The sequence below is a fragment of the Pinus tabuliformis genome, chromosome 1_2 (assembly GCF_031772625.1).
Source record: "Pinus tabuliformis cultivar Carrire ecotype Pingquan chromosome 1_2, CPIR1, whole genome shotgun sequence".
Taxonomy (NCBI): Eukaryota; Viridiplantae; Streptophyta; class Pinopsida; order Pinales; family Pinaceae; genus Pinus; species Pinus tabuliformis.
In genome coordinates this window covers 936,204,646-936,348,824 of record NC_142298.1, presented here as the reverse complement: position 1 = coordinate 936,348,824, position 144,179 = coordinate 936,204,646, and the positions used below count along the sequence as shown (strand labels likewise).

The window sequence follows — 144,179 nt, the reverse complement described above, 5'->3', positions numbered from 1 at the left end:
TTTTCCCAATTCTGCAGCTAATCTCCCTACAATTCAGCCCAAACCCAACATAGGCGTCGTGAGCACGGAACTACCCCCGAAACCTAACACAATTCTTGCTCGACAAGTGAATTTGTAGGACCGTTAGTTTGGAAGATAAGCCCTCAAAATCCATGTGCTCCTGGTCACATGGGCACCCATAAGCCCTAGGGCTAGCCCCCGAGGCTAGCCCCTTTCCGTTGGTGGTAAATTGGGTGGTTTTCGGGTGTGTTTACATGAATGGTTATGGTTGGAGGTCTGGGTAGGCTCGGCAGTTAAGGCTGGAGATGGCGGCCAAGTAGGCGGTGTTGGCGCAACGATTGGGATGTTGTCACATGGGCTACGTAAGTGTTAATTGCCAAGGGTTATTGTTTAAGCTCGGTGGTTCTGACATATATTAAAATGCGGTGGTTTCTTTGTGTGGTTACCGCCATAGTGGCAAGCTAGGGCCTAGCCCCTGGCCCGCGGTCTCGTGGCGCTAGGGCCTAGCCCCTGGCATAGTTTTGAGAACCCGATCACTCCTCCCCACTTGAAGCTTTTGGAACCCAAAAGCTATTTATTACTGAACAATTAGATGAGGGTACAACCCCCTCACCCTTCCAGTCTCAATCCACTAAAATTTTCCTAAATTCAACAATTTGAGATTTTCATGAACACTAATATTTTTCCTTGATTCTAGAAACCTTATCTTGCTGTTGTAGATACTATCTTGCTACAATTTCCCAAAATTTGTAGAACAACAAACTTTCCTTGAAGAAACAAATATATTCCTTCCTTAGTTGCCAATAAAAGGAAACTTAATCAACTTGAAATCTTTCTCACCTCGAACACTGTCGACATGACGATGTTTAGCTTGTCTTGCCTTGTACTTCTTAGGATGAAGTTGTTGATGCAATTTCGAACACTTCTTGACCCAATGCCCATTGATATTACAATGGGTGCATAAATTTTTGTGCTTGTTGCTTGATGACATTGTCTTCGAACTTAGAAGAGAGTCTTGCTTCCCTGTTTCATTCCCACATTCAAGCAACTCTTTCCTTTGCTGACACTTCTTCACACTATGGTTAGGTGAATGACAGAAAGTGCATGGAACCATATTCCATAAAATTTTATTCAATTGATCATGTGGATCAAAATCAAAGAAACTATTTGAGTGAGGCTTATACCTTCCCTTATTATCCTTTGAACCATGCTTCTTATGTGAGGAACTTGAATGATGAGAATAACTTTTCTTAGTCTCTTCTTCAACTTGCTCATCTCTTTTTGGAGAGGTCTTGCATTTCATGTCCTCCTTTTGCTTTAGAAACCAAGCTGATACCTATTCTGGATGAAAATCCCAACAATTTTCCTCGTCATGTTCTCTCTTATGACAAAAATCACATGATACCCAAGAGCTATCACTCGAAGACCATTCTCCCTTTTCAACATAGCCCAAACCTTCATATCGAGGTCTCTCTTTTGCCTCAATTGGATGGATAATACCCTGATTGTTCATTCCAAGGCCTCCTCCCTTGTAACCCATCTTGGACAAAAGATTTGTTCCTATTCCTTTTTTATGCTTCTCAAAGACTGCAAAAGAGCTTAAATCAACATTTTCATGTAAAGAAAATGCATGTAAATGCTTACCATTTTCCTCATCTTTCGACTGAGGGAAAAAGATGTTCTTAAACTCTTTCCCAATTCTTGAGGTGTCTACATTGACTCTTGGCATTTCTTCTTTCAGCTCCTTGGACTTTGGCGCTGATAGAACCTCATCTACTTCATCATGCGGACAAAACGTGCAGACTTGGCCATCTTCCTTCTCTGAGGGGCTTTCTGCACTAGCCTCTTGTGAAAGGGTTGTTGTGGAAGATGATGATGATGAAGGTGAGGATGGAGGTGAAGATGATGGTGAAGAAGATAGTGGTTTGTCACCATTCCCTTTTAAAGGCTTGTCCTCATCTCCTCCTTTTCCTCCAGGAGAACCCTCTCCTTTTGAAGGCTTGGAGCTCTCACCCTGCAATCTTGAATTTCTCTCTTCATAGAGAACTTTCACCATGTGGGTCATGTCAAAGAATGCTTTTTTAAAAGCCTTCTTATCCTCTAACATATTATCAACTCATCCTTCATGAGACATGCTTACTGAAGCTTTAGGAACAACTTGAGGTGAAACTTGAGGTAGATATTGTGGAAAATGTGCTCTCCTTGTCCTTGTCCAAAATTGAGAACATCCACCCACAAGATTTCCTTCTCCTCTCTTTAGCTTCAACCTTGTAAGCATAAAAAACACTCGCAAACAATTAAATCCTCACAACAGCAAAGAAAACTTGGCTCTGATACCAAACTTTATCTGAATGTGCATGTGCTTGAGGACTATGTAAAATTGCCAGTGTATAAAATGATTTTTGAGGCTCTTATGTTAAATTCATAAACACATAAACATGAATTTAAACTTCAGAAATTGTTGAATATTGTAGACAATACCACCATAACAGTAAACAAAAAATAAAAAGTGATAAAGGAGTTCACCCCTCCTGGGCTATGTCTCCTAGTCCATCTTCTAATGCTTGTCCCTCTTTCATTATGCTAAAAAATGGTGATTACAATGAGCTACAATTCTCAAATGGCTTCAAAACCCGCTTCAACAACTTCAAAGCTATTAAAGCCCTTGTCTATCCTCTTTTTGCTCCAAAAAACCAAAAATTGAGAAAGTTATGAGCCTTTCTCTCTTTTTCCCAATTCTGCAGCTAATCTTCCTACAATTCGGCCCAAACCTAGCACGGGTGCCCTGAATGCAGAACTGCCAGATCCAAACTTGGCATAATTCCTGCTCAACAGGCGAATTTGTAGGACCGTTAGTTTAGCCAATAAGCCCCTGAAATCTATGTGCTCCTGGTCACATGGGCACCCATATGCCCTAGGGCTAGCCCCCTTGCGTTGGTGGTCAAGTGGGCAGTTTCTGGGCTGGAGGTCTGGAGATGGAAGTCAAGTAGGCAATGCTGGCGTGACAGTTGGGACGTGTTCACATGGGTGACGAAAGTGTTAAGTGCCGACAGTTATTGTTTAAGCCCGACGGTTTTGACATCTATTCACATGTGGCGGTTTCTTCATGTGGTTACCGCCATAGAGGTGGGCTAGGGCCTAGCCCCAAACCCTCAGCTCGCGGTCTTGTGGCACTGGGGTGGCTAGGGGATAGGCCGTAGCTCGGCCCCAACGCCATATGTGCCAAACCTTTGTTTTAAATAAACATTTCCGCCAACATATAACAAGGAACATCGTTTGGCACAATGGTTAACTATTAGGCTAGTTTGGTGGAGGTTCTGAGTTCGATTCTGACTGAGGTTTGTTTGACCCTTAACCCAATTTTAGTGGCCACCTAGGTGCCACGTGGCAGCCTCTGGTTGGGCCACGTGGTGGCCTCCGGTTGGTCCATATCACCAACTCCTCCACCCACTACTAATTCACTAATACATCACCACTAAGAACATGACAAGTGGCGAGTTGTCGTTGGATCTTTTGAGGCCCAGTCAATGGTACGGACTGCTAACTGGGCAACCTACATAATTTTTTCCAAATTTTTCCTATTTTGGAAATCGATCAGAACTCGTTTCTCGGATCATACGATGTCCGTTTTCTGCGAAATGAGTTGCACCAAATTCAAAATGACGAAATTTACGTGGTAGTTCAGGTTTTGCATAACAACTTTCATTTTTGAGCATATTTTTTAACACTGGATCACATCAACTAAACCAAACCAACTGAAAAATATATTGTTGAAAACAATCGAATCAACACTCGAACTATGGTTTCAAACTAAACACCAATTACTGAAAACTAAAAACTAAAATTCATGCTTGTCATTTCCTACTCTAAGTTGAACCATGAGTTGTTGTTAGGTGAAGTCAAACACTTAGTGCAACCATGCAAGAATCTTGTCCATCGATTGAAAACCTTGCATGTCTTTATTGTGGAGTAAACTAAAAAACCTATTTAATGATAACTCAAAAGCAGATCTAAAAACAAATCTGATATTTACAAAATTTGAAAATTTGGGACTATTTTATGACTCCAAACCTATTGTGAAAGGATCCTCGAAAGAATTGAAATTGATTTTACAGTTCTTCCAAATTTTGTCACTCTAATATGGAACTCCTATATATGCATTTTCTTTCCCAAATACCTCCATTTGATGACTGTCATAATGTTGCAAACAAAAACTTTATGGACAAGAAAAGATTAGTTGCAACACTGATTCTTGATTATCTTCGTATATATCAGAGAAAAATGGAAGAGCCATGTATTGCAAAATAGGAGTGACTGAGGATGGTTGTTCATGTGTTTCAACAAAAACATCCTTTTGATTTCCTGAATTTTATGATTTTATATCTTCAAGAGATGTGAGATCCGTAATGATATCTTCCTTTTGGAAATAGTCCACAAGAAATTTCTCTTCTTCCATGACTAAAACATGAGGTAAATAATATATAGAAATTACTGACTAACTATCATTACCCCTTTCTTGATCACTTAAAGTCTGAACATTTTCATCAACTTCAAGGGAAGAATTATAATTTTTAAATTCAAGATCTTGATCTAATTCTCTTTCATCCGAGGAAACTACCATTTGTTGTTGGGATGAATATTCACATAGGGTTTCATAGATTTCCTCATCCATTAAATCTTCATTACCATGCACATCTTTTAGATACTAATTGAAATTTTCATAGTTTTCACAATAATCTTCAAACAACAATGAGGGAGGGTAATTTTCTCTATAATGCCCAAAGAATGTTGTGTGGAAATCTTTTAGAGAATATAAGCTACCAGGCTGTAGTATTTTATACCATGATCTCACATCTTCTTCTAAAGTGGCCATGAACATTTTCATGAGACAATCTTCATGAAATTCAACCCCAACTTATGTGTATGCATATGAAACTTAATCGAATGTAGAGAAACATCATTCCCGTCCTCATCTTTGAATCTTGACAAATATAATTGCCAATCTATACAAGGAATGCGATTTGGAAATCTAGTAATATGAGAAAGATTCATAAGAGCATACCTTGCAAATTGTGGATCCATCTCAATATAGTGGCGTCGCCAAACAGTTCTTTAGATAACTGAGTCTTCGGCTAATGGAGTTGTCATGAAAGTTTTGAGCTCTAGATTTAGTTGAGAATGGAGTTGTAGGTGCATGATGCAAAACCTTTCCATGTTTGCCCTTTGTTCACCATCAGAGAGTAGATTTGTTCATTTTCATCCTCCGGGAGAATATTTCACCTTCGGTCTCTGACGACAATGCCAACATTTTATCTCTTAGAGGAAACCTGGTTGTGGGAAAACCTCTAAGGTAACCTCGAACCTCTTTGAGGTTGAAAGTTTGTCCTTCAACTAGGAGAGGGATCTCTCCCTAAAAAGAAAACTCAACTACTCAAGGTCACTGTAATAGAAGGTTTGGAATTGAGTCTTATGCCAGATTTATCAAAAAACGATTGAAATTTGTTTGCCCTATGTGAAAGTTCCAGCATTGGGCATGGAATCTAACTCAATAAGGTCTTATACAAACACATCTTTGATGAGAAAAAAACAGAAGCAGGGTCGCAGTGGTTCATTTGATACTTAAATGATTTAGAGGAATATGAAGGAATTTAGTGTGAGGGTTAAATGAATAATAATTATTAATGTCTAATAAATAAAGAAAAATGAGCATAAAACATGAATCCCAATATCATATTGTTTTTTTCAGACATGAGGAAATATAAAACAAAGAAATAACAGATAGGAAAATACAACACAAAAATTCCTGCAAATGCTCATAAAGACTATTTTTCATTAATGATCTTATTAGAATACACAAGGATGCCTAATATTCAAATAAACACCAACCATTTCTTCTTGGTAGTCTTTGCTTATATAAACATTACCATAACTAAATCAGGTTTGTAGCTCACAAATAATTACAAGAATCCAATAATAGAAGTATAAATCTCGTAGGTACATGCATATGAAACTTTCCAAACATATCTGCATCTAAAGATCATGTTGTTGTTGGAGTCATGGCTAGAGATAAGGATCAATAAGTCGAATTTGGTGACGTGACATTTAAGTCAACAAGAAGAGTTTTTTCCTCACAAAATCCTGAAAAATAGGGTTCATTGATTCCTTCGTAAATACAAAACCGTGATAGTTGTTAGAAAATCAAGAGATTTTAATAAATGGATCTGTTGCACACAAAAACTCCTTTCAGTTTTGAAAAATTCGTTCTCATTTGTTTGGAAAGCGTGCCTAAAATTAGTGTTCTGCACAGGTAACAACAGAGTTTTAACAAACTGGTTTTTACAAACTAGTTTTTATTCCTGTTGTCAACATATTTTTCTTTTTTTATTCCTACGTTCCTTTTTTTTTCCTTTATTCCTACGTTCGTTTTTTTCTTTTTTGTTTTTTTTTTTTTCAGATACACGATAACGCTGACAAAAGCATTGATAGTCCAATTATCAACAAATACCCGATAAAGCGTTGATTGTCCAATTATTAACCAATAACCGATAACGCTAACACTCCTGTTGTTAGCCTATTCCTCAAATGATTTTCGGAACTCAAAAAACAATGATAATCCCATTATCAGCGTTTTTTTTTCATGTTTATTACAAATATTTCGCTCACACTATAATTGTGAGCATTAAAAAATTTCAAACTTAAATAAATGTGATAACATCTTCTAAACTAATACTACTAAAAAAATTTACCGTTCGAATGACATCAAATCTCCTTTTTAACAAGATGTTGAAATAAATTCTTTCTCAATAGAGAAACAACACTATCACTTAGTAATGCAATGTTGAAAACCACCATCCATCGCAATGCAGATTGCAGGAAGAATTTCCACAACCCTATTTTGGATGCCACTAAAAGTGTCCGCTTTTTCTTCTTCCATCCTCAAATCTCCACTGACATCATCACCATGCACTAAGTCTTATAAAGAAGCACTCAACGACCTGTGTGTAGCGCCCATTGTGGAAAAACATTCAGAACCAACATTACATCTGCGTCCACGTTCCATTGTGGAAAAACATTCAGAAACAACATTATATCTGCGTCCACGTTCAAGTGCTTAGGAAGGATTTGATCTCTGGAAACCCGAATTCCAATTTCTCTATCATTTTGCAGAGTTTGAACACAGAGCATTAGTTAGCAGCGTTTCTAGCCATCTTTCGATTTGAAGGCGCGCGGATCTCGGCTTCCATTAGAGAGATATGTTGTGCAAGTTGCATGGGAGTGAGCATCCAGTAAAGAAGGCCATGCAACCTGAAACAATAAGGTACAAGACCACTATGAATGTACACGACAAAGCAAGCCAAACCAACAAAATAAAGGTTGTTACCCATAATGCAATACTGCCACAAAAGGAGGGTTTAAGCGAAATAGGAAAATAAATTAATTTGTTCCTCCATCCCGTGCATGGCTTTCTTCAGCGGAAACACCATTTCTAGAGAAATGTTTGTCGTAAATTCTGCGCTTGGGAGTCAGCGGCTCCGTGTGTCCATGAAACTCGTAGGCACATGAAACTCAATGGCAGAATTGTGGAGCCACTTTTCGAAAATAGCGCTACCACTGGTGTAACTAAGTAACGTATTTTTATGGTTGACAGATGTCACTTAAGTATGAAAAGGGTAAACAAGGTTGGCACGACTATTTTGACGAAGTTCTGATTGGAGATGAGCTGTGGGATTTGAAATCAGATCACAAGCCAATTTATTTATGTTTCTCTTGGATTGGAAAGAAACAATTAGAGTCAAAAATTCAGCATGTCCAACAAAATCTCCCACAGGGCAGAATTCTTTTGACCCCACAAAATTGTAATACCTTCAAAATGACGTTAGAGAGACTCTTTGAGAAGAAAAAAATTACAATTCACAGCCTTCATAGTCATGAATTAACACATTTAATTCAATGCGCACTTGCAAAGTGCAAAAGAACAAAAATTAAGAAGTCTGAAACAAATTGCTTTCCGGTTAATGCTTGGTTTGACGAGGAATGCAAAAAGGCAAGGAGAATCTGGAAAGAGTCAAACAAGGACAACAAAAAGCTCAAATCTTACAAGCATTTATTAAGCAAGAAAAACGCTGATTTCATGGTTTCAAGGAGGGAAGAACTAATCTTCCTTGGGAAAAATAATCCCAAATTATTTTGGAAGGAGCTCCAACTGAAAAAGATACAAATTGGAAATAATATTACAGCTTCTAAATGGTTTGACTATGCAAGACAACTCTATGAGCAGGTTCCCAAGGTTGACCCTCCCCCCTTGGTCAACACGGATACTAAACTCTTCACGATACAAGAGGTAGAGATGAGTATCAAAAAGTTGGGTGTTGGAAAAGAAAAAGACTTAGCTGAACTCCAAGCAGAATATCTAAAGTGGGGCTCAAAGATCCTTGCACCTCACATTACAAAAATCTTCAACAACATCATACAACAAGGGATCCCTACAGATTGGACAACTAGTCTGGCAATACCTCTTTTCAAGAGCGGTGACATCAATAATCCCTCCAATTATAAGACCATCATGATAAACCCTTTGTTTGCAAAGCTATTTGGAAGCATGCTAGAAAACAAAATAAGCAAGTGGGCAGAAGAAAGAAAAAAGCGTGCTAAAGGGCAAGCAGGTTTTAGACCTAAGCATTCAACAGTTGATCATTGCATAACTTTAAGGCACATCATTGAAAAAGTTTGGGAGAATAAGGAAGAAGTCTTTTGTTGCTTTGTTGATTTCAGAAAAGCGTTTGACTCGGTTCCTAGGGATAAACTTTGGCAAAGAATGGAGGAACTTGGGGTTCCTAAACATTTGAGAGCAGCTGTGCATAGGCTGTATGAAGAGGTGAAAGTCAAAATTAGAACTTCGGCAGGCATTTCTGAAAGTTTTAGAAGCGATATCGGGGTCAAGCAAGGTTGCCCACTGTCTCCTACCCTTTTTGGTTTATATATCGACAAGCTTGAGGAGTGGTTAAATTCGCAAGGGGGTGATGGTATCTATTTGTGCAAGTTTGTTATAAGGCTTCTTTTGTATGCAGATGACCTTATTCTGATTGCTAAATCGGCGCTTAGTTTGCAAGAGCACTTACTATCCCTTGAGCATTTTTGTAGAAGTGTGGGGATGCAAGTCAATATCATCAAAACGAAAGTAGTGGTCTTCTCTAAGAAAACAAAACATAACCAACATAAGTTCTACTTTGAAGGCAACATTCTAGAAGAAGTTGCGGAATACAAATACCTCGGAGTTGACTTCAACAAAAATCTAAGCTGGAATGGTTGTAGAAAGAAGAGAACTTTGGGGGGTTGGAAAGCATTTTATGCTTTTCAAAATAGGTGTAGAGAGGCAGAGTTATGGGACTGGAAGACCACTCAAACTCTTTTTGGGTTTCTAGTGATTCCAGTGATTCTATATGGTTGTGAACTGTGGGCTGGCAGTACTTCCGACATGTAGTGGAGACAAATTGAGAAAATTCAGAAACGTTTGATTACAAACAAATTTAAGATTAAAAGTGCAGTGCCTTATGATATCTTGTTAAGTGAAACAGGGGCTGCTCCTATTGAAGCAATTGCTATGGTGGGAGTCATAAGTTATTTAAAAAAAATTGAGCAAATGGAAGAGGGTAGATGGCCTAAGGTTGTCTTTAATGATAGATTGTGCAAGAGCAAAAAAACTTGGATGCAACAAAATAACAAATGGTTGGAGCTAGGAAGAAAGAAAAATTTCTATATTGAAGTGTTTAATCCCACTCATAATCATCAACTAAAAGCATACATAGAGGCCAATATCTCTTGGAGAGCCAAAATTCTTATTGCTCAGTTAAGGACTAATTCTCATCAACTCCATTGTGAAACAGGGTGCTGGAAAAGGCCAAAGGAAGTGTGGGAGGAAAGGGTATGCATTTTTTGTTCTTCCGGAAAAGTGGAAACATAAAAACATTTCATTTTAGAATGTGAGGCCTTCAAAGACAACAGGGAAAGTTATGCAGATACGCTGGCAGCTAGCTCTTGGGATAATCTATTTAACGAGGGGTTTGTCAAGAAGACGAGAGCATTTATTGTGAAGCTTCACAAAAAAAGGGCTGAATACATCAAGCAGATGAAAAAGAAATCTGTCCCATAGGCTATCTTTAGCCTCGTGGACGTTAAAATAATTTCTTTCTTTCTTTTCAATTTAAATGAGTTGTTTTTAGTGTGATTTTTTGGATGTTTTTCCGGTTTAATTTCTCTAAAATCATATATGAATTCACTGAAATCACAAGATTGATGGGTACGTCCTGCACAATAAAAGTGCCCTAGGGGATTTTCATGGTATTGAATCCATATATACACTAAAAAGAACTAGTTTAAATAACACAAATCAATATTTTACCTCAAAATTTTCCACCGGATTCAAACTCCAAAAAGTCGCAATATAGACAACTCCCTTAAATATAATTAAATGATAGGTAAATACTTATAGGCAACAATCCATAATAAACATCAAAACATTTACCCTTATACTTATAAATATGTAAACATGCTTTGTTACAATACTATGGACCAATACCATGGCTTATCAATACCACAAAACAAAAAATCTATAAGTCGCCCCATACTATATTTGTTCATATGAGATTTTTTTTATTAATCAAATTAATTCAAAAAGAAAAAATACATAACGACTTTGGAGATAAATCTCAACCTTTGATTTGTAGATACTACCATGAATATTTTAGAATATTTTGTGGAGATTAAATCCTTACCATCTACCTAATAATTATTAATAATCAAATAAAAATTCTAAGACTTTTATTCTTAAAAAAACATGTTATAAACCACCATTTATAATTTAAAAATTATCTTTTGAATAACAATAATAAAATTAAACTTTTATAATTAATAATTTAGAATTTGAACATTATCTTTTAATGGTAAAATTAAAAATGGAAGTTTCACAATTAATTAAGAAATAATTAAAAGGAGAGGGATGCTTCTAAACATTCCCCATACCATCATAAGTATTAATAAAATTTAAAGTAACTTAAAAAAAATTATTCAAAAAATATAAAAGTTTTAAATGATATATATTGATTTTAAAATTGTTTTCTCTGGGTTAAGAACTCTTTTTAGATATAAAGAATCAGGTTAAGAGTTCAAGGTTTACAGGAATGAAAGTCTTGCTCTCATCACCCACTACTAACTAATAATTTGAAGTGGTCTGTTTTTTTTAAATGGATGTGAATGGTGATAAATCAAAATACAATAACCAATTATTATTATACCATCACTAATTTGAGAATTACATTATTATAAAAAATTTCATTAAATCAATTTTAATAAAAAAAAAAACATCAAATATAAAAATTCAATGTAGTTTAGTGTACTCCAAAACCTAAAAAAAGTTGTTTGCTATGACATTGTTATAATATTTTACTTGAGTAAGTCTTTGTAGCCAAAAATTACAGACCATATAACCTCAAACTACAATTCCTTTTATAGTTCTTGGTCCTCATCTGTAGAATTGTAGGCTTTCCTGTGAGTTTAGCCTGAGGTCGGCGCTAGAATGTACATTTTGACGGCATGCGAATCAACGGTTGATGTGATGTTGCCTTGCAAATTTGATGGAAGGTAGGAATGCTGCAATATTAAAACGGAAAAATATGTTATAATCAATACATAATTTTTTTAAATGTGAAATCAATAAATGATGTTCGCTAATACCCAAAACAATTTTTTTCTACTGGTTAACGATGGTAACGATTTTGATGACGGTGATTTTAGCTAATGTAATGAGAAATATAATACAGAAGAAGAAAAAACAGCCATACAGCCCACAAATCTCTAACTTGAACAATAGCATCGGAGGGAAGGCCAATGTCTCCCCAGTTGGCAGTTATAACAGCTTGTGAACCGCTTCTATTCCACAAGATTACAACAACTCTGTTATTGGACATTGGCCCAGCCCAGACCTGCATTTATTTATATGTTGAACAGGTCAAAATTACAGTATATATTTTGACATTAAAGACCCAAAAGAGAATACATAAGAAAGATAGCACATACAAATATGGAAATTGTGCATACATTTCGACATAATCTGATACTTCTTTGATATTACTCGTCGGTACATATAGTACATAGAAAACCTATACAAAATCCATCTTCACTGAAGCTAAATATTCAACAACAAAAAAATTACACACCTCAAGATGCCCTTGCTGGATGACTTTCTTCCCTTGAACTCCTAGTGGGTCTGTAGAAATCCATAAAAGTAGAAAGATATCAATCAACTCAAAATATACTTTGAAACTCATACTAAAATAAAATCCTGGTTTGAAAGGATTTTAAATCTGACCTTGGTTAACACTAATGACTTCCTTGTTGCTCAAAATCTCTAGTGTTTCTGAGGTTGCAGACCTTATATCACATCCAATCAGCAGGGGTGCCTGCAGGATATAATATTGTTAAACAAACCATCATAAACATCAAAATTAAACTGTTTGAAATTCTATAGCGTATATATATATATATAAAGAGAGTAATTCATTGACTCAGTCAATTCTGCTATGTAAACTTTGGTTTGTTCGGTTATTTTTCCTATCATGTTTTGCTCTAGAGTTACTTTTGTGTTCAAATGTATGGTATGGTTGACTTCTGAGTTGTTTATTTAATTTTAATTTTACACACGACCGTTTGATACCTTCATCAAAGCCCATATGCTGAAGTGTGACTGGTATTCTGCAATGCTCATATTGCCATTTCCAATCTCCAACATGTCAGGATCTGATTCAGGAAATGACCAAAAACAAAACTCAAATTGGAAAGAGAGATTGGAATTTATCATGGAAATATAAGGATAAAAAAGCTTTGTTTGTCTTAAGGGTCGAAAGTTTCACACCCAAGCAATTAATTGATGACACGATTTATATAATATCAATAAAGTTGTAATTTACCATTCCATCCACCCGGCCCTGCAGAAGTTGCCCATTTGTCATTGTGATCAGCATGAGACGCCATGCTAGAGAAACAAGCTACAGTTAGTGAAAGACTAATAAATATCTATGGTACACAGGAATGTATATTGTTCTCTCGAAAGAATATTAAATATCGGAGTTGTTTTAGTGTGATTTTTTGGATTATTTTGTATCAGAATTTTACGGATAAATTTGAGGTGAAATCTAGATTTGTGTTATTTAAAATGATTTTTTGAGTGTATATATAGATTCAGCCCCGTAAAAAACCTGGGACACTTCGATCGTGTAAATATTACCCATCATACTCGTGATTTTAGTAAATTCCTACCAAATTTTAGAAGAAATAAACTAGAAAAACTCAACTAAAAACTTCCAAAAAAATCACACTAAATATAACTCCTTAAATATCTATCCTACCTAGAAATGTATATCATTCAGTTTCAACTTCCAATAATACAATATACACCCCCATGAACCTATACTGTTCATTACCTATGCCAGTTGTCTCGAATGTCTGCTGTAGTTCTCCAGCTATTTGCGATCTTGGGTGCCCAAGTTGCAGGATTCTCGAAACCCCTGCAGGATCAAACACAAACTGCCTGTAACGTCTGACTGGCGGTAAAAACCAAGCTTCTAGGTGACGTTTATCCTTTGATTAAGCACAAGATTATTCCCAAAAACATCTTAAACACAACATTATTCACAAAAGCATCTTACCAGTCACACATTGAATAGAATATAGGACGGCCCGCGTTACTAATAGCTTTGCTCATTTTTGTGTGCCTGTATATTTTTCATAAAAGTTCGACACCAATGATAGATAGCAGTCTAGATCCATCTACGAAAACTTGTTGAATAAAAATAGCACAAATAATATATACCTCTCCCTAGGGTTTGTGGCATCAGGATTGCAATGATCATATTTCAAATAATCTACTCCCTGAACGTTCATCCATAACGTAACCAACCATTTTTTAGTACTGCAATGATGGCATGATTCAAGTTCAAAACCTTCGCCAGAAATTGAGAAAACTTAATTTTACAGGAGGTTCATCTTACCCATGAAGCAAACGTTTTAGCATCTTGTTCCTCATATCCAAGGGAGCCTGGCATGGTTTTACTGCATGTCAAATATCTGGCAAAACATACCAAACACAAAATCAATTTGAATTCACAGATAAAACCAGAATGAATCAGAATTTTGATGTCTTAAGAATGGTTTTGATTTATCTAATATTTTATTTACACTGACCCAGCACTAGAATATATTCCAAATTTGAGTCCTTTAGAGTGTACGTAGTCTGCCAGGGCATTCATTCCGGAAGGAAACTTCGAAGCTTTAGCAACCAGATTACCCTGACAATCCATATGCTCTGCTTTCAATTAAGCGAAAATTCTGATCCTTAATTAAATAGTTTACAAATCTAAAACAAGTGAAGGAGCCTTGTAATTTACCTGAGCATCTCGGTTCAACTCGCCCCAACAGTCATCAGATAGTCGATTTGCACAAACATGGGTTTAACAATATAAAACTAGCTACTAGATCATTGTCAGTATATATATTTATGCAGCTCTGCTTATAATGAAGACCTGGAATCATATACATTACCTATATTCACATATTCGTATCCTACTTTAGATAATCCAGTCGAAACCATTGCATCAGCTGCATCATAAAGTAAACAAAGTAAAAAAATCATTCTAACCAACCATTGACCAAAAACTATTTTAAAGATTTGTTTAGAAACCAGATAAGCAAGCTACCTGTTTCACGAATAATATTTTCATCGACTGTGCAATGGAAGTGATTCCAACTGTTCCATCTGAGCACAGAACACACTCAATCAAAATATACTTGAGTATCTGTGTATATACGACATAACTATATAATGTCAAAATTTCCAACAACATATTATTGAGAGGAGATTACCCCATTTGAGGCGTCTTGCCAAGCCCATTAGATGACGAACGCCTACGAATTGGACGAACTACATACCACAAACCATTTAGAAAAAGAACCAGGAAAAAAATAGAGACCGTCTTCCTCCAAGATGGGAGAAAAATCGATACCATTTTCGTCCAAGTATAAAACTAAAGAATTGCAATATAACTGTTGTTGTGAGCTGCAGATCTCATATCAGTGAATCCTGTTGGCAATATCCTGCTTATTTCCACCCTTAAATAAACATAACATTCTATATTAATGGTTTGCGTAGTCTAGTTATGCTAGGAATTGACTTTGCCCGCTACCGTTTTTCTTATGTTCGCAGGCACACGTTGACTCGTTATGTCTCCGTTTTCATTCCGTCTCCGTCTCTGAGGGCAGCCGTGGCCGTATAGCTACGTTCTCATCTCTCCCACGGTGCGTTCCAGCTGCACTCAAACTGCAGACCCTGCGCGATTCAAACTCCATTCTGATGTGTAGAATAGGCCTCGGATTAATCCTATGACAGCAGACGAAGAACTCGAAGTGGGGTATCTCTATTTTCTTCTTCCCATGGCCAAGCTGAAATCGGTGCTCTCTGGTGAATACGAAACACGGATATCAGACCTACATTTAGTTATGAAGCATGGCCCAATATGTTAGGCATATGGTTTTTTAATGACTTGATAGAGAGATAATGATCCAATTAGTTGCAATGCTATGTAGGAGCTGCTTCTTTTAAAAGTTGCAATGCAATGTATTATGAGCTGCGTGTTTTAAAAGTTGCAACTTGCATTACACATAAGCATGGAAGTTTCATAGCAAGGGATTCTATATTTTTAAAATATATATATAATAAAGACATTGTAATCTATCGGAGGGAACTGAATTTTTTAAAATGTGGAGCCGGTGGCAGAGTAATCCATGCGAGGGATTGGATTTTTTTTTAAGAAATCGAAGAAATTGTCAAAGCACTTAGACTTCAATTTCGTTACTTATGAAAACTCTACCGGTCGTAATTCATTTTACCAAAATAGTTAAACAATGACGGAAGCTAATTAGGTTTTATTTTATATATAAGCAAACAAGTATTTAATGTTATTATTATTTTTATTTAATTTTAAGGTTACAATTTAGCTAGACATTAAATTGGTGTATAAAGTCTTTGTTTGTGGGACAAGGGATTTATATGGCCAAGCCACACACCAAATTGATGTATGAGACCCCTTTGTTTGTGGGACTGCTAAGTCTATGAAGGCATACATACTCTACCCCTTTGGTTTTGAACCTGTGATCTCTTAAGAGGAAACTAGTGCTCTTAACCATTAGGGTCACTTGAACTGTGTCATTCCATTGTAGTTATGTTTAGTTATTTCCATTTTCTATGGTTAACAAATGAATACAATATGGTGGAATTTGATTATGTGAATTACAAGTTTAAGGATAAATAGATAATTTTTAGAATTTTAATAATATTAAAAAAAATTAGTGTGTTTAAAGGGCTATAATTTATCATTTATGTTTTAAATTTTCAAGTTAATTTTGTTTAAAATTTAACAGATATTTGTTAAAATCTTATAATCTACATAATTTAGGTCTAATTATTTTAATTTTTCCTTTTTGTGGTTGGAATCTAATTATATAATTATGAATGAGATTGTAATCTTTGATTGTTTAAAATGTGTTTTTAACTACATAAACAGATTCAATGAAATCTAAAATTAACTCAGAAACAATTACAAGGATGCTAATCTCACTCAGAATTGTATAACCTTATACCAACAAAAAAAACTCCAAAATTTAAAATAATTAAAAAACATTGTTTTAAAGTATATATTTTTAAACATCTCTGAAAAATTCTTAAAATCTAAAATATATTAAAAGACAATTACAAATATGATAATCTCACTCAAGAGTATATCACCTTATACCAAACCAAAAAACTAAATTTTAAAATAATTAGCCAAAAAAACTAAATTTTAAAATAATTAAAAAACAAAATGATTAGACAATATTGTTTTAAAACTTATAATTCTAAACATCACTAAAAAAATTCCTAAAATCTAAAATTATCACATAAACAAATACACAGATAACAATCTCACTCACTTAAAATTATATCATCTTACACCAAATCTTACACCAAACCAACTGTTTTTAATTATTTTATAAAATGATATAATCGAGAGTGAGATTGTCATCCTTATAAATACTGTGAGATTTGTAATTACATGAATGATAATCTTACTCGAGATTATATCACTTTCTACTGACCACAACCACACCAAAACTTAAAATAATTAAAAATTTATAATTAAAATTAATTAAATGAAAAATGAAAATTTTATAATTAAAATATATTAAAATAAGAAATGAAATCAAAGCATTTGATTAGTCTATTGTTTCTGTTTGCATTTGTTCAGATTTGGGTTCATGGAACATGTTTGCATACCTGGTTTGTATGTTTTCTAGACTCATAGTATCCAGAGAAATGATAAAACTTTTGAAAATCGAGGCAATGCGATGAGACGTGCCGCAATGTTTGGAGAGGATTGGAGGACAGGTAAAAAGAAAATGGAGGGTCAAGTGTCATGTAAGTGGGAGGATGGCAACCACTAAATTGCTGACAAATGCCATGGATTTGTGCCTTAAATCACAGGTTGGATAAACAAAAAGGTAGTAGGCTTTTTCCGTAGGCCAATGGTCTCTGAATTAACTCTAGATTTTAAGAAATTAGTAAAGATGTTTAGAATTATAAATTTTAAAATAATATTTTTATTATTATTTTAAGTTTTGTGATTTTTTGGGTTGGTTGAAGTGGATATAATTTTGAAGTGAGATTGTCTTTTTTGTAATGGTTAAGTTAATTTTAGATTTTAAGAAATTTTCATAAAAGTCTTAAAATTATAAATTTTAAAACAATTTTTTCTAATTATTTTAAGTGTGGGCGTTTTTTGGTTGGTATAATGTTGTTTGAGTGAGATTGTAGTCGTTGTAATTGTTTCTATGTTAATTTTAAATTTTAAGAAATTTCCAGGGATATCTAGAATTATAAATTTTAAAACAATGTTTTCTAATTATTTTAAACTTTGGCTTTTTACTGGTTGGTATAAGGTGATATAATCCTGAGTATGATTGTCATACTTGTAATTATATAAACAGATTTAACATTTTGATAAATCTTAGAGTATTTAGATTGTGCAGATTATAAATTTCAAATTTGTGTTTTTAATAATCTTATAATCATATTGAAGATAAATCTGACCAAAAAAATATACTCCAAAAAAACATAAAAAAATAAACTACAATTTTGAAAACACACAAAAAAAAAATAATATGCTCTAATTATTTAAATTTTGGTTGAAATCCAATTATATAATTGTGAATAATATTGTAATCTTTAATTATTCAAAACCCTAAAAATCTTTAAAATAGATTACAGGATTTTAACACATATCTTTTAAATTTTAAACAAATTTAACTCCTAAAAAATACACTTGAAACAAAAATATTAAATTATAACCTTTTTAATCACACAAAAATTTTCTAATATTCTAAAAACTACACATTTATGTACACTTGTAATTTTCGTGAATAAACAAGAACTACAATGCAACGAGCTCACATTAACATTAAGTGCTTATATATATAGAATGAGACATGAGACATGATTGTTTAACTATTTGGAAAATAGATTACCACTGGTAGAGTTTTAATGAGCAACGAAATAAGAGGTCTAAGGTGCTTTGACAATTTCTTCGATTTCTTAGTGCCGCCTGCTCCACATTTAAAAAAATTCCAATCCCTCCAATGGATTACTCTGCTACCGGCTTCGCATTTTAAAAAATTCTGATCCCTCGGATAGATTACAATGCCTTTACCTAATTATAAAAAAATATTTTAAAAATATAGAATCTTAGTATTCCAGGATATAACGGTTTGGTAAATGCCTGATTTTAATTTTTTTTTAATTTGACCAAAAGTCAAAGCCGTATGCATAATGTTAACCTTATAATTAAAAAATAATTTATTTGTTGAATTATTTTAAATCTATTTTTTTAAAGATGTGATTGGTTGTTTCGGCTCTCGTCTTATTAAGTCATCTGGTACTCCGCCGGGGTGAGCTCGTACGGCGGACTCCAGCGTTCATGAACGACGGTAGGATTATTTTGATATTTTATGTAACCACATGATTATCATTAACAGCACCACGATCCTACTATTTATTTTTGTTGAACTTTCTGTACGCACGATCTAGTGAGTCTTACCCTGCCATGTGATGCGACCCAAGTTAATTCTCTGGTTGATTAAATGTACTTAAGCAGCTTAGCTGTAAGCTCTCTGGCATATATATTTTATTAAGATTTAATATCATGTTTATTTAATAAACTTTCTATTCAACGTGCGGAAGTGATATCAGAATGTTGAAGCTTTTGTATTATTAAATTAATGAAAGCGTATTAATCATTTTATTTAGCATATTTGGTGATTATTTTGGGCTGAACATATAAAAAGAATCCCAACAAATCCATACTTTTGCATTCCTCAAATTACTTACTTGCGGCTTAATAATTGCAAGGAAATATAAATATTTATTAGAATTTATACAGCTGTGGAACGAGGCTTCTGGCTCACTACGACACTAAGTATCACAACTTAAGTGATTGTGTTGTAACACGTCCTACCGACTAGTTGCACCCTTTCGGACGACGCTTTATAATTCGGCCAATTAGGTCTGGGAGCAGACCGGAAATTTTTGGCGCTAAAGAATCTGTTCCACTCAGCTCAGCGAAAAAATTATATTAATCCAAGAAATTATGCATAGCAATACTGCATCCATCTCCTATTTTAGGAAAATGTTTCCCTCATGGCACTTGGTTGCCTCGGAGGCCAGAGGTCTGTCGGGGGGTCTAGCAGTGTTATGGGACCCTGTTTGGATTAGAGCAAAAGCCTATAAATGTTTTGCAGGCATTCTCATATCGGCCTCTATTAGAGGAAAAGATTGTCCTATTAACATTTTGAATATCTACGCCCCATATAAGAACAGGCTTCCGTTCTGGGAAAAGTTATTTACATCAGAAATTTTTGATATTGAATCCTTAATGATTGTAGGAGATCTCAATGTAACCCTAAATCCGGAGGAACGATGGGGAATAAGCAGGAAAAGAGACCCGCTGGCAGAACGTATTAAATGTGAACTCTTGCACAGGAATCTTGTGGACATAAGCCCCTCTAAAATGATGCCAACATGGGACAACGGAAGGATAGAGGAGGCATATGTTGCAAAAAGGATTGATCGTTTTATTGTTCACGTCAGCATTATTGACAGAATGGGAATGCCTTACTCATCCATTGGAAATGTATTCATATCTGACCATAGGCCGATATATCTCAGCTGGAGGGAGAAGGGGTTTAGGAAAGGGTACCCTTTTAAATTTAACAGGTCTTGGTTAGAAGAACCAGATTTTAATGATATCATAACAAGAACCTGGAAGGACTTAGCAGCAAGAGACAAGATCCCCCCATTCTTGACCTTTAGAGACAAGATGGCCACGATGAGAAAGGTGGTAAAAGACTGGCAAATTAAGAAAAGACATAGGGACAAAAAGGAACTCAGGGAAATACAAAAGGAATTGGACAGTATCTCCGGAATCCTGGCTGCCAATACACTTCCTTTTAATATGAGATGCCGTCTCAATGAGCTTGAAAGGAGAAAGCAAAAAATTCTGAAGCAGGAAGAAGCCTCATGGAGGCTTAAGAGTAGGGCGATTTGGCTCAAGGAAGGTGACAAAAACACCAAATTTTTTCATAGGTACGCAAATGCCAGACGGGAGAAAAATTCCATATGGAAAATATGCGATGGTCAGGGGGGCTTCCTTTTCTCCCAACAAGATATCCAAAAGGAAGCTGTGAGATATTTTGAAAAACAATATAAAAGAATGGATGTTTGCAGGTTTCAGGATATTTTATGGGGCATAGATCTGTACCCCCAAATGTTTGATGATGAAAAAAACGAAGGCCTCTTCCAGCCCATAACAGAGGACGAACTTCTTGGTGTAATGATGTCCTTCAAGAAGGACAAATGCCCTGGCCCGGACGGCTGGACAATAGAATTCTTTATCCACTTTTTTGATCTCATTAAACATGACTTGCTAAGGATGGTTGAAGCAGCAAGAATTTCAGGCAACATTCACCAGATAATGTCCTCCACTCAAATAGCGCTCATCCCAAAGAAATTAGAGGTTGAATCCTTTCAAGACTTTAGGCCGATTTCACTTTGCAACATTACTTTCAAAATTATAACAAAAATTATTGCTGAAAGGATCAAATCTACCTTAGCCTGCTTTTTATCGAAGGATCAACATGCTTTCTTGAAAGGTAGAAATATTTTGGATGCTGTTGCTAATACGCAAGAAAGTTTATTCACCATGCTTTCAAATAAATCTGATGCAGCCATACTGAAAATTGATCTACAGAAAGCATATGACTGCTTAGATTGGGGGTTTATCAGATGCTTATTAGCAAAGATTGGCCTGAAATCCAATGTTATAAATTGGATCATGGCCTGCGTGGAGAAAGTGAACTATGCGGTCATCATAAATGGGATCCCCTACCCTTTTTTTCTTGTAGAAAGATGTCTTCATCAAGGCTACCCCCTATCTCCTCTCTTGTTTATTCTGACGATGAACTCATTAAGTCTTCACATTAACAAAGCAGTCAGTGAAAACAGATGCAAGCCATTGAAGATTTGCAGGAACAACTTCATTTCGCATAACTTATTTGTGGATGATGTGCTCATCTTCGCAATGCTATGCAGAGTCACTTGGTTACATCTTCATGTCATCCTCAAAAGATTCCAAGATGCTACTGGTCTTCAAATTAATAAATCAAAATCCACCCTCTTTCATAATGATGTCAACTTGGAAACAACAGAATGGGTTTCAACGCTTTTTGGGATAAATATGAGATCCATAAAATATGGTTTAAAATATCTAGGTTTCCAGCGTAAAGCAAAGGGATACTCAAAAGCAGACTGGCAATGGATAATAGACAGGTACTACAAAAAGATATCTACCTGGGAATATAAGAGCCTATCATTGGCAAGAAGGATTTCCCTGTCACAAGTAGTATTATCTCAACTGTTTGTATACTGGGCGCATTTATTCATTCTCCCTGCAAACATCATCCAGAAAATGAATAAGATTACTGCAAACTTTATTTGGGGAGGCAAATTAGAGCAAAGAAAATATCATCTTGTTAGAATGGAAAAGATATCTAAGCCGAAGAATTCAGGTGGTTGGGGGCTGTTGGACCTGAGAACCTTTGGGAAGGCGCTCCTGTGCAAATCATTGTGGAGGGGAATCTATGGAGAGGGCCCCTGGAGCAGCACAATAAATAAGAAATACTTGGGCGGCAAAGATATGGCTCATTGGTACAGATTAGGGAGGATCGGATCCAAGTACGGGTCAGCAATCTGGCTCAGCTTTCGAAAGATTGAACATTATTTTCTGAAGAACCTGATATGGAGCTTCCAATCTGGCTGTAGGATTATCATTGGAATTGACCCTTTCATATGCGGGCGTGAGGAAATTTCTCCTCCTGAAAGTCTCCTAAGCTTTTTCCATAGGAAGGGTTTCTTCACCTGGGACAAACTCATAGAATCATGGCAGGGCCCTATTCCCCTTTGGAAAGAGGCTGATAGTATGGGGATGTCTGACTCTTTAGCAAAACAATGGAACATAGTCAGAGATGGCTTCAGATGCAGTGGCTTACATCGTTCATTGCCTAAAGATGTTCTGATTTGGAAAGTGTCAAATGCAAGCTCCCAGGTTTGCGTTAAAGATATTTACATGAAATTGATTGGGTTAAGAACAACACATACTAGCACTTCTTTTCCTTCTATTTTCTGGAAATCCAGATGTCCCCCCAAATTAACTTTCTTCTCATGGTTGGTTTTCCACAATAAAAACTTGTCTTGGGAAAATCTGAAAAAAAAAAGAAACGGGCATGGGCCGAGCCTTTGTGTAATGTATGAAGCAGCGGAGGAAAGCAATTATCACATGTTTTTCCAGTGCTAGAAAACGCAACTATTGTGGCATGATTTGGTAAGCTTATTAGGATTCCCTGTCGTGTCTCATGCTTCCACGCAGGAAGCTTTCACCTGGTGGAGTGGGCAGCGTGATGCATGGAGACCTATAATTATCATAGTCCTTTGGTGCGCTTGGAAATGGAGAAACAATAAAATCTTTAAAGCCAGGAAAGAGCCTTTTATGGCTACATTACAAAATGTTGTTTCCATCTACGAATCCCTTCCGGCTAAGAATCACAAAAGAAAAAATGTCAATTGCAACAGGCAAGGAGATATTCACTCAGGGACCCCAAGAGCGTTCTTTGATGGTGCTGCTCAGCATAATTCCTGTGGCTGCGGGGTTCATATTATAATGGACGAGAACCTTCAATATCTCATCTCATGGAATGGAGGAAAAGGCTCTAACTGCATGGTTGAGGCGATGGCTTTAGCGGGCTTGCTTACCTTCTGCATCTTTTTTGATATTCATTTTGTGTCAATCTATGGGGATTCCAAAGTTATGGTTGATCACGTTTTGGGAAGATGTCGTATCAGTTGCCCACACCTTGCAGGTTGGATGGACAGAATTATGTTTTTATGGGGTAAAGTGAGAGGATGTTCCATTCAACACATCTATAGGTCCAGGAATCAGCAAGCAAATTGCTTATCAAAGGAAGGGCTTCGATCTCAAACAGGTAACTGGAATGTGAAGGTAATATATGCCGGGGAATCCTTCCCCATCCAGGACTTCTCCTTCCCTGGATTCTAATCTTTCTCTGAAAATCTCCAGGTATGCTCTGGTTCTTTTTTATTTTTTGCTATATATCCCTGTATATGTACGGTCCATAATTCGTGGATCTTTCTCAGCAATCAGTTTTATATTCCAGGTATTCCATGTGGTGTACAAGAAGTCCTGTATTTGGTATATTGTGTGTCAGCTCTGAGCTTCCTTTCAGGATGCATATAGTATCCAGTTCTGTCTTTCTTTAGTTTATGAGACGCTCCAGCTTTAATAAGCTTTTGATGTATTTTTGTCTTCGTTATATTGCCTCAATATAATACTATTATGCTTTTTCGTTCTGAAAAAACCCAGTGGTTTTCAAGTAAAAGTAAATGTAAGAAAGGGCAATATGCTTAAGTGCCCCCAGCAAATTCAGGTTGAATGTCTTAGAAATTAAGTTTTTTAATTTAAAAATTTTAAAAATTTTGTTTATTTAATTATTTTGTAATTTTAATTTTTTATTTAATTATTTTATATTTTTTAATTTATATTACTATTAATTTTTAAAGTAATATAATTATAAAATTACTAGATAAACTATCAAATAACATACTACATCATATAAAATAATAAATTACATTATATAAAAAATAAATTATTAAATAACAAATTATATCATATAAAATAATAAATTACATCATATGAAAAATAATATCAATTAATATATATTAACTACATTTCCTAATATATTTATAATAATTTATGATTATTAACATTTTAATTTTGATTCCAAAATTTTACTTTCAATTATATTTATTTATATTTTTGATGTGAGATTTTTTATGGTTAAATACTTGGGATCACAAATCAACCTCAACTCTATCTCTAATTAAAACGATGACAATTATAGTTAACGTACTTCTAGACTATCTCTAATTAAAACGATGACAATTTTAGTTACCATACTTTTAGACTAGACTCAAAATCCATTGATAGAATTCCCACCAAATTGTCACAAAATGAAATGTTCTAATTCAAAAGTTGTAGATGGAATCAACTTTGTTCATCATGAACATCTTAATCATTAAATACTTCAAATCACAAACTCAACTTAACTAAACACTATTTATAATGAAATCAATTTAAAAAAAATCTTTTAAATAGAATTCCACCTAATCGTCATGCAATATTTTTTTAAATATAATTCCACCTAATTGTCATGCAATATTGTGATATAATGGTGGTATAAATTATCATTATACATTATTTAAATTACATTTTTAAGAATTTCCCCAAAATTTCCTATTAAATGCAATGTTCCACTTTGAAATATATGGAAGTATGATTTAAATTATATTTTAAAAGATATCACTAAATTTTTTAGCGAATGAAACATTCCACTTTGAGAAATATGGAAGTATTTAAAAAATGTAAGGGTTAGCTAAATTATTATTTTACATTACCTAGATTCATACTTTTGACTCTACTGGTTATTGAAATACTTATTTTCACATGGAAAGATTTTAACGATATTTTTTTAAGATAGTGAGATAATTTTTAGCTAAATTATTATTTTATATTGTTTAAATGGCATTTTAATATCAATTTTGTCAAATACTTTATTCATTTTGAAATATCAAAAGGTAATTAATTGAAATGTAAATTTTTTATATGTTTTTGACAATATGTTGGAATCTAGTTATGTAAGTGATAGCCAGATTGTTACTAGTCAATTTTGTCTAAAATCAAATAAAAAATAATTGAAATAATTTCAAATCATTATGCATTCAAAAATACATTATAAAAATAAAAAAATCACAATTTTGTTAAAAATTCATCATCTAAAATTAATAATGTAATTGTGCTTTTATTATACAAAGCATTACAACATCTAGATTTTCTTAATTTATTAATTCGTTTATTGTACATATAAAAAACTTTTCTTGAGTGTCCATTTCACTTGTGTAGAACATATATTTTTTTGTTCATATTTAGTATATTCAAATATATTTGTGATGTTTATCTTTAAAATAGAATTTGATGAGATTATATATATATATATATATATTACATAATATTATTTTTTCAATATAGCAATATCGCTACTGAAAAACATTTTGTTCATACATTCATATAATTATTCATATTTTTCAAAAATCAATAATTAAGCTAAGTTACAAAACACACTAACTATACAACTCTATTAAATATAAAAACCCAAACCCCTTATTTTACTATGAAACTTGGATGCATGCGTATGTGTAATGCAAGTTGCAACCTTTAAAAGACCGAGCTCCTACCGTTTACGAATAATACATTGCATTCCGACTTGCAACTCTTAAAAGAAGCATCTCCAATTGCATTGTAAGAGTTTCAGCAATAGTACCACTGCTTGTAGCAGTGACATTTGAGACACTTGGGAGTTCAGGTAAATTGAAATTTAGATATGGAACTGTTGTCTCTACTTTTGGTATTGTCTCATAAAACACAAACTAACTTAATCTAGAATTAGTGAAAGGTCTATCAACATGCATAAGAGTTTCAGCAGCCGCACTACATGTAGCAGCAGAGACACTTGTATTTCAACACTTGTATTTCAATAGATTGAAATCTAGATATGGAACCGTTACCTTCCCTTTATGTAGTTTTTTTTTTTTTTCAAAATTGATCGTTATTTTTTAAAATGTATGTTTCAGTTATTTAACATGTAGAATTTATATATATATATATTTAAATTCAAACTAGCATATATTTTTAGAAGTGTAAGTTTGAGTTATGTATTTCATATAATCTAAAAATATTAGGGGTTTTAGAGTGAACTTAATAATACATTTAAAAATATTTTAAACATAACCTGAATCTCATATAAATATCAAAACATAACCATACCAATTTAAAATACTTAATTTTTAATTAAAAAAACATTTTTATTTTAAATATAAATTATATATTAAAATGAAATAAAATCAATAATTAACTCTACTAATCAATAATTTACTTTACGATCCAAATATTCTCACGATAAACTATTTAATTAAAACAATATTTTATTCAGTCATGATAACTCCTTGTTTGAAAGGCTTAAAGGCTTTTTATTTTAACTATGAACATGTTTAAAGTTCGATAAAATATATTTTTTAAAGTATTTTTTTTACTAAATTCTATGTAAATTTATTCATACTACAACTATAAAATTGAAATTGTTTAAATGTTTTGGATTTATAAATATTTTAAAATTTGTTTAGAGTTGAAATTGTTTAAGCTTTTTTTTAGGATTTATAAAGGTTTTTTAATTTGTTTTTTTATAAGAATGGTATTGTATTGTTATTCAGATTTTGGTTTTCATAAAATATTTTGATGAATTTGTGATTTTATAGTTTAAGAATTTCTTTATTGTTTAATTTAGGTATATTGTTTTAAGAGTTATAATTGGTTTTTTTAGATCTCAATTTTGCATTCATTAGGAAGTTATGTATCATAAACCACCTCACTTTATTTATCCCCTAGGTTTTTGAGGAGAGTTTATATGTCAATATCTTGATTCTTTATGAATTTGTCTTCATTAATTTGGGGACAATGTGATCAAACAACTTGTGAGGTACATAAACCATCCAAATTTCTATTTTTGGTTCCAAAGTCTTATCATAAAATTCATGACTCTTCTTTTATGGTTTTTGATGACACTCTAACTATTCCATCTAATCTTTCTCCTTATTCCCAAGTTCAAGATGTATTTGAAGCCAATAATCAAGAAATTTAGGTTAATATCCTTTTGAAGCCTAATATTCAAAAATCTAACAATGCCTAACCTTAAGGGTGGGCCCCAACTTTTTTTGAATGTTTCAATAGGATTTATCAAAGGCATTTGAGAACCTTCATCAATAATTTTAAAATCCCTAACCATGTTATGGTCTCGACACAAATGACACAGTCAATTGAGGGATTGACCTTGTTAAGTTTTCTACTTTGCCAAATAAAATAACAAACCTAAAGGTTGAATTTTGATTACAACCCCAAAATCACATGTTTAAATTGATGGGCTAGGTGATTGATTGTTTGTTATCTAATGCTCTTTTCATTTCAATGATCTTTGAAAGTTTACATGATATCTTCAGTGTTAGCTAAACTTTTGTGCACCTTAATTAGAACTAGGATGAGGATTAGACATTTATGCATGTTTCCTTGTGTCCATTAGCAATTCAAATATAAACAACAAGTATGAGACATCCACTATGTTGTATCGAAGAGAAGCATTTAAAACTACCATGGGCTTACAATGGTCACCTTCTAGGTAATGGTTTTTGTCTTTTACTTGAATAAATTTCATATCTATTAGAGTCCCATTGCAACCAATAGTTAGATCAATCACCATACAAATCCATGCAATGGCCCAATTTTTATAATGAACAATAATTCACTTACAAAATATACAAAACAAGTAGGATAAATGTATAAAATTCATATAGGATAAAATTGTATGATTGAGTATATGATAGATTGATCGCTACAATGAGCCTTTTGACAATACAGTTATATGCATCAACCAATCTTGAAGGTGAAGGGATGTGTCTTTAGTTTCTTCCCTTTAAATGATGGTGATGATGATGCTAACAATTTATGTATAATATACACATTACATTATCTCTCCCTTCAAATATGTTTTTGCCTCAAAGCATTTTTGAACAAAAGTTATGTCTTCATTGTGGCTTCTAATGCATTTTCATGATTTTTCACTCTCAATGTTGTGATATTGATGACACAAGATGCTAACATTTATGAAGTATTGAGAAAAAATGTTATATTGTGAAATGGTCAAACCATCGTAATTTGAAATTCTATAATTTGTAACATTATAAGATTTCACATTTGACCTTCTCTTTTATATGTTAGGAACTTTGAATTGGTGTTTTTCTACAATAAAGGTTAGTAAAAAAACACAACTCTAGTGGTTGCAAGTAGAGGAAAAACCAAAGTTGATTATAAACCTTGAATAAATTGGACCCTTCTAATTACAAATGTTATTTAAATAAATTAAAAAGTATCAACCAAAAATAAATCAAAACGAAAACATAAAAAGGATAACCAAACTTCCATTACCCAAGAAAATGCTTTATATAGGACATGTGGGGAGATCTCTAGAGGAATTGGTTTTCCTTCAAGCTCCACCTTGGGATGGCTCTTCATGAATCCTATACCTATGGATAAGTCGTTCTCTCTATCGTATGGGTAAATATAACAAAATTGGTGTAAGGGCTCAAAACAAATGAGTTGAATGACATGTGATCAAAGGTTTCGTGATGAAATGGTCATGAGAAATGAGGGTGAAAACCTGTGATATTCATAGAAAAATAGTTGTTAAGGTTGATATAATCTAAATAATAAAAAATGATTATTGAACCAAATCAAGGTCTAATTCCCTTTTGTTTTTTTTTTTAATTATTATTTTGTTTTTTTTCTTGATTAAATAAGAGAAATTTTTTTTTTTGAAAGGGTTGTTTAAGACCTTTATTATGGGTAACCAACTCAAGAATACAAGTCCTCAAATTAATTTAATGAAAATAATTCATAAATAATGGATTTGTTGAATTATTTCCATTTGAAGGGGTCAAATGGGTGAAAATAAATTGAATGTAATGATTTTTTAGGTTATGTTCACATAAATAAGTAAAATCAATGAAAATAATTTAGGCTATTCCCATGATTTTGTGATGTGAAAATGTGTTTTAATGCGGGAGACCCATACTACAAAGTTATTTTTCATAATCTTAGACATTTTAGCTAGGTAAGCACTTTTTTTGTAATGGAATTTCCCTCCAATGTATGAGGTTAGGAGCACATTGTATGACTAACATGCATCATAGTTTTTTGTCATTGGATAATGGATGCAATTGACCAGAGAGAGTCTACGCATGGAGTATGGATTTTGGTAAGTTACTGCATGTCAACCATGAGTCCTATAGTGGGTGTATATGATCTCATTGAAATGGGGAAGGCATATCCATCCCCTGGAGATAAATCAGTACAAAGCATACAATGGTGTTCCCAACAAAGTGTGGCTGAGAAAAATGAATATATAATACATCAAGTGGATAGCTTCAAGGGGACAAAATACAATATAAAGAGATATAGTTCTATGTACTTAGGCTTGGAATAGGATGCCAGTACTAATAGCATGAAATATGTTCATATGGATACATCACACCAAATTCCTCCTCACTAAGGGAAATAGACGGAAACAACTTGAGAAGCCTTATTGAATAGGAAGGGGATTTGAAGATCTCATTAAGATAATTGAAGGGAAACTCATGCTAAGGACTCTGAGAATGGTGGAACCAAGCCACTTTAATTAAAGAAATGACATTTGAGGCTAGATCATTAGTTTCCATAGTTTAGGAATGTAAGGGACTACCTGAAGGGAGACCCCCTCCTGAGGTCTAAAAACAACTCGCACATGCCAAGTGAATTTGGGAAAATCATATGAAATCATTTATCATCAAGTGTATGATTTTCAAACATGTGATGATGAGATGGGGATGAGCATGCGAGAAACAATCAAGTGAGAGAGCACTGACATCTTCCAATACTTCATTCAAGGCACCCATCAATGAGGAATATGAGTTTATCTTGATTCAACACACCCACTAATGAGGAAGATGAGTCTAACATACGTTTTCCTCTATGCTAATACCCTAAATAAAGGTGCTAAATTCAATAGGGGAAGGATCACTAGAGTTAAGGAAATGATGAATCCTAAAAATTAGCATGAGGTAGAAAGTATAAGGTCATTGGTAGACACTAACACCAATGTGGGTAGAATGGACTAAGGCATGAAATTACGAATTCCCTGTTCAGAGCATGGAAAGCAAGGCTATCTTGGAAGCAACTAGATCATGACATTACAAATGATAAATTACTTGGAAGAGGCTTATCATTTCCTTCTCTTATGTGTATTTTCTCAAATTGTAGTCACACAAATTACTTGTAGTAGCCTATAAGTCCTAGGAATACTCTCAAATTATTTAGTGTTTTGGGACATGGCCAACCTTGCATAGTCTCCACTTTCTTGGGATAGCTTTGTACTCTTTCTTGAATTATAATGTGACCAAAATATTCAATTTTAGGAGCCCCAAAGACACATTTGGAGCACTTCACGAATAATTGATTGTCTCTCAATACTTTCAAGAACTTATATACATGCTTTATGTGTGATTCCACACTTACTATAGATTAAGATATCATCAAAGAAGTTCGGCACAAACTTGTGTAAGAAAGGTTTGAAAATATTGTTCATGAGGATGTTAAAAGTGGATGGAGATTTATAAATATTGAAAGGAATCTATAGAAACTCATAATGGAATTTATGTGTTCTGAAAGATGTCTTCCTATTTCATCCTGATTTGGTGGTATCCTAAACATAGATCAAGCTCAGTGAATTTTTTTATTCATGAAGTTCATCCATGTTATCATAAATAATTGGGATGAGAATTTTGTCCTTGATTGTCAACTTATTAAGAGCCCTAAAATTAGGACACATGAACAACGCTCCTTTCTTCTTTAAAACCATGACTATTGGTGTTGAGTAAGGACGTTTGCTTGGATGTATGATCCTTTCCTCCAATAGCTCCTAAATGATATTTTCTATTTCATTCTTTCTTGCAAAAGGATTTCAATCAGAATGTACATATGGTGGTTGATTTCATGGAAAGAGGGGAATTCCATGGTCATGATCTCCTCAGTAAGGAGGAAACACTTTGGTGTTTCAAAGAACCCATGATGTTTTTCAAGGAGAAGATACGAATTTTGGGTGGATTTTTTGTGTCGTATTTTCCATGACCTGTATGAAATTAAATTGGGAAATAATTATAGGGTAGCCTTTTTTGATAACTTCTTGATTTTATGAGAGCTAACCATTCTAGGGGAGTATTCTAAATCCATTAAAGGGTGTGTACGTGTCCCTCTTTAGTGAAACTCAAATAAAATTTTTCCAAATCTGTTGTGACTCATCCCAATGTGCATATACATTCTTCCCCCAATACTATATCACAAACACCCATGTCAATGGAAAATATATGGGTTTGGAGTTGATAATCTGCCATCTGGAGTTTGACATGTTCACATGTTCCCCCAAATTTCATCATACCTCTATTTGTGATCATGGTTTGAAAGTTATGGATTGGGGGTACAAAACAAAGGGTTTCTTCCATGACTCTCTTGTGAATGAAATTATGAGTACTACCATTGTCAAATAGGACTATAACTTTTTGGTATTTGATGTGGCTTGTGAGTTTCAAAGCTTGTGGAGTGGAAATGGTTGATAATGCATGTAGGGAGATTAGGGGTTTTGTAGGAGGAAATGATGATTTAATATTTACTTGATTTTGAGTGTTGGCATGTTAAACTTGTAATGTTGTTATCTCTTCAATGGTAATGCATTCTGTGAGGGTCTAAATAGTGATATAAATTTGGAACAAATTCTGCTCTTTGCACCTATGGCCTGGAGCAAATGTTTCATCACAATTGTAGAAAATTCCACATATCTATCATAATCGTCTTCCATTTCTATTGGAGAAAATGTTTATACCTTTAAGTGATGAATACAATCTTTTCTTACTGAAATACCTTAGGGAGGATGAGTGTAAGTAAGGAATGTTAGTTTTTTTATTTGTTCATTAATCATCATTTTGTCTTCTAGGACCCTCTTGATTACTTCTAACCATGTAGTAGGACACTCCATTTTGACTTCTGCTCGAATCTCTTCCTTGAGGCCACTAATGAAAATTTATTTATATAAGGAATCTATTAAGTTCTCTCGATGAATGGATAATTTCTCAAAGGCTACTCTACATTCAATGACTGAGCCAATTTGTCATAACTTGGTAAGTCACCCGAAACAATGAGTATCCCTCTGGAAATGTGCACAATCAGATTTAACAAATTCACTCCAAGCTACAATGTAGACTAAATATATATTTTAATGTCATTCCTACCATTTCCATTATTCTTTATCTAAGTATAACACCCCCACCATAAGTTTCATCATGTCATCAATAATACCATACAGGGTGAAGTATTATTCCATCTGACTAACCCATGTTGATGGGTTAGAACCATCAAACATGTTTAAGTCCAAATTAGGATAACAATGCCATATTTTTTTATCCATTTCATTCATTGTTTTGTAGACCTAATAAGTATTGTGGCTGGCTAAATAGACCAAATTTAGAAGTGTCTTCTTGGTGTGGCTCAACTTGTTGTGAAATCATGTGCTTTTCTCCTAGCATCATCTGAGCTAACATACTGGACTTCTCAATCATATTTTTTAAAGTTTTCAAACCTATCATCTAGCTTCGTATTAAAATTTTCTTTGATGGGAATCCCAATTAGGTACTGCTTAAGCCCCATTCTAACCTTTCCTAGGCAAACGTAACCTCTCCTTATGCACTTAATAACATATTTCTTGGCTTTAATAAGTTTTTAGGAAGGTTAGGGATGATTATCATACTTTATGTGACTAATATGTTTATTGTGCAATATATTGAAGATATTTGATGTAGATCATAGGGAATATAGTCAAGAGAAAAACATGGGACTTGCCCCCTACTGTAGGATGACAAGACTCGACTGACTTAGAGAAATTATTACTTGTTCTTTTACTTGCGAGGTCACATGGAGAAAGATCCTATTTTATAGGACCTTTAGAGGGGAATCACCCTCTCTTAAAGGAGGCTACTCCTTAGCTTTCTTTGTATAAATAATGGGTTCAAGTATCCCATTAGGAGGTTGAATTTTTGTAGTTAGAATCAACACTAGACTAGTAAAGGCTTTTATCCTAGAATTTCAGTCTTGAAATCTTCTATGTATCAACACTTTCCCTTATCAATGAAAGGCATATTTGGCTCCTAGACTACTCTCTTTTTAGGATTCTGAGCCTCCCTGGGTTAGGGTCCACCCCAGGTGCTCAATACCCCTCTTTGTACTTTTACTTTTCATGCATTAGTTCAATTATTCATTTCAACAATTTCATTTCTAAATATTTTCTTCTGTAGGGTTGAGAAATTAGTTTTCTTATAAAAAAATTATGCACAATCACCAAGAACAAGATAGGAGGTATGCTAGAAGATTTAAAAACGAAGATCTTACAGACTTTTGTTATGCTGAAGGACACATTACATATCAAGAAAAAACAAGAATAAGCAGAAATATCACTAGCTATATTTTCCCCTAGATGCAGTAAATGAAATCCTAGGAATGAGTGTCCCTTATATGTCATAGAGATATGTTTTGTGTGTAAAGAAAATCACACAACTGAAAAAGTGTCCCTTTCTTCCAGGTTTGAAAGTTATGTACCAAGGAGCGGAAGGGAGCATGGATTAACTTTGCTTTGTTAACTAAAAGAGACCCGAGACCATATCAGCAAGGTATGAACTAACCCTCCTCTTTCAATAAAAATTATACAACACATTTTCAACTTTGGTGTCCACCTACCACTTCACCTTGGTCTATGCCCACTCCATGGGTGTAACAGCCCTGGTCAAAAATCCATGTAATAAAGTTAATAAAGGAAAACTAATGACCAAGGTCATGGGACACTTATTCCATGTTGAATGTTGGGAAAAACATCTTAGTCTGGGTGTTCATTTGGTTTATTATGAATAAGGAAATTGGCAAAGGCAATGGAAAAGGATTGGGAAAGACAAAGTGGCATTAATTGGCATTTTATTTATGAAAATAATGGAAATTAGGAGAAATGGAAGGTGAGAGGTCATAGGATGCATGTGAGGAGGAAAATGAAGGAAAATAAAGGTCTCATTAATAGAAAGGATTCTAAGGATCGGTTCACAACCTTTTGTCAGTTCAGTTTTGGAGCTCTTTCTCTATTCTCTCTCTCTCATACTCTTGGATACTTAGAGCATTCTCAAAGCACTCTAGCATTGGAGGAAAGAAGGCAAAGGAAGGAAAAGAAAGCAAGAGGAAGAAAATATAAAAAAAGGAAGAGCAAGATCAAGCGACTATAGTGGGATTAATTGCAGGTATTGATTTGCATGTATGATTTCCTTGCTAGTTTGGGAATGCATGGTACATGCATGTGTGTTTTTGGTTCTCTTGTTGTCATTGGCGTGCGTCTTGCCAGGTGTGATAGTGATTTTGAGCCTTTCCTTGCCATTTCTAGATAGGCATGGTGTGATGGGGTTCTCTTGTTTTGGTTGAGCTGGATGGTCAGATGGATTTGTAGTTGAGTGGGGTGGTCTCAGGATTGATCACAAGGCCTAGGGATCCCTTGATTGATAATGGCGATATACATTGTTGGGACTCAGAAATGTCATATTTTCATCCACCTTTTTCTTCACTATTCCTTACATTTCATCATCCCGTTAACATTTTATCATATCATTTTCATAAATATATTTGGGTTTCACCTTCTTATTTTCCATTTTATTCATTTTTGTATTACAAGTGAATTTATGATTAAATATTAGAAAATATGTACATATTTTTATATATATCTCAAGAATATGTGAGTTTTGTGATGTGTAGGAAATATGTGAAGAATTAATATCTCCTCCACCATATTAAGGAGATAATTATGCAAGCTTATTCCTAAGGAGAAAATAATGGAGAATGTGGTTGGCATATCTTATCCTATTCCTAAGGAGAAAATCATGGAGGATTTGGTTGGCATATCTTATTCAATTCCTAAGGAGAAGATCATGGAGGATTTGGTTGGCATATCTTATCCAAGATATGTGAGAGATTTATGGAGGATTCAAAGGGATCATATTTTGTAATAATGGGAAAGTAGTTAAAAATGCTTGAGAGATTTGTGGGACCATATTTTGTAATAATGGGAAAATAGTTAAAAATGGTTGCGAGATTTATGGAACTAAAGAGAGATTAGTGGATGATCATTATGAGTTTGTTACTCATCCCATTGTATAAATAGGAGTACAATCTCCTCCATTTGTAATCTGGAAGTTTTTGTAATCTTAGAATTGGTTTGTAATGAAGATTTTGAAATAAAGGATCATACTTCAATTTTGCTTCTACATCTGAGTCTCCATTGAAGTGGTGTGCTTGTGGAGTTATGGAGGGCCCCCATGGCCTCACTTGCATGCTTATTTGTTTATAATTTACTTTATGTTTTTGTTTGATTTCAGCTTTCAAGTTTTATTAAATGTTCTTATATTGGAAGGATCTTATTTGAAAGTGTTTTTGTAAAAGAACCATAAGATCTCATACAATGATTAGATCTAGGTTTACTTCATTTCTGCTTTTAAGTTCTAATTAGATGATCTAATTTTGGAAGAGATCTTGTAGAATATGTTCTTGTAAGGGAATCATAGATCTCAAACAATTGTTAGATCTAGGCTTGATTAGTTATTGAAAGAGATCTTAATGGATATGTTCCTGTAAGGGGACTTTAAGATCTTGGACAAATTAGGAATCTTTCTAGATCTATATATTTTAGATAAGCACTTCTAAGTTTACCTTCCCAGGTTGAAATTAAATTAAAACTCTAGTTTGCATCCGCATTTTAGACCACACATACATTGTAAACCCCAGAGGGTTGAGACCTCGTAGGCCTAGGAATCCCTTGATCGGTAATGGTTGGATACACAATAAAGCCGATAGGTTGATACAAATAAATTCCTCATGGTTTAGGTGGAGAGATCCAAAGGCATCCATGCTTGTATAGGCCTAGTGATCTGGTGGGATTATGGTAAAGCTTGGTTGTATTGATGAGGGTTTCGGGCTTAGGAATCCCTTGGTGGGATATATGGTAAATCCTAAGTAAGCCTTCGTTGGTTTTGTTGTGAGTCCCAAATTCATGCTTAGAATATGGAACAACGGTGATTGGCTGAAAGAAATATTTGGTTCAGCCCAATCTATGGTCGGGTGGTTCATGGAAGTCCCTGCCTTGGTTGGCTTATGCATACATTAATAATAACTCCTTCTCCTTTGGTATTTCATGTGTAAATGTACTTGTTCATATGTGGTTTTATGGCTATTCTATCCTTGTTATTTTTGTTGGTTATATGTTGGTTATAAGCATGGTTTATGACAGACTTGGTTATGACTCTCATCATGATTTGATTAGTACATTAAATGTGAATGAATATATGAACCAATAGATGATAATGTAGCTATTTTGATAAGGCACCAATTATTCTGGACGATTCTCAGATAAGTATGAGACACATATGCTCATATATGTGGTTATGACATGTAGATTACATGTTTGTGATATGTTTGAAGAAATTCCTGTCAGGGCTAGTAGGGTTCAGATCAATTTATTGTACCAATGTTTTTATTAGTAGATTTAATTCATGGTTATCTATCATTTTTGGAAGTTTCATGAAGTTATGGGCAGAGGCCTGAGACCTAGCCTTCAAAAAGTGGCACAAAATCTAGGGTCACTAGCTCAGAACTACCTGAAAAGGCCACCATTGCTAGCATGCCTTACAATGGGAGAAACTAGAGGGCCTCAGTAACATGCATGGCTTGTCATGGGAGCATCTGGGGGTCTAGCTCAACAAAATGACAGGGTTAGGCACTTGGAAGGTTTAGTTGTCTCCTAAAGGTTTTGTAGCTCTTGACGAAGGTTAGATTGGTTTTTGTTTTGTTGGTTCCATTTGCTTAAATATACAAGGGGAATTGAATCACATCATAGTAACTCTTCATCACATGTTTACCACAGTGAACCAGTTAGCTTGGGTAAATGTGGGATGAGGGTGTTACAGAGTGATACCATAGCATGGTTCACTCCTTGGATTGGATGGGAAAAATGTTTTGTCATGCATACATGTTGATTACATATGTGTTCTTTATGCTTGTGATCTATGTGCTTATTTTGTATACATGGTGGTGGTAATTATTGCAGTTGTGTTTCCATGTGAAAGTTGATGGTGTTGTTGCTGGATATGGTTGCCATGAGTGTATGTCGGTTATGCATTAGCTATGCATGTCAGTGTTTATATGTTGTTATGCATGCATTGTCATGATTATAGTTATCATGCATGAGGTCATGGTATATGGTTGGTATGGTCATGCATTGGTAACTCGATAATGGTTGAAATAATGATTATATGCTGATATAATTATGTTTATACATGTATTGTGCTAATTTGGTTGATCATGCAGACGAGATATCCTCCCCTGAACTATACTGAGGTATGTTGTTTATGTTATATTTTGGTTTACACTAACATGGTATACTTCCAAGAAAAAGATCAAAGATTACTAGCAATATGGTAGAATACAGTTCATGAGGTTCTCCCTATGGATTAGATGAGAAACGTGGTGATGGTACTCTTATGACTTAGCAAACACATTTAGAAGTTTGAAGGAATAAATAAGAAGTTGCAAAGTAGATAATGATAGAATCATTCAGGCACAGGAGAAACATGCATAAGTTAATGCAATAATTCTTTAGAGTTTGTTAGACTTGTAGAGATAGGGACCGCTTAGGATTATCCATGGGTAGGAGGATAGGACTAATGGGGCATATGGCAACAAATTTCATGGTGGGAGCAGGTCAGATAGGGATGAAACGATCAGAGATGGTAGTCTCTTGGATACTTTGGATAGGAGAGGTGATGGACACAAGTTATATTCTACTTCTGGTTCTGACAGGTACGATGATCATCATCATTATCATCCTTACAGGAGGAGTTACAGGGTTATTTTACATATGATTTTAATAAAGAAAATACACCTACCTTTGATGGAGATTTGAAGAAGTCGTAAGATGCAGAGGCATGTTTTCTCAGGATGAAGAATTTCTTTGAACTGCGTGATTACATGGAGAGGATGAAGGCCACAATAGTTATCTTAACCCTCAAAGGGAAAGCAGACATCTAGTGGGAAGATGTGAAGCGGGTTAGAGACATTAGGATAGAGCAATTGAATTGGCACGAATACAAGAGAATCTTCAGGAAGAAGTACTTGTTAGAGAGGTACTACGACACTGAAACCAAGGAATTTTATGAGATAAATATGGGATCAATGACAGATGAGGAGTATAGGACCAATTTATTTGATTTTTTGAGGTATGTACCATATATCAAGGATGAAAAAGTCAAATTTCAGAGATTTGTTAGTGGATTTCCATTAGCATTTAGAGATCGGATTGAGTATGATGAGCCTCGGTCACTTGAGGAATTTATTGGGAAATTGAAGCGCTATTATGAGCAATCAAATCATAAGACAAAATATCAGCTAGTTTGGAAAAGGAAAGACAAAGCTAAACTGGTAAATGGCAGCCAGAAAGAACACGACCTCAGAATGCAGGAGAGAAAGAAAATGTTGCACCTTACAAGAATTTTAAAGGGTCACAACATGGAGGGAAACTGAATAAACGTGATGGTAAATGATAGTCGCAGTGTTGGATATGTGGCAAGGAGCATTGCAAGAGGGATTGTACGGAGAATTAGGGTGGTAGGCCTCAGATTTACAGTGCACAGGAAGCACAAATAGTTGGGGATGTTGGGAAGATAATTCCACACATCTATGCAACATTAAATAATAGGCAGGCGGATCACTATGTGTCAATTATCAAGATGGAAGGTACGATTTGTGATCAAGTTGTTTCTATTTTTATTGACCCTAGATCTAATTATAGTTATGTTAGTCTTGACCTGGTGGATAATTGTGGTTTGAATAAAGAAGTGCATGCAAAATCTTGGTTAGTGTGATTGGCTATAGGTACAAAGAAGAGATTTCATAATTGGGTAAGATCTTGTGCATTCGAGTTGAATGGTATGCCTACCTCAACAGATTTGAATGTACTTCCATTGGGATCATATGCTAAGATTTTGGGTATGGATTGGTTGTATCTTCATAGGACTAAGGTGGAATTTCATGACAAATTTGTTGAATTCTTGGATGACAATGGAGAATAAAGAATCTTTCAAGGTAAGATGAAGGCAACATTAGTTATAATGGTGACAACTATGAAAGAAAAGCATAGTTGCAGAAAAGGGTGTGTGTTATTTACAATGCATATTTCTAGTGATAAGGTAAGGATGTTAAGGATGCATAAGTTATGAAGAGGTACCCGATCTGGCAACAGTCTCAACATTTGTTTCTAGCAGAGATTTTAGAGTTTTCACCTCACAAAAAAGTGGACTTCTCTATTGAGCTGGTACTAGGGGAAAAAACAACATCAAAGGCATCATACATGATGAGCACATCAGAGCTAGTAGAGTTGAAATTTTGATTTAAGGAAATTCTTGACAAGGGATACATGAGGCCAAGTTTATTGCCTTGGGGTGCACCAGTTTTGTTTGTGAAGAAAAAGGATGGTACTCTCAAGTTATGCATTGATTACAAACAATTGAAAAAGGTGATCATCAAGAAAAGGTATTTGTTGTCGAGGAATGATGACTTGTTCGACTGATTGAAGGGATCAATAGTGTTCTCAAAGGTTGACTTGAGATTCATATACCATCTGATACGCATTAAAAAAGAGGATATTTACAAGACTGCTTTTCAGACCAGTTGTGGACATTATGAGTTTGTTATAGTTCCATTTGGTTTGGCTAATGCTCCAGCTACTTTTATGTGCTTGATGAATAGTGTGTTGTGTCCTTATCTAGACAAGTTTGTTATTGTGTTCATTGATGACATCTTGATATATTCTAAAAATGAGGAAGAGCGTGTCGAGCACTTAGCAGTAGTATTGATATTGATGAGAGAGCATCAATGGTATGCTAAGATTAATAAATGCAATTTCTTTCAGACATAGGTACATTAATTGGGGAATGTTGTTTCCAAGGAAGGAATAGCAGTGGATCTAGAGAACATAAGAGGTATCATGGAGTGGGAAGTTCCTAGAAATGTGGATGAGGTAAGATCATTTATGGGGCTAGCAGGTTATTATAGGAGGTTCATCAGGAATTTCTCTTAGATTTCATATCCTATTACGTCACTACAGAGGAAAGGTAAGAAATTTGAATGGATAGGGGAATGTGCGGCCAATTTTGAGAAATTGAAGCAGTTGTTGACAAATTCTCTAGTTTTAAAGATTGAAAATCCAGTTAAAAGGTTTGTGGTGTGTACAATGTAGGTTTTAACCCCATACAGAAATTACCTTCATACGAATTCTAAAACATAGAAAATAAATAATGCGAGAGCATAACACATAAAACACATATACAAAGAGATTTTCCCCTGGATCCCAAAACCGGGACTACTAGCTTGATTTTTCATTATGTTCCTTTCAATGTTACAATACATATTTATACATGTCGAAGCATCCAATACCATGGACTGAAAACCATTGTGTCCAAAACCATGGACTGAAAACCATCGCTTCCAAAACCATGTGCGAAAATCATGCACAAAACCATAGGTAGGTCTGCCCAACCTAACATAGGGTTCAAAACCAAAATTTTATGGGGCATTGTCTCGGACCTCATAGAGTGGGGTCACCTGCACCCCTCAAACCCCCTGTGACTCCCCCCCACTGCGCAATCAACGCAACGAAGGGGGGCTCTGCCCCCCTTCTAACCCCTCGGTTAACTACGTGGGCTAGTCATGGAAAGAATATAACACAACCCAACATACAGATGCCTGCAAGAGAGGACTTGGTGGAGCCGTCATGTAGGAAGGATAGGTAGTGTGCTATGAGTCATACAAATTGAATGAGAATGATCAGAATTACCTAACACGTGATCTTGAGTTGGCATTGATCATCCATGCATTGAAGATGTGGAGAAAATATCTTCTTGTCAAGAAGTTTGTATTGATGAGCGATCAAAGTGGATTCAGGTATCTATTTGACCAACCAAATCTGAGTGGCAGACAAGTTAGATGGTTTTCTATGATCAGTGAGTTAGAATTTGAGATCAGGTACATCAAGGGTAAGGAGAACATGGTTGTACATGCTCTTACTAGGAGAGTACATGTGAATCACATAACATGTATGAGTTCTTATGGGACAGACTTATAGGATCAAATATTATAACCAAGACAACATGATGACATGTATAGCGAGCTTATGCAAAGGTTACAACAGGATACAGGTGAGCAGGATGTGGATTATCATCTTGTAGTAGATGGTTGGGTTAGATTTATGGATAGGATTTGTGTGTTGAATGACAATGAGCTCAAAAATACTATCTTGAGAGAATTTCATGCAAAATTATATTCAAGTCACCCAAGATACCAGAAGACATTGACAATGGTGAAGAAGTTTTATTATTGGCCAAATATGAAGAAGAAAGTGGAAGAGTTGGTGGCTATATGCTTAGATTGTTAACAGGTAAAAGAAAAATGTAAGCACTTAGGTAGATTTCTATAGACAATTATGTTTTTAGAGTGGAAATGGGACGTCATTTCCATGGATTTCATCTCATGTTTTACAAGGACATCTAGATAGCATGATTCTATTGGGTGTGGAGCATGATTTTTGAGAGGTCTTTGTTTCAGCCAGATGTATGCCCCAAGAAGTTTGTACAGCCCTCCACGCGGGGGGGTGTGGGGGGGACTTGTCCCCCCCGTGGGGGTTCAGGGGGCCCCATCCCCCCGACTGGGGGGTGCGGGGGCTAGCAGTCCCTTGGCGGGGTTTTCGGGGGCAACACCCCCGAAGCTAAAAACAGATGTAAAATTTCCTTGTAAAAGTATAATAATTTCTAGTCAATCTGGGCCGTTCATTAGGTGAATGATTTGACGGTAGAACTTATGTTTAGTTTAGGGTTTTTTGCCCTAGAAGGCAACCTGCTCTCTTTGTATGAGGGAATTTTATTGAGGCTGTGGAATAGATGTGTATTCTCTAAGCGAGAAGCAGAGAGGTGAGACTGTGAAAGGGAACAGAGGATATTACAGCGGATCTACTGTAGGTTGTGTCTCTTCATTTTTCCAGATAATAGAAAGGAAGGACTGTTTGTTCGATGTGGACATAGCCCAAACTAGGTGAACCACGTATATCTATGTCTCTCTGGTTTTATGCATTTTCTGTGTTTATATTTATGCAATATTCTATGTGTTCCATTGATCTGTAATATATAATTTTCTAACAGATTCCATCATGGTTGCAGTGGACAGGTTGACAAAGGTAGCACACTTCATTCCAATGAAGTCTACTTATTCAAATAATGATGTAGCACAGGTCTTCATCAGAGATATCGTGAGGTTGCATGGTGTTCCAAGGAAGATTGTGTCACACAAGGATGTTAAGTTTACTTCTAGATTCTAGAAGGAGTTATTTGCAGGTTTGGGTACAAATTTGGCCTTCAACACCACTTATCCTCCATATATAGATGGATAGACAGAGAGGGACAATAGGATATTGGAGGAAATGTTGAGGATGTATATGATGGGGGGAGTACCTTCTGTTGGTTGGGTTTGCTTAAAACAATGGTTATCAAGAGTCACTGAGGATGAGTCCGTTTGAGGAACTCTATGGGATGAGTTGTAATACTCCCATCAGTTGAAGTGATCGAGTGAACAGGGTGTTGATAGGATTGGACATGTTGGTAGAGATGGAACAAGAAATACAAGTAATCAAGAAGAATTTAAATGCAACATGGGACAAGAAGAAAAGTTATTCATATCGAAAGATAATGTTTAAGGATTTTTAGGTTGGGGAATATGTGTATTTACACATCAAGTCCAAGAAGAGCTCCTTGAGGATTGGATCGTGTGCCAAGTTGGCACCTCATTTTTTTGGACCTTTCAAGATTCTTGAAAGGATTAGACTAGTAGCCTATCAACTTTCACTACCTACGACAGTGAAAGTACATGATTTTTTCCACGTGTCATTGCTTAAGAAGTATGTTAAATAAGTTGATCATGTGATTGACTCGTCTGTATTGTAGGTGGAGTCGAAAGGAGAATTCCAGTTGTAACCTCAATGTATTTTGCAGATAAAGATTCTCATGCTCCAAAACCAAGAAATCAAGCAGGTTAAAGTGTAGTGGAAGCACATTGGGCCCGATGAAGCTACATGGGAGATGAATGATAAGATGCAGGCTATGTATCCTTCTCTATTTGTTGGTTGAGTGAATGTTTTTAGCATACATTTTGGTATGATGTTTTGGTATATGTATATATATATGGATGTAAATACCGCCATGAGCTATGTTATAAAGCTCCAATAATTGGTATGTGTTTCATGTCGTTATGGTCGTTTCATGTCATTATGGTCATCGTGTTGTTATGTTTCACATGTTGGTTAGCTTCTTAGCAAGACGATCATTGTAAATATTGCATCGAGCTAAGTTATAAAACTTCATGGGAAGTATGTTTTGCTTTCAATAATTTTGTTGGTTGTAGGTGTCATTGAACACCAAGGATGGTGTTCCCCCAAGGGGGAGAGTCCTATAACAACCCCGGTCAAAAATCCATGTAATAAAGTTAATAAAGGAAAAATAATAACCAGGGACATGGGACACTTATTCCAAGATGAATGCTGGGAAAAATATCCTAGTGTGAGTGTTCATTTGGTTTATTATGGCTAAGGAAATGACAAAGGCTTTGGAGAGGAAAAGTGGCATTGATTGGCATTTTATTTATGAAAGTAATGGAAATTAGGAGGAAAGGAAGGTGAAAGGTCACACGTTGCATGTGAGGATAAAATTGAAGGAAATTAATGGAAAATGAAAAAATATAGGCCTCATTAATAGAAAGGCTTCTGAGGATTAGTTCACAACCTTTTCTTAGTTCAATTTTGGAGCTCTTTCTCAATTCTCTCTCTCTATCATACTCTTGGACACATAGATAATTCTTGGAGCACTCTAGGATTGAAGGAAAGAAAGAAAAGGAAGGACAAAAAATCAAGAGGAAGCAAAGTTCAAGAAAGGAAGAGAAGGATCAAGAGGCTACAACGGGATTACTTGTAAGTATCGAGTTGCATGTATGATTTCCTTGCTAGTTTTGGCATGCATAGTACTTGCATGTGTGTTTTTGGTTCACTTGTTTCCATTGTCACAGGTCTTGCCAGGTGTGACAGTGTTTTTCAGCCTTTCCTTTCCATTTCCGTATAGCCATGGTGTGATGGGGTTCTCTTGTTTTGGTTGAGCTAGATGGTTGGATGGATTTGAAGCCGAGTGGGGTGGTCTCAGTATTAATCACAAGGCCTAGTAATCCTGGGGTGGGATATACGGTAAAGTATGGTTGTGAATACCCTTGATTGGGCCTAGGAATCCCTTGACTGATAATGATAGGATACACAGTAAATCCCATAGGGTGGAGACCTCATAGGCCTATGAATTGCTTGACTAGTAATAGCAGGATACATGGAAAATCTGAGAGGTTGAGACAGACAAATTACTCATAGTTTAGGTGAAGAGATCTAGAGGAATCCATGTTTGTATAGGCCTAGTGATCTGGTGGGATTTCGATAAAGACCGGTTGTATTGATGAGGGTTTCGGGCATAGGAATCCCTTGGTGGGATATATGGTAAATCTTGAGGAAGCCCTGGTTAGTTTTGTTGTGAGTCCCACATTCATGCTTGGAATATGGCACAGGGGTGATTGGCTGAAAGAAAGATTTGGTTTAGCCCAATCTATGGTTAGGTGGTATTTGGAAGTCCTTGACTTGGTTGGCTTATGCATACATTAATAATAACCCCTTCTCCTTTGGTATTTTATGTGTAAATGTACTTGTTCATATGTGGTTTTATGGTTGTTCTATCCTTGTTATTTCTATTGGTTATATGTTGGTTATAAGCATGGTTTATGACAGACTTGGTTATGACTCTCATCATGAATTGATTAGTACACGAAATGTGAATGAATATATAACCTAATATATGATAATGCAATTATTGTGATAAGGCACCAATTCTTCTTGACGATTCTCATATAAGTATGAGAACCCTATGCTCATATTTGTGGTTATGACATGTAAATTACATGTTTGTGATATGTTTGACTAAATGCATGTCATGGCTAGCAGGGGTCAGATTAAGTCCTTGTACCATTGTTTTCATTAGTATCTTGAATTCATGGTTATCTATCATTTCTATAAGTTTCATGAAGTTTTGGTCAAAGGTCTCAGACCTAGCTCTGAAAAAGTGGCACAAAATCTGGGGTCACTGGATCAAATTGCCTGAAAAAGGCTACAATCGTTGGCATGCCTTGTTGTGGGAGCGAATGGAGGGCCTCAGTTGCATGCATGGCTTGTCATGGGAGAATTTAGGGGTCTATCTCAGTAAAATGACAAGTTGTCTTAGGGGTTAGGCACCTGGAAGGGTTGTTTGTCTCCTGGAGGTTTTGTATCTCCCGAGGAAGTCAGATTAGTTTTTATTTTTTTGGTTCCACTTACTTAACTATACATGGGGATTTAAATAACATCCTTCATCACATGTTTACTACAATGGACCAGTTAGCTTGGGTAAATGTGCAAGGAGGGTGTTATAATGACCCTATCCTCCTCAACATGTCATTCCTTCCTTTTCAACCATACCAACACCAACCTCCTCAATAGGGTTATCCATCTTGGGATGAAGGCCTTACACAAGCCAACCACCTACCTTAATGCCTCCTCCTCTTAAAGCACAATTACATAAAAATAATCCTCCAAAACAACCTCAAATACCCACACAAATGAACCCAAACCCCAACAATGAGTAGGCCCGTCCAGTCTCTACTGGAGAGACATCTAATCCAACCTAATCTATAGAAATCCAAGAAATTAATCCTATGTATGAGAATATACTTCTAAATTCTCACCAACATTATCCAACAGAAAATATAGAAAAAGAGAAGGAAGGTCCTACACTTCAAGTCAACAAACCTCCCTATCTTGAAAGGTTGATCCATCCTAAAACACATACCCTAGAAGAAGCTAAACTTTTGTTGGAACTAAAAAAAATTGTGTGTCAAGATTGCTCTCTTGCAAGCCATCAAAGATGTTCCCATATACAACAGATTCATCAAAGAGGCATGTCTTAGGAAGCCAATAAGGAGAAAAAGAGATACCCTTACTATCAATTTCATAGGGAAACTAGATGATCTTATGCTTGGGAAGTTCATCATCTCAATGTATTTAGATCCTGGAAGCTCGGTTGTAGATGTGCACATCAATGATATTGTAGTCCCCAACACACTCATTGACTTAGGGTCTGCAATAAATGTCATGACCAAGGAGACTATGATTAAGCTCAATCTCTAAGGATCCCTAAGGAAAACCACCATGGTGTTAGAACTTGCTGATAGATCCATCGTAGCACTGAAAGGCATCATTGAAGATGTCATGGTTTTCATTGATTCTTGGGAGTATCCTATAGATTTCCTTGTTCTTTATCCCAAAACCAAGTTTAATGGCTACCCTCTTACCTTAGGTAGACCTTCGTTGGCCACCATTGATGCCTACATTAGATGTAGGTCTGGAAATATGACAATCACAAATGAGCAGTCTAAAAGACAACTTGTATTATATCCCCCTGCTCAACCCCTCATTGAGTGTGATTTTCTTGTTTTTGTAGTAGTAGTAGAAGAACAAGAAGAAGGAGAAGACCTTTATCAGTCATCACCTTACCCTATCTATACATTAGAAACCACCATTGGTAGTAGACCATTAGATGAAGATAATCTTATTGACAAATTTCTAGAAAATAAATACTCCGCTTCCATGAATATTAATTGCTTGAATGATGAATCTATAGGAAAACCTAGCTATTCTCAAGACAATTCTTGGGAACATTTGATCACCACTGGTTTAGACCAAAATCATGCTAAAATTATAGAGATCAACCCCTCTAAAACTCTGAAAATCATGTCCTTTCTTTCAGTTGATCAAGAGGAAAAATTACTCATTGTTTTGAGGAAAAAAATTGATTCCTTTGAATGGGATTACAAGGGAATGAAGGGAGTCTATCATTTTATGTGTACCTTGATAGAAATTATAACTAGGTTTGGTATTCATAATGACCCTTTCATAAACATAACATTTTATACTTTTTATAAAGAAAGAAAAATAATTTTATTTATTCAAAGCATGGGTTTCATGCCCAATTCTAGGTCAATATCACATTCTTTGTGCTTATAGGTCTTTCTAGTTCTTTCTAGGATAAATAATAATTTGTGTCATGTATTATAGTCCCATCTAGACTCTTTGTAACAAAGAAAAATATTTATTTTGATTCAATAAAAGCCATTTTATTCTCCAAGACCAAGTTAGCCCAGTCAAGATGAATTTGGCCTAAAGGAGGGCTATTCAACCCCTCAAGAAGGCTATAAATAGAAGGATGTCAACTCATTTGAAGCACCATATCATCTCAAGTTCGATCTGCAATAACAAAGAAGGAGAAAGAGCAAAGAGGATGAAGAAAAGAATAAGAATTCAAATCCTCTTGCGGATCATATTTTTCTATCCACTCGTGTGAAGTTGTTAGGGTTTTGTGTGAATCTAAAAAGTTGTAGGAGGCCAAATTTGCAAGGCTGAAATTTTAAGTGAAGTTGCAGGGCTGAAATTCTAGATGTGGAGTAGGATCAAACTTTTGAAGCTGCCTTAAAGAAGATCTTGTTGGTTGGATGCCAACTTGGTGCTTGGGAGGATTCTAAGATTTGGTCTTTGGGTCTTGGAAGTCTCTTTGTTAGAATATTTTATAAGAAGATGAGCTTTATTTCTAGGTTTTCCCCTTGGAGGGGGTTTTCCCTAGATTGGAGCCTATATCTTCTATACTTTGTCTCGTTGTGATATTCATTATTTTGGTAATTGCTTGGTGAACAAGATATAATAAATAATAAATGGCAACAAATATCACAAGTAATTATCAAGTTAAGGAAAATCATCAATAATCTACAAGTTTCTTGATTTTCCAACATACCCATCATATACATGAAAGAAGACAACAAACCTCTTTGTCAGCCCCAAAGGCTAATTAACCTTGCACTAAAGGACATTTTAAAAGAAGAATTGAAAAATATATTAGATTCAAGTTTCATCTACCCAATCTTGGATAGTGAATTGCTATCTTCCTTAGTCATTGTCCCTAATAACAATGGTAAATGGAGATTATGTGTTGGCTATAGGGAACTCAACAAATCCACCAAGAAGGACCAATTTCTGTTTCCTTTTATTAACCAAGTCTTGGATGTTCTTGCAAGGAAAATGTTCTTTTCATTTTTAGATGGATTAAGTGGGTATAATTAGATCCAAATTAGTCCTAAAGACCAGGATAATACCACCTTCACATGCACATGGGGATCCTTTGCCTACATGGTTCTTCCATTTGGCCTGTGTAATGCCCTTGCTACCTTCCAAAAGGCTGTATTGAGCATTTTCTTTGATCTTGTACATGACATAGTGGAAATATATATGGACAATTTTCCACCCTATGGGGATGATTTCCAAGAAGCCCTCTCCAACATCAATAATGTTTTGTAGAAGTGTAGAGAGATGAACATCTCCTTAACCCCTGGAAATTTACATTTTTTATGAATGAAGGAATAGTTTTAGGACACTTTCTCTTCGTAAAAGGCATTTATTTTTGTCACAATAAAATAACCGTTATTAGAAAGGTTCATGTTCCTGAAAAATAGAAAGATGTTAGGAATTATTTAGGACATTTTGGGTACTATAGAAGATTCATCAAGGATTTTAGAAATATTTTTTTAACTTTGTTTTCTTTGCTAATAAAATATTTTAGAATTATGTTGGACAAGCCTAGGTTAGAAGGAATTCAAAGAAATCAAAGACAAATTGATGATTGCACCAATCCTTAGAGGTCCAAATTGGGCCCTTCCCTTTAAAATCGACACAGATGCACCAGAAAAAGTAGTTTGGGAATGCTGTAGACAACTCACCAAACATGGAAAATTATCACCCTCTCAACTCAATATACCATTTCGCTACATTCCTAGTTAAGGTACATTGGAAAAGTCTCATCCTAGTTGAAACATCAATCAGGGAGTTTGATGAGAACCATAAATGGAAAGTGGTTAGATGATCATTTGGGTCTTATCCAGACTTATGTATGATGGAATTTGGGTAGGGACTGGGGGTCAAGACAGATTGTACCGAATTAAATTATTAGTTGATTTATAAAGATCGGGAAAATTAATTGTTTCTAGGAATGGTAAGCATGGTGAAGCTATAGGATTCAAATCTCCTGGATTGGGGTTCCCAAAGTTTGGAAAGGTCGACTCTAGATTTTTAGCAGAACCAGGTTGCCAAGGATTGCTCATAGAGAATCCTGGATTATAAGGGAAACCTTGTTGTCTAGGAGTATAAAGAGGGTATCCTCCACTTAACACAAAATTTTGAGCAATAGGAAAATTATCTCCCAACAGAATGTTATAAGAATTAGAAAACCCTTGGTAAGGGTTACATGTGCTCTACCATATTATAAGAAGGAGAAACCCCATGTAATGAAGGCTCTACCACTATGTTACGACTTAAAAGTCAGCGAGTGACAAATGTTTAATTTTTGTAAAGCATTGGGGTCAACCCTCTGGGAAAATTTTCCGACGTCTACAGTTCAGAGCAGCTTGAAATTAAATTTCCCTATGCCATTTATTTCACCAGTATGAACTTGTCCAAATCTGAACTTAATTACAGAGTCACTGAAAAGGAGCTTTTATCTGTTGTAAATTCTTTGAATAAATTTAGGCACTATATCATTGGTTATCCACTTTTTGTACATGTTGACCATGAAACAAGTAAGTATTTGGTGAATAAACCTGATGTAAATACTTGAATCATTAGATGGTTACTACTACTACAATAATTTGATTTAACCATTGTTGACAAACTAGGGAAAGAAAATGTTGTTGTATATTTTCTTTCAAAACTAACTTTGTTTGTAATGGGTGAAGAGATGGTGGATGACCCACTCCATGATGAACACATTTTTTCCATATCACTATTGTCTTTGTGGTTTGTTGACATAGCAAACTTTTTATCTATTGGCTAATATCCCCCTCATTTATTTTCAAAGGAGAAAAGATAAATTGTCAGAAAGAGCGACTTGGATCAGGGGTAACATTTTCAAGTTAGGGCCTGATCAAATCCTAATAATATGTGTGAGGGAAGATGAGGTTTATGAAATCCTCTCAACTTGTCGTGATGGAACCTATGGAGGCCATTTTATTTCAAAGAGGACAACCAACAAAATCCTTGAGGTAGGGTACTACTAGCCTACCCTTCATAGAGATGCCTAGATATACACAAGACAATGTGATGAATGCCAAATGATAGGGAAACCTGCTCATAGGGATGAAATTCCTTTGCAACCTCAATTAACTTTTGATCCATTTAAGAAGTGGGGTGTAGACTTCATTGGCCCTATTGATCCTCCATCTAGACAAAAAAGGTACATCATCATGTGTACAAACTATTTGAATAAGTGAGATGAGGTGAAAGCCATAAAGGAAACAATAGAGAAAAAGGTAGTTGAATTATTAAGGGAAACCATCTTCTACAAATTTGGTTTCCCAAGGGAACTAGTGATATACCACGACTCCCAATTCACTTCCAATCTGATAGAGGGGATCACGAGGGAACATCATATTTGACATAAAAATCCTACCCCATATCACCCTTGATAAAATTGGCAAGTGGAAGTGACTAATAGAGCATTGGAAAGCACTCTAACTAATGTTGTTAGCGACAACATAAAATATTGAGAAACAAGGCTTGTTGAAGCCACCTAGGTCTACAACAACACATGGAAGACCACCACTAGTTTCACCCCCTATCATATGGTATATGGAAAAAAGGTCCTACTATCCATTAAGTTTGAGTACAACACTCTAAGAATGGAAGCACAACTTGATATGGATCTCACTAAGGCACAAGAAGGAAGGTCACAACAACTAAATGCACTCGATGAGTTTAGAATGCAAGCCTTACTACACATTCAAGTGGTTCCACTACAGAGAAGAGTTTGGCATGATAATCATATCAGGACAAGGGCCTTACAAGTGTGTGATTGGGCTTCTTGTAGGTTAAAATATTTTAAGGGAAATCTTATGACCATATTTATGGGACCTTACTTGGTTGAGAAATTTCATGATAATGGTTTAGTTCAAATCAAGACATTAAATGATGAACATATCCCACTCCTAGTGAATGACTATATGTTGAATTTCTAAAAAACGCCCCTCTCAAGGGTTGAGTTTATTGATTTAATAAACAAAGAATTGAATGTGGTTGAGAGCATCAGAATTCCGAACCCATTCATTATTATCAACAAGGGGGAAAAACCTCAAGTGAACACCTCCTTTGAGGCACTTAAGGCAGACTCATTTGCTAAAAACTTGTCTGAGGCATCCTACAAGCATGGAAAATATAAAAATAGAGTAATAAAGATCCTAGGTGAAAACCTCCTTTGAGGCACCTAGGGAAGACCTACTAGTTGAAAACCTTTATGATGCAACTAGTGGGCCTCAAGAAAAAAAAAAAAAAAAGATAAAAAAAGGAAAAATGATACAAATGAAAGTTGTTTTCTTACTCTGATGAATGTGCAGGTATTATAGGAAAGAAATCAACATAGCAGGCCATCCCGCACTTCTGTCTCCAAGCACCAATCCACTCATATTCAAAAAAATTAGAAAGCCTCCTTAGATCAATTTCATCCATCCACCACTTCCAAGACATTTTCTTGTGCTTTTTTCCCACTTTTGTGAGTTGCTACAGGAAATTCCTATATTGCTACAAGACAATACAAAATTAATGAAAGACACATGTCTAAGTTGTCCTCTATCTAGAGGTAAGATAAAGACATCTAGGGCTTCCTAACCTCTATCAATTCCACCAACATATCTCACCACTCATTTTTTCTTTCACTGACCGTCTTTTTCTATTCACAATCTAATCAACATCCTCACTTTTTCTACCTCAGTCACTAGTAAAAACATTTTCAACACCGCCATTAGCCTCTCTTTGAATTATCAGAATTTGGTGGTGTCTCAAAAATATGAAATAATGAGTCTGAGGAGTTTCTATGACTATTACAAGAAACTACACAGTCTTATAGCAGCCTTCAGAAACCCTACAGGTCCAAGTCTCCAACATTTTTTAAGAAAGTCACTACAAATCACAAATTCCAGAATCTTCAAAAGCAACTCCAGGGTAAGAAAATATCATTGTGAGAAGGTACAATATTTCTTGTAGGATGATACAAGAACTCCCATACACCATCGTAGCAAAAGAACCAGAGTATCTATCAGTAGGATCATAATCGCCCACAACAACAACATTAGCACCAAAATCCTCCAAAGAGTCATCAAAAGCAACCACAAGCACAACATCAGGACCTCAAGCAGGATCAACAAACAATAACCACATCTCCAATAGATTCATAAAAAATAGGCTCCAAGTTGACAACAACAACATCCATATCACATGAAAGATCATTAAAGGTAAGGCACATGTGTGGGAGAAAAACAAGACATAGGGGTAAAAGACTCAAGAACGTGGGCCATTATCATTTAGAATTTTGGACATTATCTTCCATTGGTGAAGTTTAAAACTGAAGTTTCATAATTAACTAGATGAAATAATTAAAGTGAGACAGGTTTCAATCTCTTTCCCCCCTTTAAATTAGAGATTTTATAAAAAAAATTGTAATATGGATACCATCTTAACTATTATTAAAATTTAAAATAACTTTTTTCTAGAAAGGAATTTAGACAGGTAGAAAACATATATATATATATATATATATATATATATATATAGACACACACATCGATTTTAAAACTATTTTTCCTTGTCTAAGAACTTATTTCTCAGATATAAGGAAATTGGTTAACAACCCAAGACTGCCAAGAATAGAAGCCTTCCCCTTGACGCACCATCAACTAGTAATTCCAAGTGACGTGCTTTTCCTTGAATAATAGTGATGAATTAGTTTGCATTTGCAAACAAAAACCAATATTAACTACCCACCACTAATTTTAAAACTGACTTATCATAATTTTCCTACTATTTAAGAATATATCAATTTTAATTACACCAAACATAAAAATTGGCAATGTCCTTGTAATTTATTCCAAAACTAAAGAAAGAAAGCTTGTCATAATACTTTACTTGAGTATGTTTTTGTAGCCAAATGAGCAAATACAAGTTACTTAGCGGTACCTTTATTGTTAAATTGTCTCATTGTGATTTAATTTGAAATCCTTCTACCATCTAAATTCCATGCATTCACAATTAGTTTTGCAGGAAACTGATACAAATATGGCTCACAAAAATTATTGATGATATAACCTTAACTAACAATTCCTTTTATAGTTCTTGGCCTTGATTTGGAGAATTCTATGCTTTATTGTGAGTTTAGCCTGAGCTCGATGTTAGAATGTACATTTTGACAACATGTGAATCAACAGTTGATGTGAGGTTTCCTTGTAAATTTGATGGAAGGTGTGAGTGTTGCAATGTTAAAATGGGAAAATATGTCATAACTCCATAATTTTGTTTCAATGTGAAACTAATAAAATGATATTGAAACTAAGACCCTAAACAAAAAAAATCGATCTATTAATGATGGTAACGATTTTGAGGCTCGTGCTTTTTTCTAATGTAATGAGAAATATGAGACAGATAAAGAAAAAATAATCATACATCCCACAAATCTCTATCTTGAAAAATAGCATCAGAAGGAAGGCCAATGCCTCCCCAATCGACAGCTATAACATCTTGTGAACTGCTTCTATTCCATAAGATTCCAACAACTCTGTTATTGGACATTGGCCTAGCCCAGAGCTGTAGTTATTTATATTTTCAAAAATGTGGTGAGGGGAAAGGTGTAAAAATTACATTATATAATTTTCCATTGAAAACCAAAAACATAATGCATAAAAACCATAGGAAACATAACACATACAAATATCGAAACTTTCATATCATTCGACATGATTAATACTCCACAAAGTTTGATATTACTCATGGGTACATATAGTGCATAGAACGTTGAGACAAAATACATCTTCACATAAGCTAAATATTAAACCAACAAGAATTACATACCTCAAGATGCCCTTGCTGGTTGAATTTCTTCCCTTGAACTTCTAATGGGTTTGTACAAATCCATAACAGTAGGAAGATATCAATCAAGTCAAAATATACTTTGGAACTCATATTGGAAAATACTTGTTTCAAAGGATTTTATAAATCTGACCTTGGTTAACAATAATGACTTCCATATTACTTAGAATATCTAGTGTTTCTGAGGTTGCAGACCTTACATCACATCCAATTAGCAAGGGTTCTTGTAGGATGTAAGATTGTTAACTAAATCATCATGAAACATCGAAATTAAAGTGCTTGAATTCGACAATGTGTGTATATATAAAAGAGAGTAAGAGAGTAATTCATTGACTCTCCATCAATTATGTTATGTATACTCTATTTTGTTATGTTATTTTTCCTATTTTGCTTTGTTCTAGCATTATTTTTGTGTTTCAATGCGATAAGAAAGATGTCTTACTGACTTCTAAATTCTTTATTCAATTTTACACATGACCATTTGTTACCTTCATCAAAGCCCATGTGTTGAAGTCTGGTCGATATTCTGCAATGCTCATATTTCAATTTCCAACCTCCAACATCTCAGGATCTGATTCAGATAATGACCAAAAACAAAACTCAAATTGAAAAGAGAGGTCGGAATTTATCATAGAAATATAAGCAGAAAAAATCTTTGTTTGTCCCGAGGATCAAAGTTTCCGAACCATGCAATTAATTGAAAACAAAATTTATATAATATCATTAAAGTTGTAATTTACCTTTCCATACACCATGCCCTGCATAAGCTTCCCATTAGTCATTATGGTCAGCATGAGACGCCATGCTGGAGAAACAAGATACAATTAAAATACTCATGAAAGGCCATTAAATATATATCATACATAGGAATGTAGATTTTTTAGTTTCAACCTTCAATAAGATGATACACACTTCCCATGAACCTATATTATCCATTACCTATGTCAGTTGTCTCGAATGTCTCCTGTAGTTCGCCAACTATTTGCACTCTTGGGTGCCCAAGTTGCAAGGTTCTCGAAACCCCTGTAGGCTCAAACAAAAGCTTCCTGTCACGTCTGAGTAAAAACCAAGCTTCTAGTTGACATTTATTTTTTGATTAAACACAATATTACTCAAAAATAATCTTACTAGTCACACATTGAATAGAATATAGGACAACCGCGTTACTAAGAGCTTTGCTCATTTTTTCGTGCCTATACATTTTTCATAAAAGTTCAACACCAATGTTGGATAATAGTCTATATCCATCTGTGTAAGAACACAAATAATATGTACGTCTCCCTAGGATCTGTGGTATCAAGATTGTAGTGATCATATTTTAATTTGTCTATTCCTTGAATATTCATCCATAACATAACCAACTATTTTTTAGTATTGCAACGATGGCATGATTCAAGTTCAAATTCTAACCAAAATTTGAGAAAGCGTATTTACAGGAGGTTCAACTTACCCATGAATAAAATGTTTTAGCATCTTGTTCCTCATATCCAAGGGAACCTGGCATGGTTTTACTACATGTATAATATTTGGCAAAACATTCCAAGCACAAAATAAATTTGAATGCATAGATGATACCAGAAAGAATCATAATTTTGATATCTTAAGAATGGTTTTGATTGATCTAATATTTTTTTTACACTGACCCAATATTGGAATATATTCCATGTTGAGTCCTTTAGAGTGTATGTAGTCTACCAGCGCCTTCATTTCGGAAGGAAACTTTAAATCTTTAGCAACCAGATTACCTTGACAATCCATATTCTTTGCTTTCGATTATGTGAAATTCTAATCCTTAATTAAAGAATTTATAAATATAAAACAAGTGAAGGAGCCTTATAATTTACCTGAGAATCTTGGTTCAACTCACCCCATTAGTCATCTGATAGTCGATTTGCACAAGCATGAGTTTTGCAATATAAAACTAGCTACTAGATCATTGTGAGTATATATATTCTTATCATGAAGATCTGGAATCATATACATTACCTATATTCACATATTCATATCCAACATTGGATAATCTAGTGGAAACCTTTGCATCAACTACATCATAAGGTAAACGAAGTAAAAAAATCATTCTAAGTGGATTATTTCTTTTAACCACTGACCAAAAACTAATTTAAATCACTTTTTAGAAAGCAGATAAGAAAGCTACCCGTTTCACGAATAATATTTTCATCAACTGTGCATCTTGGACCAAAAGTTGCACATTATTATAGTAAACCATACAAGAATTACAAATGAAATTAACAATTCTACTATCACAAAAAAGCAAGTAATAGAATTAAGTAGTAAAATAAATGAAACCGACAATCGATAAAATGATAGAGAAAAACACTACAAACACACTATTTGAAATTGAAAGCCTAGAATATGAAAATGCTCACCGTGTAGAAAGCAATTGGAGGAGGGATTTCATATTTTGGACTCATATGCTCCACCATATTATCAATACATATTTTCTCATCTTCCATATTTTGTTTGGGCCCTATTTCAACACAACTACCAAAGCAGAAGGTAGGCACAAACATCTTCCCATTTTCAGCAGATTATTCTGCAAGAAAATTGCTAGCATCCAACTCCCATAGCCAATGTCATTTAAAGTTCAGTATATGCATCTCAAACACCTGTTACAATCAGAATCTTGACTATATTACTAGAAAATTCATATGTATTAATCTCACCCATGGTGGTCAAGAGATGTTAATTTATTCCCAAAACCATAACCTATTTTTGGTGCAAAAAAATAGCCACATTTAAAACAAAAACATAGGAAAACACTTGATTACGGTACAAATAAAATTATCAACTATCTTTTGAATGCAAGCTAGTCAATCTCACCTTCAAAAGAGTCAGAACACAGAGAAATCTAGTAGGCCATATCACCAACATAGATCCATATTAAGAAACGAGAAATATAAACTTTATTAGAGTTCTCTACATTATTGTTTTCCTACAGGTTGGAGCCAACATGTATCCCTTGCTTCCCCTATTTTTGTTTCATCTATGTTTCCATGGATTAACTTCCTTTATTAGGTTTTTTTCTTCTTGTACATTTTTGGATTTTCTCTATTTTGGCAAATTACGGGGAAATTCAAGAGAGGAAAGGTTAGGTATGATTGGCAAAAGGATCTCATGCAACCAAGGAGGCAACGTGTGAGCCCACTTCCCTTGGAATCTCTAGGTACTACACTTTCCCAAACAAAAAGAAGGCCAGAATCTCTCACCAATGCCAAAGAGAACATGGTTCTCAAAGTTCATAGTCCTTAGTAATCTTGCTTAAACTAGAGCCTCTAGTAGCTCACATTAAAGATATTTTAATTTCTTAAATGATTTGTTGGTTCATATTCATTTTGTTGTCAGCATAAATGGTTGCAAGATGGCTAAATACCAATTGGTAAACCAACTATTGCACAACATTCTTTCTAGGGTTTTTAACTTTTTTCTCAATTCCCAGCATCAAGGATAGAGTCTCTGAAGAGCTAAACTAGGATGATGGAGAGAGTAGGAATTTCAATGAAGCAATTGACAGTGGAGTTTGACCACTTTTAAGACACACCAAAATCATTTCTAATGTGGGAAAGACTACTAGATTTCCTACAAAGTTCTGAAATGACATAGTTTTCCAACATAACTATAATATGTCAGACAAACTCTTAATGTCATCCATAATAACTGCAGACTGCAAGGTTGTGTATGGAATTGGAACTAAACAAACCCTTTCCAACCTCAATATAACTACAATTATGAATTACATATAGGAGCAACATCTAGAGTCTAGACTCCAAAAGTTTCTTTTGAGTGTAGAAGTTGCCTCAAACATTGTCACCTTGCTTTTCCATGTCCAAACCAACAAAATTAGTAAAAAATTCAAAACCTATAAAAAGAAAATAAGGTGACCATTAAACCTCCAAATCCCTCATTTCAGCATGTAGGAGTCTCATACTATAAAACAACGAAAAGCGATGTAGGTTTTAACCCCGTACAGAAATTACCTACATACGAATTCTAAAACACATAAAATAAACAATGTGAGAGCATAACACATAAAACAAATATCCACAGATTTTCCCCTGGATCCCAAAACCAGGACTACCAGCTTGATTTTTCATTATGTTCCTTTCAATGTTACAATACATATTTATACATGCCGAAGCATCAAATACCATGGACCGAAAACCATCGTGTCCAAAACCATGTGTGAAAATCATGCACAAAACCATAGGTAGGTCCGCCCAACCTGCTACACAATCGGTGCAACAAAGGTGGGGCTCCGCCCCCCTTCCAACTCCCCAGTTAACTACATGGGCTAGTCGTGGAAAGAATATAATACAACCTAACATTCTCCCACTTTTTGTTTTCTTTCCACATGGGGCCACAAGAGAGCTTAGTCATTTATCCAGCGCTGCAATGCCCATTGTTTCTCTACACCAAGAGAACTTCTCAGAGCTCACAGATTTTGTCAATGCATCTGCAGTATTCTTCAAAGTGTCCACCTTTACCAGCAACACCTTTTTTTCTTCTATCATATCCCTCACAAAGTGATACTGAACATCAATGTGCTTTGTCTTTGAATGATATGTAGGGTTCTTTGCCAAGCAAATTGCACTTTGGTTGTCACAGTCTATAGCTCCCTGTACTAACCCCATACTTGAACACAATCTCTGCAACCAAACTGCTTCCTTACTTGCAAGAGTGGCTGCCATGTATTCTGCCTCTATAGTTGATAGTGCCACTACAGATTGTTTCTTACTCATCCAACTGACTGCACCTCCAAATAGTTTAAACATATACCCACTTGTAGATCTTCTCTGATCCAGATCTCCAGCCCAGTCTGCATCAACAAAGCCACAAATATCCAACACTTCGTCCAATCTTGGTCTTCCTTAGTAGCACAAACCATAATTACTAGTGCCACGCAAATACCTGGAAACCCACTTCACTGTTGTCCAATGCTCCTTTCCTGGTTTTGACATAAACCTGCTCAATACTCCCACTGCATGTGTAATGTCTGGTCTAATACAGACCATTGCATACATCAGGCTACTAACTGCACTTGCATATGGAACACGGGACATGTCCTCTTCCTCTTCTTGTGTCTTGGGACACTGTTCAGCAGATAAATTTACACCTACAGGAATAGGAACCTTCACCAGTTTACTATCCTGCATATTAAATCTCTGCAATATTGTCTCGACATACTTCCTCTGGTTTAACCAGAGCTTTCTCTTTGCCTGATCTCTTTTAATTTCCATGCCCAAAATATAGTTTGTAGCACCAAGATCTTTCATGTCGAAATTGGAGGACAATTGGGTCTTCAAATCCTGGATAATTTCTTTGTCATTTCCAACCAGCAACATATCATACAAGACCAAATAAATAACACGGTCACCAATTAATTTAAAATACACATAGTGATCTGCTTTGCTTCTAGTGAAGCCAAGTCCCTGTATAAATGTATCAAATTTCTGATACCACATCCTTGGTGACCGTTTTAACCCATTTAGAGACTTCTTTAACTTGCATACCAGTTCGTTCTTACCCTTCACCACAAAGCCTTCAAGTTTCTTCATGTAGATCTCCTCTTCTAGATCCTCGTGAAGAAATGTTGTCTTCACATCCATCTCTTCTACCTCAAAATCAAAAGCAGCAACAACAAATAAAAGTAATCTAATAGAAGTTACCTTGGCAATAGGAGAATAAATATCACCAAAATCAATTCCCGGCACCTGGGAATAACCTTTTGCTACCAACCAAGCTTTGTATTTCTCCACCTTCCCTTCTATATTTGTCTTCTTCTTAGACACCCATTTGTTGCCAATGGGTTTCCTTCCAGCTGGAAACTCCACCAGATCCCAAGCCTCATTTTTGTGCAAAGATGCCATTTCATCAACCATGGCATCTTTCTAGAGTTTTCCATCCTATAAATCTACTGCTTCCTTCACAGTTATGGGATCATCATCAGTAATAGATAAAGCAAAATTTGAATAGAAAGCAGATAGACTATACCTTTCTGGCTGCCTTCTTTCTCGAACTGATCTTCTCACACCCCGAGTTTGTGGCTCTTCATCTTCTGATTCCTCCTTTGCTTTAGAGTCTGATTCTTCCTCCTTTAGCTCAAACTTTATCTTCTCAGGTTCCTTTGGTTGGACTTCATGTTTAATAACATCTTTCACCTCGCTGAACACCACATCTCGGCAATACACAACCTTCCTTGTTACTGGGTTCCAAAGCTTATAACCCTTTAAACCATCCTTATACCCAATAAAGATGCACTTTTCAAATTTACTATCCAACTTTGTTCTTTTCTCCTTTGGAACATGTACATATGCATCACATCCAAATACCCTTAGATGTGAAAGAGAGGGTTTCTTACCAGTCCATACCTCTTGTGGAGTCTTATCCTCCAATGTTGATGAAGGTGACCCGTTGACCAAGTAACATGCAACCTCCACTGCCTTTGCCCAGAATTCCTGTCCTAACCTGGCACCACTGAGCATGCTTCTTGCCCTTTCCATCAACGTCTTGTTCATTCTTTCTGCAACTCCATTTTGCTGAGGTGTATATGGAGTAGTCTTCTGTCGTGCTGTACCACACTTCTTATAGAATTCTTCAAATTCCTTACTGCAAAACTCTCCACCGTTATCTGTCCTCAGCACCTTTATCTTCTTCTTTGTTTGGTTTTCCACTAGAGCCTTAAATTCTTTAAACCTGTCAAAGACTTCAGATTCATTCTTAAGGAAATATATCCATGTATTCCTTAAGAAGTCATCTATAAATGATACATAGTACACAGACTTACCCAATGACGGAACCTTCACAGGTCCAAACACATCACTGTGCACAAGCTCTAATATTTGTTTCACCCTCTTACCACCAGAGGGGAAACTCACCCGATTCTACTTCCCATATACACAATTTTCACAGAAATCAAAATACAAAGAGCTATTACTCATACCTTCTACCATACCTTTTCCATGAAGTATTTGAAGGCCCTTCTCTCCAATATATCTAAGCCTTTGATGCCACAACATGGTCTTCTCTCCAGAGACTACTAGATTTTCTGCTCTACTTTTAGGAACCACAGAACTGTTGCACCCATCAACAACCATGCTACCTTGCAGCTTGTACAGAGTTCCAATCCAAACTCTCCGCATCAATACCAGTGCTCCCCGAAACATATTGTAGGTATCCTTCTCGAACATTGTTTTTACACCTGCATCATCTAACTTGCTTACAAAAATTAGATTTCTGGCCAATGCAGGAATGTGCATAGCACCCGAAAGTGTTCTAACCCTTCCACCTTGCAACACTTTACTTTTGCGCAACCAACAATTCTAGCCTTCCTATCATCCCCTAATAAGACATCACCACCATCGTATTTCTCATACTCGCAGAACCACTCTCTATGGGGAGTAGAGTGAAAGGATGCACCTGAGTTAATCAACCATGCCTCATGATCTACATGTGTACTTGAAGGAGCCAAGTACACATCCCCACCTTCATCTGAGGTGGTTTTCGCCTCTGTAGAAGGAGCATCATCAAATCCCTTTCCTTTATCAGGAGCTTTAGATTTACAGTCCCTTTTGTAGTGCCCTTCCTTTCCGCATTTCCAGCACACCACCTTTACAGGTTTTCCTGGAGATTTAGATCTCCCTCTAGATTTAGATCTCCCACTCGATGACTTATTTTTGTTTCTATTTTGGGACCATCCTCGTACAAACAAGGCATCACCATTCTGGCTCTTCATATTTTTCTGTCTTATCTCCTCAGTCAGCAAGGATGAGACTATTTCATCAAACTGCAAGGTAGTTGCATTGCTACCTATTGCAATAACCAGACTATCCCACAAATTTGGCAGAGAACACAACAATCTAATGCACTTATCTTCATCTCAAATTTTAATATCAACAGATGCTAACTGACTTACCACAGTATTAAATGCATTCAGATGCTCTGTCACCGAGTGTCCATCTTTCATCCTCAGGTTATATAGCTTTTTTTGCAGGAACAGTTTATTCACCAAAGACTTAGAATGGTACAAAGTCCCTAACTTGTCCCACAAAGCCTTTTCCGTAGCTTCCCCTGATACATTCAACAATACTGAATCTGAGACACACAATTGTATTGTGCTCTTTTCCTTCCGATCCAACTTCTTCCATTCTTCATCAGACACTCCCGTTGGTTTAGTACCCAGATCTACCGTGATCCACTGATCTTTATCCACCAACAGATCCTCCATCTTGAGTTTCGACAACTCAAAACTCTGACCATTAAATTTCTCGATCTCTATCTTTCCACTGCTCACCATCTTCTTTCACCACTAAAATCGATCTCGCATATCTCCCACTGAATAGGGTCTACCATAGGCCCAAGCGAAACCCCTCAGCAACAAAGGTGTCCTTTTGAAGCTAAAAATAGCTCTGATACCAAATGTAGGTTTTAACCCCTTACAGAAATTACCTGCGTATGAATTCTAAAACACATAAAATAAACAATGCGAGAGCATAACACATAAAACACATATACATAGAGATTTTCCCCTGGATCCCAAAACCGGGACTATCAGCTTGATTTTTCATTATGTTCCTTTCAATGTTACAATACATATTTATACATGCCGAAGCATCAAATAACATGGACCGAAAACCATCGCGTCCAAAACTATGTGCGAAAATCATGCACAAAACCATAGGTAGGTCTGCCCAACCTAACATAGGGTCCAAAACCAAAATTTTCCACGGCACTGCCACGAACACCATAGAGTGGGGTTACATGCAACCCTCAAACACCCTGTGACTCCCCTCGCTACGCAATCGATGCAACAAAGGTGGGGCTCCGCCCCCCTTCTAACCCCCCGGTTAACTACGCGGGCTAGTCGTGGAAAGAATATAACACAACCTAACAAGTGAGACTTCCAGATCTTCTAAAAAGAGGACAACATCCTAATGAGCAAGTCCAACTAATTTTAACCCCTCCAAGCAGTTCCAGATTCTAAGAAAGAGGTGCCAGAGTGTCCCATTGATCTTCCCTCTGTAGCAGAACAAGCTTAATGCATTTGATCTTAACCCCTCTCCAAGCACTTCAGATTCTAAGAAAGAGGTGGCAAAGTGTCCCGTTGAGCTTTCCTCTATAGCAAAAGAAACTTTGAAGGCAACTTTTGCATGGGAAAAAATAATCCACCAGCAATGGCATAAATTTCATAGCCAGCTAGGATCCAGAAAATCCCTTTGCTACCTTTCAAAAAGGAATGAACAAGATAGAAAAAAGACAAAAGGAAGGATACAACTCAAGTCAGGGACAAAAGAAACTAGACTTGAAATCCATTGCCCCAAGTCACTTTGAAAGAAAAAATACAAGGAATTGAATGTTGTCTCGTTATAAAGTACAAGCATCCCAAGCCACTTCAAATGAAAAAACACAAGGAACTGAATGTTGTCTCATTACAAATGTTAAGACAATTGTCAATATATGTTGATTGTCAACTATAGATCAACGAAAAACTAAAGTAGAAAGACTAACTAGCTTGAAGTACCAGGTATGTGCAGACCTTGCAAATAGTTGGTGTTTCATCTTTTTTCAATCCACAGAACTGCTTTGTGCATTGTTTATTGGTTTTGAAATATATAAAATGTTTTTGCATTAACAAAAATATGTTCCAAACTAGAGTAGGAATTTGGAGATATGTTTTGTTGATAATACCTGACAATAATCTTTATTTGATATTTCTTCATCACCACACACATCTGCAAAATATTCTGCAACTTTTTGGTTTAACTCCTAGCTGCTACCTGGTTACATTTGGTTTAATGGGTTTCTCCACAATTTTTTTCTAGCCATTTCCAAAATAATGCACATAGATGCATATCATCTCTATAGAAACCTACACAGTGATTAAAAAAATATAAAGTAATTTCTTGAAAATGTCAAAAAATGATCATTTTTAGCACAAAAAGTTGCTACATCATCATTTCAACAATTCCAAATAGAAAACTTGGAGAGGACTGCCTTTGTTGAACCAAAAATATCAGGTATATCTATCAAAACGTTTAATGAATTTCAGCCAATAAAGGGATGAAAACCATAAATTCATTGATAAGTTCGGTCAACTTTATCCTCGAATATTATGGCTATCCACTCTTACTCAGTGAGGGCCCTATTATTCTTCATAAGGGCCTAAGCACAGTGAGGCAAAGAAAAAAAAACATTTATACACGTGTTGTGTGAAACCACTGAGAATTATGACTTTCTAACAATGCCTTCATGATTCATAGAATCCTCAAACCCTTCTCCTCTCCTAATTTCTAGGGGATTTTATAAAGTGAACCATTCTATGCAACTATCACGTTTATCTCCACAATCAATTTTTCTATGTTGTAAATGCTTGACATATCAAAAGGTACACAAAAACTTCCAACAATATTATTATTGAGAAAATGTTTATTTGTTCAAAAATTGAGAAATCCATCAACAATAGTTTACTTTCTTTGTTCAAATAAAAATACTTGTTTACATTTTGGAATTTAAACTAAGATGTATGATACAGAGAAATGGGTACTCACTTCCAAAACAAAAAATTCACCGGAAACGTGACCACCCAGAAATTAGAGACAGGGAAATTGCTACCTTTCAAAAGGAATGAACAATATAGAAAAAAGACAAAAGGAAGAATACAACTCAAGTCAGGGGCAAAAGAAACTAGACTTTAAATCCATTGCCCCAATTCACTTTCAAAGAAAAAATACAAGGAACTAAATTTTGTCTTGTTATAAAGTACAAGCATCCCAAGCCACTTCAAATGGAAAATCACAAGGAAATGAATGTTTTCTCATTACAAATGTTAAGATAGTTGTCAAGATATATTGACTATCAACTATAGATCAATGAAAAACTAAAGTAGAAAGACTAACTAGCTTGAAGTACTAGGTATGTGTAGACCTTGCAAATAGTTGGTGTTTCATATTTTTTCAATCCACAGAACTGCTTTGTGCATTGTTTATTGGTTTTAAAATATATAAAATGTTTTTGCATTAAAAAAATAAGTTCCAAACTAGAGTAGGAATTTGGAGATATGCTTTATTGATAATACCTTACAATAATCTTATTTGATATTTCTTCATCACCACACACAACTGCAAAATATTCTGCAACTTTTTGGTTTAACTCCTAGCTGTTACCTGGTTACATTTGGTTTAATGGGTTTGTCCACAGTTTTTTTCTAGCCATTTCCAAAATAATGCACAAAGATGCATATCATCTCTGTAGAAACCTACATCATGATTAAAACGTATAAAATAATTTGTTGTAAATGTCAAAAAATGATCATTTTTAGCACAAAACATTGCTACATAATCATTTCAACAATTCCAAATAGAAAACTTGGAGAGGATTGCCTTTGTTGAACCGAAAATATCAAGTATATCAATCAAAACGTTTAATGAATTTCAACCAATAAAGGGATGAAAACCATAAAGTCATTGATAGGTTCAGTCAACTATATCCTTGGATCTTATGGCTATCCACTCTTACTCAATGAGGGCCCTCTTATTCTTCATAAGGGCCTAATTGCAGTGAGGCAAAGAAAAAAAACATGTATACACTTGTTGTCTGAAATCATTGAAAATTATGAGTTTTTAACAATGTCTTCATGATTCATAGAATCCTCAAACCCTTCTCCTCTCCTGATTTCTAGGGGATTTTATAAAGTGAACCATTCTATGTAACTATCATGTTTATCTTCACAATCACTTTTTCTATGTTGTAAATGCTTGACATATCAATAGGTACACCAAAGCTTCCAACAATATTGTTATTGAGAAAATGTTTATTTATTCAAAAATTGAACCATCCATCAATGATAGTTTACTTTCTTTGTTCAAATAAAAATACTTGTTTACATTTTGGAATTTAAACTAAGATGTACGATACAGAGAAATGGGTACGCACTTCCAAAACAGAAATGCACCAGAAACGTGACCGCCCAGAAATTGGAAACAAGGATATATATATATATATATATATATATATATATATATATATATATATATATATATATATATATGTATATATATACATATATAGATATGTATATGTATATGTATATGTATATGTATATGTATATGTATATGTATACATATACATATACATATACATATACATATACATATACATATACATATACATATACATATACATATACATATACATATACATATACATATACATATATATATATATATATATATATATATATATATATAACACATTATAGTCAATTGAATTTAGCTTGGGTGGTTGGGCATAATCGTTTTGATCCTACCCACCTAGGTTCAAGTCTCGTAAGGTAAAATGTTTAAGCTCTATAATAGAATAAACATGTGGCACTCTTAAGTGAGTATATATTGTGTGCTGGCTAGGTACCAACAACCTCTCTCTTGCCTTCAAGTTGTATCCCCAATGCCCCAAAAAATAGTGCACTATATTGGAACTTGGAAAGAAAGCATTGTGAATAAATGAGTGAGAACATTTAAATAATGTAAATGACAAGAAATGTTCCACCATCACTTATATTGGGATCCTCATCATTAGTATCACCCTTTTCCTCTACCTCAATCCTTGAGGGACCTCAGTCAACACCACCTAATTTTGATGAAACTACATAATTCAAGCTTTAAAATATGGTAGAAAAAGCTTCACATGCCTAATCAATGATTTTGGTTTTGAGAAGGGTACATTTTTTCTAAGGCCATGATAGAGGAGTCCAAAAATCAATATCACCAACATCGAGGTACATAAAGGGCTTGGCACTCTTGATTTATTTCCAATCTCATACCCTCATACATGATAAAATATAATAAACATGTTGCAATCCTACCAATCCTGAAAACTATTAACTCTATTGAACTTTGAATGGAATATGAAATTATACTTTCTCCATATGAAGTCTAATGAGGTTGGAACCACCCTCGCACATCCTAAAACAATTAATGGTAATGTTGAAAATTTAATTGCCAACATTTTTTGTGCAAACTAAGGGTGAAACTCTCTTTTAAAGAAAAAATATGAGTCTTAGAGGCTTCTGTTTGGTCAATTTAGTGATGTCTAAATTGAAACTTTTAAATGTCAACCCGGGGCTCGTAAGCCAATGAAGTGAGGTGTACTATATGTACTTAGATAACCTTTTCTTAGTCTTTTGTCGTTTTTTAGCTTTTTTTTTAAAGTTTGTTTTCGAATGTATCTTTCCTACTGTGATGTGATGGAAATGTAATAAAGCAAGTGAAATGTGGATGATTGTGGTGATCTCTAAATGATTTCTCAAAACTTAAAAAGTATTCTACAAGAAAGCTTGAACAACAACTGCAATAAAATCAACTCTTAAAGGAAAATAAAGACATCAAATAAAGGACTAATGACATCGGCCCAGTATCTCTGCTGCTGAATGAAAATGAAAATGAAATCTATATTAAATCCAACTAAAAGTAAGAACAACTATCTCACACTATTTCAACTCTTCAACTTAATCTTCTCTATGAAAAGATATCATGAAATGTTAAGCAATGTGAAATCTAAGTGGAACTACATAAAAGAGACTAGTCACAATACTTTAACTTTCTCTTAACCTTTTGCCTTTCAGCTGAATTTATCATGTAAGAAACAATTATGAATAAGTCAAGTAATGTGAGTTCTAAAGCAAACTAAATCAAGCTATACTAAGTGATATTTTGGCTCCCAATAAATTTATTTGATTATGGAAAAGGAACCATCAATAGATGAACAACTTGATATCTAAGAGCAGAAAGTAAATATGCAAGTTAAAGAAATGACAGTAAGGAAAATCAAAACTGCAAAACAATGAAGGTCAACAACATAGACAAGATGATCACGCATGCCACTAGTTATGAAAAGAAAAGAAGGAAAACTGTCCCGGGCTTGGCTAAGAAACCTGCATAACACACTGATCAGTCATGAACATAAAAGTGCAGAAATTTAAATCAACAGAAATCAAAGTTTATGTACAGCTAATATACATGTTGAAAAGAAATAAAAACGCAGCAATTTAAAAGACATCTGTACAACTAATATACATGAAACAAGAAAAGAAATGCAGGAAATTAAAGGTTACTGTACAGGGCTTCAGCAAATAGGGGCCCTCTGCCTACTTCAGCTGGTTCAAGGAGCAGTTATACGCTTAAATGCAAAACAGTCTTCTCATGTATTGAACATCAAATGTAAAGTACAGTGGGGAGCTCAAAATTACATACAAAACGATTACAAAAAACGATTAACTCTACAGCGTTCAAGGACGCTTTATTTATAAGGAGAAAGCAAACTACTTTAACGAGATCTATGCTATTCAACCAGCTGTTTAAAAACACGTGAATCCTCTGCGTCCCCGGATCTAGGTAATTGTCATCGTGTTCATTCAATCTGGAGAGTATGGCTGTTGGATTCGTGCTTCTAAATTGTCTCTGTGGCTGAGGATGATGCCACCTAGCTTCACGTGCCCAAAAATAGAGAAACGCAGAGCCGTACCACCGCTGAACACATATGTTGACCAGTATTTGCCTCTTCGTTGACCGCGGGCTTTTATGGCTGTTCTGGGTGATCTGGAGGGACACGTGCCATGTCCTTGACCCTTGGAACTTGCCCATGTGGCTCATCTTCTCAGAGGACACCTATAACATATCGTTTAATAAAACAGTTGCGGAATCCTGTGCTGGCTACAGAAACCTGGATTAGCTGCGGAAACCTGTGTTAGCTGCGGAAACGCAGCACTCTGAACCAAAATTCTAAACCAAACAACAGTCATTAGCATAGTTAGAAAACCATGTAAAAAGTCCTAAAATACAATGATTTAATCAACTTGGTGGATGAAATGAGTGGGAAAAGGAGGCTGAGAGGTGTATGGGAAGGTACAGGTTCAAGGCTCTACATACCCCCACTGTGAAGGTGTTGCATGTCCTCATGCAACCAAAACTTAGTTCTTTTCCTCAATCCATGTGCTCTGATGCTTCTGCAAGAACATCCAGCCTTCTTCTCTTTCTCCTTGATGCCAAAATGGTCCTTGGTTTCTTGACTAGACATCTGAACTTCAAATTAATCAATGCCCTGCTCAGCTTCTTACACTTTTTCTTCAGCTTTCTATTCTTCTTTTGCCACAGTCCTAAGTGGAGCATAGTATTGTCATGGACAATCTTGTCTACCTTACTCTGTTCTTTTAATGCTTCGTTTTCTTGTTTAATATGCCTATTTAGGACTTCCAACTCAAACACTTCCTGTTTTAAAGACTGTATTTGTTCATCCAGTGGCAATATGGTGCTTGGTCCTGCAACTGATTGCTCCAAGGACTCTAGGTAGTTGTATACCTACTGCTGGTCAAGGTCTACTTCAGGTGTTTTTCTTGGGCTATGCTCAAAATCAAAATCTGGTTGAGGTTCTGGCTGAAAAGGACTCTCATCACGTGGAGGAGTTGACTCAACACATGGAGGGCTTGACTCAATGTCAGGCTGAGTTGGAGGTGTTCCCTTACCTAGATCAATGAAGTGTGATTGTTTTTCTTGGGTCACTTTCTTCTTTCCTTTGAGCCTACTGCTTCTTCTCACATATGGACTAGTGCTCTCTTTCTGGGCACTCTGTTTTTATTTTTGTTTTCTCTTTTTGATGGCAGCAGCATGAAGATGTGCTAATCTATCGGCCAGAGTTTGAGACTCTTCTTCTACATATGGTTCAGGGGATGGATATGTCTCTTGAATAGTTATTTTACCTTTGTTCTTTTCTGCTTCTTATTTCTAGCTCCCTCTTTTTCTTCCTCGTGAACAGTTTCCTGAGTGTCTATTGTAGGAAGGTCCTGGGCTGTAACATTTCTTTCTTTCCTCCTACTTCTTTTTGGGATTTTTGGAGAACTGCTGGCAGAGGCTTCAGTCACTTCTTGGAAGTGATTTCTGATCAAAAACTTTTCCCAAGTATCCTTATTATTTTTCAATTGATCTTCAATAAGAATTATGATGAGCCCGTGATGGTAAAGGTGGGATTCAATATGGCCTACATGTTTTTGAACAGTAGAGCTCATTTTCTTCAGGCTTGCTAACAGAAAGTAAGGTAAATTAAGGGCATGGCCTTCCATAAAATTCATCATAATCCTTGCATGATACATGTACATGGTGCCAAAATGACCCTCCCATGTAATAAACTTCTGAACAAGTAATAACAGCGTAGACCATTCTTCTTTGATTACATGCACAGGAATTCCTTTAGTAAATATAGAAGTATCCATACCTGGGTTTTTGAGCATGACTTTCCATCCTTGATCATCCAGACCTCTGTTTTTAAACCATCTGTCTCCCTCTTGTGGTAAACTGGTTGCTGCTGCTATTGTGGCCTCTGTTATTGTAAATTTCAAGTCCCCTACCTCCACTACGTGTCCATTAAAGGACCGAGCAAAGGTTTTAGTGACTTCCTTATTATAACCTCTGAACTTTTGAATAAATTTCAGCCACTTTGCTTTCTTCAATGACTCCTTCGTCTGCGGATACCCCTCCAGGTATTTTGGGCCCTCAGGTTCAGCTCTGAGTAACTTTCCCATTCTCGGCTTTCAACCCCGGCTGAAAATTTTACTGTGTGTGGACGTTCAAGGGAAAAACGAGCTGATTACGGGATTCTTAAGGTAAGTGGAGTGGCCGTAATCGAAATGCAAAGCGTATGCAGTGACTGTAATCAGGGTTTAGAGCAAAGCTATGGAGGTTGCAGCGGAAATGGAGAGTAGGAAATAGTATGAGTACGAGTGAGTAAAGGATAAATAACGGAAACAAGTTCAATGCATGCGGGAGTGGAGTGATAATGGCAGAATAACGGCTGAGTCCTTTTGGGATCGGATGACTTACGCCACGTCTCAACGTTGGCTGCGAAAATTATGGTGGAGGAGAGCCATAGTACAGTAGGTCACTTCTTCCACGTATGGCCAATAAATGAAAGAGAAGCCCCATTTCGAGTTTGAATTAATAGTGATTATGGGACCGTTAGAAAGGAATGAGGTGGATGGATTATCATCGTGGAAGAGGAGTGATATGGATCTTGCCGTATCAAATCATTGTATTTAGTGGAATTTCCATGATCTAATAACTATGCATACAATGACATTAAATTGTTATTTGGTAGAGATTTTGATCATACCTTTGGAAGTTTGCCATTTGTTGATTAAGGCTTCTGACCCATTATTGCTCTTTGATCTTGCAGATGCCTCATATCTTTGCTGCCGTTGGTATTGATGACACTAACCTTTGACTGTGGTTTTTTTTTGAACACAGAGTGCTGCTGGCTGTAGAGACATAGTGATGCTGGCTGCGGAAATCGTTTCTGGCTGCGGAAACTGGTGCTAGCTGCGGAAACGGTTTCCAGGTGCGGAAACTAAGACAACACCCCTTTAACTGCACAAAGATAGTTAGAAAAAGAACTAACTGAATGAAAATAGTCCTGAAGGGGACTTTTATTGATGGAATGAAATGAAATGAGTGGAATGAGATGGAAATGAAATGGAGTGAAGTGGAATGGAGATGAAAATGAGATGGAAGTGAAGTGGAATGACAAGTGAGGTGAAGATGGAAAGAAAGAGAGATTTTTTTTTTGGAAAATATAGAGTGTCAGGTACCCCTGATTTTCACTCTACATTTTCTGTATAAGACTGCCAATCTATGATTGGTTTTCAGGCTTATACAAAAGATTTTTTTTTTTTTTTTTTTTTTTTTTTTAACTGAAAGAAACAAAGACTAGGCTGATGGAGGAGAAGGACTCTTATTACCAGCCTCATTGTAGAATTTTCTTGAAACATTTTGACAAAGTCCTCTTTTGAGAGTGGCTTATGATAAATTTTCAATCGGTGGCCATTCACAATGAGAGGAGTTTGAAATTCATCAATAGTCTTGACTCGAACTGCTCCATTGCTAAAGACTTCATCAATCTCATATGGTCCAAGCCAATGAGTCTGAAATTTCTCTTTGAAGTCTTTAAATTTGGAATCAAACAGTAACGCCCAATCTCCCTTTTGAAACTTTTTCTCTTTGATATATCTGTCATGCCACTTAGTTCTTTGGTGATGAACTAGATCAGTCCTTAAAATTGCATCTTGTCTTATTTCATCTAGCTCATTCAGTTGCTCCATTCTGTGCTTTTGGGCTTCTGATAGATTCATCCCCAACTGAACTGCCATCTTGAAGGTCTTGACTTGAAACTCAATGGGGAGCAGGACTTCTTTCCCATAAACAAGTTCATAGGGAGAATGTCTTGTTGTGTTCCTCCATGTAGTTCTATAGGCCCATAAGGCTTCAGGAAGCCTTTCTGCCCAATCTCTTCTATGGAGATGAACAGTTTTGGTGATGATGCTCTCAAGAACTTTGTTTGTAGATTCCACTTGACCATTTGCTTGTGGATGGTATGAAGTAGATTTTCTGTGCTTGACTTTGTATTCTTCCATCAGCTTTTCCATCAAGTTAGATGTAAATTGACTTCCCTGATCTGTCACAATTTCTCTTGGGACACCAAAACGAGTAAAAATATCCTCAAAAAGAAATTGAACAACCGAATTTTTAGTGGCAGAAGGCAATGCCTTGGCTTCTACCCATTTAGTAACATAATCAGTGCAAACCAATATATACTTCTTTTGTCTAGATGGTGGATTAATAGGTCCAATGAAATCTAAAGCCCATTTTTCAAAGGGTTCGATGAGTACCTGTGGCTGTAATGGCATTTCATTTGAAAGAGTTCGTCTCCCAACTCTTTGGCAGTTGTCACACCTTCTAACATATTGTTTTGCATCTTTGAAGAGAGAAGGCCAATAATATCCTAAAGAAAGGATTTTATAGGCCATCCTCTTGTCAGCAAAATGTCCACCGCACGGTTCATCATGACATGCCTTAAGGATGTCAGGAATTTCATCTTCCGGAACACATCTTCTGATCACACAATCTAGCCCTGTTTTGAACAATTCATTAGAAATCCATGAATAATTTGAGCTCTCCTAAATAATTTTCCTTTTCTCATTAGGAAATAAGTGTGGAGGTAGCTTCCCTATAACCAAATAGTTAGAAATATCTGCATACCAAGGAGTTTTAGTAGTCACTGCAAACAAATATTCATCTAGAAACTTATCCTCTACAGGAGAATATTCGTTAGTATTTTGGATTCTAGACAAGAAATCAGCTACTGTATTTTGTTTCCCTGGTCTATCTAACACAGTAATATTGAATTCTTGTAAAAGTAAAAGCCATCTTGTAACTCTGCCATTAGTAACAGGTTTGTTCATGAGATATCTAATTGCAGAATGATCAGTATGGACAAAAGTTTCATAGCCAGTTATATAGTGTCTAAACTTGTTGATTGCATGAACAACGGCTAAGAACTCTTTTTCAGTCACAGTATAATTTAACTCAGTAGGAGTCAAATTTTTACTGGTGTAGTAAATGGCAGAAGGAACTAAATCCTTTTGACCCAACACAGCTCCTAGAGCTGTATCTGAAGCATCTGTAGAAATATGGAAAGGAAGTTTCCAATTTGGCCCTCTCAAAATGGGTGCTTCAGATATTCTTGTTTTCAAAGTTTCAAATGCAGATTGACAGTCAGGATCCCAATTGAATTCACAGTCTTTTGTAAGTAATTTGAAGAGCGGAGATGCTATCTTGGTGAAGTTTTCAATAAATCTTCTATAATATCCAGTAAATCCAAGAAAGCTTCTAACATCTTTTTGACAATTTGGAATAGGTAACTTGGAGATGACTTCAACTTTTGATCTATCAACTTTAATTCCATCTCCTGAAATATGATGTCCTAAAACAATCCCTTCAGTAAACATCATAAAACATTTTTCATGACTTAATGAAAGATTTGTTTCTTTACATCTTATAAGGACTTTTTCCAAATTTTCTAATGCCTCTTCAAATGAATTACCATAAACTGTAAAATCATCCATATAGACCTCTACACAATCATGAATTAGATAAGAAAAGATTCCTAGTACTGCCCTTTGAAATGTTGCGGGTGCATTACATAATCCAAAAGGAAGTACTCGGTAAGCAAAAGTTCCCCATGGACAAGTAAATGTGGTCTTGTCCTGATCTTCAGGTGCTACCTGAATCTGATTGTAACCACTAAAACCATCCAAAAATGAGAAATACTTTTTGCCTGCTAAAGTATCTAATACTTGATCAATAAAGGGCAAAGGAAAGTGATCCTTCAAAGTTGCTGTGTTCAATTCCCTGTAATCAATGCAAACCCTCCATTTACCATTCTTTTTAGGTACTATAACCAAAGGAGAAACCCACCGGCTATCTGAAATGGGGTAAATGAAGTTTACATTAAGTAACTTTTGGAGCTCTTCTTTTACTATCTCCCTAAGGTTTGGATTCATCCTTCTTTGAGGTTGTCTGATTGGTCTACTATTTTCCTCAATGTAGATGTGATGAATGCAAGTCTTAGGGTCAATACCTTTCATATCAGTATACTCCCATGCAAATGCAGTAGAATGTTTTTGCAAGATTTTGGTTAGCTCCCCCTGTTGTGATTTTTCCAAGTTTCTGTTGATATTCAATGTTTTTCCTGGAAAAATCTCAATGGCAGAACTACCAAACTCTTCCATAGAGAAAAGAGACATTTGTCTAGATGATAGACACTCAATGTCAGAATCCAACTGAAATTGTGTGTGGTCATATTCTGAAGATGGTTCAAAGTTTTCTAATGTGTTCAGAATTTGACTATCTTCACTAATCTCAGAAATGGTAAAGACAGGTTGTATAGTATCTTCATCATCAACCCACTCATTATCTCCTATTTCTGTAATTGCTTTTGCTGGAGGATACAGATTGAACTTCTTTGTCGAATTACCATCAGAAATATACATATCCCCAGACCTACAACTTATGAAAGCATCAGCTGTGGCTAGCCAAGGTCTTCCTAAAATAAGAGGATGTCCTCCTAGATTACTCTTAGGAGTTAAAATCATGAAATCCACTGGATATTCCCAAGAGTCTAAGGAGACTGGAATGTCTTCTAATACACCATCTGGTTTAATAATTGATCGATCTGCAAGTTGCAATAAGGTAGGTGTAAAAAGAAGATTAGGAAGTTTTAGCTGTTCCATAGTCTGTCTACTCATGATGTTGATAGCAGCCCCTAAATCAATCAAAGTATTTGGTATTTCTACCCCATTGATATGTGTTTTAACAATTGGGCTACCGGGATCTACATATTTCTGCATAGTAATTTTTCCCATCATGATATCTGCAATTTTCCCTACCAGGTGGATCCTTCTGGTATCTCTTGGTTTCCTTCCTGGTCTTTTAAGACTCAACTCCTTTATTGTTTTTGCTAGAATAGGAATCTCTTTAATGGCTTGTAACAAGGGAATCTTGATACAGACATTCTTCAATTCATCTAGAAAATTATAGTCAGGCAACCAAATTTGTTTTTCCACTCCTTTGTCAATTTGTAATATTTCAAGAAAAGGAGGTGTGGATAAAGATGCAGGTTGCTCAACTATGGGAGTTGTGGGGGTTAATTCTTTTTCTTTTTCTTTTTGAGTGTTTGGGTTTTGAAGAGATGCTTTAGAACCCTTATTGGCTTCAAGAGACTCTTCCTCAAAAATGCTTTGCTTTTGAGCATTTATAGAAGGTTTATCTAGGACTCTACCTGATCTGAGTTGTACTTCATTGAGAGGAACAATCATATAGGTAGGAAATTGTTGACCTTCCATCATGTAAGCATTTTGAGGGTTTTTATTATTGGGGTTTGGCAATGGCTGAGAAGGAAGTTGATTTGACTTCTGTTGGAATGGAAGCAAGAGTTGAGAATTTGGATTCTGTTGAGAAGGTTGTTGTTGTTGTTGTTGTGGAAATGGCAATGATAGTTGTGGATTTTGATTTGGAAGTTGTGGAGCTTGTTGGTTTTGAAAAGATGGAGGATATTGGTAAAATTGAGCAAATCTCCCATAAGGATTTTGCATACCTTGTACCCATGATTGAAAAGGATTTTGAGGTTGGGACCAAGGTTGTTGCCAAGGATTCCAATTTGGTGGGGGTTGAAAATTCATAGAGTTGCTAAACCCTTGATTTTGTTGCCCCTGCCAAGGTCTCCTTGCAACAAAACAGAGAGATTCGATTGTATTTGGATCTTCTTGAAAGACAGCTTTGAGCCCAGGAATTGAAGGACGATCCTTGATCTCATGATTCTCTGAACAAATTACACATGTTTCTACAACTTTTGCATCTAAGGGACATTCCCTTAGAGCATGTTTCTTCCTACATTTTGGGCAAAATATGGCCAAAGCCTCAACTTCTAATTTCTGTTTATTGTGAATCTTAAGGGTGTCTAGTTGTTCACTAAGACTCCCTAAAATGTCAGTTTTGAATTCATCAAGCATGTTGCCAATCTCAGCCCTACTTACTGATCTGGTTGCAGATTTGTTTGCTCTGATGAGAGAAGGATCTCTAGGCCCTTTTTGAGTTTTAGATTTCCCCCTTGAGAGATGGACACATAGCTCTGCTATATCATTGAGTGAAAGTTGAGATATATCTCCCTTCCCCATCATGTTCAAAATATCTATCCATTCATCTCTAATGGCTTTTAATAGAAGGGCTTTCAAGGTTTCCTCATCTAAGTTATTCATTTTTGCTCTTTTCAGGTTGTATTGAAATCTTTCAAGTAAATCCTCCAAGTTTTCATCTTCTTTTTGCATCATTTTGAATACCTCATCCTTGTGATTGGTGGGAATACAATAGTCTAGGTACCTATCCAAAAATGCTTGTTTCATATCATTCCAAGACCTAATGGATTGAGTGAGTAATCCCATGAACCATTTCAAGGCTGCTCCTTTCAATGTTGAAGGAAACAATTTGAGTTTTTGAGAGTCTTCCAGATAATCATAAGTTTGACACACGACTTCAAACTCAAATAGAAATGTTTCAGGGTCCTCATTCCTTAACCCATGGAAGTTTGGGAGGACAGATGGTGAGATGTTTTTCATGGTGGCTCGGGAGTCCTCATCGACTATAGGAAATCCAAATGAGTTATCTCCATCGCTATTTCCCCCAATGTTACCTCTACCTCCTCCATTGTTTCCTCCTCCTCCTCTACCTCTACCTCTACCAAATCCAGTTGCTCCTTCCTCTGTCATGGTAGTTTCCCTGGAGACTTCAGAGTCTTCTGGTTCTTCTACTAAGGGTGTATGAGAAGGAATTTATCCCTCTTCTTCAGATGATTCTACTTCTTCAATTACAATTTGTCTCTCTGTAGAAGGAAGGAAAGGATCTCTTTCTAGTTCAGATTCGATGGAAGGTGTGGGAGAGTCGACTCCTGCCTCTTGAATTCCATGAATCCTAGGGCTAGGAGTGTAAGTTGGAGATGATGGAGGTGTCTCTTGTCTATTCCTTGAAGTAGATGGACTTGTAAAAATCGAACTCTTGGCTCTAGCTAAAAACCTTCCCCTAGAATCTCTTGCTCTATGCATGTCATTTTTTATTTTTCTTCAAGTCGGGCTAATAATTCTCTTTCTGATCTTCCAGGTCACTCTAGGTGCAAGAAGAGAGCATACTCAAGAAACTATTAAACCAATAACTTTCTCTTTTCTGATCCTCCAGATCACTCTAGGTGCAAGAGGAGAGCATGCTTTGAGAGGTTATCAATTTTCCTTCCTTGAAATTTTCTTAAATTTTTTTTTTAGAAATTGGCTACCTAATTTCACTTCCCCGGCAACGGCGCCAAAATGTTTGGTCAATTTAGTGATGTCTAAATTGAAACTTTTAAATGTCAACCCGGGGCTCGTAAGCTAATGAAGTGAGGTGTACTATATGTACTTAGATAACCTTTTCTTAGTCTTTTGTCGTTTTTTAGCTTTTTTTTTAAAGTTTGTTTTCGAATGTATCTTTCCTACTGTGATGTGATGGAAATGTAATAAAGCAAGTGAAATGTGGATGATTGTGGTGATCTCTAAATGATTTCTCAAAACTTAAAAAGTATTCTACAAGAAAGCTTGAACAACAACTGCAATAAAATCAACTCTTAAAGGAAAATAAAGACATCAAATAAAGGACTAATGACATCGGCCCAGTACCTCTGCTGCTGAATGAAAATGAAAATGAAATCTATATTAAATCCAACTAAAAGTAAGAACAACTATCTCACACTATTTCAACTCTTCAACTTAATCTTCTCTATGAAAAGATATCATGAAATGTTAAGAAATGTGAAATCTAAGTGGAACTACATAAAAGAGACTAGTCACAATACTTTAACTTTCTCTTAACCTTTTGCCTTTCAGCTGAATTTATCATGTAAGAAACAGTTATGAATAAGTCAAGTAATGTGAGTTCTAAAGCAAACTAAATTAAGCTATACTAAGTGATATTTTGGCTCCCAATAAAGTTATTTGATTATGGAAAAGGAACCATCAATAGATGAACAACTTGATATCTAAGAACAGAAAGTAAATATGCAAGTTAAAGAAATGACAGTAAGGAAAATCAAAACTGCAAAACAATGAAGGTCAGTAACATAGACAATATGATCACGCATGCCACTAGTTATGAAAAGAAAAGAAGGAAAACTGTCCTGGGCTTGGCTAAGAAACCTGCATAACACACTGATCAGTCATGAACATAAAAGTGCAGAAATGTAAATCAACAGAAATCAAAGTTTATGTACAGCTAATATACATGTTGAAAAGAAATAAAAACGCAGCAATTTAAAAGACATCTGTACAGCTAATATACATGAAACAAGAAAAGAAATGCAGGAAATTAAAGGTTACTGTACAGGGCTTCAGCAAACAGGGGCCCTCTGCCTACTTCAGCCGGTTCAAGGAGTAGTTATACGCTTAAATGCAAAACAGTCTTCTCGTGTATTGAACATCAAATGTAAAGTACAGTGGGGAGCTCAAAATTACATACAAAACGATTACAAAAAACGATTAACTCTACAGCGTTCAAGGACGCTTTATTTATAAGGAGAAAGCAAACTACTTTAACGAGATCTATGCTATTCAACCAGCTGTTTAAAAACATGTGAATCCTCTGCATCCTCGGATCTAGGTAACTGTCATCGTGTTCATTCAATCTGGAGAGTATGGCTGTTGGATTCGTGCTTCTAGATTGTCTCCGTGGCTGAGGATGATGCCACCTAGCTTCACGTGCCCAAAAACAGAGCAACGCAGAGCCGTGCCACCGCTGAACACTTCTGTTGACCGGTATTTGCCTCTTCGTTGACCGCGGGCTTTTATGGCTGTTCTGGGTGATCTGGAGGGACACGTGCCATGTCCTTGACCCCTGGAACTTGCCCATGTGGCTCATCTTCTCAGAGGACACCTGTAACATATCGTTTAATAAAACAGCTGCGGAATCCTGTGCTGGCTGCAGAAACCTGGATCAGCTGCAGAAACCTGTGTCAGCTGCGGAAACGCAGCACTCTGAACCAAAATTCTAAACCAAACAACAGTCATTAGCATAGTTAGAAAACCATGTAAAAAGTCCTAAAATACAATGATTTAATCAACTTGGTGGATGAAATGAGTGGGAAAAGGAGGCTGAGAGGTGTATGGGAAGGTACAGGTTCAAGGCTCTACAGCTTCTACAAGTCTCATTAATGCATAACTAACCTCTAATTAGGCATTAAAAAAAAAAAAATTGGTCCCAACAATCAAATTATGGTCAAATTTGACTTTTTTTTTTTTTTTTTCTAGAAATGCATTCAATCCATAGAAAATGCATTTCCCACATGTTAAGTGTGTTTCAGTCACATTTTAGCATTTCAATATGGAAACACAACTAGCACAAGGGAGGGGCAGGTGCGTTTCCTGCAACATAAAATTTAAATAAACTGAAACAATCTTAACTAATCTAAAACTCAAAATTTAATAGTATCACTTATCTAATTAAGGTAGGCTATATTTATATATTTTACTATATATTTTGAAATAGCATTTTAACCTAACCTTATCTAATATTGTACACTAGTTTCTCAAATTTTCTATATTGAGAAGACTTACATGTTGTTCATTTCCAAAACTTCTAGTTCAAGAGTGATGTGTAATTATACCAAAACTACCAATAAGAAACCTAGAATTTGCAGCTGCCAAAATTTCCCTCAACATTTATTTTCTAAGAAAAACCTCGTAGCAAACTTGTGGGCACCTCCCCGCATTTCACGAATGATGCCAAGCACAAACCCGTTAGCACTAATTGTGCTTATCGATGCAGTATGAACATAAACTAAAGAACACAATAGAGGCAACCATCCTAGGAGATCAACCACAAGACCTCCCACATGAATCTTAAAGCATTCAACCACTCGAGTTGCCCACTAGGTAGTTCCCTTCCTTCACTTGTAAACAAACCTAATTCATTTCATTCCATTGAAATATTCACAATTAAAACTTTTTCATTCAATACCCATCTTCTCATATGCATGTCAATTGAGGTTGTGCATTCCTAACAAAGGTAACATGTGCCATTGACTAGTAACAAATATTGACTACATACTCTAGAAAGTGTGTGTCAACTTGGAACAAAAGTTGCACATTATTCTACTAAACCATACAAGAATTACAAAGGAAATTAACAATTATATTGTCACAAAAAACAAGTAATAGAATTAAGCAGTCAAATAAATGAAACTGACCATCAATAGAATGACAGAGAAAAACACTACAAACACATTATTTGTGAATTCAAAGCCTAGAATATGAAAATTCTCACCCCGTAGAAAGCACTTGGAGAAGGGAATTCATATTTTGGACTCAGATGCTCCACTAGATTATCAATATAGATTTTTCATCTTGCATATTTTGTTTGGGACCTATTTCAACACTACCAAAGCAGAAGGTAGGCACAAACATCTTCCCATTTTCAGCAGATGATTCTGCAAGCAAACTGCTAGCATGCATCTCTCGTGGCCATTGTCATTTAAAGTTCAGTATCTACATCTCAAACACCTATGATAATCAGACCCTTGACTATATTACTAGAAAATTCATATGTATTAATCTCACCCATGGTGGTCAAGATATGTTAATTTATTCCCAAAACCATAGCCTATTTTTGGTGCAAAAATATAGCCACATTTAAAACAAAAACATAGGGAAACACTTGATTACAGTACATAGCAAATTATCAATTGTCTTTTGAATGCAAGCTAATCAATCTAACCTCAAAAAGAGTAAAAGAATAGAGAAATCACATTGACCATATCACCAACATAGATCCATATTAACCCAATATTTATTTAACACCAAGTGAAATTAAAAAGAAACCAAGGTGAAAACCTATCAGTGATTAAAATATCTATGGTTGAAGATAGATATATGATAGTCTTCATTACTATTATATACTCTTTTACATTCATCATCAACGTCATCATATATAACCTAGTGGGTTAGCTCAATTGCTTCGAATAGACATTTTCAAGGTGGAGTTCATAGTGAGGTCTTTGATTCTAGTCCAACTAAGGTTCAAGTCTAGTTGATTCCTACTGGGTCATCAGCCACCACTATTGTGACTAGTGGTTGAGCCACCCTCCATCTGAATATTCCATAGAAGATGGGGGAATCCCACAAGGTTTACCTTGGGAAATACACACACACATTATGGTTTTATTTAATTTAATTTTTTATGTTATAATTTTTTTTCCATTTTGATTTGTAAATGTTATCCACATTCCAATGGAAAACACTTGGTTAATCCAAGTAAGAAACACATTTCAAATTCTTTACGAATGGCAGCGGTAATATTGGGTTTCACAGGTTTTAAGGAATGGATTGAGGTACTCATAACCTGATTCTCATACACCTTGAGGTTCACCTAACCCAATTCTCATACCCAGGTAATGCTTTCCTACACCTTGACTAAGGTTCTCATACCCGAGAAATGCTTCAACCTATAAACCTTCTCCTTTGTACATCTGATCCATACTAGTCTATAGAGTGCACCTCCCTTCTCTTAGTGTAGTAAACTAAAAAACATGCGCATCTTATTGGCTTGCAAACCACACTTACTTAATTCATGGTCACAAAGTATAATGTTGATAGTTCTTTGAGAAACATGCACTGAGGGTCTGAACTGCATAGACCAAACATCCTTTGGCTCAAGTGTCATGTTTGGCAAGTAGATTTTTGCCAAAATTGCTTGACATATGCACCTAGACTCATCCACTTCCATCTCATGTCATTGGGTTGGGTCAGAATATGGCCAAAATGGAATCCTATTGAACGGATTAATACTATGTCAACCTTTCCAATGAATTATCAGCTCTATGGAAATTGATGTTCACAAGCTCGATTACACAGGTATACAAATATGCTTCCAAAACCCATAGAAGACACTCACTAGGTAATGAAAAATTATAGGGGGTCAGGTTTGGGACAAGCCTGTTTATAGAATTTTGCTAATTGGTGGTCATGAGTTCAATCCCACAGGCATAAAGTCACACATCAAAAGCCAACAATGGTTATACCCATAGAAGGTAACAAGAAATGAACCTAGCATGTTGTGCACGGAAAATAGCCACAGTTTGCAAGTAGGGTACAAGGCCAAACTCTTATGTATGTGATTTTTGGCCATGAATTCAAACCCACAGGCATAAAGATACACATCAAAATCCAACAAAGGCTCTACCCACATAAATAATCATTAGAGGGTATATCAAATTGCATAGGAAAATGCTTGTACTATTATATATATCTTATTTGCAAACTCTAGCCATTTTCCCTGTACAACCTCCACAAACTATTATGTCTAGATCTGATAAACTTGGGTGCTAGCAATTTAGGGTTAATGGAATTCCAACAACATAAGGTACTCTGTCAATAAATCAACAATCATGGAATACGCAAATATATAACATATTATACAGAGGGAATGGAGCATAGTTTACAAGTGGATTTTACCTAATAAAGCCCATCGACTCAAACCCTAGATGATTAATTCTCCAAGAATTTCCAAAACACATCAAAAACTAAAGTTTTATGAAATACTTCCACCCATTAACACAAAAAACACAGGAACCTACAACACATTAATTTGGCACGAAATGGTACAAAATACTTGAACCTAACATGGTGTGCATGGAAAATAACCATAGTTTGCAAGTAGGGTACTAGGCCAAACTCTTATGTATGTGATTGTTGGCCATGAATTCAAACCCAGAGGCATAAATATGCATCAAAATCCAACAAAGGATATACCCACATAAATAATCATTAGAGGGTATATCAGATTGCATTGGAAATCGTATGTACTATTATAAATATCATATTTGCAAACTCTAGCCATTTTCCTTGTACAACCTACACAAACTGTCATGTCCAGATCTGATAAACTTGGGTGCTAGCAACTTAGGGTTAATGGAATTCCAACAACATGAGGTACTCTGTCAATAAATCATGAGTCATGGAATACACAAATCTATAACATATTATATAGAGGGAATGGAACATAGTTTGCAAGTGGGTTTTACCTAATAAAGCCCATCGGCTCAAACCCTAGATGATTAATTCTCCAAGAATTGCCAAAACACATAAAAAAAAAAAAAATAAATAAATAAATAGATTAGTTTTAAAATTTTATGAAATAGTTCCACTTGTTAACACCCAAAACACAGGAACCCACAACACATTAATTTGGCACAAAATGGTACAAAATACTTGAACAAAAAATGCTTTAAAATCCCTTACCAGTTTAGATTCGGATGACCTTGCAAGCCTAGTAGTGCTAGCACAATGGCGAATCACTGAAACAGATCTCGGTGGCCTTCCCATTATCATTTCCCAACAATTGTCGCTAGATTATCCATCAAAGCTCTCCTCGCTATCATTATCCCTACAACAACCATTTTCCATCTTGCTTATAATGGCTCTTACAGGATGTGGAACCTCTGCTCCTGCAACCATTGAACATAAATATAACCAATATATATACTCACTACAAAAGCCATGGATCACTACGGATTTTAAAAACCACCTCCACTTCAAAATAGAGTTAGTAATTTTTTCTGAAGATCGTTGAACACATCAACTATGCCCTATATCCCATGATTTTTTTTTCTCCAATTGATTTGTGAATTGGATGTTCTATGAACAATTTGAATCAATCCTAGATGGCCTCTAAATGGCACACAACTGTTCGATTTTCCTTTAAAAACGTGCATTGGAATTAAACCTACAAAGAAATAACTATTGAGAATTGTGTAAAGGGAAACAAAGGATTGAATATTATAGAAGGGGGCGGAATCCCAGAGATTATGAGCAAAGCAGGAGCACCAAACTCCCTCCCAACAATCTGGGAAGGAAGAAAAGTAGTGGGAAATTATATTTTAATAGGTCAATTTTAGATTTTAGAGTTGCGGGAAATTAGATTTTAATAGGTAGTAAATCCTTATGAGGCAATTGCTATGGGAACTTATGTTGTCCCCCATTTTTTATTTTTTTTCATTTGAGCAAAAGGAGGTTGGTTGACATATAGGCTATATCTAATGACGTTGAAGGTCTAGGAGTGATAATGTTGGCATAAGGCTATCAATAAAAATTATAGAAGACCTCCTTCATATAGGCAAGTATGTTCATATAAGGAGGGAAAGGGGAGATGAGGTTTACACATAACAAAAATATCCACTAACCCTTAAAGAGGTGGCAAATATCCTCAATCTATGAATAATGTTAGCAATAAACTCAAGTAGTTGTAGGTAGCCCATTATTTTTAGGGAACTTCACGTAGAGCTCAAAAATACCCTATTAGAAGCTAACCATAGTTTAGAAGACCTCCACATGTGTTGTTAAGAGAGACATGGGATAAAATTTGAATAAGGGAAATAAGGGGTACAATAAGATCGATGTGTAGCACCTACTCAAATCACCAAGTATATACCCAAACCATCAAGATGACACACTTCTCTAAGTAAAATTATGAAACGCCATGGAACAAATCAACTTAGAACATATAACAAAAGCATTAAGACTTAGAATAGAGTGCTTAAATGATCACAATAAAAATAATACACATTGTAAATATCATATAGACATGGATCATACATATCAATTTGAGGCCTAAAGGTGCCTCAGAATCAATTAAAAATGACTAGCAAAAATCAGGAGTGACACAATTAAAAATGAATAGCATAAATGACTTATTCGTATATTTGTTGCACTTGTTAGTCGATCATATTTTTGTTCTTTGACTATAATGTTCATTTTCATTAATCATTTTTAATTTTGTTACCTATTATCTAGTCATGTATTTTAGTCCTAGACAAAATTCTTCATTTGAGTTAGTCGCTTTTAGTTAGGCCACTTATCATCTAGTCATATATTTTATCCCAAGACTAAATTAGTCATTTAAGTTAGTCACTTTTAGTTGGGTCATTTAAAATTGCTCAAATTTAGTAGTAATTCACTTGAAATAATTATGGTGACTAACCTTTTTAGTCGCGTATTCACTAATATCTCATTTTGTACTAGTGCACTTGATGAAGTGGAATTTCTTTCATTTTCCTTTATTTATTTTGCAATTTCGTCTCATGTCCTTGCCGACTTGTAATAAATAATTTTCCATTTATTTCCTTTTTCCTCTAGCCAATGCTAATTTCCATAACCAATAGATAATTAACCACAAGTGAATCCCAATGTAATGTGTTTCCCCTCATTCAGCTTAGAATACATGTCCCATGACCTTGGTTTTATTTTTTCTTTCATAGTGTCCATACATTATTTATTTACATGGAAGTTTAACCTAGGGTTGTTACAATCCTCTCCCCCGTTATTGTTCCTAATTATTGTAGAATATCTCAATAGATCTATTAAGGAGGTTACTAGAACTAGAAACATCAAAGGTTTAAATGTTGGTACTTCCTACTATGTCATCCATTTTCTCTATGCTGGTGACATTTTAATTTTATATAAAGGAACTAGAATGATGGTGTAAAATCTTAGAGAGGTCATTGATCTCTTCTATGGGTATCAATTTTAGCATTAACAAGTCAAAAATATCTTACTATGGACTCTTAGAGAATGATAAGGTTGTGTATTCCCAAGTATTTACTTTAAAGTATTAGCACCATATGAGGGAATGGAATAACTATGATTTAATTTGGAAACAAATCAATATAAAAAAGGAAACTAATATTGGATAATATCCCATGTATAGAAAAAAATCTCAACACATGGAGAAATTGATGGCTCTTAAGAGGCAGTCGATTGGTTCTTAAAAAACCAATCATAGAATCCATCCCTATCTATTTGATGTACTTATAATGGATTTTGAAGGGACTCATGAAAAAAATCAAAAAATTAAGCTTTAGGTTCACCTACTCTAGGGAGGTAGGTAAGAAAGTGATCGTTCTAGCCACGGTAGAAGAAAATTGCAATACCATGGGTTTGGAAAGTAATGTGATTTTATATTTCCCAAGTGATAGTCCCAATAGATCTAATAATGAAAAATAGGAGTATTGATGGAGCCTTATGAACATATTCATTTTCTCAAAGGCCTTTGTAGCCAAAATGTATCGACACTAATATAAGGCTCTAAAATTTGGGCACAAATAATTAAAGATAAGAATATTTATTCTAAATCCATAGAATAATGGGTCAATAAGCTAATTGGAACTCTTAGGACATATGGAAAGTAATGTTTATGGATTTCCACCTAATAGGTAATTTGTTGATTTGGAAAATTGGAAGACAAAACAAAGTCCAAATTGGCATGGATCCTTGGATAGGAAGAAATGATATATATAGGTTACGACATCTTTTAATTATGGCTATGAAACGTTAGGGTTGCCATACTTGGAGATAGGTAGCTTGGGGATTTGAGCCTTTGGACAGGCCACAAAAATGACTTTCTTGGGAAACGATTAGACTACATGAGGAGAATGTGGACATATGGAAATGTTATACTCAAAAGCTAAGAAGTTTCTTCATAAATTTGAATGATCAAGAAGATCAACTCATTTATCCTTTGAATCTTGTAGGTAACTATGAGAGAAAACTAGGGTACAAAGCCCTAGCTCTTGCGGGTAACAAAAATCTCAAATGTTAGTGGTTAACGTTATTATGGAAATTCAAATGGCCATCTAAATTAAAACTCTTTATGTGGTTGTTTTTAAACAAAAGTGTTAACATGGGAAATCCTTCAAAAAATATGCTGTGAGGAAACAAGTTGATGTTGTCTCTGTTATGAAGCTAGCTCACAAAAAGATAGAAAAGATAGATCAACGCCTTATAAATAATCCACTTCGAGGGGGAAACCTCCTTTACATTACACAAATGAACAATTCTTGCATGATACAAATGACAAGACCTCCTTTCTATATATAGGATTCTAAGGGGTCATAATATAATCAAAGTTGACATAACAATAATAATGTAAGGGCACAATAATAACAATAGTGGGCTTCTATGGGGCACAATAATAACAATATGGGGACTACATGGGCGCAACAATATAATAAGGGGGTTGTACTAATAACAATAAGTGGTTGCACTAGTAGTATAGGGACCTAACATGCCCCTCTCCTTCAAAAAGTGTTGTCCTCAATGCTTCAGTAGTTCTTGATGCTTTTGTATAAAATTCTTGTCCTCCCATGTGGAATCTTCAGCGGGTAAGTTCTTCCACTTGATGCAATACTCTGAAATTGATCGATTTCGTAGCTGTCGGTTTTTTGTTTCTGTGACTGCTCCAAGTTCCAATATGATTTTTCCTTCCTCATTAAGTTCTGGAAATATTATTTGAACTGGGATCTTCTGCAACTTTTGAATGAGTGGCAACACTTCTTCATCCTTCTTCCATTCATCCCTTGCTTCGTTTACCCAATCTGGTTGGATAATAAAAATAGCACAAAACAATGCTTCCACATCCTCATCCTTTCTTGTGAGTGCATCCGCAACAACATTTTGCTTCCTTTTTTGTATATGATTTCAAAGTCATAACACAACATATTTGTGACCCATTTTTTATGTTCTTCTAAAGATAATCTTTGTTCTAAAAAGTATTTAAGGCTATCATGATCCATTTTTACCTTGAAGTGTCTTCCCATTAGGTAAGGTCGCCATTTCTTAAGTTCATGTAGTATTGCCAACATTTCCTTCTCATAAATAGCTTGCTTGAGATGTAGCCGTAAAAATACCCAATCGCCTACATCAAAACTTCTTTCACTGCGATGTTGATCTGCCTGTTGTTTCATTCGATTCTGCACCAAAGTGGCGTTATCCTTTAAAAGTTGGAGAACTTGTTGTTGATGCTCGATGTGATATTTCATTGCTTGAATCTTTTTCTTCTTGATATGTCCTTCTATCTTGAGAGTTTGAGGAGTGGTAATTTCTTCCAATGCATTACATGATATGGTCGGATTCATTTCTTGATGCTTGATGTTATCTTTCACTTCTTGAACAGTTTTCTTCTTGATATGTTCTTCTATCTTGATCGTTTGAGGAGTGGTAATTATGGCCAATGCATTACAAGATATGTTCAGATTCATTTCTTCTTTCTTGATGTGATCTTTCACTTCTTGAAACCTTTTTCTTCTTGATATGTCCTTCTTTCTTGAGAGTTTGAAGAGTGGTAATTCTTGCCAATTCTTTACAAGATATGGTCGGATTCATTTCTTCTTTCTTTGGGGTTGGTTTGTGGTGTATATCCCCTTATCTTGATGTTTCTTGATCCTTTTCTTCCTCCTCTTCATAATCTATGTAAAATAATTTCTTTTTAGCACACTTATGACCTTTAGTGTATTTTCTATCACAATTGTAACAAAGCCCTTTTTCTCTTTTTTCTTCCAATTGTTGTGATGTCAACCTTGTAGGTTATGGAAGGATAGGAGATAAAACACTTCCATAATTATAGTCTTGAGTGGTGGGATTCCTTATTTCCATAATTTTGCTTTCAATTTTTCTTGCCAACCTGAATTCCTTCTCCAATGAATCAGGTTCCCAAAGACGAACCTCATGTTGAATGTTATCCTTTAAAGTCCATATGAAGACATCAATCCTTTGCTTCTCTGGAATATCATTTACCCTTATATTCAATTTTTGAAATACCTTAATGTGCTCTGCCATTTAACCCTTTTGTTTGAGATTTATCAATTGGCTAAAGAAGGTGTTTCTCTTTGTATCCTCATAATGTGCTATCATTTCGTCTGTGCAAATTGACCACGTGACAAGTGGTTTACGAGAACAAAGTCTTTCATACCATAAAAATTGATTCAGTTCTAAATACAAAGATGCAATATGTACCTTTTGTAACAGTTTCACCTCATGTAGATCAAAATATTGCTCCATCTGTAGCATCCAATTTATCGGATCCTTGCCATCAAACTTCCTCATATCGCCTTTTCTTGATTTTAGGAGATCGATCTTGAAATGACTGTAACTCTATAATTTTGGATCTCCTAATTCTGAAATTACGACCTTCCATAGCCCTCTGCATCCTCTTTCCAATGCCACCAGTCTAATCGAAATTGGATTATCCAAGAAAGAGTTAATATGCACAATCTCCCAAGATGACCTGATTTTATACCTTTTCAGAAGAGCGAATTTGTACGAAGTGCCATGTGTCACTGTTTCGACCTTTAGATCTGAAAGATATACAAAGAAAACTGAAATTTGTCCTCTTTCTGTAACTTCTTACGAAATTGCAATCTGATGCTCAGAGAGACAATTATGATGATTTTCCCCAGGTCACCTGTTTGGGATGTAATTTGGGAGCCTGCAGAAACCCTAAATGTCTTGGACTGTATCTCTGAAACTATAGCAAAACAAGATGTGAAATTCAGGCCTGATATTCCCCAAAATTTTGACTCAAATGGGTTTTAATTTTAGAGTCTGAACCTTCGTAGAAAACAAATTATAGTGAAAATTCCATGATGACCTGTTTGAGATTGAATTTTGGAGCTTGCAAAAACCCTAAATTCCTCAAATCAAATATTTGAAAATATAGCGAGACAAGATCTGAAATTTAGAGCCGAGGTTCAGAACGATTTTGTCTCAAATGGGTTGTTTTTTTATCTTCTGAAACATCACAGAAAAAAAGTTATAGTGAAAATTCCACGAAGACCTGTTTGGAGTAGTGAAACCCTAGAATCCAAAGCTTTGATACCAATTGTTATGAAACCAGCTCACAAAAAGATAGAAAAGATAGATCAATGCCTTAGAAATAAGCCACTTCGAGGGGGAAACCTCCTTTACATTACACAAATGAACAATTCTTGCATGATACAAATGACAAGGCCTCCTTTCTATATATAGGATTTTAAAGGGTCATAATATAATCAAAGTTGACATAATAATAATAATGTAAGGGCACAATACTAACAATAGTGGGTTTCTATGGGGAACAATAATAACAATATGGGGACTACATGGGCACAACAACATAATAAGGGGGTTGTACTAATAACAATAAGGGGTTACACTAGTAGTATAGGGACCTAACAGTATCTACAAAGCTGACTCATCAACAAACTCTCACCTTATTATGACCTATGCCTATGATGTTGAACTCTCATGGGAAATAGATTGTTTAACTAGTTTGAACAATTCTTGGAAGGGGAATTCCATCAACAAATCCCTTAAGAACTATTGTATGATCAAATCGATAAATATGTATTAGGGTCTCCCTCTAATCTTAGTGTGGGGAATCCAACTAGCTTGAACTTCTAAGTTCATCGAGGATAAGAACATCATGCCTTTGAAATTTGTATCCAAAATATGAACATGAACATCATGTTTGCGATTTCTCAATTTAAGGAAGGATGTATCTTAAAACAATTCTTTGAAGAAGTTGTAAGCTACAAATACTTTCTATAGACCTTTTTTTGGTGGTGTCTCTCAAGTATCCCCCCTATTGTAGCGGCTACAACCACCCTCCAAAATTTTTCCCTATCTTCGTTTTGGAGCCTCACCTACCAATCTTTCACAGTAGCATGTCTTGCTTCATCAAGTACACAAGCTTAAGTGATTTCCTTGCAAAATGATAGCCTGTCCAGGAGAGCTTGTTGCATTCCCTTCACAAACTGTTTCACCGAAATTGGTCCAGTTGTAGGCTGAGTAGCTTCCTCAAGAAATTGCGCAATTCTGGAGGGAAACCAGCCTTCCCTCCAAAAATTGTGCAATTCTGTCTGGAAGCTGCTGGGCTCGAGAATTGCACAAATTTGTTTGTCACTGTTCACTGGAAAAATTGCGCAATTCCTCCCAGCAGGGCTGCTCAGCCTAGAAATTCCACAATCCCGGGCAGCAGTCAGCTGCTCTGCCTAGAAATTGCACAAGCCGTCTGGGCAGCCAGCCCTCCCTCCTAGAAATGCGCGTTTTTTTCCTCCCAGTTGAGCAGATTGTTGCATGTGCAGTTGAGATGACCGGTTCCCTCCGGGACCGAGAAAAACTATTTTGCATGCATGGACTGTTCCTCCTAAGTTAGCATGCAAACACATCCCTTGTTTCAGGGATCTATTTTTAGAAGCTGGAGGTTACATGCAAATATCATTTTAGTAACCTCCCATCAAGTGTCACTCTTCCTAGATTTGTGGCATGCCCATCACATCTTCGATTTTATCAAAACTCATGAACCAAATGCTACAAAGCTCATTCCTCACATCGACCTTTCAGCTCTGACATCCTGCGTTACATCTAGGAGTCATCGGCACATTTAGCTTAGTTGTTTTGGGGTAAGCCCGCTTTCCACGTCTTGCGCTAAGTTTCTGGCGCTTTTTGTTTTTCGCTTCATATGAATGTTGTATGCCCTATTTTAGCAAGCGTTTGCTGTCATTTTGATACATACTAGCTTTTACTAACACTGTTTCAGTTTTCGTTAACATCTCACTGTTGTTGCATGCATGACACTATTTTGCACGGAAACTTGTCGTTGCGGCGACTCGCTTCACACACATGCATGCTTTCCTGTTTTTCGAATCCTGCACTTGTTGTTTGCGTGAATGATCATTCACTCTTGTTTGCACTCATTTCACCATGCATTCAGACTTCTCATGTTTTTAGTTTCCCGTTGGCCGGACTGGACTGCCTCGGCCTGGATCGTGCCTTGCCCAGCTAGCACTGCACAATTCCGAAAGTGAAGGCTCTACCTTCCTTCCATAATTGTACAAGCCTAGCCAGGCACTGACCTCCAGCCTTGCATTGTGCAATTCTTAGAGGCAGTGTCCCATTGGCCTCAAAAACTGCACAATGCAATTTGCTGGTTGCATGTCACTGCTGACTGAAATTGCGCATTATGAAGTTTTAGTCCTCAACAAGCCAGGCTGGATTGTGCATTGCATAGTTCTAGTAGTTAGTCTAATCCAGGTTATCTTTTGTTTATAGATGCATTAAAAGAATTACATACATAGTTTGTAACTTAACCAAAGAGAAACTTTAAATGTGCACATATGAGAGAAAGAAGAAGAAGAGCATAAGAATACAAGAAGACAAGAACTTGATAATGGAGTTCATCCCTCCTGGACTACATCTCCAGGCCCTACTCAATCAATGGGGAGGCCTTCATTCATTAAAAAAGGCATCAAAAGAAGTTACATTCATCAGTTAAAAAAATGGGGCATTATACCTCCATGTTGAAAATGCCTGAAAATTGGAGAGCTTTGTTGCAGAAAATGACACCACCGTTGGATTCCTGTTGCCGAGAGGTGTAAAATCGATATAAAACTTGCCCAATTCCGAGACTGGACCAAAATCACCCTCTTCAAAAATTCTGCTCTCCTTGTCTAGAAAAACGTGCCCGCTGATCTCCTCCTCTGCTCTGGATAAAAACACCGAGTTTATATATAATATCCCTGGTGGGGTTAAATAGTGTGAAAGAGGTTAAGAGATCAAATCTGGCCACTCCACAAATATCCTTTTACAATTTTTATAACCCAATAACATATACAAAAGAACCCAACCGTATATATATATATAGAAACGTTTTTTTGGGTAGCGGGCCCGCCATTTGGGTGGCCCGCACCCATCCCCATCTAATCATATGAACCGCATTAACTCCTTTAGGTTGGCGCTGTACATGTTGCGGGTGGCTTTGGGTGGGGGGACCACCTACGTGGCCGCCTACCCAAGCCCACCGGGACCCTCGTTGACCGTTTATAAACTTCTTGCTCCATTTTCGTGTGGCTATCCAACAAACCATGTGTTTGGTTATATATATTAACCGTGACATTCACGTTGGTTTTTGAAGTTTGTTATAACAAAAACTATATATAAAATGACTTTGTTATATAGTTTTGCTTAATAATTCGGTTTTGATTATATATATTTTATATATATTAACTTTTTCCCATTTAGTTAATATATAGTTTTTTTGGTTTAATTGTTTATATAGTTATTTTAATAATTATATTAAAACAATTTTGTTATATGGTTTTCTTAACCCAAAATGATTTTTGTTGCTTGTGCAGGTTTAGGAAGTCACTAGAGGGATGCAAAATGTCAAGCTGCCATGTGGGTCTCATGTGTTGATTGGGATGCCATGTGGTGCATTGTGGGCCCCATTTTTCCCCTACCATACCAAACTTTCAAGAGCTCTATCTGTTGCATACGAGCTCAGATTGACGAACCGTTCGCGCCACCACGATTAGGAAGACGAGCCCTCTCAGCTGATGCCACCAAATTCTCCTTTCTTCCATTTTGAATTTCAAGCCTTATCCATCCCCTTGGTGTCTCGAGATCCACCTGGATCATAGTCAGCCTCCCAACAACCCATACTATGCCTTACGCAGTTTTGGTAGTCAGCCTCCCGACCTCCAGATGGAAATTGTGCAACCTTAATGATCAGTCACACAGGTATGTTGCAAGTTAGTTCTCAAGTTTGTTTTGGTTTTCAACTAATAGATTGCTTGCCATGAGTGTTTCCATGTCTCCAGGTATCACAGGTGTTCATCTGCCTCTCAGCAGCATAGGTACAATCGTTTCCAGGAGTGCAGAGTCGAAGACACTGTTCAGAGAACACTTGGGGATGTAGTCGATCAAGTGTCTATGAACTTGCCTACCCACGAAGACATCAAGTTATTTGTAGACAAGGACATCAAGATATGATGGCAGCAACATCAAAACAAGCAGCAGCATGAACAGCAGCTGAAGGCAGCATACCAAATGCAATGAACGCAAGAGGAAGGTTATTGACAACACAGAGGTGGAATAAAGTTGCAGGCTCAAGTAGATCCACTTATGATGAAAGCAACTTTGGAGACTCAGGCTATGAGGTGATGATGCAACATGAAGATCACCGCGAAGGCAGAGAACAAAACAAAAAAGGAGTTGCATGTGCTCAAGCAACAACCCAAGGAAGAACAAGAGTTGCATAGAAAAGAGAATGAGTTGCAGCAGGAATAGGTACAATAGGGGGCGCAACAAGAACAGATGGATGAAACTGCGCCCGTACAAGTTATAGATTCATCCCAACAGCTGACACAAAGCAGACAAGGTGAGCAGTGTTGTTGATCGCATGCAAGGAAATTCAACATCATGCATGTCATTTTGCATATGCATGCAACCTAACCCATTTGGCACACTCACCGAGGTAAAGACAAGAAGCAAGTCCAACTGGAGTTGAACATGTAGTTGACAGTTGATGCGCATGACAACCAACACACACTAGAAGATCAGCACGGACACTATGCATCAACGTGTTGTCGGTTTGTCCACACCCAAGAAGACCATGTGCATGCTAGCAGACGAGTTGGATGGAGGAGCCATACCAATGCACCCGGATGCAATGAAGGCAAGAGTTTGTTTCAACAATATGTCACCATGGAGTACATGCACACCATCACGAATGGCCAAGCTTGGCATCAGGTCACCACCTTCACCATCACAAGCATGTCAAAGAGTTGGTCTCACCAAAACAGACCGAGTGTCAGTGATGTCTTACATGGCTTGCTAAAGCCATTTTTTCTCACATGGGCACATTTTCATTGTAATGTAATGTCTTGTTAAGTGGAAGTTCAAGGGTCGATAGTTGGATGTAACAGTCATAGAGTAGATGAAGAGTCATGAGTGTAGATGAACTGTCACAAAGGGGAATGTTAAGGGTCACCCCTCCCTTTGCTATAAATAGAACCTCATAACTCATTGAAGAGGCTTTTGGTCAGCAAAGCTTCTGGTAGGACTATCTTAGAGAGAGCTTGGATAGTATTGTAACGAGCCTTGGCTTCTCCACTGCGCAGAGCTAGTATCTCTTTGGAGGAGTAGGTGGTTGTGTCTTTAACATTCCACTGTCGAAACTAGTGGTTGGACATGGATGTATTGTATGACTGGAACTTACACTTCTTAATATAACAAGAGCCAACATGTTTCATGCATATGTTGTATCGTATTTCAGCTATCTGTTTACTCTAAATGATATATGTATCTGTTTGCTTACGCAATTGCATGTATAGCTATTTATGTGTATGTATGTATGAATCTTTCTGAAACGTGTTGTTGGTTTAACCATCACTTTGGATTCCTAGCTAACTTTCCTTCCATGTTGTGATGCATCTTTGCTTGCGTGTTCCCTTCTTAACTTCTTGCTTTCATAAGTTTCCAAGGGGTGCACTCATCTCAACCCCCCTGTGTTAGAACCTGTCATGCACCTTCTTTGTCTTGCTACAACTGTCACACCCTTGCTACCAATAGATACATCTTACTTGCCTCTATGCAAAATCGTAGTGAAGACATTACTGTATGACCTACTGCTGGGACTCCTACACCAAACGGTCTGAGGTCTAATTGGGACTTCTTACTAGGGAGATTCCCTTACATGTTGGTGAGTCCAACACCATCAACACCCCCAAAAGGTGGGGTAGGGGAAATTCTACATCTATCCTCCACTCACAACATATATTTTAAATTTGGATTGGATAACAACACAAATAAGTATTGTTAACTCATGGCTCTAAAACTAGTCTTTATGCTAGCTCAAGAACATGACATTTCTTAATTTCAAATTTCTGGAGAGTCTCTACCTATGATTCAAAGGATTCAAAGGAGAATTCAATTGCACAACATCACTCTACAACCTCTTTTCATGAAATATTCGACCTAAACGAATTGCAAAAATAAAAATAAAAATTTAATTTTTGGGAATCATGTAGGCTAAAAAACGACAAGTTGGCCCCACCATGAAATGGTGTGTCCCTTAGTCAAAATTCAACCCATTCGTCTTGTGTATATACATGATGTGACATTCCATTTTGATCATAAATTCATCAATATCCTCTCTCCTAAAGCAGCCGCATTTGTGACAGAAGAAGGCAAAAGTATGACTGAAGTTGATCGAATGATTTGTTTGACCATTGAGTTGGATGTATGTCATAGAGCCATAGACTATAGATGCAGGGGCCACATGGCCTGATTTTTTACAGAGTTGACCATGGTTGACTAGTATAAGTTTAAGTGGGTTTGAATGGTAATTGACTTGGATAATTGGAACAAATTTCTAGACAAATTGTTGATTTGTAAACCTTGCTAAAGAATAATTTATCCTAGAAGAAAATTTGTTGGGTTTTTCTCCCAAGGTTGGGAGAAAAGGTTTCCCCAAGGTAAAATTGTTTTCTCTATTGTGCATGGATGTTTCTTTATGATATTACAGTTTTCATTGCATTTACTATTGATATTTTATTTGTATAATTGCTCAATGATATCAGTGGCATGAGGTAAATGGTTAAAGATAATTAGGTAGTAATTATCAAATCATAAAATTGGTTTCTATTGTACATCTTGTACAAAATTCAACAATTCTTTTATTGAAAAAAGCCTTCTCCCACTTTTATTTAGCAAATGTTTATAGGGGCATGAAAAATGAAGTAAACTTTCTATGTAAGGATGGAATTGCAGTAAAAAATAGGATATGGAAAAGTTCTAATATCACTTCTGAAACTTTGACTATGTTTAGTCTCCCGGGTTCTAAGTTTCCTTTGCTAAATATTGAGATCTATGATCCATGTCTAGCTTCATGGAAATATAAAATGAACTCCTATAGGAATAATGGCTTTCTTAGTGTATAATGTTGACTATAGTTTATTGGAAATTTTGATGAGAATTGAGCTAGTATAGATCCTAGTCTATGTTAATTTAAAAGAAAATTTTAGAAAGATAAATACTTGTAAAAACAATTTTTGAATGCTCTCTCAACATACCACTATAACTTTATTTTTATAAATAAAATCACAAGTCTATTTACTTATTTTTTGTATATATATATATATATGTATGTATGTATGTATGTATGTATGTATGTATATAAATATATATAAATATATATATATATATATATATATATATATATGTATGTATGTATGTATGTATGTATGTATATAAATATATATATATATATATATATATATATATATATATATGTATGTATGTATGTATGTATGTATGTATGTATGTATGTATGTATGTATGTATGTATGTATGTATGTATGTATATATATATATATATATATATATATCGGGTAAAATAATCCATATTTTGTGAATAAGGTTTTTTTTTTTAATTCCAATGAAGAAGTTGTGTAATTACTTTAGTTCTTAACATGGAATTGACAAGTGGCATTTAAAAAATCTCAATATTAATTATAAATAAAATATTTTAATGGTGTATTGCTCAATATTGGAGGAGCTAGACAATTTAACTGACTAGTCTAATGAGAAGAGGACTAGCCAGGATAGCCGACTAGCCCAAGTCAAGTCAATAGTCATGTAATGTAATAAAAGGGTAACTAATGACAGATTACGTATAATGTCTAGTCGGACAGTTTGACTGCCATAACTGTCCTGAATATATATGTGTGTGTGTGTGTGTTTTCATAACAATGTATGAGGTTGGTTCAACATATAATAAAGAATATATATGTGTTCTTCAGCTGGTTCTCCATTACTGTGTCTCTTGTATCTTTATCTATGCTTGTCGTGTAATTACTCATTATCTATTTACTGGTAACAATGTATACTTTTCGCTAAATTATAGCATTGATTTCGTTGCTGGGTAGTCAGAACCCGAGTCACATATTATGCACGAATAAATGTTAACATTAGAAGAGATACAATTATGGAGGGAGAGAGAGATAAATAATTATTTAAAAAACTACGCGCGTAGGAATCAATTATCAATTGCAGAAGCCATAACCAACTTATTTACAGAAACACATGAACTATTCATAGAAGGTTCCCTATTTGAAATCAAGAAGTTCCTCGACTATGTTGTCCATGATAAAACCTCAAAACTAAATTGACGCTCGATTTCTGCTAAAGTTGTCTAATGGCGGACGAAAAAATTTACATTAGTGGCTTGAGTTGATTCTTGAAGACTATTGGGAAGAGCGAGCAATAGAAGACCAAACCTCGATTTCATGTATTAAGACCAAATGTTACGACGATCTACATCATGATTTATTTTGCACAATCCCTACCCTCTTACACAATTTCCTTCTTGAAAAAGGTGCAAGACATATTGTTGAATATCGACCACCATTAGGAATACCAACTATTACCGATTGGTAGAAAGAAAAAACAAATTATCAAAATTTTCCTGATACCCAATGTAAAGGTACAAAGGAATTGTGGGATTATTTCTTAAGAAAACAATCATGGCCAATGGATACCTTTCTGTGAATCGACACTAGTTTAGGTCAGCATGGGAAGGTAATAGATTGTGAGAAAAAAAGAAGAAAAAAGAGAAGAAAGAAAATAAATTTGGAAAAGTACATGTAACTGAAAAAAAGGAAGGAAGAAAGTTGACTGCCAGGAAGCAACAACAAGAAAGTAATTGACTTAATAGTGACTGACAATATAAACAATCTACTGACATATAGAAAGTAGTAAGGGACAAGGAAACAACAACATGAACAAATTAGAGAGCAAGAATACGAGAGGAAAAGAATGAAGGATCGAGAATGTGAGAGTGAAGATGCACATGAATCCTTAGTAGAGTTGAGAGGCTAGCACCACCCACACTGATATAAAATGATGGTATACTTAAAACCCCAAGAGAACAAGTAGATTCTATGGAAATCAACAACTCTGGTCCAACAATAAGAAGAACTATGATTATAGCAATATCAAGTCCTAACATTCAAGAATTTCTTCAGCCGCGAAAATTATTCAGAAAACCTAGAGTCTGACATAATGAATGCAAACAAAGAAACCATCAAGAGATAGAAAATCATAACCAAGATTAATCAAACAATAATAATAATGAAGTAGAACAAGTACTTCTCCAACTGAGCAATCTCACGATCGTACCCCCCTTGTCATAGCTAGTATTCATTGAAGAAACCCAAAGTAAAAATTTGGTCAATAAAGAGTCATGACCTTGAGAAAGTTGGTTCATGGAATATACAGATAAGGCATGTCAGATCGACAAATTCATTATCACAAGATATCAATGACAAAGAAGAAAATAAGAATATGTAATCTAACGATGAGCCTAACAAAAACGACCAATTGAGTACTAGTTTAACACCCCGACCATCACTACCTCAGTCAAGTAAGATGGGTCTGAATCACATACCCCTCTTTGAGGGAGACGAAGATCTGAAAAATCATTGGTTTGTCTACACAATTTTTTGGCTGTGAATGACGTTAATGACGAAGACAACCAAATGGCACAATTTTCTGTAACTTTAAGAAAACATGCTTTAACATGGTTTATGAACCTTATAGAAAATCAACCTAAATAAAAAAGTGAAATTAAGATTAGTTTTCTCACACTCTTTAAAGCTCAAGATGTCAAGCATTTGGAAACTCAAAAATTTAAGGAAATTAACAAAGACCAAATGAATCCATATGTGAATATGAAAAACATTTCAAAGATTTGTTGAGCCAGATTCCATATACCATCAATGAACATTTTTTAGTTCAATGGGATTTGGTCAGTTTACTTCAGAAAATTTGTGGACTGCTTCAAATGCATGAAGTTACAACCTGTGAAGAGGAACTTAAATTAGCACAATGCATTGAGCAACATGATGAAGGCTAGTTGACTATCTCATCGACTGATAATAAACTTGAAGACAAACTAGAACGACTACAAAATTATTTGATGCAACTTACACTTCAGAAAGATCATTTATGGTATAGCAATTTTCACATGGAGAGACACACAAAAGATACTTGTAACATTGTAGATAACTTTGATCAAGATGTTAGAAGAATATAATCCAATGTCTATTGTGATATATGCCAAGTCACATCAAATAACTAAACTAAAGACAATCAATACAATCTATGAAACTCCAAGTCGAAGTGGTGCATTATCTGTGAGGACAATGTTCATTCCACTAAGGAATTCCCATTCAATGGAAAAAATAAACCTAATTACCATGCTTTCCATCACACTCATGCTACCAATCAATTCAGTGAACCACCATATTACGATGGAAGAGGACATGGTCGACGAGGTTATGGTGGTTGACGAGGCAGATATAATGGCAGAGATAATGATCATGGTTAAGGCCAGGGAATATTTTACTGTTATGCCTGTTGGAAAGAAGGGCACATTGCTATCGAATGTCCTTCGAAAGACAAAACGGATCTGCGCTTTTGCAATATGTGTGGATTGAGTGATCATGTTTTGGAGGATTGCCCTAAAATTATTGAAAAAGTTTTAAACAAAAGAACTATCAACTTATTTCAATCTATTCCAAAGAACAATATTTTAGACTCCAAAAATCTTCATGTAGTCACAAGATCGGGAGCAAGAAAAAATAGTAACAATCAAGGTCAACAACTTGTTTGACCAACAATAATCATGATCTTGATACGCAGGAGAAAAATAATACAATGTCAAAAGCTATCAAATTATTTATGAAATAAACTGAACATCAACAAATCTCTAAGGACCTAATTCTAGAAGAAATCCTTGAACTCTTAAAGGATGAACATTTCGTTGCTTGCCTGGTAGAATTGTTAAATATGTAGGTTTTAACCCTGTACAGAAATTACCTGCATATGAATTCTAAAACACAGGAAATAAATAATGTGAGAGCAGAATACATAAAACACATATACACAAATATTTTCCCCTGGATCCCAAAACCGGGACTACCAGCTTGATTTTTCATTATGTTCCTTTCAATGTTATAATACATATTTATACATGCCGAAGCATCCAATACCATGGACCAAAAACCATCGTGTCCAAAAAACATGTGCGAAAATCATGCACAAAACCATAGGTGGGTCTGCCCAAAGTAACATAGGGTCCAAAACCAAAATTTTCCAAGGCGTTGCCTCGGACCCCATGAAGTGGGGTTACGGGTGCCCCTCAAACCCCCTGTTAACTACGTGGAAAGAATATAACACAACCCAACATTCTCCCACTTGTTGTTTTCTTTCCACAGGGGGCCACAAGAGAGCTTAGTCATTTTTCCAGTCCTGAAATGCCCATTGTCTCTCTACACCAAGAGAACTTCTCAAAGCTCACAGATTTTGTCAATGCATCTGCAGTATTTTTCAAAGTGTCCACTTTTACCAGCAACACCTTTTTTTATTCTATCATATCCCTCACAAAGTGATACTGAACATCAATGTGCTTTGTCTTTGAATGATATGCGGGGTTCTTTGCCAAGAAAATTGCACTTTGGCTGTCACAGTCTATCCTTATAGCTTCCTATATTAACCCCATACTTGAACACAATTTTTGCAACCAAACTACTTCCTTGCTTGCATGAGTGGCTGCCATGTATTCTGCCTCTGTAGTTGACAGTGCCACTACAAATCGTTTCTTACTCATTCAACTAACTGCACCTCCAAATAGGTTAAACACATACCCACTTATAGATATTCTCTGATCCAGATCTCCAGCCCAGTCTGCATCAACAAAGCCATGAATATCCAATACTCTGTCCAATCCTGGTCTTCCTTGGTAGCACAAACCATAATCACTAGTGCCACGGAAATACTTGAAAACCTGCTTCACTGTTGTCCAATGCTCCTTCCCTGGTTTTTACATAAACCTGCTCAATACTCCCATTTCATGTGCAATGTATGGTCTAGTACAGACCATTGCATACATCAGGCTACCGACTGCACTTGCATATGGAACACGGGACATGTCCTCTTCCTCTTCTTGTGTCTTGGGACACTGTTCAGCAGATAACCTCACACCTACAGGAATAGGAACCTTCACCAATTTACTATCCTGCATATTAAACCTATGCAATATTGTCTCAACATACTTCCTCTGGTTTAACCAGAGCTTCCTCTTTTCCCGATCTCTTTTAATTTCCATGCCCAAAATATAGTTTACAGCACCAAGACCTTTCATGTCGAATTTGGAGGACAATTGGGTCTTCAAATCCTGGATAACTTCTTTGTCATTTCCAACCAACAACATATCATCCACATACAACACTAGATAAATAACATGGTCACCAATTAATTTAAAATACACACAGTGATATGCTTTGCTTCTAGTGAAGCCAAGTCCCCGTATAAATGTATCAAATTTCTGATACCACATCCTTGGTGACTGTTTTAACCCATATAGAGACTTCTTTAACTTACATACCAGTTCTTTCTTACCCTTCACCGCAAAGCCTTCACGTTTCTTCATGTAGATCTCCTCTTCCAGATCCTCATGAAGAAATGCTGTCTTCACATCCATCTGTTCTACCTCAAGATCAAAAGCAGCAACAACAAATAAAAGTAATCTAATAGAAGTTACCTTGGCAACAGGAGAAAAAATATCACCAAAATCAATTCCCGACACTTAGGAATAACCTTTTGCTACCAACCGAGCTTTGTATTTCTCGACTTTTCCTTCTGCATTTGTCTTCTTTTTGGACACCCATTTGCTGCCAATGGGATTCCTTCCAGCTGGCAACTCCACCAGATCCCAAGCCTCATTTTTGTGCAAAGATGCCATTTCATCAACCATGGCCTCTTTCCAGAGTTTTCCATCCTCTGAATCCACTGCTTCCTTCACAGTTCTGGGATCATCATCAGTAACAGACAAAGCAAAATTTGAACAGAAAGCAGATGGACTATACCTTTCTAGCTGCCTTCTTTCTTGAATTGATCTTCTCACAGCCAAGTTTGTGACTCTTCATCTTCTGATTCCTCCTCTACTGTAGAGTCTAATTCTTCCTCCTTTAGCTCAAACTCTATCTTCTCAGGTTCCTTTGGTTGGACTTCATGTTTAATAACATATTTCACCTCTCTAAACACCACATCTCGGCTGTACATAACCTTCCTTGTTACTGGGTTCCAAAGCTTATAACCCTTTAAACCATCCTTATATCCAATAAAGATGCACTTTTCAGATATACTATCCAACTTGGTTCGTTTCTCCTTTGGAACATGTACATATGCATCACATCCAAATACCCTTAGATGTGAAAGAGAGGGTTTCTTACCAGTCCATACCTCTTGTGGAGTCTTATCCTCCAACGCTGATGAAGGTGACCTGTTGACCAACTAACATGCAGTATCACTGCCTCTGCCCAGAATTCCTGTCCTAACATGGCACCACTAAGCATGCTTCTTGCCCTTTCCATCAACGTCTTATTCATTCTTTCTGCAACTCTATTTTGCTAAGTTGTATATGGAGTAGTCTTCTGTCATGTTGTACCATACTTCTTACAGAATTCTTCAAATTGTTAGATTTTAGGCTTCTGTGGGAATTTTTTGATTCCTGATCCGGATTAACCACAGTCTTCACTTCATTCTGCCAACGTTTCAAACCCCAAAGGGGGTCCATCATCAGGACAAATAAGAAAGAATAAGAATGAGAGATTATTGAAAAACTCTCCACCATTATCTGTCCTCAACACCTTTATCTTCTTCTCTGTCTGATTTTCCACGAGAGCCTTAAATTATTTAAACCTGTCAAAGACTTCAGATTTCTTCTTAAGGAAATATATCCATGTATTCCTTGAGAAGTCATCTATAAATGATACATAGTACACAAACTTACCCAGTGATGGAACCTTCATAGGTCCAAACACATCACTGTGCACAAGATCTAATATCTGTTTCACCCTCTTACCACCAGAGGGGAAACTCACCCGATTCTGCTTATCGTATACACAATTTTCATAGAAATCAAAATCCAGAGAGCTATTACTCATACCTTCTACCATACCTTTACCATGAAGTATTTGAAGGCCCTTCTCTCCAATATGTCCAAGCCTTTGATGCCACAACATGGTCTTTTCTCTAGAGACCACTAGATTTTCTGCTCCACTTTCAGGAACCACAGAACTGTTGTACCCATCAACAACAGTGCTACCTTGCAACTTGTATAGAGTTCCAATCCAAACTCCCTGCATCAACATCAGTGCTCCTCGAACCATCTTGCAGGTATCCTTCTCGAACACTATTTTTACACCTGCATCATCCAGCTTACTAACAGAAATCAGATTTCTGGCTAATGCAGGAATATGTAGAACACCCGGAAGTGTTCTAACCCTTCCACCTTGTAGCTTCAACTTTACTTTTCCATGACCAATGATTCTATCCTTCCTGTCATCCCCCAAGAAGACATCACCACCATCATATTTCTCATACTCACAGAACCACTCTCTATGGGGAGTGAAGTGAAAGGATGCACCTGAGTCAATCAACCATGCCTCATGATCTACATGTGTACTTGAAGAAGCCAAGTACACATCCCCACCTTCATTTGAGGTGGTTTTCGCCTCTGCAGAAGGAGCCTCATCAGATCCCTTTCCTTTGTCAGGAGCTTTAAATTTACAATCCCTTTTGAAGTGGCCTTCCTTTCCGCATTTCTAGCACACCACCTTTACAGGTTTTCCTGGAGATTTAGATCTCCCTCTATATTTAGATCTCCCACTCGATGACTTATTTTTGTTTCTGTTCTGGGACTGTCCTCGTACATACAAGGCATCACCATTTTGGCTCTCCATATTTTTCTGTCTCATCTCCTTCGTTAGTAAGGCTGAGACTATTTCATCAAACTGCAAGGCAGTTGCATTGCTACCTATTGCAATAACTAGGCTATCCCATGAATCTGGTAGAGAACACAACAAACTGATGCACTTATCTTCATCTGAAATTTTAATATCAACAGATGCTAATTGACTTACCACAGTGTTAGATGCGTTTAGATGCTCTGTCACCGAGTCTCCATCTTTCATCCTCAGGTTATACAGCTTTTTTCGCAAGAACAATTTAGTCACCAGAGACTTAGATTGGTACAAAGTCCCTAACTTGTCCCACAAAGCCTTTTCTGTAGCTTCCCCTGATACATTAAGCAATACTGAATCTGAGACACACAATCATATTGTGCTCTTTGCCTTCCGATCCAACTTCTTCCATTCTTCATCGGACACTCTCGTTGGTTTAGTACCTGGATCTACCACGATCCACTGATATTTATTCACCAACAGATCCTCCATCTTGAGTTTCCACAGCTCAAAACTCTGACCATTAAATTTCTCGATCTCTATCTTTCCACTGCTCGCCATCTTCTTTCACCACTAGAATCGATCTCGCAGATCTCCCACTGAACAGGTTCTACCATAGGCCCGAGCGAAACCCCTCAGCAACAAAGGCGTCCCCTTGAAGCCAAATTTGCTCCGATACCAAATGTAGGTTTTAACCCCGTACATAAATTACCTGCATACGAATTCTAAAACACAAAAAATAAATAATGCGAGAGCAAAACACATAAAACACATATACACAGAGATTTTCCTCTGGATCCCAAAACCGGGACTACCAGCTTGATTTTTCATTATGTTCCTTTCAATGTTATAATACATATTTATACTTGCCGAAGCATCCAATACCATGGACCAAAAAACATCGCGTCCAAAAAACATGTGCGAAAAATCATGCACAAAACCATAGGTTGGTCCACCCAACCTAACATAGGGTCCAAAACTAAAAAATTTCGGGGCGCTACCCCGAACCCGATAAAGTGAGGTTACGGGTGCCCCTCAAACCCCCTGTTAACTACGTGGAAAGAATATAACACAACCCAACAAAATATCCTAAAATTGCAACGAAAATAAAGAAAAATGGAAAAATTCCCGACAACTTTCGAAAGGAAATAATTTAGAAGATCATTAACCACATGTCGACTTAGAAGTAAATGGATACATGGTTAGACAAGTTGTGGTTGACTTCAAATCGCAAGTAAACATTCTTCCAAGGGAAACATGGATTAATATGGGACGACTGAATCTGCATAGAATAACCAATTAACTTAAACTTTTTGGCTAAAGATTTATTGAAAAAACATTCACACTGTGATATGTACAAACTTCTATAATGGGGCTCTCAATGAAATTTGATTTTGAAGTTATTAACCTAGTTGACAGAATTCCCGCTTACCCAACACTAGTCGGTTGACCCTGGGGGCGAAGAATGAAGGCATCAATATCATTGGAAAAATACAAAATTAAATTAAAAGGTAACAATAAGAATATTATCATTCCTTTATACCCCCGAGAAGGAAAGCCTTGGGTTGAAGCTTCTGATGAAGAAGATGAAATGAGAAAACTCTGTCAAATACTGTACAAAGAATGTGATAATGTTTAACCCAATGCCTCTGGTGAAATTCTAACTGGTTCTCCTATCTTTATCAGAAAAACCTTGACACGGAGATTTACAAATGTCATATTACAAATTATGAATCCTGTTAGACCAGGCAGTAACTCCTCAAAATCAATTCGTTCATATTCATTTAGGTTGGTATTTATTATATACATGAGGGAGAGACTGTTCACTTCATCTCCCGGTGACTATTCATATTTCTTATTATTTATTTACATCAGTTACACTTATTCACCCAATCCTGATGATTAGGTGTCAACATTCCCCCCCCCTAATCTGAAGGAATGTTGGTGAGTCCAAGCATCATTCTAAATCGTTCAAGCTTTTCTCTTCCAAGTGCTATGGTGAAGATATTTGCAATTTTCTCATTAGTGGAACACTGGCGGAGATGGATTGTTTTGGCCTCAACATGATGTCGAATCAGATGATATTTAGTATTGATGTGCTTCGTTCGATCATGGAACTGTGGGTTCTTGGCCAACTTTATTGCCGAGGTATTGTCAATCATGATTGGAGTTGATTGTACTTGTTTGACCTGAAAATCTTCAAGAATTTTCCTGAGCCACACAATTTCTTTTGTTGCCTCAGTTGCTGCCACATATTCTACTTCTGTTGTGGAATTTGCTAGAACTGATTGTTTGCATGATCTCCAGGAGACAGCTCTCGATCCAAGACTCATAGCATAACTTGAAGTAGATACCCCAGTTTCTTTGTCTCCATCGAAGTCTAAATTAGAGTATCCAATCAAGCTGAAGTCGTCCACCTGTGTATACTTGATTCCAAAGTCTTGAGTTCCCTTCAAGTACCTTAGAACTCTTTTGCAGCAGACCAATGTCCCTCACAAGGCTTTTTCATAAACCTGGAGAGGATTCCAACAGCAAACGAAATGTCTGGTCTGGTGGTAGTTAGGTCGTTGAGACTTCCTACAAGCTGTTTATACTTTGTTGCATCCTCAAATTCTTTTCCTTCAATGTGTATGAGCTTTAAGTTTTGTTCCATTGGAGTAGTAAAAGGATTGCATTCTGTCATGCCAAACTTGTTCAACAGATCTCCAATGTACTTCTTTTGAGAAAGGAATATGGACTTTGGATGTTGAGTTACTTCAATACCAAGATAGTAATGAACATAGCCCAAATCAGTCATTTCAAAACCTTTCTTCAATTCTTTCTTTATGGATGCAATGTAGCTTTCATTGTTCCCTGTGCTCAAAATATCATCTACATATACCACAAGATATACAACTGTTTTGCCTCAGTTGCTGCCACATATTCTACTTCTGTTGTGGAATCTGTTGGAACTGATTGTTTGCATGATCTCCAGGAGACAACTCCCGATCTAAGACTCATAGCATAACCTGAAGTAGATACCCTAGTTTCTTTGTCTCCATCGAAGTCTAAATTAGAGTATCCAATCAAGCTGAAGTCGTCCACCTGTGTATACTTGATTCCAATGTCTTGAGTTCCCTTCAAGTACCTTAGAACTCTTTTTGCGGTAGACCAATGTCCGTCACAAGGCTTTTGCATAAACCTGGAGAGGATTCCAACAGCAAACGAAATGTCTGGTCTGGTGGTAGTTAGGTAGTTGAGACTTCCTACAAGCTGTCTATACTTTGTTGCATCCTCAAATTCTTTTCCTTCAATGGATGTGAGCTTTAAGTTTTGTTCCATTGGAGTAGTAAGAGGATTGCATTCTGTCATGCCAAACCTGTTCAACAGATCTCCAATGTACTTCTTTTGAGAAAGGAATATGGACTTTGAATGTTGAGTTACTTCAATACCAAGATAGTAATGAACATAGCCCAAATCAGTCATTTCAAAACCTTTCCTCAATTCTTTCTTTATGGATGCAATGTAGCTTTCATTGTTCCCTGTCCTCAAAAGATCATCTACATATACCACAATGTATACAACTGTTTTGCCAACTTTCTTGACAAATAAAGTTGCATCATCAAGATCATAATGTTTGAAATTGAGTTTCAGAAGATGCTCAGTTAGTTTTTCATACCAGGCTCGCAGTGCTTGTTTGATGCCATACAAGGATTTCACAAGTTTGCATACTTTATGTTCTTGTCCTTTCACAGCAAATCCTTCAAGCGGGGACATAAAAACATTCTCTTTTAGATATCCATTCAAGAAAGTAGTTTTTACATCCATTTGATGGACTTTCCAACCGTTCTGAACTGCTAGGGCGAGTGTCCGAATGGTGGCCCATTTTGCAGTGGGGAAAAAGTCTCCTCATAATTGACCCCTTCCTTCTGTGCAAAACCTTTTGCCACAAGCCTAGCTTTGTGCTTGTCAAGTGAGCCATTAGCTTTATACTTGTTCTTGTAGAACCACTTGCAGCGAATTGGTTTGGTTCCTAATGGAGGATCAACCAACTTCCAAGTGCCATTCTTTATCAGGGCATCATACTCCTTTTGCATCGCTTCTTTCCATTCATCATGAGAAGAAACTTCTTTGAAGGAAGTTGGTTCAAAATATGTAGACAAATTCAATTCACAATCATAAGAAACATCCATATCAACAGGTGAATCAGAGTCATCTACATCACCTCCATTTTTCCATTTTGAGTTTCTAGTTCCTGTCTTTCCAACCTCATCAGGATGAACAATTTCAAGTGTCTTTGTCAGCCACTTTGTCAGCCACTTTGGGGGACCTTTCTCAGATGGTCCAGGCTGCTCCGTTGATTGAGTTGGGACTGAATCAAGATTGAGTCTCCCAATTCTATCAATCACATCACTTAAAGTATCATCTGTTGTTAGAGTTTCATGTGGGGGAGATTGTTCTTCAGAAAAAGATTCCACAGGTTGATCTGGTATAGGAATCCCCCTTTCAAGATGTGGAATCTGATTATCAAATTCTTGAAATGATTTTGCATTTGTGAATCTATCCAAGCGATCAAGTTGTCGCTCAACAACATTGTCAGTTTTGGATGATTCAAGAAAGATTACATCTCTAGATACAACAAAATTTTTATTGACTTCATCATAGAGACGGTATGCTTTGGAGGTGTTTGAATACCCTAGGAAGATACACTTATGACTTCTTGCACCAAGTTTGTTTCTATGTACCTTTGGTATCAAGGCATAACAGGTGGAACCAAAGACCCTGAGATGCTTTACCAAAGGAATGTGCCCATACCACATTTCATATGGAGTCTTGTTTCTAATAGCATTAGATGGACATCTATTCTTTATATATACAACACATAGAACTGCATCAGCCCAAAACATCAATTTTACATTTTTGAAAAACATCATGGAGCGCACCATATTTAAGATTGTCCTATTCATTCTTTCAGCTACACCATTTTGTTGGGGATTATAAAGCACAGTTGTTTGATGTTTGATCCCATGTTGGCGAAGATAGTTTTCAAATTCATTTGAAGTGTATTATTTTCCATTATCAGTGCGAATAGAGCCAATATGAGATTGTGCATCATTTTCAATCCATTTATTAAAGTTCTTGAATGTTTGAAAAGCATCAGATTAGTTCTTCAATAAATAAACCCAACACATTCTGGTGTAGTCATCAATAAATGTCATCATATATTTGTTTCCATTTGAAGAAGGAATAGGCATTGGACCACATAAATCTGAATGAATGAGTTCAAGTTTTCTATGTGCTCTTGAATGTGAATCATGAAAAGATTGTTTGCTATGCTTTCCTAGAATACAAGCATCACATTGCTTAAGTTTCCTAGGAATTGTAGGCAAACCAGTAACACCATTTTTCTTCAACAAGCGGAGACTATCATAGTTCAAATGTCCAAATCTAGCATGCCATAATAAACTTGATGGAAGTGTACCTTCTTCATAATGAGAATTGTATGAGAAATGTTGTGCATGAGCAAAGGTACCCTGTAGCTTGAGAATCCTTTCTTCCTCTATCCCCCTCATGACAAGTGAGTGATCAGATGATTTTCTCACCTCAAGCTTGCCATAAAACATATAAATGGAGTGACCTTGTTGGTGGATGTGGACCAAGGACATGTTTCTCTTCAGCTGTGGGAGATATAGAACATGATGCAGAAGAAAGTCTAGAAGACCAGACAATTTAAGCCTGAATGTGCCAAGCCCTGATGGCTTGATTTTTGATTGGTCTGCAAAGTATACTACTCCATCAACATTATCAATAAATTCTTCAAAAAAATCTTTTCTATGAGTCATGTGGCAAGTTGCTCCTGAATCAAGCAACCAATCATTTTTCCAAGAAGCAAGTGAAGCATTAAATAAGTCTTCATTTACTCCAATATTACATTGTGCCACAACATAATGAGCGGATTCAGGTGCTTTACCTTTGTCTGTGTCATTAGTTTTACCTTTGGGTTGGTTTCTTTGCTGCTCAATTTTGTCCCAAGGTAACTTGCATGTAGAGGCATCATGTGATCCATTTCTTTTGCAACATATGCAATGCAAATCTGACTTTTCTCCTTCAGAGTGTCTGCCCCCCTGCCTCTGAAATATCTTCCTCTTCCTCTTCGACCACCTCTTCCTCTGGAAGAATCTTAGGCAAGATTCTTTTCTTTATGAGCAAGGCACATAACCTCTTCAAAAGATTCAGGGGTTGTCTTCTTTCCAAAAGCTTTCTCTCTTTTAGCAAATTTTTTCACAAGAGAGTCAAAGGTAATATCTTTGAGATTTCCATTTGCTTGCAATGACTCAAGATAATTGGAGTAAGTAGGATAAAGTGCCTTGAGAAAAGAAATAAGAGGAATATCCAATTCAACCTTAGTGGCTTTGATATCATGCATTATAGATTTTACTTCGGATGCAAGAGCAAGAGGATCATTATTTTGTAATTCAAGAGTGAAGAGTTTAATCATGAGTTGAACAACTTCAAGTGCAGAATGTGAGTCATAGAGTTCTTTCAGCTTTTGTAAGGCTTCGAAAGTAGTTGAAAATGGTGAAATATGGAAACTCACCTCTTCACTTACAGATGTTGCAATTAATGCATAGGCTTTGTTGTTCTTATTTTCCCAAATGGCGAACTCTTTGTCTGAGGTAGGTTGTTTTGGCTCTTTGTCTCCGTCTCCAACACACACTCCTTTCCACAACTCATTGAAAATGAGGGTGTGTTTTATCATCCGGGACCACTTAGGATAGTTCTCCTTGCCAATGAGAACTATTCCCACAATGGATATGATTGAATGCATTGTAAAATCTATGTGCTGTAAAAAAATACTTCTGCTGGCAAAAAAAACTTCCGCTGCTAAAAAAATACTTCTGTTGATAGAAAAAAAATACTTCTGTTGATAGATTTTTTTATTTTTTTTCTAAAGTTGACGTGCATTTCATATATTATATGCCCATTATATATCGATCACATATGGCTCAACATATAAAATATTTCAACCAATTCTCAACACATGCACCATGGATACCATACATATTTCTGAGCCAATGCATTCATATTTAAAAATCCAATGCACCAAATAAAAAGCATTGGGAGCATGCATACACAGTCTTCAAAAAAAATGTTTAATGCAGTCTCCAAAAATGTTTAATGCACAGGAAGCATCCAACCGCCATTAGTGCTCCCACCACCGCCACTGCAAACCACTTCCAGTTAGACCACTTCCATATACGTTTCTCACTGCTTCGGATGTTTGCACACTGAAGGTCCCCAGTTTAGACCTGGGTAGCACCACCATGTATTCAACTGCGCATAGATAGTGTATTCAACCGCGCATAGATAGTGGCAAAAAAATGCACTGCGTGGATGGGGGAGAGCGTATGGAGCTTATGGTATGGAGGTATGGCGCATATTATTTCACCATACTGGGAATTGAGAAGGATTCTCCAGTCGAAGAATAGGCAGTGCATGTATTAAAATGAATAGCATATGGCCAGGTCGAAGAGATACCAAGATTGGCAAGGCTCACAGGAAATTATCCTTGAAGATACATAATGGTCATGGAAACAAGAAAGCGCAAGAAAATAAAGAACAACGCACAACGATTGGGAGTGTATTAACCGTGAAGTAAATCGTGGGAGTGTATTAACCGTGAAGTAATGGAGCGGAGTATTACCTACAGTATTAACCGTGACTGTCAAGCAGTATTAACCGTGGATACCATAGAGTATTACCTACAACATTAACCGTGACTGTTTGAAGGTGTAATGAACAACAGAGGCGGCGTAATATGGGGCAGAGTTATCATAGTAAAATGAAGTGTAAGAGAAAGAGCAGATAGGTATGGACAACACGTAGTACAGTTACAATATACAACAGCTATCACCAGAACATAAAAACGCATATCACAGTGGTTTAGGAATGTGGGTGCAGGCCTCAAGAGCATGGCAGAGGTGTGAGTTCTGCAAAATAGATAGGAAACTGACACCAGGAGTTACACAAAAGCTAATTGTGGGAGCTGGCTCTGATACCATGTCAGACCAGGAAGTAAATCCTCAAAATCGATTCGTTCATATTCATTCAGGTTGGTCTTTATTATATACATGAGGGAGGGATTGTTCACTTCATCTCCGGTGACTATTCATATTTCTTATTATTTATTTACATCAGTTACACTTATTCACACAATCCTGATGATTAGGTTGTTAGCGCTCGAATCTACCTCAGGCTGAAAGAAGGAAAAATTTGAGGCAACATCAAACCAAGCTCAACCTCGTAGCTAGCCCTACGAGGACAGGAGAGGGCTCTCTCTAGTAAATCTCGATAAAATGATCAATAGAGTCCGAGATGACTTAAATGATAATTGATTTTAGGCTAAGTAATGAATTTGAATGAGGGATATTTGATTTAATGACTAAGGTGTTGGGCTGTATGGGACGAGGACGGCATGAACAGAAATTTAACCAAAGGCACAGGATATTTCATAAGGTGAGATAAGCATGAGATTTTAGCAATCGAATTGAAATTAAATGAGGTGAAAGACTGTTTAAGAAAGCTGAAAAGGGCATTAATGTATGAATCATTTCCAGGCAGAAGAAAACACATAAAAATCTGAACACTTCCTCAAGGCAGAGCACTGACTGAATTCTACCTTTCTCACTTGAAAGTATTCAGCTGGAAACAATCATGAATGGACTGGAAAACAACACATGATACATATGAAACAGAGAGAAAACACATTGTCAAAACTCATACCGCAAGGATCTTATAAATCAGAGCTGCGCCATTTAATTATTTCTCTATCAAAACTGTACAGTGATAGTGCTGGGTTTTTTCTTCCCACACTTCTTCTCAGAACTCAGGACCATTTACACATAATTTTCATACAATAAATAGACTCAGGAATGAGAAAACAGATCGATTGGGAGTAGGGAGCTGGAAAACCAATCGAAGAAGATAGGAAAAGAGTTGTCCATCTGTGCTAGGGACAGAGCAGCGTTACATTATTCCTTTGAAAATCTCTGATGACCAATGGAGAGGTGGCATCTGTAGATGTAAATCCTTTTGATTTGTAACTGCAGTTAAAAATAGACCATCGGTTCCTGTTTCTCTGCTATGAAAAGTGTTTTTTGCTTTAAATGTAGGTGTTTCAATCTGTGACTGTTCGCTTTTCATTTACTTGGGCCTTTTGAATAAAACTAATTTTTTAATAAAAATAGCCTTTAAACTAAAATTCCGCCTTGAATAAAGGGAACCACCATTTCCAGCAGCAATATAGCCTGCTATGCCAAATGTGAGAGCATATATAACGACGAGAGGGATGCTTGCATGTCTACTTTCTGAACGAAAGTAACATCTGGCATAGTCCTTGGACAATCCACTGTGATCTGCTATTTCTCAGCTTCAGTGCGCTCGACATTTGTCATTTGAATGAAAACCAACCTTTCAATAAACACGCCTTTGAATGAAGACTTTGCCAAAAATCCATTGGTGACATGAATTTGATTGCCATAAGAATGCCGACACTCCACCTGTAATAGACATGAGAATCAACTGGGTGTAACTCCCCACTGCTTGCTGCAATAAATGTAACAGCTAAATTCCTAACCCATTGGCTTGGATGACAAAGTAGAGGAGCAGCCCGCTGAACCGCATCAAGAAACAATCCTTTCCTGAGTGATTTTTCTTTTGAAAGAAATGCCAAACATTTCAATGCATTGACAATGATTTACTCTACATGTTCGTTGAGAGCCTGCTCAATATAAGGCAATAGATACTCCTCCACCGTATCCCACAATCATAGCACTCCATTGCCTATAAATTATGTTACCGTCCTCGTCCCAATCATTTGAATCTCCCTCTGAGGGTGGCGTTATCTTTAACTGTGATGCTCTACGCAAATTACCAATCAATGCCATGACCTGCGAGTTAAAAGGAGCATAACACAATATTTTGTTTTTAACTTGCATAGGCAACTTGTCAAAATGCTTGCGATATAAACAATTTCAAATTTTATTTGGATGTCATTTAACATCTCCTCAATTAGAGACCAAGGGTGCTCAGAATTGAAAATTGCACGGTTATCGAACATAATAAGTATGGAGGTGTTTAGAGGACAATTAGATATATGGAACGGGTTCCCTTTCCCAGGAGTGAGAAGGCCGTCTAAATCCGATAAAATTTCTTTTGCATATTGGTCGCTGTTACAGACATTTTTGTGCCCTACAACACCAAGCGTGAAATGTCCATAAACCAAGGGCTCCTAAGTCTCTAAAAGTGTTGTTCTAACCCCTAAAGGAACAAGGTCAACAGATTACAGCTTCTCCCAGAAGTTCTCCATGAAAAACTACTCAAAATTGGTCAAAACAGGATCATTGCAGCTACTCCACTGGCTAGGTGCGTTGCATCTCACCCAAATACACTGTGAGGGTGCGTTTCATTGCAAAACTCCCTTCTGTGGGGTGCGATGGGCGAGAAATGACAAATGACAGTGTCATTCCGCAAGGTGGAGAGGCAATGGAAGCTTCCAAAATCTTTTCCTGTGACACTTGCCTCACTGAATTCGACCAAGGATGAGTAAGAGGCCCTCAGTCTCCAAGTGGCATCAAGAACTATCAGAGAGAAGACACTAATCAAAAACCCAGAGCTGACTCACACCTCTGCAAATATCTATATATAGATCTCTCATCCTAGAGATCCAGAGGTTAGAGGCTGGAATTTTGCATATTGTAAGGAATTGCTGTTGGTTTCTAGAGACAAACATCAGATTGTTGGGTGATATAAGCTTTGTTTGAGGTGAAGAGGGGCTTCTTTGTTGGGAGGTTGATGCTGGGTCAGAACAACTGGTTGTAACTCCTCCTGGATCTTTTCTTGTTTAACAATAAAAGCTATTTGAGTTTTCCTCCATGCTTTTGTATCATTGATGCTTGTTACATTTGTATGGTCAATTTAAATCTGATCCTAAGTTGTTTATGAATATAGATCCATGTCTTTGTATAGTGCTATGCTTCTGTGATCTTACAGGTACTTTGTGAAGCTGGGCGTGCAAGGGAGCAGGTAGCTGGGGACTATCAAAGAAGAGAGGGATCGAATCAAAGGATTAGCGCAAGACATAGGTTGGTCTTTCTATTCCTCTCATCTATAATTCATAAAGGAAAAACATAAGTAGCTTTTCTCTGTTTGTTTCTAAGGCAGCTGTCACACCTTAGTGGGATAGAGCAGTTCTAAATAGACACTTTTCCCTGTAACAAAATGGCGACTCCGCTGGGGATGTCTAATTAGTTTGTTTGTGTATCATTCTTTGTTGTTTGTTTCATAAACTTACAAGTAGCATTCGAACTGCATTTGCCATAACGAATGCAAAGTAGATAATTGCTGCTTCAATCCATCCACTGGATCTGTTTATGATTTAAACAACTGATTCACAAACTATCTGATTGCCCTTGTGATAGCTCTTAGATCCTCCTTAGATCTACCCCTGATTGTTGCATTACTGATTGCTTTTTACTCGGCCAAAAACCAAGAACTGAACTGTAAACTGTGACCCGGAACCCGAACAGAGTCTCGTTTCTGGCCCAACGCAGGTACTGTTCAGAGATTCTGAATTTCAGCGCACTTCCCGAAGGGACAACCTGCGCTGCATTTCAGATTCCCTGTGTTACAGGTGCGCTGATCAGACTAGCTCTGTGCAGTTGTGGCTTCTGTGGATCATCCTTTCCAGTTCTATTCCTAAATTTTGCTGCCTGTGATCAGTATATGTCTGTCTGAAACTTTTTTTCCTTGCTGTTATTCCGCCTCCTTTGTACAAAATAACTGTAGATGTTTTTGTGTGTTTGCTGAGTCATTTACAGTTTTCCTTTGCAAAAGTAGCATAGTCGTACTGTCGTCCTTTGATTCGAACCTTTCGCAAGTGTCGATTTCGATCGTAGGAGAAAGTTTGATTACTGTTGATGGTCGATTATCCTATTACTATTGCCTTTGGTCTGAATTTGTAATTTTCTAGTGTCAGAAACAAGTATTCATTTCAAAATCGTAAGGTGTCGTAATCATCTCTATTTTTGATTTCGAAAAGAAGCTTGTTTATATTTGTCGATTGAAAAGAAATTTAGATTTGTACATCAAATTTCTTTTTAGCATCTATATACTAAGAAAGTAGAAAAACAAATACATGCATGTGCATTTGCATATAGACAGTCTGTTTGGCTTGATTTAGGAAAGTGCATTTACAGTGTGCTCTTTGCTCTTTGTGAAGAGATTCTGTCTTTCTTTTCCCTAGTAGCTAGGATTTTCATTGCACAAAAGAGATAAAAAGTTTGTTTATCATCTTTAGATTGCATTTTAGGAATTACATCTACATCTCGTGGTGAACCCGAAAGGCAAACTTCATAAGCAAGATCAACTTAAAATAAATTCAATGAATCTAACAACGCTTTGGAACTTAACGCACAACATTTAGAGGTCTAGGCTAGAGACGTATTCCGGCGTCGTAAAGCCTGGTAACTGTTGTTCTCACTGATGGTTGGGTGATTCCTCCACTTTGAGACGATAAGTGCCAGTACGGACTTGTGCTCCCACGTACCGTCGAGTATATTTTGGGAGATCCCAATAGGCTTAATCCTTTATCCATAGGAAGCCGTGTCTGCCGCCCTATCGATCGCAATGCACTGAACACAGCATTCGGGAATATTGACTGCCGTACCGTAAAAAGTATTCTGCAGTTTTGCGATTGGTTTGGTAATCCCTCTACCTAGATTTCCAGAGCAGTCCCTTTCGTTCCTTTTCAGACTCCTTAACGGAAAAGGTCCATCTGAGCACTTGTCACTTCAGGCTCATTGAAAATTGAAGGAGACTAGAGTCATCTTTTGTTTTTTCTCGACTCTTAAAAATTGAAAAAACAAGTTGTGTCAAAGCGTCTAAAATTCATATAATTCGGAAACATATTTCCCCTTTATTTTTAGTTGATCGAGTAATCCGAAATGGTGGAAGAAAGTCAATAGAAATCGCTAGAAAATCTTTTGGATAGACTAGATATGTCTAAACAACCGTCGACATCCAGGACTGTGTCATCCGACGCAGTAGTAGCAGAGCCTCCTTCTGCTACTCCAACGATGTTCGGTGGTATACCATCTGTCCCGGCAAGTTATCAACAACAAGCCGGAGTCCAATCAGGGACTGTTTCAACGACATGGTCAGTTCCTATTTCTTCATCTGGATTATCATCTGGTATTTCTTATGTTGAAACTCAACAAATTGATCCAATGTGTCTTCAAAGGCCAATCTACCCTTTAAGTACTGGATTGCCACCATATGGAGGGCAGTATGCCTTTTCATTGTTCCCTCCCGGAGAACAACCATGTGGGAGTTTACAACAAAGTTCAGGTCAAACTGGAATTACATCCAGCGGTTGGGTACCAATACTGCCTCAACAACCAAGGGTTGTATATTCAATGCAACCAGTCCACCCTGTGTCGAATATTCCCACTATACCTGCTATGGTGACTGCGTCGCAAGTACAAGCGCTACCTGTTGTATGTCAACCCCAAGTTTCTCAGGTTGCAATACAACAACCTCTTGTCTCAACGACTCAATCACAACCTCAGGTTAGTGCCTCCTTATCTGGAGTGACTCAGGCTCAAACAAGTACTATGACTTCTCATCTTGGTCAATCATCCAGTACTGGGCAACAGCCAATGGTCCAACAACCATGGCTGATTCAATCTCAACAACCGCCATTCCAGCAATCATATCAAGGACCTGAGCAACAAGTCTTTGTAAGTAATGGGCAACCGCATTTCCAAAGTGGTTATCAACAACCATATTATAATGGTTATGCCCATCAACCTTGTCAAAGTTGCCAGCATCAAATACATTATGCTGGTATGCAAAGACCCACTGCTCAGGCGATTCCATCTTATCCTGGGTATGCTTTGCGTATCCAAACCCGGGAACCAAACTGGTTGCTAATCAAAATGCTTCCCGATCCCAAGTGCTTATGTTGTCTATCTCAAAGAAGCAAAATGATGCTTTGACAAGGAATAAAGATTACGGGAATCCACAGTTGTCGAATAACAAGGCTAATGAACAACCTAGTAGTTCGACAACAACTTTGACCGAAGTTGTGCCACCCATCATTCCTGAACAAATGATAAAGTCACCAAAGGGAGTAGTACGCAAATCGACCTCGTTAAAAAATGAAACAAGGAGTCATGAGGATAGTTCTTTTACTGTGTCAACCTCATTAAAAAATGAAACGACCCCCTTTCCAAATCTCAAAGGTAAACCTTCATTCCAACCACCGAGTTGAATGCAATGAAGCTTGGGGGGCATGCACCTTGATTTGCATTATTATGCTGGGGGCATGAAAACTTATAACGAGCAGTGTTACTGTAGGGTTCAAGCTCGTTAAAAAATAAACCCCCCTCGAGCAGTGTTACCGCAAGGTTCAAGCTCGTTAAAAAATAAACCCGCATCGAGCAGTTTTAGCACATAGTTCAAGCTCGTTAAAAAATAAACATAAGACATGAGCAAATGTTTCCACCTGCATTTAAGCTCGTTAAAAAATGAACTATTCCCCGGTAAATAACCATCGTGAATGTAGTATTTCAGTCGTTAAAGCCTTGGTCGTGTTTGCACCATCACCTCCACTTTTTCATTGGCCGATCATTCACCTCCATTTGATTGTTTACCCATTTTGAGGAACAACTGCAAAGAGTGATTTCACTAGCCATCCTTGTGACACTGCTGTGATTGGAAAATTCCAAACCTTACCTGGAATCAGCTGCTACCCGTTTTATCACTTGTTCCTCAAAAGACGAGTCTCCTTTAAGCTCTTTTCAACTGACTCGTAAAATATGAAAAGATTGCCGAGCCATTGGCCTCTCCAGCTCGTTAAAGGGACAGGAAGTGCTATCCCTCCTCTAGATTTTAATCTTTTTGGACCTGAGGGATTATTACACAAAAAGATTGAGCGCTTGTTTTGTTCGGCTCGTTAAAAGTATTGAAAATCCATCCCTTCTGTATTGTTTTATACTTTTTCAGACTTAAGGGATTAGATGACGAAAAAGGAATTTTGGAGTTACCTTTACGTTCCTTTTCAGACTCTCTAAAATTGAAAAGGACCGAGTTATCTTTGTCGTTAAACTCGTTAAAAAGATTAATAGCGACAAACTTGTCTATAGACGAGAGCGAGTTTCACTATCGCTAGGCTCGTTAAAACATAGCGATGGGTTTGCCCGAAGGGCAAATTATAGAACAAGCATATGTTATCCTCCTCAAGCTTGACAAAAATAAAGAGGTACTGGTCAGCAATGACTGGGGAAAATTGGGAAGAAAACTCAAAGAAACTTTGTTGGTAGCAAGTCGCTCTTGAACATGACACTTCCACTCCATGTCCGAGTCGGGTTGGGTTGTTTCATTCACCGGTCACATCACCATGGTCACGCCATACCATCAACATTTGGGGTTAATGCTGCCAATCCATCACATTAGTGTCGCCGATATGTTCAAGAGAAGTCATTCAGAGAATTCACCTGTGTCTCACCCGCTACAATACATTACACTCCATTCTTTCATGACCGCCACCCTGAACTGTATGTCATCAGATCGTTTTCACCTCCATTAAATCATTTGCTCCGTTCCATGTCATTGATGTGAGATGTGACGGATCGCTTCTTGTCGACATCAGCTCATTATCCAAGAAGTCGATCTAGGAACACCCCGTTCAGTACTTTGAAGCTTGCATGCCTCAATGGCAAGTTTCTCACTTCCGGCGACAAGTTTACATCAATGGCCTTCGACCGAAAGATTTTGCGTGGTGTTTGACGCCAAGTCCTTTATTCACACCACGTGAATTGTACTGCAGTACCTTGAGGGTCATTATCATTATCGGTGATTCCTTTCGCACCTGTTAACAACTTACATCATTGGCTGGTAATCAGGCGATGTCTTTCCATGTTCGACTCTAGAACATCTCTCACATGGATAGACATGTACTTCGAGTGAAGATCGAACGAGATTGAAGACCCCGGATCTAGTTTCATCCATCCGGGCTGCGATATATATTCAAGGAAATAAAGACATCAAATGTACATCACTGCTACACAGATAATCATCCAATCAAAGGGGTGATGGCTCTACCAGAATCATCAATCTACACTCAGACGATTGTCTGTCCTATGTACATGAAAATGAATTTATAAAGCTGAGCATGGGAATGCCCGCCTCAGCTAGATCATGAAATATTATGAAGATATTGTATTGTATTGTATCTTATTACAGGTCTCCTCCCAGCTTGAAAGAACTTCGGATCCTCATAATAAAGCATTTCACCCAATCTCAAAAGATTAACGACCTCATGCTTTAGGGGGCAACTGTTATAGAAATTTTTGGGCACTACAACCCCAAGCATGAAATGTCCATAAACCAAGGGCTTCTAAGTCCCTAAAAGTGTTGTTCTAACCCCTAAAGGAACAAGGTCAACAGATTACAGCTTCTCCCAGAAGTTCTCCATGAAAAACTACTCAAAATTGGTCAAAACAGGATCATTGCAGCTACTCGACTGGCTAGGTGCGTTGCATCTCACCCAAATACACTGTGAGGGTGCGTTGCATTGCAAAACTCCCTTCTGTGGGGTGCGATGGGTGAGAAATGACAAATGGCAGTGTCATTCCGCGAGGTGGAGAGGCAATGGAAGCTTCCATAATCTTCTCCTGTGACACTTGCCTCACTGAATTCGACCAAGGATGAGTAAGAGGCCCTTAGTCTCCAAGTGGCATCAAGAACTATCAGAGAGAAGACACTAATCAAAAACCCAGAGCTGTCTCACACCTCTGCAAATATCTATATATAGATCTCTCATCCTAGAGATACAGAGGTTAGAGGCTGGAATTTTGCATATTGTAAGGAATTGTTGTTGGTTTCTAGAGACAAACATCAGATTCTTGGGTGATCTAAGCTTTGTTTGAGGTGAAGAGGGGCTTCTTTGCTGGGAGGTTGATGCTGGGTCGGAACAACTGGTTGTAACTCCTCCTGGATCTTTTCTTGTTTATCAATAAAAGCTATTTGAGTTTTCCTCCATGCTTTTGTATCATTGATGCTTGTTACATTTGTATGGTCAATTTAAATCTGATCCTAAGTTGTTTATGAATATAGATCCATGTCTTTGTATAGTGTTATGCTTCTGTGATCTTACAGGTACTTTGTGAAGCTGGGCGTGCAAGGGAGCAGGTAGTTGGGGACTATCAAAGAAGAGAGGGATTGAATCAAAGGATTAGCACAAGACAGAGGTTGGTCTTTCTATTCCTCTCTATCTATAATTCATAAAGGAAAAACATAAGTAGCTTTTCTCTGTTTGTTTCTAAGGCAGTTGTCACACCATAGTGGGATAGAGCAGTTCTAAATAGACACTTTTCCCTATAACAGTCGCCTCCTCTTCTGACAAAGCCTGCCCTATATGAACTGTAAAAGGCCATAATTGATCGCCTTCTCTTTGAATTTCTGCCCATCTCTTCAGCAACAATGGGCTTCTTTGAATATACAAATGTTGTAATTTGTTTATCTTTATCAGGTGGTCCAGACATTTCCCTTCCAACATGGGGCAATCATGTAGATGCAATGTTTCCAAAGAGGGGAGGCAATAGAAATTTTCAGTGAGGTTTTCCAAGCACCTACAGCCACACAAGTATAGCTGTTGCAATGTGACGAGGCGATCAAAATCTTTAGGGAGATTCTTTAAACAACGACAGTTATCCAGGTACAAAATTCACAATGATGAGAGGCAAGGGAAGTCATTACATAATTCTCCAAGCTTTTCACAATTTGCTAAGTTCAAGTCCTCCAAAAATAGTAGAAGATGGAAACCTTCGGGGAGCTTCTCCAAACTCCTACATCCTTCTAAGTTCAGTACTTTTCTTCCACATTAACTTCATTCTCTCCAATGCCACTAGTCACAAGAGAGACAAGATCCAACCGATTGTTTGCACCAATAGTTGTACCTCTTAATCTTAGACGGATTCTTAGGACAGTAGGTCGTAAACCTGGGTACAAAATGGTTGCCTCAACCTGATCCTTTATCATTGTGTAGCGACCGCCAAAGACAGACTCAGCTTTTGATGCCCGTCCATGCATAGCTTTTGCAACATCCTTCACCTTCTGAGATGAGTTCTTGTACAAGAATTTACCACTTGGGAAAAAACACACATAGCGATAGTAGCATACCTTAAGATCTACTATAACTCTTCAGTTAAAAGATTTTCTGCCATGGAACTTGAACATCTGATGATTTCATTTTTTCATTTGTGATACTGATTACATCTGTCTTTTCTGGCAGCTGTAATTCCAATGATCTTCCAATCAATAACAAATGCACTGGATTGGTGGTTTTCCATTCTGCAATTCCGGCACGAATATAGGTGTTTCGACTAACATACAATCCATCAAAACGAAGCCTAGGACAATGAAGCCACATTTTACACCAAGAGCCTCCAAAATCAGTTTTCAGAATCTTATAATTTCTTCTAGTCCAGAAAGCTGCCAGGTATTAATGCATGCATTGCGCCAAAGACAAGGGGTCTGAAGGGCATAGCGCCATTTTCGACATACACATGCTGCCCTTCCTAAAGTGTAAGGTGTCATACGTGCAAAAACCTCAAAAAGCAGCTCATCGGGTAAAATCCGGTGTATTAGAGCTGGGTCAGAAGCAAGCTTATTGCTCAAGCTTCCAAAAGCAAGAACTGGTCGAACTCTTGTTCCATACAAAATTAACCATGGCCGATGTGTATCCAAGTACTACAGAGGTTTAGGTGGACTAGCATGACCTGTTTCCACTGGTATTAAAAGGGCCATTTCTGCAACCAAAGAGAGAAATGTGTGTCATTCAAGGCCGCCTCCATTACCATAACTGTAACATGAAGAGTCGCTGCCTTGAATTCCATACTGTCTAGCCATTGTAATATGATTGTAATTCGTGCTCCTGATCCAATAAGTCTACGAATCCTAAATCGAAGCGAAGCGAACAGAGTGATTGAGTATCTGACACAAGTTAGAGGCGATTCTTAGAGTTTTGAGGTCCCTGGTTGATTAATAAGCTCAATGTGATCGTCAGACATTCGTCCCCAGGCAAATTCATGCATTTTTGGGCAATTGGAGTGAATCTAGGCAATTCTCAGGCTTCCTGGTTGTGTGCGTCGCGCACACACCCAGTGCACCGTGCCCATAAAAACATAACACAGAGGCGGGAGGCCCAGTGCGCCGCACTGCACCTATGCGTCGTGCCTGCTCCCAATGCGCCGCGCAAACCCATAAACACAGTTTTAGTCAGGTTGCCCATGAATATCCTTTTGAGCATCATTTTGTCCATCTTCACAAACTGTAATTTCAACTTCTTCTTCAGAATTACTTTTCATGTCACTTTCACCCTCTTTAAGCAAAGACTCAAAGCATTGTTGTAACGTCTCAAAGATATCATTCGGCATAACTGTTTCATATTGCTAAAAAATGGGCTTATCTATATTGGAACTCTTAGCTTCTTTATTTTTGTTTGTCTGATTCACTCTTGATCTCCAATGCTGGTCACAAATAGCAACCTGATCTTCCACTCCAGATTCACACTCCTTAGTTTCTATAAGATTATTTTTTGTTCCTACACTTTTAGTCTCTTCATGATTGATTGACATTGGATCTTTCATTAATCCTCCTACCTCAGAAATATCTTTTATGTAGAATTTGTTGTCTCTGTTCTTCTCTAGGCCATTTCCTAACACATCAAAACCACAGATTTCGACATCTTCCGTGACCAATTTACTGTCTTGTTGTTCCTCACCTTTAATTGGAACGGATACATTTATTTGAAATGTCTGAAAATTTTCTTCAAGATTACTCTTTTCAGATAAATATTTAACCCAAGTTTTCAGCAAAATTATTCTCTGTAGATATTTTAACCTTGTTCTATTCCAAATCCAATGTCTGTGCACTAGTCCCTGGAATATTTTTGTTCTCAATATCTTGCTCGGAGAAAAGAGCCCTTCTATGTGAGGAAGGAGGATGTCTCAGTAAACTTCTAGAATCCTTTGTCTTTGAAGAGCTTGGAGCATCTCCTTTCGGTTTAGTATGACACCTTAATGATATAGTCTCAGTAGCTTGATTAGGCTGGAGACTCCGAGCAGAAAGATACTTCTTAGTAGGCTCACTTGCAGGTGAAGAATAGTTGGGATCATTTTCAACACACCTTGATGATCTACAGAAATGACCTGGTACATGATTTATCTCCCAACTTATCTCAAGCTTCTTCAGGTCCGCACAAACTTTTGTTAATGGTGTAATATCTATTGAAGGAGATTTTTCCATTACTTTTCTTGGAGTCTGGAAAGTCATAGACTTCAACACTGTTGTTCTACTTCTTGTTGCATTCATAGATGTAACAGTATTTGACGCCTTTGCTGAACTTTGTATACTTCGGAAGGGTTTTGCTTTCACAGAGCATTTCTTTATCCGTGGCGTTGAGAAAGCTCCCGTGAGTTTCGTTATTCGATTATTTCCATGCTTTCGATTTGAATGGATTGCATTAGCTGCAGCATCATCCATCACTGTTTATGTAAAAATATGAGGCTGGGAATTTTGAGAAGCTTCCATGTCATCTTCACTATTGGATAACCGTTTTGGAGTTGAGAAACCTTCAACATCATCAGTAACATCTATTTCATTTTCAAAGCTAGGTTTGCAATGTTATTTGCTGGCATTGAATTTGGGTTCTCATTCTCCAAACATTGCTTTTGTCTAATTTTACCAACAGACATAAAATAAGGTTTAACTTTCCCTGGTGTCTTGTCCTTTCCCTTTAATGTTGGGGCAGATAGCGAAGCTCTTCTTGCTTTGCTTATGGATTTCTTCTCTGTCGCTGGCAATCTTGTCATGTTGTGAATAACAGATTTGGATCCTTGAAACTTCAGCAAGTACGAATGATGAGATGTCTGCTCAAAAGTTGTCTCGTGCTGCTGATCACATCCTTGTTCCCATAAGTGTTCACCATGCCCTGTAGCAGGGTTTCAAGCTGCCATATCTCAATGTATCCTAAATGATCTGGATCAAGCTCCTCCATGAGGAGACCAACATATTCCGCAGCATTCTCCTTCAACTTTTCCAGTCTGTTTGCAGAAGCACTCAGCACAATAACCTTCTTAACCTCATCTTCTGATATTCGGCCCACCAAGTTGTATAATTTTTGCATTCTGGCATTTGAATGCAAACTCTGTTTCATTTGATTTTGCTTTGTCTCTTTGTGCTGATGATGTTCTTTCTGTTTGTGCTTTTGCAGGGATAGGAGCAGCTAAAGCTGCTGCCATTGAAGAGCTGTACAATTTCGAAACATTTTGACAAATTTATTACAAAAACACATTTGATGATTTCTTCTTCAAAATAGGGTTTTGAAGAAGAATCAATCTTCCGTTATTGATGATGGCATTCCTGAAATAGAAACTTACTGAACCTCCCTCTGGCCTGCAAGCTTTACTTCACACTTCTAGAGACAAAACCCTGGACTCAAGAATTAAAATGACTCTTTTTGACCAAAATGGCATTTGATGACTGCAAATGATGAGAAATGAACCTTGGTGAATTTGACTCTGATAGAGGATTGAAAAGACTGAGTCTAACATTGGCTCCAATTGGGATGGCAGCTGCCGCTCCGTGGAGGTGCCAAGTGTTGAGTCCCAAACCTGCACTTCCCTATATACCCTTTCAGCCTTCTTTTTCCATTTACTTCATCCACCAAGCTGTCAAATCATTGCATATTAGTCTAAAAAGAGCTTATGAAATGGTTTCCTAACTATGTTTATGACTGTTGTTTGATTTAGATTTTTGTTCAAACAGTTGTGGAAACTTGTCACTTTCCGCAGCCAGCCCAAGTTTCCGCAGCCATTTTGTTAAAGGCTATGTTACAAGTGTCCAATGGAGAAACTGGCCACATGGGCAAGCTGTAAGTGATGTGTACATGGAGTGTGTCCCCTCAGTTCAGCCAAATCACTCATAAATGGTCGTGGTCAATGACGGTAAAAGGAAGGGCCAAACGAGGAGTTTTGCAGTGGCACGACTCTGTTTTGCCCACGTGAAGGTTTGTGTGGCACGATCCTTAGTTTCTGGAGGTACTGGCACACCTGTAGATCAGCCCATGAACTGAATCGAGCAGCCACCACTCCATGGATTCAACTATCATGATGACCATAACGCTAGATCTCAGGCCAAGGAGATTTACGTGTCTCTTGGCAGCATAAAATCTAGGAATTAGTTGCAGCACTTTCACTTATAAATAACGCGTTGATATACGCTGGATAGTTAGCTTTGGAGATGTAATTTTGACTATTGTTATCAGCCCACTGTACTGTGCTTTAATTTGTTTTATACTGCACTTTAAATATATGAGAAGACAACATTCCTGAATTCGATTTGTGACTAAGTGATTGACTGGCCGAGGTTGCAGAGGGCCCCTGTACACCAAAGCTTTGTATAGTTTCTTACTTGCTTTCATTTACTGTTTTTATAATCATTGTCTGTATATATATTGCGTTGTTCTAATGTTCATTGCTGTCCATATTTCCTTTATGTTTTTTTACTGTTAGCTGATCAGTGCTTCTTTTACAGGTTTTTGTAGGCAGCCCGGGCAATTTTACATATTTTTGATAACTACTGACATGAGATCATCTTGTCCTTTCTGCTGATTTTCATTTCCTGAGTTTAATTCCAGCATTTTCATTTCTTTCAAGTTTTGTTTTGCTTATTTCCTTTTCTGCTACTTAGACATCATATTACTCATCTGTTTATGATTTCCTTTCTATAGCCAAGCGACTCAATTAGTAAGGAATCAGAATATTACTTGTTGTAGTATGATTTAGTTTGCTTTCCTGCAAGATAGAGATTGAATTACTTATGTCATTTTCAAGAGTTGAAATATGAATGAGTAGTTAAATCTTAGTTTCCTTTTATGCAATTTAATTTCCTGCAATTTAGATATCATATTACTCAGCTTGTTTATGATTACTTCCTATAGCTAGAGCAAGTCGAAAGGTGAAGGGTCAGAGTGTGGGTTGAAGTAGTGTGATTTAGTTTGCTTTGCTTTCAGTCTTTGAGTTGCTTTAAGTTCAGTTTTTATTTTCTTTTTCATACAGCAGCAAGGATACTGGGCCATTGTCACTAGTTCACTGTTTTGGTACATTTACTTCCTTTTGAGAAATGATTTCATTATAGTCAGTTTAAAACATTCTTTTTGAGAACTTTTAAAGTTTGGAAAACCATTGTAGAATTCACCATTACCATCCATACTTAACTTTCAATTTCGCCATCTCACACTAAGGAGTCCACAGAAGATAAACCCAAAAACAAACTAAAAGAAACTCAAAAACGACAAAAGACTAAGGAAACGGTTATCTTGCATATACAGTGCACTTCACTTCATCAGTTTACAAATCCCAGATTGACATTTTAAATAGCAATTTAGGACACACTAAATTGACCAAACATTTTGGCGCCATTGCCGGGGAAGTGAAACTAGGTAGCCAATTTCTTAAAAAAAAATAATAATAAAAAAAAAAATTCAAGGAAGGAAAATTGATAACCTCTCAAAGTATGCTCTCCTCTTGCACTTAGTGTGACCTGGAGGATCAGAAAAGAGAAAGTTATTGGTTTAATAGTTTCTTGAGTATGCTCTCTTCTTGCACCTAGAGTGACCTGGAAGATCAGAAAGATAATTATTAGCTCGACTTGAAGAAAAATAAAAATGACATGCATAGAGCAAGAGATTCTAGGGGAAGGTTTTTAGCTAGAGCCAAGAGTTCGATTTTCACAACTCCATCTACTTCAAGGAATAGACAAGAGACACCTCCATCATCTCCAACTCACACTCCTAGCCTTAGGATTCCTCGAATTTAAGAGGCAGTAGTTGAATTAGGAGACTCTCCCACACCATCCATCGAATCTGAATTAGGAAAAGATCCTTTCTTTCCTTCTATAGGGAGACACATTGTAAATGAAGAAGTAGAATCACCTGAGGAAGAAGAGGGAGAAATTCCTCCTCGCTCGCCATTAGTAGAGGAACCAGAGGACTTTGAAATCTCTGAGGAAGCTATCATGACAGAAGAGGTAGTTAACGGATTTGGTAGAGGTAGAGGTAGAGGAGGGGGAGGAGGAAACAATGGAGGAGGTAGAGGTAACAATGGGGGAAATAGGGATGGAGATAACTCATTCGGATTTCCTATAGTCGATGAGGATTCTCGAGCAACAATGAAAAATATTTCACCATTTTTCCTCCCAAACTTTCATGGGTTAAAAAATGAGGATCCTGAAACATTCCTTTTTGAGTTTGAGGTTGTGTGTCGAACTTATGATTATCTGGAAGACTCTCAAAAACTCAAACTGTTTCCTTCAACATTGAAAGGAACTGCTTTGAAATGGTTCATGGGATTACTCACTCAATCCATTAGGACTTGGAATGATATGAAACAAACATTTTTGGATAGATACCTGGACTATTGTATGCCCACCAATCACAAGGATGAAGTATTCAAAATGGTGCAAAGAGAAGATGAAAACTTGGAGGATTTACTTGAAAGATTCCAATACAACCTGAAAAGAGCAAAAATGAGTAACTTAGATGAGGAAACCTTGAAAGCCCTTCTATTAAAGGCCATTAGAGATGAATGGATAGATATTTTGAACATGATGGGAAAAGGATATATATCTCAACTTCCACTTCATGATATAGCAGAGTTATGTGTCCATCTCTCAAGGGGAAAATCTAAAACTGGAAAAGGGCCTAGAGATCCTTCTCTCATCAGAGCAAAAAAATCTACAACTGGATCAGTAAGTAGGGCTGAGATTGGCAATATGCTTGAGGAATTCAAAACTGATATCTTAGGGAGTCTTAGTGAGCAACTAGACACTCTTAAGATACACAATAAGCAGAAAGCAGAAGCTGAAGCTTTGGCCATATTTTTCCCAAAATGTAGAAAGAAACATGCTTTAAGGGAATGTCCATTGGATGCAAAAGTTGTAGAAACATGTATGATTTGTTCAGAGAATCATGAGACCAAGGATTGTCCTTCAATTCCTGGGCTCAAAGCTATCTTTCAAGAAGATCCAAATACAATTGAGTCTCTCTGTTTTGTTGCAAGGAGACCTTGGCAGGGGCAACAAAACCATGGTTTTAACAACTCTATGAACTTTCAAACCCCACCAAATTGGAATCCTTGGCAAAAACCTTGGTCCCAACCTCAAAATCCTTTTCAATCATGGGTACAAGGCATGCAAAATCCTTATGGGAGATTTTCTCAATTTTATCAATATCCTCCATCTTTTCAAAACCAACAAGCTCCACAACTTCCAAATCAAAATCCACAACTATCATTGCCATTTCAACAACAACAACAACCTTCTCAACATAATCCAAATTCTCAACTCTTGCTTCCATTCCAACAGAAGTCAAATCAACTTCCTTCCCAGCCATTGCCAAACCCCAACAATAAAAACCCTCAAAATGCTTACATGGTAGAAGGTCAACAATTTCCTACCTATATGATTGTTCCTCTCAATGATGTACAACTTAGATCTGGTAGAGTTTTAGATAAACCTTCTGTAGATGCCCAAAAGCAGAGCATTTCTGAGGAAGATTCTCTTGAAGCCAATAAAGGTTCTGAAGCATCTCTTCAAAACCCAAGTACTCAAAAAGAAAAAGAAAAAGAGTTAACCCCCACAACTCCTATAGTTGAGCAACCTGCATCTTCATCCACACCTCCTTTTCCTGAAAGATTACAAATTGACAAAGGGGTGGAAAAACAAATCTTGTTGCCTGACTATGATTTCCTAGATGAATTGAAGAATGTCTGTATTAAGTTTCCCTTCTTACAGGCCATTAGAGAGATTCCTATTCTAGCATAAACAATAAAGGAGTTGAGTCTTAAAAGACCAGGAAGGAAACCTAGAGATACAAGAAGAATCCACCTGGTAGGAAAAATTGCAGATATCATGATGGGAAAAATTACTATGCAGAAGTATGTAGATCCCGGTAGTCCAATTGTCAAAACACATATCAATGGGGTAGAAATTCCAAATACTTTGATTGATTTAGGGGCTGCTATCAACATTATGAGTAGACAGACTATGGAACAGCTGAAACTTCCTAATCTTCTTTTTACACCTACTTTACTGCAACTTGTAGATCGATCAATTATCAAACTAGATGGTGTATTAGAAGACATTTCGGTCTCCTTAGACTCTTGGGAATATCCAATAGATTTCATGATTTTAACTCCCAAGAGTAATTTAGGAGGACACCCTCTCATCTTAGGAAGACCTTGGCTAGCCATAGCTGATGCTTTTATCAGTTGTAGGTCTGGGGATATGTATATTTCTGATGGTAATTCGACAAAGAAATTCAATCTGTATCCTCCAGAAAAAGCAATTACAGAAATAGGAGATAATGAGTGGGTTGATGATGAGGATACTATACAACCTGTCTTTACCATTTCTAAATTCAGTGAAGATAGTAAAATTCTGAATACATTAGAAAATTTTAAAAACATCTTCAGAATATGACCACACACAATTTCAGTTAGATTCTGAAATTGAATATCTATCATCTAGACAAATGTCTCTTTTCTCTATGGAAGAGTTTGGTAGTTCCGCCATTGAGATCTTTCCAGGTAAAACATTGAATATCAACAAAAACTTGGAAAGACCACAATAGGGAGAGCTAACCAAAATCTTGCAAAAACATTCTACTGCATTTGCATGGGAGTATACTGATATGAAAGGTATTGACCCTAATACTTGCATTCATCACACCTACATCAAGGAAAACAGTAGACCAATCAGACAACCTCAGCGAAGGATGAATCCAAACCTTAGGGAGATAGTGAAAGAAGAGATCCAAAAACTACTCAATGTAAACTTCATTTATCCAATTTCAGATAGCCGATGGGTTTCTCCTTTGGTTATAGTACCTACAAAGAATGGTAAATGGAGGGTATGCATTGATTACAAGGAATTGAACAAATCAACTTTGAAGGATCACTTTCCTTTACCCTTTATTGATAAGGTATTAGATACTTTAGCAGGCAAAAAGTATTTTTCATTTTTGGATGGTTTTAGTGGCTATAATCAGATTCAGGTAGCACCTGAAGATCAGGATAAGACCACATTTACCTGTCCATGGGGAACTTTTGCTTACCGAGTACTTCCTTTTGGATTATGTAATGCACCCGCAACATTTCAAAGGGCAGTACTAGGAATCTTTTCTGATCTAATCCATGATTGTGTAGAGGTTTATATGGATGATTTTACAGTTTATGGTAATTCGTTTGAAGAGGCATTAGAGAATTTGGAAAAAGTCCTTATAAGGTGTAAAGAAACAAACCTATCATTGAGTCATGAAAAATTCTTTATGATGTTTACTGAAGGGATTGTTTTAGGACATCATATTTCAGGGGATGGGATTAAAGTTGATAGATCAAAAGTTGAAGTCATCTCCAAGTTGCCTATTCCAAATTGTCAAAAAGATGTTAGAAGTTTTCTTGGATTTACTGGATACTATAGAATATTTATTGAAAACTTCACCAAAATAGCATCTCCACTCTTCAAATTACTTACAAAAGACTGCGAATTCAAATGGGATCCTGATTGTCAATCTACATTTGAAACTTTGAAAACAAGAATATCTGAAGAACCCATTTTGAGAGGGCCAAATTGGAAACTTCCTTTCCATATTTCCACAGATGCTTCAGATACAACTCTAGGAGCTATGTTGGGTCAAAAGGATTTAGTTCCTTACGCCATTTACTACACCAGTAAAAATTTGACTCCCACCGAGTTAAACTATACTGTGACTGAAAAAGAGTTCTTAGCTATTGTTCATGCAATCAATAAGTTTAGACATTATATAACAGGCTATGAAACTTTTGTCCATACTGATCATTCTGCAATTAGATATTAATGAACAAACCTGTTACTAATGGCAGAGTTACAAGATGGCTCTTACTTTTACAAGAATTCAATATTACTGTGTTGGATAGACCAGGGAAACAAAATACAGTAGCTGATTTCTTGTCTAGAATCCAAAATACTAATGAAGATTCTCCTGTAGAGGATAAGTTTCCAGGTGAGTATTTATTTGCAGTAACTACTAAGACTCCTTGGTATGCAGATATTGCTAACTATTTGGTTACAGGAAATCTATCTCCACATTTATTTCCTAGTGAAAAAAGAAGAATTATTCAGGAGAGTTCAAATTATTCATGGATTTCTAATGAATTGTTTAAAACAGGGCTAGATTGTGTGATCAGAAGATGTGTTCGGGAAGATGAAATCCCTGACATCCTCAAGGCATGTCATGATGAACCATGCGGTGGACACTTTGTTGACAAAAGGATGGCCTATAAAATCCTTTCTTTAGGATATTATTGGCCTTCCCTTTTCAAATATGCAAAAAAATATGTCAGAAGGTGTGACAGCTGCCAAAGAGTTGGGAGACCGACTCTTTCAAATGAAATGCCATTACAACCACAGGTACTCATCGAACCCTTTGAAAAATGGGCTTTAGATTTCATTGGACCCATTAATCCACCATCTAAACAGAAAAAGTATATATTGGTATGCACTGATTATGTCACTAAATGGGTAGAAGCCAAAGCATTGCCTTCTGCCACTGAAACTTCAGTTGCTCAATTTCTTTTTGAGGATATTTGTACTCATTTTGGTGTCCCAAGAGAAATTGTGACAGATTAGGGAAGTCAATTTACATCTAACTTGATGGAGAAGCTGATGGAAGAATACAAAATCAAGCACAGAAAATCTACTCCTTACCATTCGCAAGCAAATGGCCAAGTGGAGTCTACAAACAAAGTTCTTGAGAGCATCATCACCAAAACTGTTCATCTACACAGAAGAGATTGGGCAGAAAGGCTTCCTGAAGCCTTATGGGCCTACAGAACTACATGGAGGAATACAACAGGACATTCTCCCTATGAACTTGTTTATGGGAAAGAAGTCATGCTCCCCATTGAGTTTCAAGTCAAGACTTTCAAGATGGCAGTCCAGTTGGGGATGAATCTATCAGAAGCCCAAAAGCACAGAATGGAGCAGCTGAATGAGCTAGATGAGATCAGACAAGAAGCAATTTTAAGGACTGATCTAGTTCAACATCAAAGAGCTAAGTGGCATGACAGATACATCAAAGAGAGAAAGTTTCAAGAGGGAGATTGGGCGTTACTGTTTGATTCCAAGTTCAAAGACTTCAAAGGTAAATTTCAGACCCATTGGCTTGGGCCATATGAAATTGACAAAGTCTTTAACAATGGAGTGGTAAGAATCAAAACCATTGATGAATTTCAGATTCCTCTTATTGTGAATGGCCACCGATTGAAAATTTATCATAAGCCACTCTCAAAAGAAGAATTTGTCAAGATGTTCCAAGAGAATTCTACAATAAGGCTGGTGGAGAAGAATCCTTCTTCCCCACCAGCCTAGCCTTTGTTTCTTTCAGTTAAACATAAATAAATAAATAAATAAATAAATAAATAAATATATATATATATATCTATATATATATATATATATATATATATATATATATATATATATATATTTGTATAAGCCTGAAAACCAATCATAGATTGGCAGTCTTATACAGAAAATATAGAGTGAAAATCAGGGACACCTGACACTCTATATTTTCCAAAAAAAAAATCTCCTCTCCTTCTTTTTCCATCTTCACTCCACCTCATTTGCCATTCCACTCCATCTCCATCTCATTCACATTTTCGCTTCACTTCACTCCGCTTCATTTTCACTCCATTCCACTCATTTCATTTTCATTTCATCAATAAAAGTTCCTTTCAGGACTATTTTCACTCAGTTAGTTCTTTTCTAACTATCTTTGTTCAGCTAAGTGGGTGCTGTCCCAGTTTCCGCAGCTGAAAACAGTTTCCGTAGCCAGAAATAGTTTCCGCAGCCAGAAATGATTTCTGCAGCTACCACCACTCTATTTTTTCAAATTCACAGTCAAAATGTTAGTACAAAAATCATGAAAATGCAGGTGTAAGTGAGCAAATGCCATGAAGCCATGGAGCATCTCCAAGACATCAAGAAAGAACAGTTGGTTAAAAGCTATGAGCAAGAAATGACAAAGTTTCCAAAGGTATGAGCAAAAATTCTTATCAAATAGCAATTAAATTCATGATATGCATAGTTATCAAACCATAAAAAGTTCTACTATGTGCAATGATTCGATATGATAGCTCCATTACCCACTCCTATTCCACGATATTACTCCATACACCATGCATTCATTTCTTAACGGTCTCATGATGGATTTTTGGGTTTAAACTCAAGTTGACTACACTTTCATTTGCCACCTGCGCTCATAAGATGTGACCAATCCCTTTACGGCTACTCTCCACCGCATTTTCCGTAGCCATCTATCAAAACGTGTGATCTCCCGTACGCAGCCGTTAATTCAAAAAAAGATCTCGCCTCCACTTCGTTCACTTACCATTTCATTAAAGGTCTTCCTTTTCATATACACGCATTTCAATTTGTGAGCTTATTTGCGATTGCTTATCCTCTGTTTCGCCTATAATTTGAAGCATTCCCGTTACCTGCTACCAATTGCAGCCACTGCATTTTACCATAAACCCTGCAACCGAGCTACCTTCCCTCTGCTAAATCATCATACGCAATTGCATCCTCATTTGGAATTCAAAACAGAGAAAGGAATGGGAAAACTACTAAGGGCAGAGCCAGAAGGACCGAAATATCCAGAAGGTTACCCTCAAGCAAAGGATTTTCTGAAGAAAGCCAAATGGTTACGCTTCATCCAAAAGTTTAAAGGCTATAACAAAGAGGTAACCAAGGCCTTTGCATGGTCTTTCGATGGTCAAATGGTGGAGATTGGAGATTTAAAGTTCACGGTGACCGAAACAACAGTTGCAGCTGCCACAGGCTTACCCCAGGAAGGTGAGCGATGGTTCAAAATCAAAAGCATGGATGAACAGGCATGGAGAATTATGCTAAGAAACCCAGGTATGGACACCACTGTGTTTACTAAAGGAATTATTGTTCATGCATTGAAGGAAGAATGGGCCAGTCTGCTGTTAGTTATCCAAAAAATTTGTCACTTGTGAAGGACGCTTTGGTTCGATGTACATGTACCATGCTAGACTGTTGATGAATTTCTTAGAGAATCAGACTCTTAATTTGCCTTATTTCTTACTGTTGAGTTTGAAGAAGATGAGTATTACAGTCCAAAAACACATAGGCAATATATAACCTCATCTATATAATCATGGACTTATAAAAATTCTTATTGAAGACCAACTAAAGAAAAACAAAGATACCTGGGAACAATTCTTGATAAGAAACTACTTCCAAGAGCCATCTGATCCCTCTGAAAGTAGTACACCAAAGACACCAAGAAAAAGTAGGAGAAGAGAAAAGAGCACCATAGTCCAGGACTCCCCTACTACAGAAACTCAAAAAGTTGGTCAAAAAGAAGAAGAAAACATAACTAAAGACAAGAAACAGAGGAAAGATAAAGGCAAAAGGACCATCCAAGAAGTCTACCAATCACCTAAGCCATCCATAGAGGAGGATTATCAACCACTGTTAGAAAGATTAGTACATCTTCAGGCTGCTATAGCAAAGAAAAAGAAAAAGGGAAACAGAGTATACAAGAAAAGAGTACTAGTCCACCATACTTAAGGAGAAGCACAAGGCTAAGAGAAAAGGGGAGTAAAACAAAAATAAAATAGCCCCACTTCATCGACTTGGGTGGAGAGACACCTGAGAAAACTCCAGTTGGCCATAGTCCACCTCGTCCTCAGCCAAGCATTGAAACTAGTCCTCCACATGATGAAAGCCCTTCTCGGCCAAAGCTAGAGAGCAGTCCTCCTCCTCCACCAGATTTTGAACTCAGTCCAAGAAAGACACCTGAAGTAGATCCCAATCAACAGGAGGTATATGACTACTTGGAATCATTAGAAAAATCAGCTGCAGGTCTGAGTACCACTCTGCCACTAGATGCACAAGTTCAGTCCTTAAAGCAGGAGGTATTTGAATTAGAGGTCCTAAACAGGCATATCAAGTAGGAAAATGAAGCACTCAAAGAGCATAGCAAAGTAGATAAAATTATTCATGATAACACTATGCTCCATTTGGGACTATGGCAAAAGAAAAACAAGAAACTGAAGAAAAAGTGCAAAAAGTTGAGCAGAGCATTGATCAATCTCAAATTCAGATGTCTAATAAGGAAACCAAGGATGGTGGTAGCACCAAAGAAGAAGAAAAGAGGGCTAGATGTCCTAGCAGAAGCATCAGAACATATGGATTAGAGGGGAATGACTAAATTTTGGTTGCATGAGGACATGCAACACCTTCACAGTGGGGGTATGTTGAGTCCCAAACCTGCACTTCCCTATATACCCTTTCAGCCTTCTTTTTCCATTTACTTCATCCACCAAGCTGTCAAATCATTGCATATTAGTCTAAAAAGAGCTTATGAAATGGTTTCCTAACTATGTTTATGACTGTTGTTTGATTTAGATTTTTGTTCAAACAGCTGCGGAAACTTGTCACTTTCCGCAGCCAGCCCAAGTTTCCGCAGCCATTTTGTTAAAGGCTATGTTACAGGTGTCCAATGGAGAAACCGGCCACATGGGCAAGCTGCAAGTGACGTGTACATGGAGTGTGTCCCCTCAGTTCAGCCAAATCACTCATAAACGGTCGTGGTCAACGACGGTCAAAGGAAGGGCCAAACGAGGAGTTTTGCAGTGGCACGACTCTGTTTTGCCCACGTGAAGGTTTGCATGGCACGATCCTTAGTTTCCGGAGGTACTGGCACACCTGTAGCCCGTGAACTGAATCGAGCAGCCACCACTCCATGGATTCAACTGTCATGATGACCATAATGCTAGATCTCAGGCCAAGGAGATTTACTTGTCTCTTGGCAGCATAAAATCTAGGAATTAGTTGCAGCACTTTCACTTATAAATAACGCGTTGATATACGCTGGATAGTTAGCTTTAGAGATGTAATTTTGACTATTGTTATCAGCCCACTGTACTGTGCATTACTTTGTTTTATTACTGCACTTTAAATATATGAGAAGACAGCATTCCTGAATTCAATTTGTGACTAAGTGATTGACTGGCCGAGGTTGCAGAGGGCCCCTGTACACCAAAGCTTTGTATAGTTTCTTACTTGCTTTCATTTACTATTTTTATAATCATTGTATGTATATATATTGCGCTGTTCTGATGTTCATTGCTGTCCATATTTCCTTTATGTTTTTTTACTGTTAGCTGATCAGTGCTTCTTTTACAGGTTTTTGTAGGAAGCCCGAGCAATTTTACATATTTTTGATAACTACTGACATGAGATCATCATGTCCTTTCTGTTGATTTTCATTTCTTGAGTTTAATTCCAGCATTGTCATTTCTTTCAAGTTTTGTTTTGCTTATTTCCTTTTCTGCTACTTAGACATCATATTACTCATATGTTTATGATTTCTTTTCTATAGCCAAGCGACTCAATTAGTAAGGAATCAGAATATTACTTGTTGTTGTATGATTTAGTTTGCTTTCCTGCAAGATAGAGATTGAATTACTTATGTCATTTTCAAGAATTGAAATATGAATGAGTAATTAAATCTTAGTTTCCTTTTATGCAATTTAATTTCCTGCAATTTAGATATCATATTACTCAGCTTGTTTATGATTACTTCCTATAGCCGGAGCGAGTCGAAAGGTGAAGGGTCAGAGGGTGGGTTGAAGTAGTGTGATTTAGTTTTCTTTGCTTTCAGTCTTTGAGTTGCTTTAAGTTCAGTTTTTATTTTCTTTTTCATACAGCAGCAAGGATACTGGGCCATTGTCACTAGTTCACTATTTTGGTACATTTACTTCCTTTTGAGAATTGATTTCATTACAGTCAGTTTAAAACCTTCTTTTTGAGAACTTTTAAAGTTTGGAAAACCATTGTAGAATTCACCATTACCATCCATACTTAACTTTCAATTTCGCCATCTCACACTAGGGAATCCACAGAAGATAAACCCAAAAACAAACTAAAAAAAACTCAAAAACGACAAAAGACTAAGAAAACGGTTATCTTGCACATACAGTGCACTTCACTTCATCAGTTTATGAATCCCGGATTGACATTTTAAATAGCAATTTAGAATACACTAAAATGACCAAACACCAAGAACAACAGATCTTTGGGAGAGCAGACAGTGCCTTCGTCCATTGGGCTATGGAGTCCATTATTCCGACAAACCAACATGACTCAATTTATTGACTAAAACTGACTCAATGCAAACTGAAATGACTAAAAAACTTGACTCTAACAAACTAACTCAAAATGGCAAAGACCTGGACTTAAAACTTAAAGCTTGGTGGCAGTACATGGCCACCTGTGTTTCTTACAAGACAATATATCCTCAAACTATATCAAAATGCCAATGCAACCAATCAAGAAGATGGCTTCTTGACTGATTCTTCCTATCAGATCTTCTGGTCAACAGTGGATGCTTGTAACTGGGTCTCCAGAAAGCTAATTTACCATGATCTCCTTCATCACCGAATACTGCAATAATCACCTTCACTGCTGACTGCAATAAATCTGCCATTGGATCGTGAAAAACATGAAGATTTTCTTCCTGCTGAAGAAACAAGGTGTCCTTTGCTTCAAATTCTAATCTTCCTTCATCATGTGCTTCAGTAAAAGTATGCTCATGGGCTTCAAAAAACTCTGAACAGGTAGATGAGCAGATATCTTCTTGGAAAAACATTTCAACACATGAAACATATGAAGAGGAATCTGAATGGAAATCCTGAATGTTTTGATCTTCTGTGGTGTGAATGTATTGAATGAAGGTCCGATCTTGTTTTTCATACACTGACTGGATTACCTCCTCATGAAGGCTATATTCTAATGAACTGAGAACATTTAGATCCATAACTGTGTCTTCTGCATCCCAAATGGTTTCAACAGAAAAGTCCTCTTTCATAGGATTCCGTACTAGGCATTCTTGGTCATCACAATCTGAATCTGGAACTGCAATAGCTATCCTGACATTATCACATTCTGAAATTAGGACTGAACTTACTTGCATGCCGTCTTCTTCTATTGACTGATTTGAACCGACACTTTTTCTTTCATCACCTTCAGCCATATGGAGCTCTTCAACCTGCTAATTTTGATCCTGTTGCAAAGTTTCCTCTAAGAGTTCTGTAGACTGCTGAAACGGATTTTCATACAATGCTTCCATGATCTCATCATCCATAAAATTATCATCCTCATAGTATTTTTCAAGGCTCTCAATAAAACTATGAACATGGCTACAACAATTCTGAACTAAAGTCAAGGATGGATATGATTCTTTGTACCTTTCAAAGAATATTCCATGAAAATCCTTTAAACAATAAATAGAAGCAGGTGGCAAACTTTCATACCAAGATCGGGCTTCGTCTTCCAGGGTAGCCATAAACACTTTCATCAAACAGTCTTCAGGAAAATTGATCTTTAACCTATGCACATGAATGTGAAATTTCACCAGATGAAGAGCAGCATCATTACCTTCCACATTTCTGAACACAGGCAAATTCTTTGACCAATCTACCTTGGGCATTTTATTTGGAAAACCTGGGATGTGCTCTCGGCTCATGGGAGCGTATCTTCTTGCAATCCGATCCATCTTAAAAATGTCAAAGCTACTGACCTCTCTGCAGTGGAGTCACCATGAAGCACTGGTTGCTGGATTCTTCAGTGAAAGGAGTCGCCAGGTGAATGATTTCAGCTGTCTTCTTATGTCTGATCGTTGTTCACCATCAACAATCAGCTTTGGACTTGAGATATGTACTGGGGCAAAACAATATTCAAGCAAACCATTTTCGTCCCCAGTGGAGTCGCCACTATGTTAGCGCTCGAATCTACCTTAGGCTGAAAGAAGGCAAAATTCGAGGCAACATCAAACCAAGCTCAGCCTCGTAGCTAGCCCTACGAGGACAGGAGAGGGCTCTCTCCAGTCAATCTCGTTAAAATAATCAATAGAGTCCGAGATGACTTAAATGATAACTGATTTTAGGCTAGTAAATGAATTTGAATGAGGGATATTTGATTTAATGACTAAGTTGTTGGGCTGTATGGGACAAGGACAGCATGAACAGAGATTTAACTAAAGGCATAGGATATTTCATAAGGCGAGATAAGCATGAGATTTTAGCAATCGAATTGAAATTAAATGAGGTGAAAGACTGTTTAAGAAAGCTGAAAAGGGCATTAATGTATGAATCCTTTCCAGGCAGAAGAAAAAACATAAAAATCTAAACACTTCCTCAAGGCGGAGCACTGACTGAATTCTACCTTTCTCACTTGAAAGTATTCAGCTGGAAACAATCATGAATGGACTGGAAAACAACACATGATACATATGAAACAGAGAGAAAACACATTGCCAAAACTCATACCGCAAGGATCTTATAAATCAGAGCTGCACCATTTAATTATTTCTCTGTCAAAACTGTACAGTGATAGTGCTGGGTTTTTTCTTCCCACACTTCTTCTCATAACTCATGACCATTTACACATAATTTTCATACAATAAATAGACTCAAGAATGAGAAAATAGATCGATTGGGAGTAGGGCGCTGGAAAACCAATCGAAGAAGATAGGAAAAGAGTTGTCCATCTGTGCTAGGGACAGAGTAGCGTTACATTATTCATTTGAAAATCTCTGATGACCAATGGAGAGGTGGCATCTGTAGATGTAAATCCTTTTGATTTGTAACTGCAGTTAAAAATAGACCGTCGGTTCATGTTTCTCTGCTATGACAAGTGTTTTTGTTTTAAATGTAGGTGTTTCAATCTGTGACTATTCGCTTTTCATTTACCTGGGCCTTTTGAATAAAACTAATTTTTTAATAAAAATAGCCTTTAAACTAAAATTCCGCCTTGAATAAAGGGAACCGCCATTTCCAGCAGAAATATAGCCTGCTATGCCAGATGTAAGAGCATATATAACAATGAGAGGGATGCTTGCATGTCTACTTGCTGAACGAAAGTAACATCTGGCACAGTCCTTGGACAATCCACTGCGATCTGCTATTTCTCAGCTTCAGTGCGCTCGGCATTTGTCATTTGAATGAAAACCAACCTTTCAATAAACGCGCCTTTGAATGAAGACTTTGCCAAAAATCCATCGGTGACATGAATTTGATTGCCATAAGAATGCCGACACTCCACCTGTAATAGACATGAGAATCAACTGGGTGTAACTCCCCACTGCTTGCTGCAATAAATGTAACAGCTGAATTCCTAACCCATTGGCTTGGATGACAAAGTAGAGGAGTAGCCCGCTGAACCGCATCAAGAAACAATCCTTTCCTGAGTGATTTTTCTTTTGAAAGAAATGCCAAACATTTCAATGCATTGACAATGATTTCTTCTACATGTTCGTTGAGAGCCTGCTCAATATAAGGCAGTAGATACTCCTCCACCGTATCCCACAATCATAGCACTCCATTGCCTATAAATTATGTTACCGTCCTCGTCCCAATCATTTGAATCTCCCTTTGAGGGTGGCACTATCTTTAATTGTGATTCTCTATGCAAATTACCAATCAATGCCATGATCTGCGAGTTAAAAGGAGCATAACACAATATTTTGTTTTCAACTTGCATAGGCAACTTGTCAAAATGCTTGCCAATATAAACAATTTCAAATTTTATTTGGATGTCATTTAACGTCTCCTCAATTAGAGGCCAAGGGTGGTCAGAATTGAAAATTGCACGGTTATCGAACATAATAAGTATGGAGGTGTTTGGAGGACAATTAGATAGATGGAACGGGTTCCCTTTTCCAGGAGTGAGAAGGCCGTCTAAATCCGATAAAAATTTCTTTTGCATATTGGTCGCCTCCTCTTCTGACAAAGCCTGCCCTGTATGAACTGTAAAAGGCCATAATTGATCGCCTTCTCTTTGAATTTCTGCCCATCTCTTCAGCAACAATGGGCTTCTTTGAATATACAAATGTTGTAATTTGTTTATCTTTATCAGGTGGTCCATACATTTCCCTTCCAACATGGGGCAATCATGTAGATGCAATGTTTCCAAAGAGGGGAGGCAATAGAAATTTTCAGGGAGGTTTTCCAAGCACTTACAGCCACACAAGTATAGTTGTTGCAATGCGACGAGGCGATCAAAATCTTCAGGGAGCTTCTTTAAACAACGACAGTTATCCAGGTACAAAATTCGCAATGATGAGAGGCAAGGGAAGTCATTACATAATTCTCCAAGCTTTTCACAATCTGCTAAGTTCAAGTCCTCCAAAAACAGTAGAAGACGGAAACCTTCGGGGAGCTTCTCCAAACTCCTACATCCTTCTAAGTTCAGCACTCTTCTTCAACATTAACTTCATTCTCTCCGATGCCACTAGTCACAAGAGAGACAAGATCCAACCGATTGTTTGCACCAATAGTCGTACCTCTTAATCTTAGACGGATTCTTAGGATAGTAGGTCGTAAAACTGGGTACAAAATGGCTACCTCAACCTGATCCTTTATCATTGTGTAGCGACCGCCAAAGACAGACTCAGCTTTTGATGCCCATCCATGCATAGCTTTTGCAATATCCTTCACCTTCTAAGATGA

At 36.6% G+C, this 144,179-nt stretch overlaps 1 protein-coding gene and 3 pseudogenes across 1 annotated transcript; all 4 read right to left on the bottom strand.

Annotated features, from left to right (window-relative positions):
* Window positions 1-11,550: 11,550 nt before the first annotated feature.
* Window positions 11,551-15,056, bottom strand: LOC149209023 (alpha-galactosidase-like). The gene is made up of 15 exons (XM_089398497.1): window positions 14,914-15,056; window positions 14,748-14,806; window positions 14,595-14,649; window positions 14,439-14,475; window positions 14,236-14,339; window positions 14,043-14,118; window positions 13,865-13,923; window positions 13,701-13,766; window positions 13,476-13,559; window positions 12,963-13,027; window positions 12,710-12,792; window positions 12,365-12,455; window positions 12,213-12,262; window positions 11,838-11,978; window positions 11,551-11,646 (listed from the first exon to the last, which is right to left on the bottom strand). The coding sequence occupies exons 1-15, from the start codon at window positions 15,054-15,056 to the stop codon at window positions 11,551-11,553; spliced, it is 1,209 nt and encodes a 402-aa protein (XP_089254623.1).
* A 38,866-nt stretch (window positions 15,057-53,922) lies between these two features.
* On the bottom strand, window positions 53,923-115,418 carry LOC149209022 (alpha-galactosidase-like; annotated as a pseudogene).
* An 8,321-nt stretch (window positions 115,419-123,739) lies between these two features.
* Window positions 123,740-124,341, bottom strand: LOC149209021 (F-box protein 7 pseudogene; annotated as a pseudogene).
* A 19,577-nt stretch (window positions 124,342-143,918) lies between these two features.
* LOC149209020 (F-box protein 7 pseudogene) overlaps window positions 143,919-144,179 on the bottom strand; it is a 945-nt pseudogene continuing 684 nt past the window's right edge.

Coding starts and splice junctions, on each gene's coding strand:
- LOC149209023 (XM_089398497.1), bottom strand. CDS start 15,056: ATGGTATCGATTTTTCTCCCATCTTGGAGGAAGACGGTCTCTATTTTT. Junction 14,807..14,913: donor GGCAAGACGCCTCAAATGGG/GTAATCTCCTCT, acceptor TTCTGTGCTCAG/ATGGAACAGTTGGAATCACT. Junction 12,263..12,364: donor AGTCATTAGTGTTAACCAAG/GTCAGATTTAAA, acceptor GGATTTCTACAG/ACCCACTAGGAGTTCAAGGG.